Source organism: Pan troglodytes, chromosome 3 (assembly GCF_028858775.2).
Source record: "Pan troglodytes isolate AG18354 chromosome 3, NHGRI_mPanTro3-v2.0_pri, whole genome shotgun sequence".
Classification (NCBI taxonomy): domain Eukaryota; kingdom Metazoa; phylum Chordata; class Mammalia; order Primates; family Hominidae; genus Pan; species Pan troglodytes.
The window spans coordinates 122652980-122797158 of NC_072401.2; positions in this window are offsets into that span (position 1 = coordinate 122652980).

The window sequence follows — 144179 nt, forward strand, 5'->3', positions numbered from 1 at the left end:
CAAAACATATGAGGATGGTATCCAGACATCAGCATTTTCAAAGTTCTCCAGATGATCCTAATATGCAGCCACGGTTGAGAACAATTATGTTAGCTCCTTGCTACTCAAAGTGCAATCAGAGAACCAGCAGCTTTGGCATTACTTGGAAGCTTGTTAGAACCATTCAGTTTTGTTCCACCCTCGTCCCAAATGGACTGAATTAGTCTGAATTTTAACAGGATTCCCAGGCAATTCACATGAACATTAAAGTTTGAGATGCAGACACCAGCTAAACATCTCCAGTAATACTCTTAAGCAATTGCTTTTAGCAGCAAGTAATCTCACAAGCAGCAAAATCTCCTGGTGATTTCTTTCAGCAGTTATCTGGTGAGCAGACCCTAAGAATGCATCCTGTCTTGCCTTTGGCACCTTCTCAGTTTGGAAACAATAGCTCACTACCTCCTTTAGCTCTTAGCATCCCCGCTAGAGGGCACTTGCTCAAAGAGGAACTTGTTCAAAGACCTGTTGCATCTCATAAACAAAGCACATACTGTTGTATTTCTAGTTGTTTCAACTTCTTTGCACTTTAGTTATTAAGGGTAGATATCCATTGGCACCCTTTGGCTCAGGGATAACTCACTTCTAGAAAAGGCATCTAAAGAATTGCTAGATATAGTCCAACATACCACCAGGCAGTCTCGGAATCAGGTAATTGATTACCTGATTCAGGTACCTGATTCATACAGGGAGAGGACCTCGTAACACATCCCATTTTTTTTTCTGTGATCAGCCCTTAAGAATAGAAATAAATGGATAAAAAATGTTCTCGAAACAGACCCAGACATCTCTGTTAGTAGGGGCTCAGTTATAATGCAGTAACAACCAACTCCCAAGACCTCATTTGCACCTTGAGTTTATTTGCTGCCAAGAAGGTTTGGCAGTGGGGCTTTGCTCATCATAGCCACTCAGGTTCCCAGGCTAACCAAGCTTCAACATGAGCCTTATCAATTTCTGAAGCAGTGAAAAGGAAATGACAGTGTCTCAATGAAAATAAAAAGGTTTTGTCTAGAAGTGATACATGTGGCTTTTGTGCTCATTACATTGTCCTAGCAAGCTACAGGACTAACTTTAAACAGTGAGAGGGACAGAATCCTTACTCTGTCCCTGTAAGGAAAGAGAATCAGATATAGATGGACATATTTCAATGGACTCCCATTTTCTGTTTCTTTTGAATTCTTTCTTACATTTAAAAAGAAATGCTGATATTTATACTGACACCACAATAAGTAAAGAACAATGGTTCAATTGGACATCTCTTTGTTTCCCTTTCTACCCTAATACTCATCATGTTGATATTTTCTAGTCTTTTAATTCTGTTATTAAAATACATTTCTTATTTTTCTTGGTCTTAGATATTTATTTTATAGATAACAAACTTTATCAGGTAAAATACATTAGGTATTATTTTGTCTTCTCATTCTCCCGGATTTTAATAATCTCTTATTTTAGTACTTCATCAAAAACTATTTTCAGTGAAGGTCTCAGCTGCTGATGCTTTGTATTTCTGAGAATATTTTTTATTATGCTCTGATCTTTGGATGACAGTTTGGACATATCATTCTAAGTTCAGATTTCTTTTCCTTTAATTCTTTGAAAAGACACGATAGTCTTCTTGCTTCCAGTTGTTTATTTTTTTGAATTCTGATAGAAATTTGCTGCTTCTTTCTTTTTTATGCAATCCGCCTTTTCTCTATCAACTTTTAGGATTTTTTCTTTGTCTTTGAGGTCCTAAATTGTACTGTAATTTGTCTAAGTGTGGCTTTTCCTTTATCATCTTTGTCTCTAAATGATCTCTTCAATCTGAGGGTCTGCATCTATTTTTTTTTATTCCAGGAAATTTTCTCCATTATGCCTTCAAGTATTACCCCCTCCCCATTTTTATTTCTCCCTCTTTCTGAGATTTCTACTACCCAGATGTAAGTACTGCTAAATTTAAAAAATACTTATTTTTCTTTCTTTTGTTCCCTCCTTCAAGGAAATTCCCCAAATCTGATCTTTCAATTGATTAATTTGTTTCTTAACTGTATCCATTTTGTTGTATAGTCTGTTCAAGATGTCTTTTACTTCAGATATTGTGATTTTATACCTAATATTTGTGTTTGATCCTTTTTTATGTTTCTTTGTCCTTCTTTCATATTAGTGATATGTCCCTAATCTCATCTAGCATTGTTTTTTAGCTTAATTTTAAATTCTTGGTCCATCTGTTTTAATATTTCTGTTTCTGATGGAATTTGTGATCTAATATGTCATATTTGTTTTGAAATAGTTGTAGTTATCAAAAACTTTGTTATTTGGGCCTGTAAATTCATTTTTCTCCAAATTGGGAAATTTTTAAATGGGCTACTGTGTCAGGCAATGTGTCTAAGGAAGCCAAACCTCAGTCCCTCTCAAACACGATAAACTCAGAATGTGCATATTTGTGGAGGAGGTGGCGGGAATGAGCTCTCAGGTGAAGAGCCTCAGCCACCAGGAAAAAAAAAAAAAAACAGCCAGTTACTCATCACTCCACAAACAGTTGTTCAGGTCCTGGCTTCATCCTTTGCAGAGGAAACTCATTAGATTGTATATTATTGGTTTTGAGGTTCGAGGAGGAAGTACCTGCACCAAGTTGATTAACCTACAGTTGTATTTTTTTGCTCCTCTCAAGCACAGGGGGTTTGTTTCCTGATTTTACCACTAGGGCAAAACATGATCCAGTGCAGGTAAGAAGGAAGGCATTGCTGGTCCCATAATAAAGACAGGGTAGAAGCAATAACAGAACTATAACAATTCCTGTGATTTTTGCTGTGACTAGCCCTGTCTGCCTGCCTCTCATCCAACACAATTAATTTAAACTTTCAGTGGGTCACCCCAGGGGCTTCTCACAGTTTTCTACATTTCATAGTATTTTCCTTCATAGTTCCCTCTGTACTGATTTTGGAGATGGGAGGGCATCAGTTACTAATTCAGCAGCTTGGTTAGAATCTGATGTTAAAATGTAACTATTTTAGTTTTTAATATGTTACCTTTCTATACAGAGTCCCTAACTCTACATTTCTTCATTCTAAGTATTAATAGTAATCTGGAACTATAGCAACATAAAAATGAATACAAAGACAGTAACATTATTTAGATTAAGTAAAAGCTCAGAATTATTAATACAAAATAACCACTATCTACAAAATGATTATGTTTTTCCATCAACCAGATTTGCATTCCATTGAGCCTTAATGGAAAATAATAACTCATCCAAGGGAGCCAGGCAGACAAAAAAAGATTATAGAGAACAAGCAGAACTTAAATTTTAAAAGCACACTTTAAAGAATAGTGCACTTACAATTTGAACAATGAATAAATAATAATGGATTTGGATTAAAACCTAGAGAATAAAATAAATATTCATGACTCATATTTATATAAATAAATAACTAAATAAGTAAATAAGTGGGAGAGAAAGCACAAGTCTTCCTTACAAAAGAGTTCTAAATAATCCATGTGGATGAAATGCAAGCAATAGAAAGTCACTGCTAGAATACCACAGAGAAAAGTACTGCAGGCAAGATCCACTGATGGATGCTAAAATTAGTGGATGAAAATTTATGGAGACAGAGAATATTTATATAATCTCAAAGTATCTCCTTCAAAAATACATATTCACTGTAAGGGAAAAGTGGTAGCTTTATACTAGAGAAAACTGGCAGAAACCATCATAACTGAGTGATCAAGATTAATATATAAACATATATTTTTATAATATAAATAAATGTAAATATAAACATATAAATAATAAATAAATTAATCATCAGTAATAAGACGTATCGACATCATAGAACTCCTGATATGATGCAATGAGAAACGTCTCTTACCTTTATGGTAATCTTCCTGATAACACATAATCTCAATCTAATCAGGAGAAAACAAACCCAAACAGAAGGACATTCTACATGAAGCATTCATGGAAGGACATTTATCTACATGATAAAATTGCCCAGGTCATGAAAGACTCAAGTGTCACAGATTGAGGGAAACTAAGAAGACATGACAATTAAATGTAATGTAGGATCCTGGATTGAATCCTGGGATAGAGAAAGTATGTCGTGGAAAATTTGTGAAATTGAAATAAAGTCTATAGCTTAATTGACAGTATCGTAACAATTGTTTTGTGGTTACTTGCAGAGGGCACCATTGACCTCCATATTGAAATGATGATGCCATACACACCAAGAGGGTATGAAAAGGTTTATTACTCACAGAACAAGGCTTTCTAGGGAGAGCAAGGCAGGTGCCCAGATTGGTCTGAAATGGCTTGAGCAAAGGGAGGGGCAAATAGCTTTGATTTTATGATTGTTTGGGATGGGATTGGGGTGAGGGTTCTCCCACAAGGGCTAGGGTTTATATGCAGTTTTATCTCCCCATTGGTGTCAAAGAAAGGTATACTCTGACTTTCTTATTGGCATACACAGATGTTGAGTGAGAGGGAAAAAGGAAAGGGTAGGCTTGAAAGTTGTCGGGATAAGACATCAAAAAATGGAGTTAGACACTTCATGTCATCAGTACTAATTTCTTAGTATTGATAATTGCACTATGGTTATATAAGAAATAGCATTAGGGAAAGCTGGGTAAAGAAAAAACAGGAATTTTCTTTACTAGTTTTTCAACTCTTCTGTAAGTCTAAAGTTATCTCAAAATAAAAAAAAAAAACTTTTTAAAAGCCATTCCACTTAGAAGAATTATTATATTGCAATATGGACTAGGTTATTTTTATTTTTATTTTAAGTTTTGGGGTATGTGTGCAGGATGTGCAGATTTGTTACATATGTAAACATGTGCCATGGTGGTTTGCTGCACCTATCAACCTGTCACCTGGGTATTAAGCACAGCATCCATTAGCTATTTTTCCTAATCCTCTCCCTTCCCCCACCACACCCCTGGACAGGCCCCAGTGTGTGTTGTTCCCCTCCCTGTGTTCGTGTGTTCATTCAGTTCCCACTTATAAGTGAGAAGATGCAGTGTTTGATTTTCTGTTCCTACATTAGTTTGCTGAGGATAGAATGAGATCATGTCCTTTGCAGGGACATAAATGGAGCTGGAAGTCATTATCCTTAGATATATTTTTTAAAGAATTTTTGGTATAAAAATTTTAAGTTGAATGAACCAAACACCCAGAGATAGAAATGAAAACCCCAGAGACAGAAAAAATGAAAAGTAGGGAGCTACTTTTCTATAGGGGGGAACCAGCCCCCAGTATTTCAGTGTAGGTCCTTTCTATTTTCCCTAATTGTCAGCCGGTCTGAGAAATAAAGAGAATGAGTACAAAGAGAGGAATTTTACAGCTGGGTCTCCGGGGGTGACATCACATATCAGTAGGTCCGTGATGTCCCCTGAGCTGCAAAACCAGCAGGTTTTTATTAAGGACTTTAAAAGGGGAGGGAGTGTATGAACAGGGAGTAGGTCACAAAGATCACATGCTTTAAAGGGCAATAAATATCACAAGGCAAAGGGCAAAATTAGAATTACTGATGAGGGTCTATGTTCAGCTGTGCACATATGGTCTTGATAAACATCTTAAACAACAGAAAACAGGGTTCAAGAGCAGAGAACCAGTCTGACCTCAAATTCACCAGGGTGGGATCTTTTCCCCACCCTAATAAGCCTGAGGGTACTGCAGGAGACCAGGGCGTATTTCAGTCCTTATCTCAACCGCATAAGACCGACACTCCCAGAGCAGCCATTTATAGACCCCCCCCAGGAATGCATTCCTTCCCCAGGGTATTAATCATTAATATTCCTCGCTGGGAAAAGAATTCAGCAATATCTCTCCTACTTGCACGTCCATTTATAGGCCTCTGTAAAAAGAAAAATATGGCTGTATTCTTCCCAACCCTGCAGGCAGTCAGACCTTTGGTTGTCTTCCCTTGTTCCCTAAAATTGCTGTTATTTTGTTCGTTTTCAAAGTGCACTGATTTCATATTGTTCAAACACATGTTTTACAATCAATTTGTACAATAGTGGTCCTCAAGTGATGTACATTCTCAGCTTATGAAGATAACAGGATTAAGAAATTAGAGTAAAGACAGGCATAAGAAATTATGAGTATTAATTTTGGGAACTGATAAATGTCCATGAAATCTTCACAATTTATGTTCAGAGATTGCAGTAAAGACAGGTGTAAGAAATTATAAAAGTATTAATTTTTGGAACTGCTAAATGTCCATGAAATCTTCACAATTTATGTTCCTCTGCCACAGCTCCAGCCGGTCCCTCTGTTCGGGGTCCCTGACTTCCCGCAACACCTATCAGCAATTGCTAACCCTCATGTATTAGTTTTCTACTGCTGCTGTAATATGTTACTGCAAATATAGACTTAAAAAACACAAATTTATTATCTTACAGTTCTGTCGATCAGAAGTCTGACATGGGTCTCACTGAGCTAAAATCACGGTAGCCCATGGGCTGTGTCCTTCTGGAGGCTACAGGTGGGGAATCTATTTCCTTGCCTTTTCCAGCTTCTAGAGGCTACACCCATTTCTTGGCTTATAGTCCCCTTCCTCCATCTTCAAAGCCAGCAATTCTCAGACCCTTGTTCTATCATCACATTTCTCTTGGACTCTCCCCACTTCTGTTTTTCTCTTCTACTTTTAAGGACCTTTGTGATTACATTGGCTAGGCCCACACAGATAATCCAGGATAATTTCCCATTTCAAGGTGAGCTAGTTAGCAACTTCAACACCATCTTCAATTTTAATTCCCCTTTTCCATGTGTCCTAAGGTATTCACAGGTTCTGGGGATTAGGATGTGAACATCGTTGGGCACCATTATTCTGCCTATCACACTTCATATTCAAACATGAGTTTTTAATGGTTGTGAGCGAAAAATAAGGCCTTCAGCCTATACAAGGCAGGGAGTTAGACTTGAGCCTCTGCATAAATCCAGTACCTTTAAACACCAGTACAGACTTAGCATAGTGAAAATGTGGGCTAGAAAAGTATCAGCCCCCTGGTATGTGGGGACTTTTTCAAGAAATTGTATATATTTTGACAATTTCTAACAGGAAAGTTACAAGAATTGTGCAAAAAATTCTCATATTCCCCAAATGTTAACATTATACCTTATTTGCATTTTCATTTATTTACATGATTATATAATTTTTTTTCTGAGGTGTGTTTGAAAGTGTGTCATAGACACGATGCTCCTTTTCTACCAAAGTACTTTTAGTGTGTAACAAGGACATTCTTTTATTAAGCAGAGTACAATTATATAAATTAGGAAATTAATATTGTTACAATAGTCCTACCTAAATTACAGACATCATTAACTTTTCACTAATTGTCCCAAAATTGTCCTATATAGGAATCTGGATCTTGTGTTGCATACAGTTGTCATGGCTCTTCAGTCTTTTAAAATCTGAAATATTTTTTCAGTCTTCATCATTCATGACATTGACATTATTGAAGAATATAGGCCGTTAGTTCATAGCATTCCCTCATTTTGGATTTGTCTGATGTTTCTTCATGATTTGAATCAGATTGTGCATTTTTGGGTAGAAACAGCACAGAAGCGATGTTACAATCTACTCAGTGCATCATACTGTGGCACATGATGTTGATCTGTCCCATTACTATGTTAATTTTCATTGCATATAGTTTTCCATTTGAAATTCATAAGTATTTCATACAGAAATATTTTGAGAATATGTAAATATACTACTTAAATTTTGCCTACTAGTGTTAGCATCCATTGATGATTCTTCTTGGAATTTATTTTTATTTTTATTTTATTTTATTTAAAATTTTTATTTTTATGGTTGCCAACTGGGGATTTCTCATTCTATTATTCCTTCTACATTTATAAGTTGAGCATCTTCTACAAGAAAGGGCTTTCCATTTTCCCCCATTTATCAAATTATTAGTCAATTAATATCAGTATGGATTCATGGATTCTTAGATGGGCTATAATCCTTTACTATTGTTCAGTTTGATGCTCACATCATTGCAGATTTGGATAGTGGGAATCACTTCAGGGTGCTCCTGTGTCAAAGGGCATTGTTTCATTTAAAGTTACTGTTTGGGTCTGAAATTAGGGTGAAAAAAGTTTAAATACAATAGAAAATTCCTCCGAGAAGTACTAAACGGAGCTTTGTCCTCACTTAATACTGAGCTTTAAATTTATAATCCTAGTGTCAAAAAAAAACCATCATGTGACTTTAACTTCAAGTATGATCCTGGGTTGGTAGCATGTGGGGTTGCTGGTAGAAGCAAAATTATACCCATTCTAAAGAAACAAACCTCAACACTTTCAAGATTCTTACACTTATGAAGAACAGGGACATATGAATCCATAACTCCAAATTATAGAAGCACAAGAAGAACAAACACCAGAGCAAGAAATTACAGAAACAACCACCAATAGTATTAGAATCTCCTTCCCCACCTAGAACTGCAGATATTGAAATTATCAGCCACAGAGTAAAAAGTAGTATATCCCTTTATGTTTAAGGAAGTAAAAAAGATGATTAAGCAAAAAATTACCACCAACAATGCCAGATAACCTTGGAAAAGATCAAACTCCTAGTAATGAAAAAGAGTTGGCGTTATAATCTCAGTTGATAAATAAAAGACTAGGCACAGCTGAAAACAAATTAAGAAATTGGAAACAAAATTATTAGGCAGCTCATATAGAAAAGGGCTTAGAAAATATGAGTGTTAAAGAGACCTGTAATTTATGATGACAAGTTCTAACATCTTATAATTAAGAGTATCAGAAAAATATAGTAGAAAATGAGGAAGAGATAATATTGGAATAAATTAAAGATGAGAAATAAAAAAATACATGATGGTGTGAATCCACACGGTATGGAAGCAAAACAAAGCTTAAACAAGATAAACACGAATAAACCCAGATCCAGACAAATCATAGTGAAACTGAACATAAAGACAACGCAAAGATTAGAAAGGTGGCTGAAGAGCAAAAGAAATATTATCTGCAAAGGAATAATATAAATAATAGCTAATATTTATTAATTGCTTATATTAGGCATTGTTCTATTCACAATATTAACTTATTTCATCCTATAAACAACACAATGAAAGAAATATAGTGATTATTTTATTTTTTAAATATAATTTTATAATTATGAAACTGCTACCATGTTTGGATTCTTTTTGTCTTCAGTACTCTAATACTCCACAATGATACTTCTAGGTGTAGGATTATTTTCATCCATTTTACTGGACACTCAGTTAATTCTTTCAAAAATGGAGATTTCTGTCCTTCAAGACTTGTGGATTTTAAAAAATTATTTAATTGTTTATTTCCTGTCCTCTATTTCTGTTTCCTATTTTTGACACACCTATAATTTAAACCTTGGAGTTCCTGGATGTATTCTCTAAATTTTTTGTGGGATATTTTACAATGAAATATTCTATATAATTTAAAGTGACACTTATCAACATGGACAAATCTTACAAACACATAGTTAAGTGGAAAATGTAAGTGACAAAGAAAGTATAAAATTAAAATAAAACAAAACAATTTCTGTAACATCCAAACAAAAAATAATTTTGTGTGTATGTATACACATACACATATACATGTATATTGATGCATAGGTGCAAAAGAATAAAGTTATTTGTTAAGAATAAAAATTATCAAATATTAGAATTAGTATTACTTTGGGGGGAGAGTAAGTAAGAGGATGAAATTGGAGAAGAGTACAAAGAAATGTCCAAGATTACTGATATTTTATTTCCTAACTCATGATTGTTACATGAATGTTTAAAATGTTTTATGTATTTTTGTATGTTTAAAGTATTTTAAAATAATTTTAAAAGCACTTAAGGAGATTCAAGTTAAGCCTAAGCAAATTTTTGTGAGTCCTCTAAATGATTCGTGATTTCTCAACTAAGAAATACACTTTATGAGTTAAAGGATAGTCAACTCTTGCCATCTGAATTTGTTCCCTGGAAGACCAAGTTTATGAAATATTCTCAAATACATTGCAAAAATACAAAGAGATAAAAATTATTCACAGACAGATAAGGAATTTGAGGGATTGATCTAGAGAAATGGATATGTACATAATAACAATGCTAGAGTAGAAAAAAGAATGGAAGCAAAATTTAAACAAACATTAAGCTAAAGACAAAGAAGCTGAAAGAGCTAATTGAGTTCTAGTTGATTGAGAAGGAAAGACATAACTAGGCATTTCCTGCTTGCCATAACTTTTTGAAAGTAAGGTTCTTAAGGATAGAGAAACAAATCCTATGACCTTCTTGACAAAAAAGAATACATTACTTACAAAGAAAAAATAAAATGAGTATAAAAATATGTACGGTTTATTAATTTTACTAGCCAAGTGTTATATATCCCTATATAATCATATTTTATCAAAATGTCTAAATTTCTGATTTTTAATGTGTGTGTTATATTTTTGGTGCATACCAGTTTATGATAGTTATAAATAATGATTTATAGCATCACAAAACGTCCTTAAATGTTTTGAACTTTACACCTTATCTAAAGTTAATATTGCCATTCCTGCTTTCTTTCTTTTTAATCATTAAAAAATCATAAAAATTTTAATGTAGAGATAGAGCTCAACATTAACAAGGATTAGTTATATGTTATCATCATTATTTCAGGTCACCAAATGGTTTCACTTAACCCTTTCTGGGCACATAGTAGATTGCTTTTGCTGGCTTCCCTGTGGTTGGGTGAAGCCATGTGACCAGTTGAGTTGTAACAGAATGTGACATTTTCACTTTCAATTCCAATCAGAATTCATTGACAGCAAAACCTCCAGCGCTCTCTTTCTCCTCTTAAATGTGCCTGACAGCATCCAAGTGATGGATACAGTCCAGGCCTTGGAGAGAGATGACAGAGAGATGACACAAAGTAGTCTGCAGCTGATGATGGACAAGTAGCAAGAGTAATCTTAAAGTTTATGAGGAAGAATAAAATTTCAAAAATAAAGCATAAATGTGAAAAAGAAGAGGAACTGAAGATAATCTAAAGCCCTTAAACTCAAATAATGATATTTGGCATTGATAAGGGAACAGAATAGCACCTCCAGAAATATATAGACACTCAGTATGGTCATGTGTCATTTAATGATGGGGATACATTCTGAGAAACATTTCATTAGGTGATTGCATCATTGTGTGCACATCATAAAGTAGACATCCACAAACCTGGAATGGTATAGCCTATTACACATCTTGGCTACATGGTATGGCCTATTGCTCCTAGGCTACAAACCTGTAGAGTATGTTACTGTACTCAATACTATAGGCAATTGTAACATAAGATAAGTATTTGTGTGTCTAAACATAGAAAAAGTACAGTAAAAATACAGTATAAAAGATTGAAAATGGCACACCTTTATAAGGCCCTTACCATGAATGGGGTTTGCAGGACTGGAAATTGCTCTGGGTGAGTTAGTTGAGTGGTGAGTGACTGTGAAGACCTAGAACGTTACTATACACTACTGAAGACTTTATATAGGCTACACTAATTTTTTAAAAAATTTTCTTTCTCCAATAATAAGTTAACCTTAGCCTACTATGACTTCTCTACTTTATAAACCTTTTAATTTTTAAAAACTTTTTGACTCTTGTAACACTTAGCTTAAATTTTTAAAACTTTTTGACTCTTTTAACACTTAGCTTAAAACACAAACACATTATACAGCTGTACAAAATTATTTTATTTATATCCTTATTCTATAAGCTTTTTTCTAATTTATATATTTTAAGTTTTCTGTTACTTTTCAAATATTTCAGTTATAAACTAAGACACAAACACACACATTAGCCTACGCCTGTGCAGGGTCAGGATAATCAATATCACTGTCTTCCCCTCCACATCTTGTCCCACTGGAAGGTCTTCAGGGGCAGTAACACGCATGGAGTTGTCATCTCCTAGGATAGCAATACCTTCTTCTGGAATGCTTCCCAAAGGACCTGCCTGAGGCTATTTTACATTTAACATTTTTGTTATGATATTCTAAAATAACAATTAAAAGTATGGTAAATACACAAACCAGTAACAGTCATTTATTGTCATTATCAAGTATTACGTGCTGTTCATAATTGTATTGCTATACTTGTATACGACTTGCAGCTCAGTAGGTTTGTTTACACCAGCATCATCACAAACATGTAAGTAGTGTGTTGCGCTATGATGTTTTGCTGACTACAGTGTCATTAGGCAATAGGAATTGTTCAGCTCCATTATAATTATATGGGACCACCCAACAATGTGTTTCATCATTGATTGACATTTTATGTGGCATATTGACTGTTTTCACTGTAGTAATGCAAATGGTGGTAAATCAATAGATAACTTACTAAATGATGGTAGCGTAACTATCTATATGGAAGAAAATCATGGTATATCCTTATAGAATACAATATGTAAAAAATATGTTTCCAATAGGGTAAGAATTTGAATGAAACAATAAAACAAATAAAAAATGCTTACAATAAAAGTTAGGAGGCTAAAAATATAATCCAGGGGCGGGAAAGATCGTCTTAACTAATACCAGAAACCCACAAACTAGAAGGAAAAATACAGACAAATTTGACTACGCATGAAAGTTTTAGTATAGTAAAAAATATTATAAACAATGTAGTCTAAAGATAATATACTTGCAAAAATATTTGTAGTATCTATGACAGTAGAGGGTTAATATCTATACTATATAATATGCTTATTATAATAGCATTTTCTGTTTTCTATCTTTTGTCCACTTTTCTGTATTATATTGTCTCGGGGTATTATACGTTAACTTGTAACACATAATACAGTCCAAATGGCCAATTTGTATATATGTATTTGTGTGTGTCACGCACAAACACATACACACGAGAAAAATGCTAAGTCAGAAAATCTAAAGTAACAGCAAGCTATCATTTTTTACTCATCAAAATATAAAGATATAAATATGTAATAAAACTGCTATTAGGGATTTGGAAGAAAGGTATGTTCTTTAATTACTGAGGAAACTGTGAATTGTAATGTCTTTTTTGAAAGCCATTAGGCAATATAGGTTTTGATCCAGCAATCCCACTCCTGGGATTCTATATTATGATAATCAAGTAACCAGTAGATAAAGAAATAGATATGTACAAGAATGTTTATTGCAGCATTGTTCATAGTGACAAAAAATGGAAAACAAAGTGAATGTCAATAAATGGTTGAATAATTACCACACATTCCATTTAATCACAATATTAAATATGATATATGATATAGCCATTAAATACATAGAACTCGTAGAACTATATGAGTTGGGAGAATGCTCCATGAGTTACTGGTGAGTGAGAAAAGCAACATGTAAGAAAGCATACATAATGTGATCCAATTTTTTTAAAAAACAATGACAAGTAAAACCACTATATCCATATACAGTATATAGAAGAAAATATGGAAAAGTGTGTTATTAATGTGGATTATGGAGATGGGAGGAGCTCATAGGGAACAAGAAAGGAATAAGCAAAAAGGGAAGATTAATGCCAGAAAAGGTGGGGTCAGCACTAAAATGTATATTCAACACCATGATAAATATACTTAATGTAAAATTTTAGATATGTGTGTACATGTTTCAAGATATTAACAAACTTCATAAAATGAAATGTAATAAGAAGAGAAATTCTAAATATTATACTTATAGGAAGGAATAAAAACATTTTACACCACAGTTCCTTCTAGCACTTTCATACATAATAATAAGACTTATAACCCACCCTTCCAAGCACATATACTTGTGTAATGTGTTTTAAATCACTTTGCTCCAATACACAAACTGAAGAACCTTAGGTAAATTATTTAACCTCTCTGAATGTAAATATTCTTATTAAATTGAAGCTAAAAATATCTACCTTACAAAAATGTGATGCAGAGCAACAGAAAATATTTATAGCAGCACCTCCCCAGCATGTGGCTGGTACCTAGAGAAGTGAAATAACGTTTGCAGAATAAATTAGCCACTGGAAAATTTTAATGTTGACTTTTCATTTTCCCAGCCACCTGTTTCTTACTCAAAGACTTCAAATTTTAAAAGGAAGAGAGGGATATTTCAAATTAGATAGTGATAAGGAAATAAATCATGCTTATAACAAGCCTCTAAAGGGATCAAATGGTTTTAGAACCTTTAGGCAGGAACCTTTAGATCCTATGACCTAGAGTCGCCAATATAATACTAATATTACTAAAGTTAAGTATTTTTCAAATACAAGATTTCAACTCAAATTAATACTGCTTTTTTCTTTGCTCTTTATCCCTCGGTCTATTTCAAAGATGAGGGAATATGTTTTTGTACAAAGAGACAGACAATTAGGAAGCTAAACTGAATAGCTACAACATAAGGTAACATAAAATTATGGAAACCCTGAATTGCCACCAAAAATAATAAAAAAACCTCATCTCTTTCCTGGAAGATTTTGTAGTTTTGTAGAGATACTCTGAACATTTACAACTGTCTTATACAGCCATAGTAAAATATACATTCTGTTTATTGGGAAAAGCATTTGTGTCTCCCAAAAGCCTGCAATTAACATCCCTCTTCTTTCTCTTACCAATTTCTTACTTCTTTCTTGTTTCTTTACTTTATTACCATACATAAAGAAACATAAGCTTTCTTCTTAGCACATATCTTCCCAATGCTTACATTGTTACAGTGTTGCTTTATTGAATTATTATTAATCTTCCACTGCTATTATACACAAGCATTCAACCTCAACCTGCTTTCCCTAGAAAAAAACATATAAGGTGTGAAATCTTTGCTTCATTCACATTGGCATTCTGGAGTCTAAAGTAGATCAAATTCAGTGGAATAATAATGTCATGCATCAATGTCTTTTCTTCCTATTTTGTACCAACATAATGAATTCTCAGAAATCAGAGCTGTCACAATTATATGAAAAGAGACATGAGTATAGCTTTTACCTACTAAACAACTCTCATTTTATTAAAAGCCTATGACTAGAGATGAAAATAAAATAAAAAGCCGAAAAAAGATAATCATAAAATAAACATATTCTTGCTATTCAAAACTTGAAATAAGAACATAACAGAAATCTAAGATGGCAGATAAATACATATCACTTAAATACAATTTAATATACTAACTCTAGTTTACTTTTATTAGACTTTCAGAGTGTCACAGGTCACGACTATCTAGTGCCAGTATCATGCAGGTGATAAGAAGAATTTACCAAGACAAGGGCAGATTTATTAGAGAAAGTATGAAAATACACTGCAAGAGTTCAACAGGCAGGACAGCAAGAAAGGAGCTGACTGCAATGAGACAGAGGCTTGCTGGAGATGTTTATAGGATGATGCTTGTGCTGTGTGCTGAAGAGGGCTTTGTGCAGTACTGGTAACACCAAGGCTGCAGTGAGCTAACTTGTATTTTTCTATCAGCCAAGAGTCTAGTAATAGCTGGGTGCAGGAAGATGTGTCCTGGACCATGAAGAAAGGCAGACTTTATAACTTATCTGTTTTTTCTTTCACTTTCCCCTGCTCCTACTGGCCTGACTTCTTTTCCCTAATTAGGACTCCACACAGAGGTCCAAATTTTATTTATTGATTTAGAAATTTTATTAATTAATTCCTTTAAGTCCAATTCTATTTAGACTTTCCTTCTCTGCTGTATCCTTTTTCTACACTGTGGAAGGCCATTTATCCAGAGCATCACAATGCCCTCCACTGCTGGTAGATTTTACATTTAAGGATAACACTGGTAAATGAAGGTGATACATATTAAAAATGAGTTTCTAGGTCTCCAACAAATAAAAAAGAGTATACCTTCTGTTAAACGTTGAGTTGTATCTCCCAAAAAGATATGTTGAAGCCTTAACACCCGGTACTGTGAATATGACCTGAGCTGGAAATAGGGTCTTTGCAGATGTAATCGAGTTAAGATGGAGGTTCATTATATTGAGTTAAGATGGGCCCTGATTCAATGACTAGTGTTCTTAAAATGGAGAAAATCTGGACACAGAGACACACAAGGAAGAACACCATGGAATTATGGAGGTAGAGATTAGAATGATGCATCTACCAGCCAAGAAATGCCAAGCATTGCTGGAAACCTCCAGAAGGTAGAAAAGGCAAGAAAGAATTCAACTCCTATGGCCTTCAGAGGGAGCATGGTCCAGCATAGCCTCCAGACCTGTGATATATTTATATTATTTTAAGCTACCTAGTTTGTGGTGCTTTGTTACGACAGCCTAGGAAACTCATATATCTACTAACTTACTTGTTTCAAGCAATATTGCCAGGAAGAGCTGATACAGACAGGGCTTCTAACCAACAACAAACATAAAAATATTGGAAAATTTTTTAAAAGAAAAATCAATATATAGCTAAACTTCAAAGAAAGAAAAGAAAGCCCTCAGGAGCAAGAAAGGAATAGGGAATTCAGGCCAGAAATGAACCTTAAGAGCTTTTAAAATTATTTTTAAATATTTTAAACATATAAAAATACACAAAACATATTAAACATTAATGTACCAGTCACGGATTAAGAAATAAAATATCAGTAATCTTGGAATTTCTTTGTACTCTTCTCCAATTTCATCCTCCTACTTACTCTCCTCCCAAAGTAATAATAATTCTAATACTTGATAATTTTTATTCTTAACAAATAGCTTCATTCTTTTGTGCATATGCATCAATATACATGCATATGTGTATACATACACACGTAATTACGTTTTGTTTGGATTTTCTAAAAATTGTTTTGTTTTATTTTAATTTTATACTTTCTTTGTCACTTACTTTTCCCACTTAACTATGAAAGATTTGTCCACGTCGATAAATGTCACTTTAAATTATATAGAATATTTCATTGTAAAATAGCCTACAAAAGATTAGAGAATACATCCAGGAACTCCAAGGTTTAAATTGTAAGTGTGCCAAAAATAGGAAACAGAAATAGAAGACAGGAAATAAACATTCAATGCCCCAGGGCTCTCCAATCAGTAGGTGGCAGTCAGCCAGGTTTGTGTCCTTCCTTTCAGGGTAGCAAGTTCCCCCAGACCCTGAGGGTCCAGAGATGCTGTTTGGGAGCCAGGGGTTGGAGTCAAAAAACCTTATAAATGTACCTGGTGTTCTATTTTACTGCTGCTATGCTGGCATCTGGCATGCAGACCACAAGACAAAGTCCTTTCCGCTCTTCCATTCCCTTTTGACAGGCAGAGGAGCCCCTCCCCATGGCCATCACCACTACTGGCCCACAGGGGGTTCTACCAGGCCACCCCAATGTTCACTTAAGGCCCAAAGGCTCTTCAGTCAGCTTATGGTGAGTGCTGCTTGGCCTGGGACTCACCCTTCAGGGCAGTGGGCTCTCCTCTGGCCCAGGAAAGGTCCAGACATGCTGTCCAAGAGCCCAGGCCTGGACTTGGGGACCCCAAAAGCCCACTTGGTGCTCTGCTGCACTGTGGCTAAGCTGGTACCTGAAACCAGCATGGCTCAGTGTTTCACCCAAGGCCAATGGTGTACTATCTGGGTATCACTGCTGGTTATTCAGGGCCTAAGGACTCTTTAGTCAGCACGTGACTAATCCTTCCAAGATTGGATTTTTCCCTTCAAGGTACCTGTTTCCCTTCTGACCCAGGGTGTGTCTAGAAATGTCATCTGGGAGCTAGGGGGTGGAACTGGGGCCTCATGACTCTGCCTGGTGCCCTAGTCTACTGTGTCTGAGCTGGTATCCAGGACGCAAGACAAAGTCCTCTTTACTATTCTCTCTCCTCTCCTCAAGCAAAAGGAAGGTGTCATTTTTATTGGTGCAAGCTGCGCTGCCTGGGGTTGTGGGAAAGGCAGTATAAGCATTCCTTTTCCTGTGCCATCTGTTGTCACACTAGGTAACTCACTGCCCCAGTCCACTTGTCTAAGCCCAGCACAACATCAGGACTTGCCTAATAATTGCAGTCCTTGTATCCTAGACTGCTTTTCAAATTTACTTATGACCCCAGAGTACTTTAAACCACAGTGGCAAGGCTTGCCGGAACTGAAGTTCCAACTGCTGGTATGGGCACTTCCCCTTTGCCTAGGTCTGGTCCAAATGCTCCCTTGTGGGAAGGTCCCAGCTGAGTTCAGCATGGTTTTGTTTTCAACTGTGACAGAGCAGCATTGAATTCAATGCAAAGTCCCCCATCACTGTGCTCTCCTTCCCCTAAGTGCACAAATTCTCCATGCCACGTGACCACTACTAAGGAAGTGGGGAGGAATGGCATCAGCGATTCAAGAGTGTCTTTTCTACTCTCTTCAGTGCCCCTTTCAGAAATATAAAGTTAAAATTAAGTACTGTGATTGCTCATCTGATTTTTGGTTCTTAAGAAGATGCTTTTTTGTGTGTGCAAATAGTTGTTAAAATGTGTTCCTGCAGAGATAATCAGTAGTGGAGTCTTGGCTATGGTAAATGTGATTTCATTCTTGATTTGGCTCTCAGCTTGAATGTTATAGGTTTATAGAAATGCTACTGATTTTCGTACATTGATTTTGTATTCTGAAACTTTACTGAAGTTATCAGTTCCAGGAGCCTTACAGTACAGTCTTTAGCGTTTTCTAGGTATAGAATCATATTGTTAGTGAAGAGAGATAATTTGACTTCTTACTTAACTATTTAGATGGCTTTTATTTCTTTCTTTTCCTGCTTTGGCAAGAACTTCCAGTACTATGTTGAATAGGAGCAGTGAGACTGGGCATCCTTGTCTTGTTCCAGTTCTCAAGGAGACTGCTCCCAATTTTTAGCTATTCAGTATAATGTTGGCTGTGAATTTGTCACAGAGGACTCTTACTATTTTGAGGTACGTTCCTTTGATGCCTAGTTTCTTGAGGGTTTTTATCATAAAAGGATGTCGAATATCATCAAAAGTTTTTTCCACATCTATTGAAATGATCATATGCTTTTGTTTTTAATTCTATTCATGTGGTAAATCACATTTATTGATTTGTGTATGTTGAACCAACCTTGCATCACAGGAATGAAGCCTAGGTGATCATAGTGAATTAACTTTTTGATGTGCTACTGGATTCATTTTGCTAAGGATATTTGCGTCTGTGTTCATGGGAGATATTGATCTTCAGTTTTCTTTTTTCCTTGTGTCTTTGCCAGGATTTAACAAAATGGAGATGCTGGTTTGGTAGAATGAGTTACAGAGGAGTCCCTCCCCTTCGATTTTTTTTGAGGGGGGGCGGATAGTTTCAGTAGAATTGATACCAGCTCTACTTTGTACATCTGTTAGAATTCAACTATAAATCTGTCTGATTCAGAACTTGTTTTTGGTTGGTAGGGTTTTTTTTGTTTGTTTTTTGTTTGTTTGTTTGTTTGTTTTTTGAGATGGAGTCTTGCTCTCTCGTCCAGGCTGGAGTGCAGTGGCGCGATCTCGACTCATTGCAAGCTCCGCCTGCCGGGTTCACGCCATTCTCCTGCCTCAGCCTCCCGAGTCGCTGGGACTACAGGCACCCGCCACCACGCCCGGCTAATTTTTTGTATTTTTAGTAGAGACGGGGTTTCACTGTGTTAGCCAGGATGGTATCCATCTCCTGACCTCGTAATCTGCCCACCTCACCCTCCCACAGTGTTGGGATTACAGGCTTGAGCCACCGAACCCGGCCTTTGGTTGGTAGGTTTATTACTGATTCAATTTTGTAACTCGATATTGGTCTATTCACGGTTTTGATTTTTTGCTGATTCTATCTTGGAAGATGATATGTTTCCAGGAATTTATCCATTTCCTCTAGGCTTTCTAGTTTGTGTGCACAGCAGTGTTTGTAATAGTCTCTGAGGATCATCTGTATTTCTGTGGGATCAGTTGTAATGCCATCTTTTTCATTTCTAATTGTTCTTACTTGGATCTTCTCTCCTCTTTCTTTTTTAATCTAGCTAATAGCTTAACAATCTTGTTTATACTTTCAAAAAACAAACTTTTGGTTTTGTTGATTCTTTGTATGAAATTTTGGGTCTCAATTTTGTTCAGTTGTGCTCTTTTAGTTTTCTTTTCTTCTGCTAGCTTTCAGGTTAGTTTGCTCTTGTTTCTCTAGTTCCTCTAGGTGGGATGTTAGATAATTAATTTGAAATCTTTCTAACTTTTCAAGTTAGGTGTTTAGTGCTATAAACTTTCTTCTTAACACTACTTTTGCTGCATCCCAGAGTTTTGGTATGTTGTGTCTCTGCTTTTATTTCATCAAAGAATTTTTTTAATTTCTTCCCTAATTTTGTTGTTTACCCAAAAGTCATTCAGGATGATATCGTTTAATTTCCATGTAATTGTATAGTTTTGAGAGTTTTTTTGGTATTTATTTCTACTTTTATTCCACTGTGTTTTGGTAGCATGGTTGATATGATTTACTCTTTTTTTCAACTCAATAGGACTTGCTTTATAGCTGAGCATGTGGTTGATCTTGGAGTATGTTCTGTATGCAGAAGAGAAGAATGCATACCCTGTGGTTGGTGAGTGGATAGTTCTACAGAGGTCTATTAAGTCAAATTGGTCAAGTGTCAAATTTATGTTCAGAATTTCTGCGTTGGTTTTCTGCCTCAGTGGTCTAATGCTGTTGCTGACGTTTTTAAGTCCCCTACTATTATTGTGTTGCTAAGTCTTTTTGTAAGTTTAGAAGTTCTTGTTTTTTGAATCTGTATGTTCCAGTGTTGGGCGCATATATATTTAGGTTAATTAAGTCTCATTGCATTGAACCCTTTAGCATTATGTAATGGCATTTCTTGTTCTTTTTTACTGTTGTTGGTTTAAAGTCTGTTTTATCTGATGTAAGAGTAGTGACCTCTGTTCTTTTTTGCATTCCGTTTTTGTAATAGATATTTCTCCAATCCTTTACTTCTGGCCTATGGGTGTCATTACGTGTCAAGTGGATCTCTTGAAGACAGCAGATGGATGGTCTTTTTTTAAAATTCGATTTGCTACTCTGTGCCTTTTAAGTATGATATTTAGACCACTTACATTCAAGGTTAATATTGATATGTGAGGCTTTGATCCTATCATGAAGTTGTTAGTTCGTCGCTTTGTAGTTTCTATTGTGTGGTTGCTTTATAGGGTCTTTGAACTATGTAATTAAGTGGATTTTTGTGGCAGCATGCTTTTGTTTCTAAATTTAGGACTCCCTTGAATATCTCTTGTAAGGTTTGTCTAGCAGTAATAAATTCCCTTAGTATTTGTTTGTCAGAAAAAGATTTTATATCTCCTTCACTTATGAAGTTTATTTTGGTAAGATATGAAATTATTGGTTGGAATTCCTTTTGTTTAAGAATGCTGAAACTAGGCTTCCAATATCTCCTGGCTTGTGAGGTTTCTGCTGAGAAGTCCACTCTTAGCCTGATGGGTTTCCCTTTGTACATGATCTGACATTTTTCTTTAGCTGCTTTTAAGAGTTTTTTTCTTTAGCATTGATCTTCTGCAGTCCAGTGACTATTTTCCTTGGTGATGTTCATTTTGTACAGTATCTGAAAGATGTTCTATGAATTTCTTATATCTGGATGTCTACCTCTCTAGCAAGATTAGGAAAATTTTCTTGAATTATTTCCTCAAGTATGTTTTTTAGGTTGTTTTCTTTTTCTCCATCCCTCTAATGAATTCCAATAATTCATAGGTTTGGTCACTTTACATAATCTCATATTTCTTGAAGACTTTGTGTTTTAAAATTCTTTTGTCTTTTTTTTTTTTTTTTTTGTCTGACTGGGCTAATTCAAAAGACTGGCCTTCAAGCTCTGAAATTCTTTCTTCTGCTTGATCCAGTCTATTGGTAAAGATTTACATTGTATTTTGAAATTCCTTAAATAAGTTCTTCAATTCCAGAAGCTCTGATTGTTTTCTTTTTAAGATGTTTATCTCTTCTTTTATTTCCTGAATTGCTTTAGAAGTTGTTGCTTCATGTTGATTTTCAACCTTGTCTTGGATCTCATTGAGCTTCCTTGCAATTTATGCTTTGAATTCTTTATCTGTCATTTCTGGGTATCCACTTTGGTTAGGGAACACTGCTGGAAAGTTAGTGTGATCCTTTGATGATGTCACTACATTCATATTTTTAATGGTGCCAAAATTCTTGCACTGGTTCCTTCTTATTTGGAGACATTGTGACACTTCTAATTATTGTAATTATTTTCATGTGGGTAAGATTTTTTCTTTTTCTTTCTTTCCCTATAATATTTTTTGATATTTTTGGTGGTGTTGTTCTTTCCTTTTCCCCGCTCCAGATAGAGTGTGACTTTAGAGAATGCTGTAGGACTTTGGCTTTGCTTTTCCCTATGCACTTCTGTCCTTGGGTTTTACATTGGGCTGTGCAGTTTGTCCTACAGGCCAGTAGGTGGCCCTTATGGGTAAGAGCCAGCTGTGGCCAATGCAGCTGGGTATATACTTGATTACTGTTTACTGGGAGATCTCTTGCCTCAGGCAATGGATTGATTCATGAAGTGCACAGTACTCTGATCTCCCTCCTCATCTCCAGAGAGCTGGAGGGCAAGATGAGCAGGGACAGACTGGGTAGGTCCCCCTACAGGTCCCCTGATGGGAGGCACAGGCAACAGCCCTGAGGGAGAACCCAGAGATGTGCCTAGTTGTGGAGCTGGGAAACCTCCTTGACCCAAGTTCTCTGCATGAGGATGGGGGGCAGCCTAAACTCTTAATCCAAGAGAGTGGGTGCTCCAGAAGCTTGGAGATCTGCCTGGGTGTGGAGTAGAGAGGGCCCCCCTGTACCAGGATCTCTGAACAGGAAGGGTGGAGTGACTCAGTCTGCTATTCCAAATGAGCAGGTCCTTCAGATGCCTGGAGATCTTCTTGAGCATGAAGCAGAAAGAGACCCCCTGCACCTGTGTCTCTGCACAGGAAGGATGGGCCATCTCAGGCTGCCAATCCAGGCAAGCAAGTGCTTTACATGCTTGGAGATCTACTCGCCTGGAACAGAGGGGGCCTCGATATGCCATGATCTACGTCCGGGAAGGGTGCTTATGCTGCTGTTCCAGGTGAGCAGGTGCTCCCAATGCCTGGAGATCTGCCTGGGCGTGAAGCAGAGTGTCCTCCCACCCCATACCTGTTATCTGCACAAGAGGGTGGGCGGCTCAGTCTGCCAATCCAGGCAAGCAGGTGCTTTGAATGCCTAAAGATCTGCTTGGGTGTGGAGTAGAGAGGGCCTCACTGCACTATGATCTATGTTGAGGAAGGGTGGGGCAGCTTAGGCTGCTAAACCAGATGAGTGGGTGGTCTGAATGCCTAGAAATCTGTCTGGGCATGAAGCAGAGAGGGCTTTCCTGTACAGAATCTCTGTGCAAAAAGATTGAGGAAACTCAGGCTGCTAGACCATGCAAGCCAGTGCTCCAAATGCCTGGAGATCTACCTCCCTGTGGAGAAGAGAGGGCCCCCCTGGTCCATAACCTATGTACAGGAAGGGTGGGACAGCTCAGGCTACTGATCCAGGCAAGGAGGTGCTCTGAATACCTGGAGATCTGCCTGGGCATAGAGCAAAGATGGCCCCACTGCACCACAATCTATGTCTAGGAAAAGATGGGCAGCCCAAGCTGCTGGTCCAGGCTGGCAGGTACTCCAAATGCCTGTATTTCTGCCTGCAGGTGAAGTGGAGTGGGCCCTGCTGCACCACAACCTTAGGGGAGCAGCCTGGGGAACCCAGCAATGACATACACAGACTGGTTCCAGGTGACCTGGAACTGCACATCTGGCCCTGGCTGCACATCTCATCTAGGAAAAACTGCTGCTGTAGCAGCTCTCCTCCCACCCCAGGCTTGTGACTGGGGAGAGCACAATTCCACAACCTACCGCTGAGGCACTTTCCACAGTTCTGTCTATGGAGGCCCCTACCACACTCCAGAGCAGACATTCCAATCTCTGGCCCAAGACAAATGTCTGCGTGGCCATACTGCTGAGGCACCAAAGCATGGATGACTTTGTATCAGCCTGGATTAAAAATGGCCTTCTGCTTTTGGTCCCAGATCTTGGAAATTGCCTGTAGCTTTTCCTGGTGTGTTTCCCTCACAGCATTTCCAAGCCTCTCCCCAAGTTAGCTTCAAGACTTGGGAGAAATGAAGTGTTCTCCCGTGGCCTAGGTCACTCAGATCTCCCTGTAAGTCACAGAGGGAGGTTCTCTGCCTCTTTTGCATATGGGGGCTTCACTCACTTCACTCACTCCTCCCCGGGATCTGGGATGTCCTTCATAATTCTGGTGGGTTCCTATTTTCCTTCTTGAATTAAAGCTTAGGGAGTTTATCTTTATGCACTATCTTGCTATTTCCAAGTGGCTGAGGCACACTAAAAGCCTCTAATCTGCCGTCTTGAAAAAATAAAATAAACTAATCTTTGATCTTGATGCTGTGATTGGGTAAGACTTGTGTTGTCTTCCTTGGACAGGGAAGTAAGTATATTTTGCCTGTGGAGGGAAGGGAAGTGAATATTTGTGACAAAAAAAACTTGGACTGAAGTCAACTGCATTATTGTTCTCAAATATTCACACTCCACTCTTTACTCCTATGAATGGAATAACTGCCTTGCTTCATTGATGTTGGTCTTACCTGCGGGACTCACTTTGGCTTACAGAATGGGATCAGATGTTGGTCTTACCTACAGGACTCACTTTTGGCTTACAGAATGGGATCAGAGGTTCAACTCAGCATTCCCGGCTCTTCTTCTTTGCTGTAAAATAGGGATGTCCCACACAGGAACTCTTCCTGCAATCTGGTGCCAGAATGAAACACACCCCTCAGGCATGAGCTGAGGCACCACTAACCTAGAGCCTTCATTTCACGAGAATGTGAAATAAATATTTGGGGTTTTAAACTACTGAGATTTGGGTGGCCTTATTAACCCAGCATAACCTATCAGAGCTGGTTAATACAATCAGTTCTAAAATCAATTTGGCAACATCTAGTTAATTTGAAGATGTACATAGTTTATAATCTACCAATTCCACTTACAGTTATATACTCTAGAAAAACTTTTATACATGGGCACAAAAAGATATACACAAGGTTGTTATTGAAATGTTTGCAAGAACTAAAATGTAAATAATCTAAATATCTATCAATAAGAAGTATATACATTTAGTATATACATGGGATACTATACCAAATTTTAAATGATTAAATTGGGTATAATAAAATTAATACCAATATTTAAAGCAATGTGTAAAAAAATCATGTTGCCAAAGTATAGGTGTGATACCACTTGTAGTAAAGTTGTAAACACAAAAAAGTTATAAATATTATTGAAATACACACACAAGTTATAAATATTATTGAAATACACACACACACACACACACACATATATATAGGAAACATAAATGGCAAGGGCATACCAAACTCAAGACAGTAGTTGCCTTTGCAGAGAGAAGGATAAATGAGATCAGGAAAGGATTTAAAGAAGACTTCAAATATGTCAATTTTCTCTTTCATATATCCGAAATCCCAATTGGCAAAATGTCAACACTCGTTAAATCCAGGTGTGTGGTAGCTATTTTTTCTGATTATTTCTATATGTTCCATTAGAACAATCTTTGTTTAATCTGATGCCCATTTCAAATCATACTCTTTTGAAATATGTCTTCCCCAAATAATTATTTAGCTGCTTGTATATATATTCTACTTTCACTATACTATTAACATTAAAGACAAGTTCTACTTGTTATACTGGGCAGTGAGGCAACATGATATAATGAAAATATTGTGCACTCTGGACTCAGGGAAGCTTAGGCCAGATTCTTGGTTTGAACAAGCTGCAAATATCTAAACTCTCTGTGGTTTGGTTACTATCCTACAATGTCATAATTAAGACAAAGTCATTGCTATATCAAAAGCACTTAATAAATAAAAATGATTGGGTGATAATAATGATATCTAATTTATATTGAATGTTTTCTTTATTCTGCGAACTCTTTCAATCACTTAAATTGTATTCTTAATGCCTCTCTGCCCAACATTTATTTCCATTTTACAGATGAGGAAACTGAAGAGGTGAAAACTTATTCATCTGAGTTTTTACTTTACTCAATACTTGTTGTATTAATTCTTGTAATATCCTACATGGCCCTAAAATGGTAAATAAATGAATAGAACTTCCTGGAAAAAGGAACCTATATTACAATAACAACCCAACTTATGCACATTTATCTTAATACCTGAGCACTCAAAAAACATCTATTCAAAGATATCCTTGGCATAAAGATGTTATCTGCCGTTCCCTGTGTGTTTTCCAAGCCAATTTATGGTCTCCTATGCATCCTAGTGTTTCAATAAATACAAACCAACAGATTAATTAAAAGGTGAAATTATATTTCTTTATCCTATAAAAGGTGAACATAACTTCGCCTTTTATCCTATATGTTCTTGAGGAGAAAGCAGACAAAAGCAAATTTGGGGGGCTAACAAAATGAACTTTAGGCTTATTATTTTCTCTTTTGTCCAGTTTTAAATCTTACTTTAGCACATTGCAGTGACAAAAGCCCACCAAAGATTTGTCATTTCAGCACACAAAAAAAGTCTAAGATATTCACTTCAATTTATTTGAGCTACTTTATATCCCACCTTTATGATTTGTCTTCACACCTAGTCTGTTTAACTTCGCACATAATTCCTTCATGGGATGGTAATTTGTAATATAATGACTAGATTATATTAACCTTCAAGTCATTCAATAAAAATAATGTTTGAAAAACAAAATGTCTTAGTATCTTCCAAGGGCCCTCTATTCCTGGTTGAATTTTAAAATCATTTCAAGCCTGATGTTGTCTTTATATCTCTCTAGTCCAGGCTAAACCCTATGTAAATAGTTTTGAAGGTTTAGGTTCACTTGTTTTGCTTACAGAAGAAAAATAAATGCAGTTTCACTGTAGCTGAATTTTATTAGCATTTTCACATGAATCAAAAAATTACAACTTATTGGGATAGTCAATCAGTAATGTGGCATTTCTGACACATATTCACTTGATTATTTCATTTAGGTAAAAATACTTCAGGCAAAGCAATAGTTCCAACCTAAGAAAGTTAAAAACTTTCTGCATTAAATCATTTAATTAAAATGTGTTTATGTTTATCTCTGCAGTGAATAATTTGGCAGAATTTTTAATACCAACAGAAAAATGGATCATGATGAAGTATGATTTAAAATATTTCAGAAACTTAGAAAAAATAAAAAATGAAAACTTGTTATTTCTTGCCAACTCATTGGCTCCAACAAAACCAGTAATAGCCACCATCAGTTTTATCAAAGACCACATTTTCAATTTTAGTACCTTATAGTTACTAATGAAAGGAATAAACTAGTACCTTCTAAAAACCTTCATACTATCTGGCCTAGAATTTGTATTTCAGTAGATGCAAATAAGTCAAGGAACAGGGAATCTGCAAAGCAGACAAGTAATTAAAACAGGGAAAAAAAAGAACAATTCAAACAAGTTTGATTAAAATCATGCCAAAGGGAAATGAGGCTTTGTATTATAAGGAGGAGCTGAAAGTTATTTCTAGATCACTGTTTCTGCCTCTGGTACTTGAATGTGGATGGGGAATCTAATGATAGCTATGTTCTTTTCTTAGAAATTACCCTTGTTTGGAGAACTTCAAAAAATTATCAGACGAGAACTCACAGAAGGTAAGTAAAGGGAAAAACCAACAGCTCCATTACCTCAAAAGAGAACTCCACTGGACAATTTGAGAAAATTGAAGACTGTGCCAGCTAATTCACTTCTCTAAATTCAACAGTAATAGGCAGCTGAAAAAGAATTATAATCTAGGACTACCTGTTTCAAATAGCCATATGTTTTTTAATATCTCTGAGATTCTCCTTAGCCATTTTGTGATACGAGTTTTATTTTAAGGTGGCTCAAATTCTCTTAATAAGTAGAAAATAATGACAAATGAGCACACTCCAAATTCAGTCTTTTATCATTTTAATTAAATATGTCAGTGGCCTTTCCTTTTAGCAGAAAAATACGAAATGTATGTGGGGAATATATCAAGAAAACTTTTATGGATATTATGAAGCAACTTAGTTCTTTATGTTTGCTTCAAATCCATGTGGAAATAGATAAGGCACAAATACTGAATAAATTAATTTATCTGAAGCTTATAACAATGTCAAATATATTACTTTTATAAGGGATCTTTCTGAAACAATACATTAAAATACCATCTGAAATTGGTTTCTCTAGACCCTGACTAGCCATCTTCTTACATATTTTACTCCAAAGCCTTTTTCTGTACAACATGCTATTGTTTCTCTCTCTCTTAAAATATATTAGGATCTGAGAAAAGAAATATATTTTGACTCAGATATACTACAAATTGAAGGCCTCCAATCTGGTCAACATAATCCACCACATTAAATGTTCAAATTTAATTGGCTTGTCTCATTAAGGATAATTAGTTAAGGCTATAATTGACTTACCTCACTAAGGATGAACAGTTAAGGCTATAATTAAATCCCCATTCCTGTGGCCAGGTCTTAGGAAAACATAACCAAAAGACAGCTAAGCCCCTCAATTCCAGTGTAAAGGGCCTGATGCAGAGGAAGAGGGAAAAGCTTGTCTTCAGTGCTGGTTTGCTGAGTATGTGTGTATTCACACAGGGGAAACTATAAGAGATATGAGGCCCCTTCATAGGATCAGGCTGGCTCCACATCTGTTCTAGTCTTAAGATACCTTGAGTCCCAACTCTACTTCCTGCTTTTCCAGTGTGTGGAACTATGCCAGCAAACATGTTCCAGGAGGAGCCATTAACAACTCATATTCATAATCCACATCTCTTCCATGGGAAAGAATATTCTGCATGGCAGTGACCTTCCTAACTTAGCATTAAACAGGAATTATTCTAGGTATATGTTAATATTTCATTTAATCCAAGGGCAGGGGTGCAAACAGGCTTCAAGAGCTACTCAATGAACAAAGCATTGGAAAGCCATTTGGAACCAAGGAATCTATCCTTTCATAGTTTTCAAGGGCATGAGGTTTAAAACTTCTCTCCCTCCCTTCCTTCCTCATTCCTCCCTCCTTCCCTCCCTCTCTTCCTCCCTTCCTTCTCTCTCTCTCTCTCTCCTCACTTCCCTCCTTTCATCTCTCTCTCTGCGGACTGAAGTTCTAAGTTCTTTTGTTATTTCCATGCACATCTGAAGCATCTTATATGTATGAGGTACCTGTGGCTCTTAAATGTCCAAGATACCTAGTGTGTTTCACTTTCAATTTCAAATTCACTAGATATAGAATTAAATATAGAACAAGTGGAATTGCGTGCTTATCCCTAATCCAATCATTTATGGCCAGGGAGATTTGGTTCCGTAGTAGATAATGGCAGCTGAGATCCATTTCTGTAGGTTAGGAGTAGATTATAAATAAAGGATGTTGTATATGGGTCCAACAACCCAAAAAGTATCTGTTTTATTGAGTCATAGAAAGTTGAATCATGCGAAGTTTAGCTAGCCATTCCTACCTACATTAAAGAAATTTAGAATCATACCCTAATTCAGTATCTTTCTACAGGTGGCCAAAGACTGGTATAAATATCTATCTAGTTCATATATCTTTATTTATATTTATCTATTGATTGATCTATCAATCTGTCTATATGTGATCTATACTACACATATCTATATCTTTCTATTGATTAATCTGTGTTCTATACTAGATATATACATCTATCTTTATCTATTGTAGGATATAGATGTATATAGATATGTTTAGTAGATATATATATAAATATATTTAGTATATCTATTTCTACACCTCTTTATATACATTGATAGAGATAGAGATAGATATATCTGTTATAGATCACATTGCAATTGCCAAAAGTTCAGCTCTTTTTCCAGATAAGCCAATGCCAGGATATGTTCAGAGGAATCTTCTTGGTAATCCTGTAGTAGGCAACTAACTGCTACCACTCTGGTGGAATGATGAATCAATCATATCTGCAAGGACTGACAACAGCAGGGCCGGGCAATCTCCAGGAACCTGATACAGCCTGGAGGCTGGCAACTATGGTGCCCCTTCTGGCCATATACCTGCCTGACTTGATTATTACCATAGGAATACATAGTTTGAAGAAGCCTTGAAAACAATTACAATGGACCAGGTGCTACCCAGCAGAAAGAGAAATTTAAGGGACCCCTTTTATGGCAGAGTGCATCTAATGCAAGAAAGTAATTATAGAAGAAACTAACTCTTCCATCAAGTTTGTATCATATTATACATCAGGAAAGCTCATCAACTGAGAAGATATTAAGCTATATGCCTCCCTACTTGAAGGCTCTTTTGAACAACATCTGCTGGAGTTCTTCAACCAGTAAATAAAGCTATTATGCAGTCCATATTTTAACTTTTGTTCACAAAAATGATTCTTAAAATTTTTTTCATAAAATTCTTTCCTCAAGTTGAGATAGGCTACATATCCAAATTAAAGACAAATAAAAATATATCAGTAATTATATTACATATGAATGAAATAAAGCTGCAAGACAAAGTTTGTCAAGCTGGGTTAAAGAAAGCAAAACAAAATACTTCTTATACACCTAAAGTTGAAAGTAAAAGGATGGAAAACATATAAAACATTAACAAAAGGACAATTACTAATACTGTATTAAGGTAAGACTCAAAACAATATATTTAAAGTACTAATAGACACAAAATGATGAACTTAAAGTTAAAATAGTTCAACAGAATATTAAAATCTTAAGTTTGTATGCATAAAGTAAAATGATTCAAAAGGAAGAAATAAAACTATTTTTATTGCAGATGCTGTAATTGTGCACATGGAAAATTGAAAACAATCAACATATAAGTTTTTAAAACAAATACAGTAAATAAATTTTGTGAGATCACTGGATGTATTGTCAATATACAGGAATCAATTATGGTGTGTGTGTGTGTGTGTGTGTGTGTTTATGCAACAAACAAATACCAATTTAAGAAAAATACCATTTTTAAGACCATCAAAAAGCACCAAACGCTAGGAGAAAAACTAATGAAAGTTGTATATGAGCTCTACACTAACAACTATTAACTATTACCAAGAAAAATTAAGAAAGACCTACATAAATGGATATGTTTAACATATTTATGGATTAGAATAAACAATATTTAAATCTGTCAGTTCTCTCCAGATTAATCTGTAGCTTCAAAATAATTCCAATGGTGTGTGTGTGTGTGTGTGTGTGTGTGTGTGTGTGTGTGAAAATCAACAAACTTGAGTATAAAATGTATATAAAAATGAAAAAACCCAGATTAATAAAGATGATCTTGAAGATCAAAGCTGGAGATGTTACACTACTGGATTTTTAAGTCTTATAAAGCTACATTAATTAAAACTGTGATTTTTGAAGCAAGTTTAGATAAACTGACCAAGGAATAGAATAGAATTCAAATTTTGTCCACACTTATAAGGCCATCTGATTTATGATAAAGATGTCATTGTAATGCAATGGGGAAAATTGGTTGTTTCAATAAACAGTGCTGCATCAGTTGAATACTAGGCCTTACTACTATTTCACTCTGTTCACAAAAATAAATTTCAGATGGATTACAAATCTAAATATGAAATATAAGACAATAAGGCTTCTAAAATAAAATCTAGGAGGATGCCTTCAAGAACTCTGGTTTGCAATGATACCTTAAACAAAACACAGAGAGCCCTAACCACAAGAGAAAAGACTAGTGAGTTGAGTTTTGTTCAAATTAAGAAATTCTGCTCATTTACAGACGCTATTTAGGAAGTGAAAACATAAGCTACAGAGTGGGAAGAAATAAATAATTTCTACAAAGCAATAAGTAAAATTAAGCCAATTTTTTAAATGAGCAAAATACTTTACAAAGTAGTATGATCAAATGACTAATAAGCATATGAAAAAGTGGTCAAAAACATTACATATGAGAAGAAAATGCATTAAAACCTCTGTGAGATAATACTAGAAACCCATCACAATTAAAACCAATCAAAAGTAAAAGGATTGACAACCCCGGGTTTGGGTGAGGGAGTAATTGGCTTTCTAATACTGCTGGAGGGAATGTAAATTAATACTTACTGCTTTGGAAAATTAGCATTAACAAACTGCTGTGACACACAACAACATGGATGAATCTCACAGATATTATGTTGAGCGGAAAATTGTCAGACACCAAAAATCACAGATAGTATCATTCCATGCATGTGCAGTTAAAAAGCAAGCAAAACTAACCTCTAGTAATAGTAGCTGGGATAGCATTTACTTTTTAAGGGTTACTGACTGGGAGACAGCAAAAGGAAGCTTTCTGCATAATGCTCTCCATTCACGGTCTGAGTGGTGGAAATACTCATTTTTAAAATTCTTCTAGCTTTACTCTTAAGATTGATATACTTCATTGTATATATGGTATAGCCCAATTAAAATGTCTGTAAAAGTTATCTGTTGAAAAAATGGTTTGCTAGAAGACAAAATAATAAAATAACAAAAATAAATAAACCATTTGTAAAAGTTATCAAAGGAAAACAGAATGTTAATTTACTCTGGGTCATTTTTAATAATATAAATTGTCTTTTTAAGGTTTATAACATGATGTTTTAATACACACATACATAGGGAAATCATTGCTATTGTCAAGCTTAATAACATTATACATTTCCTCACATAGTTACTATGTGTGTGTCTATATGTTCCATGAGAGCACTTGAAATCTAGTCCCCCAACAAATTTCTGGTATATAATACAGTATTATTAACTACAATCATTATGCTGCACATTCGTTCTCTAGACGTACATACCCTACATAATTGCAACCGTACCCTATGACCAATATATCTCCTCCACTTCCTCGCTTCTGGTACCATTTTTCTACTCTCTGTTGTTGCAAATGGCAGAATCTCTTTTTCTTTAAAAGGCTGAAAAATATTTCTCTCTCTCTCTCTCTCTCTTTCTCTCTCTCTGTGTGTGTGTGTGTGTGTGTGTGTGTGTGTGTGTACCACAATTTCTTTTTTTTAAATTATGCTTTAAGTTCTGGGATACATATGCAGAACATGCAGGTTTGTTACATAGGTATACACATACCATGGGTGGTGCCCATCAACCTGTCATCTACATGAGGTATTTCTCCTAATCCTATCCCTCCCCTAGCCCCCTGCCCCCTTACAGGCCCCAGTGTGTGATGTTCCCCTCCCTGTGTCCATGTGTTCTCATTGTTCAACTCCTACTTATGAGTGAGAACATGCAGTGTTTGGTTTTCTGTTCCTGTGTTAGTTTGCTGAGAATCATGGTTTCCAGCTTCATCCATGTCCCTGACAAGGACATACATTCATCCTTTTTTATGGCTGCATAGTATTCCATGATGTATATATGCCACATTTTCTTTATCCAGTCTATCACTGGTGAGCATTTGGGTTGGTTCCAAGTCTTTGCTATTGTGAATAGTGCTGCAATAAACATACATGTGCATGTGTCTTTATAGTAGAATGATTTATAATCCTTTGGGTATATACCCAGCAATGGCATTGCTGGGTCAAATGGTATTTCTGGTTCTAGATCCTTGAGGAATCACCACACTGTCTTCCACAATGGTTGAACTAATTTACACTCTCACCAACAGTGTAAAAGCATTCCTATTTCTCCACATCCTCTCCAGCATCTGTTGTTTCCTGACTTTTTAATGATCGCCATTCTAACTGGCAGGAGATGGTATCTCATTGTGGTTTTGATTTGCATTTCTCTAATGACCAGTGGTGATGAGCTTTTTTTCCCATATGCTTTTTGGCTGCATAAATGTCTTCTTTTGAAAAGGGTCTATTCATATCCTTCGCCCACTTTTTTTATGGGGTTGTTTGTTTGTTTTTTTTCCTGTAAATTTGTTTAAGTTCCTTGTAGATTCTGGATATTAGCCCTTTGTCAGATGGATAGATTGCAAAAATTTTCTCCCTTTCTGTAGGTTGCCTGTTTACTCTGATGATAGTTTCTTTTGCTGTACAGAAGCTCTTTAGTTTAATTAGATCCCATTTGTCAATTTTGGCTTTTGTTGCCTTTGCTGTTGGTGTGTTAGACATGGAGCCTTTGCCCATGTCTATGTCCTGAATGGTATTGCCTAGGTTTTCTTCTAGGGTTTTTATGGTTTTAGGTCTTACATTTAAGCCTTTAATTCATCTTGAGTTAATTCTTGTATGCAGTGTAAGGAAGGGGTCCAGTTTCAGTTTTCTGCATATGGCTAGCCAGTTTTCCCAACACCATTTATTAAATAGGGAATCCTTTCCTCATTGCTTGTTTTTCTCAGGTTTGTCAAAGATCAGATGGTTGTAGATGTGTAGTGTTATTTCTGAGGCCTCTGTTCTGTTCCATTGGTCTATATCTCTGTTTTCGTACCAATACCATGCTGTTTTGGTTACTGTAGCCTTGCAGTATAATTTGAAGTCAGGTAGCGTGATGCCGCCAGTTTTGTTCTTTTTGCTTAGAATTGTCTTGGCTATACAGGCTCTTTTTTGGTTCCATATGAAATTTAAAGTAGTTTTTTCTAATTCTGTGAAGAAAATCAGTGGTGACTTGATGGGGATAGCACTGAGTCTGTAAATTACTTTGGGCAGTATGGCCATTTTCACAATACTGATTCTTTCTATCCATGAGTACGGAGTGTTTTTTCATTCATTTGTGTCCTCTCTTATTTCCTTGAGCAGTGGTTTGTAGTTCTCCTTAAAGAGGTCCTTCACATCCCTTGTAAGTTGTATTCCCAGGTATTTGATTCTCTTTGTAGCAATTGTGCATGGGAGTTCACTCATGATTTGGCTCTCTGTTTGTCTGTTATTGGTGTATAGGAATTCTTGTGATTTTTGCACATCGATTTTGTAGCCTGAGAATTTGCTGAAGTTGAGTATCAGCTTGAAGGAACTTTGGGGCTGAGACGATGGGATTTTCTAAATACACAATCATGTCATCTGCAACTAGGGACAATTTGACTTCCTGTCTTCCTATTTGAATACACTTTGTTTCTTTCTCTTGCCTGATTGCCCTGGCCAGAACTTCCAATACTATGTTGAATAGGAGTGGTGACAGAGGCATCCATGTCTTGTGCCAGTTTTCAAAGGGCTTTTTTGCCCATTCAGTATGATATTGGCTATAGGTTTATCATAAATAGCTCTTATTATTTTGAGATACGTTCCATCAATACCTAGTTTATTGAGAATTTTTAGCATGAAGAAACTGAAGGAGATAGAGACAAGAAAAACCCTTCAAAAAATCAATGAATCCAGGAGCTGTTTTTTTTTTAAAGATTAACAAAATACATAGGCTCCTAGCCAGGCTAATAATGAAGAAAAGAGGGAAGAAGTAAATAGACACAATAAAAAATTATAAAGGTGATATCACCACTGATCCCACAGAAATTCAAACTACCATCAGAGAACACTATAAACAACTCCACAGAAATTAATTAGAAAATCTAGAAGATATGGATAAATTCCTGGACACATATACCCTCCCAAGACTAAACCAGGAAGAAGTCGAATCCTTGAATAAACCAATAACAGGTTCTGAAATTGAAGCAGTAATTAATAGCCCATCAACCAAAAAAAGCCCAGGACCAGACGAATTCACAGCCAAATTCTACCAGAGGTACAAAGAGGAGCTGGTACCATTCCTTCTGAAACTATTCCAATCAATAGAAAAAGAGGGAATCCTCCCTAACTCATTTTATGAGGCCGGCATCATCCTGATAGCCGAACCTGGCAGAGACACAACAAAAAAGAAAATTTCAAGCCAATATGCCTGATGAACAGCGATGCAAAAATCATCAATAAAATACTGGCAAACCGAATCCAGTAGCGCATCAAAAAGCTTATCCACCAAGATCGAGTCGGCTTCATCCCTGGGATGCAAGGCTGGTTCAACATACACAAATCAATAAACATAATCCATCACATAAACAGAACCAATGACAAAAACCAAGTGAATATCTCAATAGATGCAGAAAAGGTCTTCGATAAAATTCAACAAATTTCTTCTTTATCCAGTCATCCAGCATTGAACACTTAGGTTGTTTCCATATATTGGCTATTGTGACTAATACTGCAATGAACATGGAAGTGCAGATATCTCTTCAAGATACTGATTTTACTTTCTTTGGCTATATACCCAGAAAAGGGATTGCTGGATCATATAGTAGTTCTACTCCAATTTTTTTAGAAACCTTCATATTATTTTCCATAATGCCTGCACCAATTTACATTCCTGCCAACAGTGCACAAGGGTTCCTTTTTCCTCCACATCCTCGCCAACACTTATCTTTTATCTTTTTGATAGTAGCCATCCTAACAGGCAGGAGATGATATCTCATTGTGCTTTTGATTTGCATTTCCCTGATGATCAGTTATGTTAAGCACCTATTGGCCATTTGTATGTCTATTTTTGGAAAATGTCTATTTAGGTCCTTTGCCCGTTTTTAAATCAGATTGTGTTTTTAGCTATTGAGTTTGAGGAGTTCCTTATATATTTTGAACATCAATCCCTTATGAGACATATGGTTTGCAAATATGTTCTCCTACTCAATTGGGCTGCCTTTTCATTTTGTTGATTGCTTCCTTTGCCATGCAGATGCTTTTTAATTTGATATCGTCCCACTTGTTTGTTTTTTTTGTTGTTGCCTGAGATTTTAGTGTCATATTCATGAAATCATTGGAAAAATCAATGTCATAGAGTTTTTCTCTTATGTTTTTATTTAGAAGTTTTATCGTTTTAAGTCTCACATTTAAGTTTTTAATTCATTTTGAGTTGATTTTCTTATATGGTTTGAGATAAGAATCCAATTTCATTCTTTTGCATGTGGATATACAATTTTCCCAACACCATTTATCAAAGAAACTATCCTTTCCCCCTTGTGTATTCTTGGCACCCTTGTTGAAAATTAGTTAACCTTATATGCTTAGGTTTATTTCTGTGCTGTCTATTCTGTTTCACTCGTCTGTGTGTCTGTTTTTATGCCACTTTTGATTTGATTATTATAGCTTTGTAATGTAATTTTAAATAGGAATTGTAATGCTTCCAACTTTGTTCTTCTTTCTCAAGATTGCTTTGGCTATTTGGGGTCTTTTGTGGTTCCATATGAATTTCGGAATTCTTTTATATTTCTATTAAAAATGCCAGTGGAATTTTGATAGAGTTTGTGTCAAATCTGTCAGTACAGGTTACTTTTATTTTCTTCTTTCTATTTTTTCGTATTTTCCAATTTTTTCCATTAAGCATATATTTAGTGTGCATTAATAAAACAAAAGTTATTTATAATAACAAAAACAAATTCATTCTTTTATCGTGAATCCATAGAAGTCTTAAAGTCATTTGGCAGTAAACACAATGTATCAATTTAAATATTAAAGAGCTCACATTTCATTTTATAACACAATAATTATTTGACCATATCAGTACATATTGCTGTTACAATAGACTAGAGATGGTCAGTTCTCCTAGGTCAATATGAGGATGACTACGGCATTACATTTTCTTCCTTCCATGGACTTATTGTCTAGATGGCTTAGTGTTTTCCTTTCACACATGTTTGTTTTGTAAGTCTTTGCTGCCAGGATTTTAGTATTCTTACCAATTAAGTGCAGAGATTCCTGAACCAGACTATGTATATTTAGATTCTCCATCCACCACTTAATAAGCATGACCTTAGGAAAATTACATAGCGTCTCTGTTGCTAAGTGTCCTTATAAATAAAATGAAGAGGAAAACAATAATAGTTTCCTCATTAAATGTCTAGATGCAAAGAGCATAAAACGGTACCCAGCACATATAAGCACTTAATAAATGTTATCCATTATTGTTAACTTGGATTTCCAACTTTCCCCCCACACCGAGGACCACTTTTGTTGCTTTGATTGAAGCTTTGCAATTTGTCATGCAGAGCCTCATTTTACTGTGAATCAAATTTTCCATCTGAAAGATGCCTCAGGTGTTTGAAATGTCAGCCAACTTCAGTAACTGCTCACATTCCATTATCATCCACCTCCTCTTTTTGTCACACAGTCAGGCTAACTCTCAGATGTGGTTTATCATTCTAATAAATACACAAGATTTATTTTCTAGCACACATGAGTTTTGTCAATAGTAACTTCTAAACTTTCGATTGTAATTAGTAACTCTTGAGCTACTGCTTCATTATGACTTTCATTTTAAATGGCACTAAGATGCTGAATAAAGTGGAATCTTGAGATCTTTTTATTCACATGTTTAAAGATATGAATTGAGGTCCTCTTATGTTCCAGGTAATTTACTAGTCACCAAGGTTCCAGCAATGAATCAGAAAAACAGGCTTTGGGAAATTTTGATTGTTGGGAGGAATATAGGAACAAATAAACAATTAAATGGGGGTTGGGGGGAAGTGTTGTGATAAGAGAAGTAAAGGAATGATAAGATAATACAGAGAGCAAATCTTTCTTGGAAGCCAATCCTACCCTTAAGCTCAGACAAAAGGGGCCATTGCTCTGGGCTCTGTGCCTTAAATGGCTCTAGGTATTAATCACACACACACAAACCAATTCACTAAAGAACACATAGGTTCCCATTGAATACAATTACTTTTTCTGTTTTAATCTTTTAGATCAGAGATCAGCAAAAAATGACCAATGAAACAAATCCATCCCAACACCTGTTTTTGTTAAAGCGTTAAGGGAACACAGCCAGGCCAGTTTGTTTACATAGTTTATGAATGCTTTCACTATACAATGACAAGGTTGAGTAGTTGCAACAGAGACCTTTGTCCCACCAGGCTTAAAATACTTACTTTTTGCCTCTTTATAAAAGTTTACCTGTATCTGCTTCAGATTATTTAGAATGAAAACGAGTCTATCTTCCATATCTAAAACCTTCTTCATAATAATTTTATCATTTTTCCATTTCACTTAGCATGATTTCCTCAAGCCTGTCTTTCATAAATCTGACTTTTTAAAATGCTTTTCTCACCTTTCTACAAAGTACCAATCATCACCAACTCCCATCTCCTTTGTTTCAGCTCAGCCATCTCAAACATCCAAATCACCCACTAGAGCTAAACTACATCCCCAATGCAGGGATAGCAGGAGAAAGGGGTTGAACAGGAGGCTGAATCTTCCTAATCCACTCCAGAGCCTGCAGCTGGGTGGATTGAAAGCTCCCCTAGCCAATTTCACAGTAGATTTTAGTTTGGGAAACTTGGACACTCAAATTACCCTGGTGAATAGTAATAAGTAGTAAGTGGTTATGGCTAAATTGTTTTTATTTTCAACTTCAGTCACCAGGGTTTGACACCCTTCCACTTCAAGTTGCTGAGTATAACCCTTATGTTCATCAAAGCTAAACACTTGAAAAAAAATTATTTTGATAATTTTAGACTTACAGAAAACTTGCAAAGATAGTACAGACAGCCCCTGTATACTTTTTATCTGGCTTCCCATGATGTTAATATCTCACATAACCATGTACAGTAACCAAAATTAAGAAATTAAGATTGGCTCAACAAATACTATTGGCTAAATTACAGACTATTGATTTTATCCTGATATTTCCACTAATGTCTTCTGTTCCAGGATTCAAGTCAGAATACTGCACTGCATTTAGATGTCATGCCTCGTTGGTCTCCTTCAATCTACTGCAGTTCATCAGTTTTTCTTTGTTATTCATTACCTTGACACTTTAGGAGAAGAGTGGTTAGGTGTTTCATAGAATGTCCTTTAGTTTGGTTTTGTCTGATGTTTTCTCATAATTACTCTGAAGTTATGGATTTGGGGTACTGAATATCAATATGTGTTCTGCTGATGATGTTGGCCTTGATCACTTGGGTAAGGTAATGTCTGCCAGACCTGTGCACTGTAATGTTACCATTTCCCCTTTCCATACTCTGCCCTTTGGAAGTGAGTTACTAAGTCCAGCCGTTGGAGTTATTAAAACCAATCCACGGATATTAAGCTTCACTTCCTAGAGGGAGGAGTGTTTAAGAATTTGTAGACATGTTAAAACTACCACAATTATCAATAAATATTTGATGGCAGATATTTTGGGGCAATGTGAATATCCTGTTCCTCTTTAAAGTCTTACTCACTAATTTTAGCATTTATCAGTGGGTCTTGCCTGAAGCAGTTACAACTGTTGTGCTCTAATGGTGATGTTCTATTTTCCACATTCCTTCTCCACCTAGAATTGGAATTCTTCTGTTAGGAAAAATTGTTGCTTTTTCTTCCTCCCTTCCCCCCCTTTTCTCCCTCCCTCCCTCCCTCCCCCTCCTTCCTTCCCTCCCTCCCTCCCTTCCTTCCTTTTCTCCCTCCCTCCTTCCCTCCCTTCCTCCCTCCCTCCCTCCTTCCCTCCCTTCCTCCCTCCCTCCCTCCCTCCCTTCCTTCCTTCCTTCCTTCCCTCCCTCCCTCTTTCTCTTTCCCTCTTTTTTTCCTTCTTTCTGTTCTATATGGACTCATGGAGGTTTTTGTATTATACATAGAAATTATAGACATCAACACCACTTTTACATATACACATGAATGTATACCTAGACACACATACATATGTAATATTGGAGTTCATTTGCTACATATGCATGCATATGTGTATATACATGTTCACACATGTAATACGGAGGCAGATGAATGATAAGCCAACTCCCAGTTATCTATCATTATCCACTGTTTTATCCAACATGTTTTTCATCTGAGAATAGCTTCTTTTTACATTTTTATTTCAATAATTTTGGGGGTACAGGTGGTTTTTGGTTACATGGATAAGTTCTTTAGTGGTGATTTCTGAGATTTTAATGCACCTGTCACCCGAGCAGTACAGTCTGTACTCAATATATAGTCTTTTATCCCTTAATACCCCCCAATCTTCCCTCCTGGGTCCCCAAAGTCCACTACATCATTCTTGTGCCTTTGGTTCTTCATAGCTTAGCTCTGACCTATTATAAGGAAAGTGAGAACATATGATATTTGGTTTTCCATTCCTGAGTTATTTCACTTTGAATAATGACCTCCTGCTCCAACCAAGTTGCTGCCAAAAAACATTATTTCATTACTTATGATGGCTGAGTAGTATTCCATGGTGTATATATACATTTTCTTTATGCTCTCATTGGTTGATGGGCACTTAGGTTGGTTCCATATTTTTGCAATTGTGAATTGTGCTGCTATAAACATGCATGCCCATATGTCTTTTTTATATAATGACTTATTTTCCTTTGGGTAGTTACCCAGTAGTGGGATTGCTGGATCAAATGGTAGTTCCACTTTTAGTTCTTTTAGTAATCTCCATACTGTTTCCCATAATGGTTGTACTAATTTACATTTCCACCAGCAGTGTGAAAGTGTTCCCTTTCACCACATCCACACCAACATCTATTATTTTTTGACTTTTTAATTATGGTCATTCTTGCAGGAGTAAGGTGGTATCTCATTGTGGTTTTAATTTGCATTTCCCTGATGATTATCAATGTTGAGCACTTTTTCATATATTTGTTGGCCATTTGTGTATCTTCTTTGGAGAATTGTCTATTCATCTCCTTAGCCCACTTTTTGATGGGATTTCTTCTTCTTCTCGCTGATTTGAGTACCTTGTAGACTCTGGATATTAGTATTTGGTCAGATGTATATATTGCAAAGATTTTCTCCCGCTCTGTGGGTTGTCTGTTTACTCTGCTGATTATTTATTTTGCTGTGCAGAAGCTTTTTAGTTTAATTAAGTCCCGTCTATTTATCTTTGTTTTTGTCATGTTTGCTTTTGGGTTCTTGGTCATGAAGTCTTTTCCTAAGCCAATATCTAGAAAGGTTTTTCCAATATTATATTCTAGAATTTTTATGATTTCAGGTCTTGAGTTGATTTTGTATAAGGTGACAGATGAAGATCCAGTTTCAGTCTTCTACATGTGGCTTGCCAATTATCCCAGTACCATTGTTGAATAGGGTGTCCTTTCCCCACTTTCGGTTTTTGTTTGCTTTGTAAAAGATCAGTTGGCTGTAAGCATTTGGCTTTATTTCTGGCTTCTCTATCCTGTTCCATTGGTTTACATGCCTATTTTTATGCCAGTACCATGCTGTTTTGGTAGCTATAGTATATTGCAGTATAATTTGAAGTTGGGTAATGTGATGCCTCCAAATTTGTTCTTTTTGCTTAGTCTTACTTTGGCTATGTGTGCTCTTTTTTGGTTTCATATAAATTGTAGGTTTGTTTTTTCTAGTTATGTGAGGAATAATGATGGTATTTTGATGGGAATCTCATTTAATCTGTAGATTGCTTTGGGCAGTATGGTCATTTTCACAATAGTGAAATTTGACTTCTATGTTGTCTTTCATATGACATTTATTTTTATCATTTTTTCTGTTTTTCTTTACTTGGTTTCAAGCAAGTCATCTTTCATTTTCTTTTATTGTTGTATAATCTCCATTTTATAACTCTTTTTATTTGAACATTTCTTATGCTTCTTTGACTCATTACTTGTGTAATATATATGTGCATATAGTCTTCATCTTCATTTTTATTATGTTCTCTCCACCAAAATTTTTTTTAGTGTCCGTGCTTAGGTCACCCTTCTTTGTATCACTGATATTTGAGGGTAACTGTCTATGTGCTAATGACCTTTTATGGGCACCAATAGTGGTGCGTAGTTGGCAGCAACAACTCAAATCTATTGTCTCAAGCTCCCTCTCACCAAATTGGTTATGTCCTTTCTCTAGAGTCACATGTTCCTATAGTTTGCACTTTCTACTTCTCCGAAGTTCCTTGAAAAGCACTTAGTTCACAGGATTTCTGTGATACTGATTTATTACCACCTCCTCTCTGTCTCTTTCAGTTCACCATTCTCCATCTAGCCAGCTAGGTCACAAATAATAGAAAAGGAATGTATCAAAGTTTTACTTCAGAAACATATCTTTCAGTGTTCTCCACTGCTAGTATTGCTGTTCCCAAAACCTTCTCCATATGTATCCAAAGTAGTGTTTCTAAATTTAAATATTACCTGCTTAAAACCCTTACAGGGTTCCTTGAAGTCCTCAAGAAATGAGCCATAGAAAAGTATTCAAAGATAAGGTATAAATAATTTTTTAAAGTAACATAATTACTATTGAGACATTCCTGGTGACATAATTAAATTTCAAGAGTAAAGAAAAATTTATATGGTCATCTAGACAAAAAGGGAAGTCAAGAAAGAATTGGGACTCAGATTTGCCTCTGTTATAGCTGCTGCAAAGGACAGCAAAGCAATACTTACAGGGTTTTAAAGAATAGAAAGTGACCCCTGCAATTTAATCCAGTTAAGTTGTCCTTCAAGTACAAATGCAATTGACATTCTGAAGCAATAAAGAATTTCTAGACAAAATTCAGCCAACCAAGGGATACAAATAAAAAGATCAGAGGAATCACAGCAAAAGACTGATGTTGAGTGTTTAAGTGACTCAAATATATGACTAAATTACACAAATGGGAGAATTATGGAGATAAGACAGAATGTAAATGTTACAAACTTTTAAACTGACAGTTAATAAATGACAGTTTGTAATGTAATAAAAATGAGATGGATGAGATGAGAATTGGAAGTATAAATGTACCAATTTCTTCAACTTTATAGCAGTATCAACAACCACAACTCAAAGTTGAGTAGTATAGTTAAAAATAATTATTGAAGCATCAAAGTTATCTATTAATCATTTTCCCTTAATAAGAAGGATATTGCAGAAACTACAATCACTTATAGTCAGAAGCTATCTAAAGTTTTTCATTAACCATAGTCATTATGTTATAACAACAGATCACTTGAACTTATTCCTCCTGTCTAACTTATATATCCTTTGACCAACATCTCCCTAACTCTTCTTTCCCCCATCCATCCCAGCCTCTGATAACCATCATTCTACTCTATAATTCTATGTGATCAACTTTTTTACATTCTGCATATGAGTGAGATTATGAAGTTATTTGTCTTTCTGTGCCTGGCTTATTTTCCTTAATATAATGTCTTCCAGTTTCATCCATGTTGGGATAAATTGCAGGATCTTCTTTTCTGTGGCTGAATAGTTTTGTATTGTGTGTGTATGTGTGTGTGTGTGTGTGTGTGTGTGGTTGAATACTAGTCTAGTGTGTGTGTGTGGCTGAGTAGTATTCTTGTGTGTGTGTGTGTGTCTGAATAGTATTCTAGTGTGTGTGTGTATGTGTTGCTGAATAGTATTCGTGTGTGTCTGTGTGTGTGTCTCTGAATAGTATTCGTGTGTGTGTGGCTGAATAGTGTTTGTGTGTGTGTGTGTGTGTGTCACATTTTCTATATCCATCCACCCATCCATGGACTCTTAGGTTGATTTTATATCTTGGCTATCGTGAATAATGCTGCAATAAATGTGAAAGTGCAGGCCTCTTTGACATGTTGATTTCATTTCCTTTGGATATATACCCGCTAGTGGGATTGCTGTATCATATGGTAGTCTCATTTTTAATTTTTTTGAGGAACTGCCATATTATTTTACATAATGACTGTATTCTTAAAAAATGCTAAAAATGTGGATATTAAGTGTTCTTGCCACAAAAATGATAAACATTTGAGGTAATTTATATATATGAGGTAATACGCGTTTGTTAATTAGCAAGATTTAACCATTCCACAATAAGTAAAAGATTGTATATGTCAGTTTAAATTTTTTAATTTGCAAAAAAATAAAGTTTATCAGTTCCTTGAGTTTTATTTCTTTCTATGCAAGTAACAAAGTTTAATACTTCTTAGTAAAAATAAAATAATATAAATTATAAATGTTTTTTAAATGAACTAGTCTGTGTGTGTGTGCATGTGTGTGTGTGTGTGTGTTCATGTAAGTCCCCTCACAGATGTCTAAAATGACAGTCACTGAATTTTGCTAAAAGATATATGAAGTTGGTCAGATTTGGAAATTATTATTTTGCCCTCATCTCCACACTTCTCTGTATTGCTTGTTTATAACCTTCTTTTATAATATTTCTCATTTGTAAAATCATTTTTATAAATGATAGGATCATAATTTTGTAAAAGAAAGAGAAAAAACATTAATAGGTAAGAAAAGAAGGAATTACATTGTCAGAAATATAAAATGCTGTCAATAAATTAATATAATAATCTAAAAATATTCACCATATTTAGTAATAAGGAGGTCATGATGACATGAGAAAAGTTTCTATGGAAGGGAGGGTACAAGAACTAACCTGAAATGGACAGAGGAATACAATCCTGTGTCACTTAACAATGGGAATACATACTGAAGAAATTCGTCCTTAGGCAATTTCGGTTTTGTGCAAACATCATAGAGTGTATGTGCACAAACCTAAATGATACAGCTTACTACAAACCTAGGCTACATGGTATATAGCATATTGCTCCTAGGCTACAAACCTGTATGTTACTGTACTCAATACTATAGGAAATTATAACACAATGGTATTTTTATCTAAACTTAGAAAAGACACAGTGAAAATACAGTTTAAAAAATTAAAAAATGATACGCCTGTATAGGGAACCTAACATGAATGAAGTTTGCAGAACTGGAAGTTTCTCTGGATGTGTCAGTGAGTAAGTGGTGAGTGAATCAAGGCCTAGGACATTATATTACTATAGAATTTATAAGCACTGTACCTTTATGATATACTACATTTATTTTTAAAACAAAGTAATTACACCATGCCATTATGAAGGCTACCATGTCACTAGATGACAGGAATTTTTCAGCTCCATTATAATCTTATGAGACCGCTGTCACTTATGTTTTCTGTCACTGACTGAAATGTCATTATACAGCACATGACTGTAAATGGAAGATGAGGAACAGAGGTAGTGGTGGAGAGTATGTTAAACTTTTCACATGTTACACCTTAAGATGTTAAGTTACACCATATGATTTTAAAGTAATTCGTTATCTTAAACTTTTAATTTTCTGAGTAAAAAAATGATACCTGCATTTTTGAACATTTACTTTTAATAGTGCTACATTAAATACTATTTCAACCTATTCATCCACTGTATTCAGTATGTAGTAGAGTTACAATTCTCTTTCAGGAGTCTGTAATTTCCTAGGCATTGTATTATGCATATTTACGGTAGCACTTGTATCCCTAAGTCAATTATATCATAAACTAAAGTAATCTTTGTAGTTTTCTCACTATTTGCTAAAGGCTATTTCTAATCCTTATCTTCATATTTGGCTATAGTTTTGCCCTTATTTATCAATCTAGTAACTCTAAGAAAGATTATTAGAGGTTCAATTGTGATGACATTCTGTTAGTACATATATCATAATAAGTAAAATATTTTACTTATTTGTGTCTAGAAGCCCCAAATATTTGTTTGATAATCAGTCCTGGAATATAACATAATACATATTAAGCTTATTGATCTATAGCAGTCTTCTGTTATAGTAAGCCCTTTTTGAAAATTAAAAGAAATTTTTTTTCTATGTTTTCATATCTACATTCATGAATTCTAAAATATTTTACCCAAGGACTATGAAATTATATTTAGCAGAGTCATTGTTGATTCAAGCATTTGTGTCTCTACACTGAAGAAACTAGGATAATGTTTAGAAAAGTTTTACATTAACTTCACACATTTCACAGATTTGCAGGCAAATTAGGAGGTATTATAACATATTGAGTCTTACAAAATTTATCTTATTTTCTGTAACTCCAATTTTTTACACTTTTTTCTGCCATTTTTAATTTGAATTTTCTGATTTTCTATAAAAGATAAAATCAACACTTCATTCAAGCAATAATCATGTTTTACTGAGCATTGGGGAAAAATTACTTTATATTTTTAAAATATTTGAAGAGTAATGATATGGTTTGGCTTTGTGTCCCCACTCAGATCTCATCTCAAATTGTAATCCCCCAATTCAGATCCTGCTCCTGCTTTGTATGAGCTGCAAACCAGGAGCCACTGACTTCACCTCTCGGAGGCTCCAGTTACTCACCCGTAAAGCGGAAGCAGCAGCATCTACCTCACAGGGTTGTTAAGGGGATCACCACTTGACACCAAAGATGAAAACATGGTCTGTGAGTGGCAAAGCCATTTTACAGTCAGCCAGTTCTGCATTACTGTGATGGGAACACCAGCCCTTCACAAACTGCACTTTCTGCTCAGCATCTAAATAGAAAGTCATCCTATGAACCTACGTACTGTCTCCTCTCTCCCCTCATAGTCCCAGCAGAGCTTCCAGGAGGGGGTCATTGAATCTGGATGTCTGTATTTCCTCCTCTCCCACTCACCTGGGCCTCTCCTGTGGTTAGGGGCACTGATGGCCCCCACATTGCTGCTGGCTTTATCATCCTTGACTTTGGCTGTATTAGACCAGCTGGCCATGCCCTTTGGCCTGAAACTTACCCTCCTCTGCTCCTTCCAGGTGACATGCTCCTGGTGTCCTCCACTGCTGAGGCCACCCTTTTGCAGCCTCCTTTCTAGGCCCCTCCCTTGTCTCTCTTCTGATGCTACACACTCATGGCTGGGTTCCACGAGGGAGCCCAGGCCATTTCCACTGCTCTATCCCCTCTCCTAAGCACCAGAACTTGCAATCAGCCTGTTCCCACCTAGAGACCCCCACTTAGATGTCATCCCCAAGCTCAGCTGTCCACAGCTGGCCGCTCCTCTTATCTGGCCAGTCGTGTCTCTTCTCCTGTGTAAGCAGCCCATGAATCTCATCAGTGATCTGGTGTGAGCTTTGATCACCTACCATGACCAGTCCCTGATTCTGCTATTCTCCCTCCATCTCTTGCTTTCTATGTATCTGAGTGTCAGATGGTGGCTACATAACCTCTCACCTGGAAGTTGCCACCTGCTCTTAGCAATCAAGCTGGCCTTTCTAAAATACAAATCACTGCTCTGCCTAAAACTCTTCTGGGTTTCCAGTGACCCTCAGGATAAAGTCCAATGTCTTCCCCTTATGTTCAAGGCACACCCACTCTGGCCCCTGCCTGTGCCTCTAAGCTTCTCCTTTCCCAGCCCTCCTCACCCCTTCCACTATCCTTTACTTCTGCCAGACCAGGGCTTTTCCTGATCTTATGCCATTACTTGGCCTGTGGCTTTCCTCTCAGACCTCACCACCACTGTGACTGTGTATTGATGCGGGTGTAGGTTAGCTCCACAGGGCAGGGGAATCCCAGTGCTCAGCATGGGGCCTGGCACATAGCAGATACTTAATAAATGACAATGGTAGCTTTGCAACTAATCCCCCAGAAATATAGAAGATTCTCAGAGGCTATTAGGAACATTTCTATGCACACAAACTAGAAAATCTAGAGGAAATGAATAAATTCCTAGAAACACACAACCTCTCAGGATGAGTAAGGAAGAAACTGATACCCTGAACAGACCCATATTGATTTCTGAAGTTGATTCAGTAATAACAAAACCTACCAACCAAAAAAGCCCTGAACCACATAACTTCACATCCAGATTCTACCAGATGTGCAAAGAAGAGCTGTTACCAATTCTACTGAAACTATTCAAAATAATCAAGGAGGTGGGACTCCTCCCTAACTTATTCTATGAAGCCAGCACCACTCTGATACCAAAATCTGGCAAAGACACAACTAAAAATACAAGCCAATATCCCTGATGAACGTAGATGCAAAAACCCTCAACAAAATATTTGCAAACCAAATGCAGCTGCAAATCAAAAGGTTAATTCACCACAATCAAGTAGGCTTTATTCCTGGGATACAGGACTGTTCCAACATATGCAAATTAATAATTGCGATTCACCACATAAATAGAATTTTTAAAAAGCCATCCGATCATCTCAATAGATGCAGTAAAAGCTTTTATAATATAAAATCGAGCATCTCTTCATGATAAAAATCCTCAAAAAACTAGGCATTGAAGGAACATACCTCAAAAGAATAAAAGCCATCTATGACAATCCCACAGCCAACATCATGCTGAATAGGCAAAAGGTGGAAGCACTTTTCTTAAGAACAGAAAGAAGAAAAGTATCCCCACTCTTATGACTCCCAGTCAACATAGTACTGAAAGTCCTAGCCAGAGCAATTTGGACAAGAGAAATAAATAAAATGCATCTAAATATGAAAAGAAAAAGTCAGATTATCTCTCTTCACTGATGATATAATTCTATGCCTAGAAAACCCTAAAGACTCCTCCAAAAGGCTCCTAGAACTGATAAATAACTTCACTAAAGTTTTAGGATTTGAAATCAGTGTACAAAAATCAGTAACATTTTCATACACCAATAATATTCAAGCTGAGACTCAAATAAAGAATGCAATCCCATTTACAGTAGCCACAAAAAGAAAAAAAGAATATACTTTGGAATACATTTAACCAAGGAGGCAAACAATCTCTACAAGGAGAACTACAAAACACTGCTGAAAGAAATCGGAGATGATACAAACAAATGGAAAAATACCCCATGCTCATGGATTGAAAGAATCAATACTGTTAAAATGGCTATACTGCCCAAAACAATCTACAGATTCAACACTGTTCCTGCCAAACTACCAACATCATTTTTCACAAAACTAAAAAAAAAAATGCATCCCAAAGTTCTCATGGAATCAAAAAAGAACCTAAATAGCCAAAGCAATTCTATACAAGAAAAACAAAGCCAGAGACATCACACTACCCAACTTCAAGCTACAATACATTACAGTAACCACAATACCATGGTACTAATACAAAAACAGACACATAGACAAATAGAACAGAATAAAGAATCCAGCAATAAAGCCACACACCTACAGCCATCTGATTCAAACAAAGTTGACAAAAATAAGCAAGGGGGAAAAGCTCCCTGTTCAATAAACGATGCTGGGATAGCTAGATAGCCACATACAGAAGAATAAAACTGGACTCCTACTTTTCACCATATACAAAAATTAATTGAATATGGATTAAAGACCTCGAACTATAGAAATCCTAGAACAAAACCTAGGAAAAACCATTGTAGACATCAGCCTTGGCAAAGAGTGTATGACTAAGTCCCTAAAAGCAATGGCAACAAAAACAAAATTGATAAGTGGGACCTGATTAAACTAAAGAGCTCCTGCACAGCAAAAGAAACTTCAACAGAGTAAACAGACAAACTTCAGAATGGGAGAATATATTGCAAACTATGTGTATTAGTCAGGGCTCTCTAGAGGGACAGAACTAATGGAATATATATATATATATATGTATAAAGGGGAGTTTATTAAGTATTAATTCACATGATCACAAGTTCCCACAATAGGGCATCTGCAGGCTGAGGAGGAAGGAGAGCCAGTCTGAGTTCCAGAACTGAAGAACTTGGAGTCCAATGTTCAAGAGCAGCAAGCATCCAGCACAGGAGAAAGATGTAGGCTGGGAGGCTAGGCCAGTCTCTCTTTTCACATTTTTCTGCCTGCTTATGTTCTACCCATGCTGGCAGCTAACTAGAATTGTGCCCACCCAGATTAAGGGTGGGTCTGCCTTTGACTCAAATGTTAATCTCATTTGGCAACACCCTCACAGACACACCCACGATCAATACTTTGTATCCTTCAATCCAATCAAGTTGACACTCAGTTTTAACAATCAAAAGTCCATTCTTGTCCGTTTGAACCTATACACATTTTCTGAGATCATAAGTAATTTTCAAATAAAGACAATAATAAGGTCATAATTATGCCTAACATAATACAACTGTCCTATGTACAACTGGAAATGCACCAATCCCCAACCTAGTAACTATTACATAAATTTAACAATACTTGAATTGCAGTCAATAAATCTTATGTCATATTATAAAGGAAAAAGGAAATAAAGTGAAGATATGTTCTTACTACAAATGTATACATGCACAAACACGTTTTTAACAAAAGAAGGAGGGAATACTTATGACAATTACAGTCCTCATTTCTGCAGCTGGTCACATGGTCGTAGTTGGTATTGATGACTATCTTCTTCTACTACCCATTCTGTATTCCCTTTGCCTTCAGCAAGCACCTCAGCAGCTCATGGTTTTTCTTCCAAGTGGAGTGACCAAAACCTTCATTCCTGTAGGGTCTGGGTCATTTGTAGTCCTGCCTGGATTGGGCTGTTGTAGTTTCCCATTGACCTTAATCACAGGGCATGGTAATACTAAGAGATGCCCTAATGGATCTCCTGTACTCCATGAATACTCTTTCTTACCTCCATTATGGAGTAGTAGACTGATTTCATCTTGATAGTCTGGGTCAGTCACCCCAGCCAACACTGTAACTCCCTTCTTAGCCTGTTGACTTAAAGCTAGGAGGAACCCAAAGTGTCCAGGTGGCAATCTTAACTTCCAGTTTAATGGAATAATTGTTGTGATTCCTGGTAGCAGCATTCCTCCCTCTGGAACTAAGACCTCTAGGCCAGCAGAATGTAATGTCATGGGAACAAAAAGCAAAAATTTTGCTAGTGGATCACTAGAGGTGATGGTGAGTGGTGCCACTTCCACTTCCATCCCTTGATTCCTAGACCCGTGAATCCTGGCTATAGGAGAAACAATATCATATATTGGATGTTGATCCAGAGCATACACAACCTTCTAGAGAACTTTGCCCCAGCCCTGCAAAGTATTGTCACCTAGTTGGAATTGTAATTGTGACTTCAAAGGCCATTCCACCATTCTACCAATCCAGCTGCTTTATGAGGATGGGGAACATGGAAAGACCAGTGAATTCCATGAGCATGAGCCCACTGCCTCACTACTTTAGCTGTAAAGTGAGTGCCTTGGTCAGAGGCAACACTGTGTGGAATACCATGATGGTGGATAAGGCATTCCATGAGCCCACAGATGGTAGTCTTGGCAGAAGCATTGTGTACAGGATAGGCAAACCCATATCCAGAGTAAGTGTCTATTCAGGCGAGGACAAACCTCTGCCCTTTCAATGATGGAAGGTTTTGGCCTCCCTCTCCCTGTGCAAACTGGTAAAAGGCCTTGGGATTTTTGAGCTATCCTTACCCGCCTCCCTACTTGTTTGATTTTGATACATGTTTTCTAATAACCTGGTTTTTCTCTTTTCACCTTCAGGCCAGCAAACTCCACACAGTCATGCAACCAGAGCCTCAGACAATGGCCCCTTCTGCTGAGGACCCTTAAATAAGCTTCTGAGGGAGACTGCTGTTTTCCCAAAACAGCGCCCCCTGTCAGCAGGAAGCAGTTAAGATCAGTCTTCGTCCTTATCCTTATCCTTATTCTAATGGCAGTTAGATGTACTTCTTCAGAGTGGCAGAATTAGGTAGCCAAGTAAGAAGCGCCCCCTGGCAGAACCTCTGACCAGCTTGCCCACTGGGAGGAGTGCGCACTGGGGTGGAACGTTGGAAAGTTCACACCATTTGCATGGGGGAGGATCCTGGCCTCTCCTGATGTGGGGCGGTAACCTGGGATTCAATCTGTGAGGTGGGAAGCCAGCTAGCGAGACTCTCACTTCGCCGAGTGTCTCTGTTTCCCTTTTTTCCTTTTCACCCAATACATTCCATTTTTCTCACCCTTCAAATTGTCTGCGGGGCTAATCTTTGATGGTCAAGTGACAAGAACCTGGCTTTTAGCTGAACTAAGGAGAAAGTCCTACAACAAACATTAGGATAGTGCTGAGGGGAAATGTGGGGTTGGAGCCCCCACACAGTCCCCACCAGGGCACTATCTAGTGAAGCTGTGGCAATGGGGCCACTGCCTCAATAGCTAAGAATGGTAGAGCCATCAGTAGCTTGCACCCTGAGCCTGGAAAAGCCGCAGTCACTCAAAGCCAACATGTGAGACCAGCCACAGGGGCTGACCTGTGAAAAGTCACAGAGGCAGAGCTGCCCAAGGCCTTGTGAGCCCACCCTTTGTACCAGTGTGCCCTGGATGCAGAACATGGAGTTAACAAGATTATTTTGGACATTAAGGTTGAATGTTTGCCCTGCTGTGTTTCAGACTTGCATGGAGCCTGTTGCACCTTCCTTTTGGCCAATTTCTCCCTTTTGGAATGGGAATGTTGACCCAATGATACTATTATACAATGATACTATTGTATTTTGGAAGTAAATAACTTGTTTTTGATCTGACAGGCTCATAGGTGGAAGGAACTTACCCTGAGTCTCAAGTGAGGCTTTTTAGACTTTTGAGTTAATGCTGAAATGATTAAGACTTTGGGGGACTATTGCAAAGGAATGATGCATATTACAATGTGAGGAGGACATAAGATTTGGGGGGGCAGAGGTTAAATGATATAGTTTGGATGTTTGTCCCCTCCAAATCTCATGTTGAAATATAATCCCCAATGTTGGAGGTGGGGCCTGGTGGGAGGTGTTTGGATCATGGGGGTGGATTCTCATGAATGTTTTGATGCCATCCTCACAATAATCAGTGAGTTCTCCCTCTATGAGTTCACACCAGATCTGGTTATTTAAAAGAGCCTGGAACTTCCTCTTCACTCTCTTGCTTCCTCTCCCACCATGTGATACACAGCATCCCCCTTCGCCTTCTGCCATGATTGTAAGCTTCCTGAGGCCCTTACCAGAAGCAGATGCTGGTGCCACACTTTCTGTACAACCTGCTGAGCTATGAGCCAAAATAAACCCCTTTTCTTTATAAATTCCTGAGACTCAGATATTCCTTTGTAGCAACGCAAAGAGACTAACACAATATATAAATAAATGTATATTTGCATACATCTAAAACAATGCTTGAAATTATGTGGAGTTTCCATATTACTAACATCATATGGATTAGACTTGAAGATAAAAACCTGGATCATTGTTCTACACTAAATGTTACAAGCTAAGTTGAGCAATTACTAAACTGCCTCATCTATAAAACTAATGACCTCTCTTGGCTAGTGTATGAGTTCCTAGTGCAGTAACTCAAAACCCCTCTAGGTATTTTAAACAGATTTAACAATGGGAATTAGGTGCTTAAAAAATCTTTAGAAAAACAAGCAGGCTTTGATTCTAAGCTTCCAAGAATGACCCCCACAGAATATTACAGATATGACATACCTGTAGAGCTGCTAATTCTGACACAGGTGAACAATTAGGAAGCTGTTCATGAAAAATTGAATTTTATAATGCATCACCGTAAGTTGTGATAAAACAGGAAACCACCACTACTCCAATAGCAAGTGTCTCTTGACAACCATACAGCCATTGTGTGGGCATTCTAATACTACCGCAGGAAAACTCATGTCAATAACTCTGCTTGCCAGCAGAAAATGATCAAATTAAAAAGCAGTAGGAAAATGGCTTCTATCTTCCTTCTATCTCCCAAATCAGACTTCAGTGCATTTAATCATGAAACCCCATTTGCATCAAAAACACCTTTTAAAAATATGCGTTATAGCTTTCCAGCCCCTACAGTACAGGAAGCCACAATAAGAGCTCATGAGAATAGATGCTGATTTATCAGTTGACATTTCAAAGACATTTGGCTTAGTTGCTGCTGAGTCCACACATCAGTCACTTTTTAAGAAAATCTGAGGAGTTAAGTGGGACCTTGAAGTATCTTAAGAATAGTAAACACAGCTTAGCAGCCTGCTGAAGGAGAAACATCGGAAACCAACACATTTGGGAGGTCAGTAGTGGTAACAAGTACAAATATAATTTGTACTTTGTGTCTGCCAAATATAATTATGCCTGACTCTACCTAACCTCCAATGGCACATAATTGTAGCTATGATTTTAAGAAATCTCCAACGACATGTTATACAAGTATATTTTTATTGTTATTCTTATCGATGATAGCATTATGCAAAATAGTATTTTAATTCTGTGATTCTCTATCTTGCTTTCACTCTTTCTTTGAGCTCCATCTTCCCTGATTTTTCTCCTCCTCCCTTCTTGCTTAGTTCTAATGCTTATTAAAATATTTACTTCAGTGTGAGTGTTATGTAGAAGACCATCTGTGAACGCTAGTGCCAGGGGCATAATACAAAAGTAATTTGGGGAGAAATAATATGAAGACCCTAAGAATACTAGCCTTGTGATTTCCTTCTCAGAGAGCATGAATCACTCATCTGCCTTTGCTCCTGATGCAATTCAATAAGCCAGAGTTCGTTATTGAATGTGTTCCACTAAACTTATAGAACACATTTGTTGAATAAGTGGTGACAGTTGGTGCTTCCTCGCATCAGCTATTTTGCCATATAATGAGCAAAGCTTTCCATATTGTGTGGCTTTCTATAAACATTAGATTTTCTTCTGTTTGTATACATTGGGCCTGTGTGTAGATGACCGTATTTCCCTACTGACTCTGTGTTGTTTTGGAAGATGTTGCATTCCAAATGCATTGACTCTTCAAAACAGGAAGTCTTATTTTTGAAAGTGTAGCATTTTCTTTATAAATTAATACAATTTGCGGTCACCATTACAGTTTACTTTTGGGAGCTGTGAAGTAGCTATGACGGAATTTTTTTTCAATATCGAACTATGAACTTTATTTTAAATTTTCTGAAGATTAAATGGAGTGGTTTTGAAAGTAGAATTGTACTGATTTTTTCCTTTTATCTATTTCTTCCATTTCACTGGAGTTGAATTAGTTTATAAGCAATAACATAATGTTAACTTTTGAAAGAGTAAAATTCATCCAGTGTTTCAGAATCCTACTTTTACAGAGTCTAAAGCCATAGTTGTTTGATTGGGGAAGGGAAGTAGCACTATTTGATTCTGCCAAGCCGTAATTACACCAGTATTCCAAGTTCTTGACATCCATATTTTTAAAAACAATAGCTTTATTGAGATGTAATTCACATACCGTACAATTTACCCATTTAAATTAAATAATTTTGTGACTTTTAGCATACCCACAGTTGTGCAACCATCATCACTATTTAATTTTGGAGCAATTTCATTATCCTAAAAGCAAACCCCATACCCATTAACAGTCACTTCCACTATCTTTCTCCCCAACTCCTGGAAACTACTAATCTACTTTCAGTCTCTATAGATTTGCCTATTCTGAACATTTCATGTAAATATAATTATATAATAAGTGAACTTTTGTGTCTGTCTTCTTTCATTTAGCAGAATGTTCACAAAGTTCATCCAGTTGTAGCATGTATTAGTAGTTTATTCTTTTTATTGCTGAATAATATTCCTTTATATAGATATACCATATTTTGTGTAGCCGTTTATCATTTGGGTTGTTTCCATTTTTTAGCCATTATAAATAACACCACCATAAACATTCGTGTGAGTCAAAGAGGATGGTAGAGGGATTTTGTTGTTATTATCAAGAGTCATCTTTTGTGCCCAAATGAAGTATTATTATTATTTTTTGTTTCCTACTCACTCCTTACCTGTAAACTTTCTTTCCTCCCTTCTTTTTAAGTTTCTACCTTCTCTTCCTTCACTAAATATTTTTGAGCCTCTACTCAGTTCCTGGAACTATGCTAGAGACTAAAGATACAGAGGTGAACAAGGCACAGATCCAATCCCTGCTCTTATGAAGTTTTCCTTCTAGTAAGTGTTAAACTAAATAAATATACATTTCCCATATGGTAGGTGCTATGGGAATATATTTAGGAGTATTTGGAGGCTCCATGGAAGGGTAGATGGGGATGGCATAACCCAGAGAATAATGTTGGAAAATGCATTCTGGGAAAAGTAGCCTCAAAGGTAAGATTTTAACAATAAGTAGTAATTAACCAAGCTAAGAAAGGGAAAGGATGTCAAGGCAGAGTGAACAGCATTCAAAGAGGCTCAGCTGGTAAGAGAGCCAGATGCATTTAAAGGACTGGAAGACAGCCATGTGACTGGATCATACAATTTGAGGGAAGCAGAAGAGGGAGGAGAGGTAAGTAGGGTCCCTTTTATGTAGGATTGATGCCTTGTCTTTATTCCAAGTGCAATAAGGAGCCATTGAAGGGCTTCCCTAGCTTCGCCATGTTAGTAATCATGGAGATGTCTACTTCTATCATCTAATACAGCTACTCCAGGTCCCTACATGTTTCACCAATTATTTTTCACAGATTCAAAATTGACTCGTGCTCAGAAATAAACTGAGTGGTGTGTCTGAAATCCCATAAAGCCTCCATCTATTCCATCCCCCACCTTTGGGAGCACTGTGTTCCCCAGAGCATTGTTCAGCCTCTATGTGGGGTTGCTTCCAAGTATACTCTAATTCTCAAAACATTGAACTCAACCCTTCCACCCAAGAACTCAAAGCATTGAACTCAAAGCACTGAACTCAAGTCTCTCAGAAAGCAAAGAGAATACTCATTTCCTAATGTCACATTTTGTTCCCTGGGCATCAATGTTTATGTCCCAGTGTTTCACAGAATGTTCCTAAATCCCCTGCCCCTCCCTACTCTGTCCTGGATTCAGACCAAATTAAAAAGGCTGGATCTGGAAACCTTTCTGTGAGACCACGATTGTATTATTTTCTCCATGCTCACTCTCTCTCGCTGTCTCTCTCTCTCTCTCCATACTAACATCCCTGTGGGCTCTCCTTCTGTCTCCAATCTCTCACTCATATAAATTCATGCCAACCTACTCTTGGTGTTTCTAATTCTCCAACATTTTCTTTTTTTTTTTTAATTTTATTATTATACTTTAAGTTTTAGGGTACCTGTGCACAACGTGCAGGTTTGTTACATATGTATACATGTGCCATGCTGGTGTGCTGCACCCATTAACTCGTCATTTAGCATTAGGTATATTTCCTAATGCTATCCCTCCCCCCTCCCCCCACCCCACAACAGGCCCCGGTGTGTGATGTTTCCCTTCCTGTGTCCATGTGTTCTCATTGTTCAATTCCCACCTATGAGTGAGAACATGTGGTGTTTGGTTTTTTGTCCTTGCGATAGTTTGCTGAGAATGATGGTTTCCAGTTTCATCCATGTCCCTACAAAGGACATGAACTCATCATTTTTTATGGCTGCATAGTATTCCATGGTGTATATGTGCCACATTTTCTTAATCCAGTCTATCGTTGTTGGACATTTAGGTTGGTTCTAAGTCTTTGCTATTGTGAATAGTGCTGCTATAAACATACGTGTGCATGTGTCTTTATAGCAGCATGATTTATAATCCTTTGGGTATATACCCAGTGATGGGATAGCTGGGTCAAATGGTATTTCTAGTTCTAGATCCCTGAGGAATCACCACACTGACTTTCACAATGGTTGAACTAGTTTACAGTCCCACCAACAGTCTAAAAGTGTTCCTATTTCTCCACATCCTCTCCAGCACCTGTTGTTTCCTGATTTTTTAATGATCACCATTCTAACTGGTGTGAGATGGTATTTCATTGCGGTTTTGATTTACATTTCTCTGATGGCCAGTGATGATGAGCATTTTTTCATGTGTGTTTTGGCTGCATAAATGTCTTCTTTTGACAAGTGTCTGTTCATATCCTTCACCCACTTTTTGATGGGGTTGTTTGTTTTTTTCTTGTAAATTTGTTTGAGTTCATTGTAGATTCTGGATATTAGCCCTCTGTCAGATGAGTAGGTTGCAAAAATTTTCTCCCATTCTGTAGGTTGCCTATTCACTCTGATGGTAGTTTCTTTTGCTGTGCAGAAGCTTTTTAGTTTAATTAGATCCCATTTGTCAATTTTGGCTTTTGCTGCCATTGCTTTTGGTGTTTAGACATGAAGTACTTGCCCATGCCTATGTCCTGAATGGTATTGCCTAGGTTTTCTTCTAGGGTTTTTATGGTTTTAGGTCTAATATTTAAGTCTTTAATCCATCTTGAATTAATTTTTATATAAGGTATAAGGAAGGGATCCAGTTTCAGCTTTCTACATATGGCTAGCCAGTTTTCCCAGCACCATTTATTAAATAGGAAATCCTTTCCCCATTGCTTGTTTTTGTCAGGTTTGTCAAAGATCAGATAGTTTTAGATATGTGGCATTATTTCTGAGGGCTCTATTCTGTTCCATTGATCTATATCTCTGTTTTGGTACCAGTACCATGCTGTTTTGGTTACTGTAGCCTTGCAGTATAGTTTGAAGTCAGGTAGCATGATGCCTCCAGCTTTGTTCTTTTGGCTTAGGATGAACATAGATGCAAAAATCCTCAATAAAATACTGGCAAACCAAATCCAGCAGCACATCAAAAAGCTTATCCACCATGATCAAGTGGGCTTTATCCCTGGGATGCAAGGCTGGTTCAACATATGCAAATCAATAAATATAATCCAACATATAAATAGAACCAAAGACAAAAACCAAATGATTATCTCAATAGATGCAGAAAAGGCCTTTGACAAAATTCAACAACCTTCATGCTAAAAACTCTCAATAAATTAGATATTGATGGGAGGTATCTCAAAATAATAAGAGCTATCTATGACAAACCCACAGCCAATATCATACTGAATGGGCAAAAACTGGAAGCATTCCCTTTGAAAACGGGCACAAGACAAGGATGCCCTCTCTCACCACTCCTATTCAACATAATGTTGGAAGTTCTGGCCAGGGCAATCAGGCAGGAGAAGGAAATAAAGGGTATTCAATTAGGAAAAGAGGAAGTCAAATTGTCTCTGTTTGCAGATGACATGATTGTATATCTAGAAAACCCCATTGTCTCAGCCCAAAATCTCCTCAAGCTGATAAGCAACTTCAGCAAAGTCTCAGGATACAAAATCAATGTACAAAAATCACAAGCATTCTTATACACCAACAACAGACAAACAGAGAGCCAAATCATGAGTGAACTCCCATTCACAATTGCTTCAAAAAGAATAAAATACCTAGGAATCCAACTTACAAGGGATGTGAAGGACCTCTTCAAGGAGAACTACAAACCACTGCTCAATGAAATAAAAGAGGATACAAAGAAATGGAAGAACATTCCATGCTCATGGGTGGGAAGAATCAATATCATGAAAATGGCCATACTACCCAAGGTAATTTACAGATTCAATGCCATCCCCATCAAGCTACCCATGACTTTCTTCACAGAATTGGAAAAAAACTACTTTAAAGTTCATATAATTCTGCAACATTTTCTCCCACTCCCTCTTCATACTAGTTTACCTGACTGACTTGAAATCCAACCAGCCAGCATAAGTTAGGGGCTAGTCTTTTTTTCCTATCCTAAATTTCTTGCTCCTTATTCTTTAAAGAGCAGACAGGGCAATTAACATCAAAATAACAACAAAAACACACAAATCACTTCATGTCATTTCTTGCATAAAGTCTCCAATGTGGTTTTCCATTGTATTCAGAATAATGTCCAAATTCACCACAATGGTCTATAAATTCATACACAATCTGGGATCTGCCTGCCTTTCCAAATTCATCTTGTATCCAGCCACACTGATCAAGCATGCTTACTCCTGAGGGCCTCTGCCCTTGCCATTCCTTCTGCCTAGATCTCGCTTCTCCTAGGTCAATACCTGACAGGTTTCTTTCTTTTCATTAAATTCTTTTCTGAAATATAATTACCTTCTCAGGTGACACTTTTCCCACATCCTCCATAGCCCCCCACCTCTGAGCATTCACTACCTTTCCCCTTTACTTTATCTTCTACAAAGCACTCATCACTGTCTGATATTAAACTATTTCATTTTTATTTTTTTTTTAGAGTGGAAAGATAGGAGTATAAATAGATGTGAGGAAACTTTCAGGGGTGATAGATATGCTCATTGTCTTGTGGTGATGGTTTCGTGGGTGTATACATATACATAAACTGACAAAACCAAACAATTTAAGCATGTGCAATTTGTTATATATCAATTATATGGCAACGACTCTATAAAAATGACAGCTCTTCTTACAAGCTTTGTCCTCGGGTGAGAGCAAAGATTTATTAACAATAGAGAAATAAGCATTCAGAGAAAAAGTTGAGAAAATAAGGAAGTTTGTTTAAATTCCACAGAAAATGGAAGGATGAAGGAGGCACATTGAAAGCAGTGGGTCACAATTACAGGATATATACAGCAAAGTGGGACAAGAGCTAAGCTATGATCATTGATGCAAAGCCCTGGATTTGCAGAGAAAACTAAGAAACACGGCTGTGAGACCTGATGGTATTAGCCTTGATGGCCTCGTAGAGAAAGTATGATTACTAAAGGAATTCAAACACCAAATCCTTACATATGTTTCCTCAGAAAATTTATCTTCCTCAACTCCTTCTGCCAGAAATCTTGTTTTGGGTATGGAACTTTTTTGTTGTAGTCGTTATTTTGAGGCTGTGTTTGGAGAAGCATCACATCTGAAGCAGTAGTTTACTTTTTCATCTGTCAATTATTTTGCTTCCTTTTATACTTAAAAAGAAAAATACACAGTGACCCTGGAGTCTACAGGCCATTAATTCCAGGTAGTTATCAAAGTTAGCACTTTTCCTGCAGGAACAATATAGCAGAGAGACATTCAATCAATAAATTGCATTTACTTAGTCCTTCTTGCTCTGATGCTTAAGGAGCAAAATGCTTGCTCTTTACCCATTTGTGATACCAACACTACCCTTCAGAAAGCCCGGAACTGTGAAAATGTCCTATTCAAGATGTCATGTACTTTAGTTTAATTGCTTTGATGAGAAATCTAAGGTATCTATGTGTATATCAGATGAAGGTGTTCAAGGTTCTTTAAGACAGCACCCCAAAATTTCCAGCATCTACCTTTCTTTCATCTTCAGTGAAGTAGAGTTAAAATAACCAAAAACTCTATCCTTTTCAACTCAGGACAATTTACAATAATAACATATGTCTCAGTGTCTTAACTTGGGTTCTCCCTGAAGTATACCCTAAGACAAAAATTCAAGTGAATTTAGGAGGTGCATAGGAAAATGTCCATGGAGTGAGAAGTGACACAGGATGAAGAAGGCAGCCAATAAATGATGTATAACTAAGCCAACCACTGCAGTGGGTATCCCATGTGGAAACTCTCAGAAACACACCACAGAACTACCCAATAAGAGAGGCAAGAGGGCTGGGATACATACACCAACTCCTATCAGTCAGTGATTGAGAGCTGCTAGGGTGAGGGTATTAATTTCCTAGCACTTTTAGTCTATCTCACACATGGGCACAGAGATGATGGTACTGGCAGATAAAATTTGTCTGGACCACATTGAAGTGAGAGCGTCTAAGGAATATGGGCAGAATCTTGACAGCATTGCTATTCCTGGTAATGGTGTTTGTCAACAGAGGATTGGGAAACAGCCATAGTGAGAAGTCTCTTCTTTCCTAATATTGGTGTCATTTGATTAAATGATATTAAATGTCAAAGTCTAAATCTGGGGTAGGAAAGAAGGATGGGGAGGAGTGAGCACTAATAGTAGTACTGGAAATGAAGAATTATGTATAGTTGAGGTCGTACTGGATTGGAGTGAGCTCTAAATACACTGACTTGTGTTATTTTGGGGGCTGTGTGAAGACACAGGAACATGACATAACAACAGATACAGAGCCTGGAGTGATGACAGTACAAGTCAAGGAACAAAACCCAGGAAGAGGTAAGGAAGGATCATCCTCTCCTAGAGTCTTCAGAGAGAGCATGGCCTTGTTGACACTTTGATTTCAGATTTCTGGCCTCCAGAACTGTGGAAGAATAAATTTCTGTTGCTTTAAACCATGCACTCAATAGCAATCTGTTATAGCAGCCATAGGAAACTTATACTTGCCCTAACTCCTAGGAGGCAGCCTTCTGTGGATCAGATAAAAGCCTGAAGTTTCCACCAAGGCCAATCTACCTGGCTGTCCCCCTTCCCAGCACCATATGGCTGCTGAAATCTTTGCTCAGGTCCTTAGCCTCCTAGCTACTGCTTTGTCCTGCACAAGTTAGGAGTTGCCAGATGCCTTGAGAGGAGATCACGCAAATATTTGGAGCTCACCTGTGGTTCTCTCCTCTTTAGGATTTTGCTCCTCAAGTCATTGTACTTTGGTGCCTACAAATTTCAACCTCGTCCTTCATACCCCGTGGGTGTGAAGATTCCTGGCAGGACTCTATTTCCACACTGCAACTAGGTAAATAAATGTTCCCAGGAAAAACCTTTAGAGTTTAGTATAGAATTATAGATTCAAAAGCAGTTTTCCTTGAAACTTTGAAAGCATTGGTTCATTATTTTTTAGTATCCTGGGTTGCTGATGTGACATTTTATTAAAAGCAAAACAAAACAAAACAAAAGCTCTGCTCATTCCTCCACCACCCGCCATACTCAGATTCTTATTGTTTCCCCTGATTTTCTGAAATTTATAAGGTTGTGTCCAAGAATTGCAGTTTTTTTTTTTATCCTGTTCAGCACTTGGTGGACTTTTCAGCAGAGAAACTTCAAATCATTTTTTAATTACATTAATTTTCTTCTGTTTCTCTTATTAGTTCTTCCAACTAATTTTCTATCATTGATTTAAAAGATAGACCTCCTAGACTGATCATCTATGGCTCTCTCAGTAATTTTTCTCATATTTTTCATCTGTTAGTCTTTTGTTCCATATTAAAAAATGACTTCTTCAAATTTTATTTTAGGTCCTTCTATATGTACATATACCAGTATCTATTTATATCCCTATAGAATATATTTTAATTCAGAGTACCTTATTTTTCCAGTTTCCAAAAACACATTCTTATTTTCTGATTGATCTTTCCTCACAGCAGGCTGTTTTGCTATTTCTCAAATGTCTCGGAGGTAAAATTCTAGAAGAATAAGTAAGATACAGGTAGTAGTGATCCTCTCTGAGAAGGAGAACTGGGGCCACGATATACAATAGGAACTACTATATAATTTGATTTTTTTACTATATGCATACATTTGTACATTACTTAATTTTTAAAAGTTTGCCAATAAATATCTCTCTGAAAATATAAAAATTCAGATTAATTATTTTGTCCTTTGATCTTATCTTTTGGTGCTGTGGTCAGGCATTTTTTGTTCGTTTTTGTTTTTCTTTCTTTTGGGCTGCTGATTTTCCTCAAACATTTGATATCCCTTGATAGTCTGTTCACAGATACAAATGAGAATTATGTTAATTAAGATACATAGATGATGTGGGTTTCGTCTGTCATTGTTTAAACTCATTCTCCCCTACAGTATGCTTCCTTGCATGGGAGTGGGACTGCGCGCTCTGAGCACATGGGTAGGGTCTTTCTTTAGGATGTGTAGGTGGGGAAAAAATCAGAGGAGATGGAGACCCTTCCATAAAAGATTATTTGCAAAAATCACTGCAACTATTCCTTTCCCTGTGTGTATATCCCTTGCCATATGACATTGCAATTTCTTCCACAAAGAGGAGGAGTCGCAAGGAAGACCTTGTAATTTGCTTTTTCCAATAAAGTTCAATAAATGTGCTGATGTGCCAGTTCCAACCTAGGCCTCAAGAAGCCTGGCAAGCTCTTGCTCGCTCTCTTGGAAGCCTAGCCAGCTGCCATGTGAACAATCCTAGAACAGCCTGACAGGACAAGTTACCATAAGGAGCAGAGATGAGGCATCCAGCCTAGGCCATTCTAGTTTATCCACCCCTCAGCTGACCCAGCAATGTACTTTAAATGTATAAATGAGCCCAACCAAGACCAGATCACTCAGCTGAGCCTACCTCAAATTGCCAGCTAAAATAAATGGTTGCTAGTTTAAGCCACAAAATTTTGGGGTAGTTTGCCACCTAACATTTTCTGACTGATACATTCTTCCTATCCACACCTAAATACCAAATAAAGAAAATGTTATTACTCTGGTGTGCTAATGCTCATGCCAGAAGCCCTAGAATCCAGAAGACATATATTTCAATCTTTTTGGAAATCAGCTTCCTTGCCATATTGCCAATTACTCTGTGTATTCCAGGGAGGAGAAGGGGATGAACTTTATCAATTTGTCACCCCATTTTTCTGCCCCATGCTTAACCCCTATTCTTACTACCTGCTGACACAATTTGACAACCATTACTAGAACCACATACGGAAAACAGCAGCCATGGCTATACCCAAGCTGCCCTTAGAATCCTCTATTCACTGCAGCCCTTGGGTATGTGCATTCACAGTAGAGATTTTCTTCTGCCTTTAATTAGTGTCTCAACTCTGCTAGAAATTCACTCTTTTATGTGTCTCTTTTTTCTGGTCGTTTTTAATTTAATCATTATAGTGAAATATGCATGGAGAAAAGGGTATAAAATATTTATGTACAGTTACAGAATAATGGCAAAATTAATACTCATGAAGCTATCACCCAAGTAAAAAAGATTACCCAATGCCTTAGAAGTTCCCCATGTGCCTCTTCTCAAATGTATTCCCCAGCACTCCCAGGAAATGACCACTGACAAGACTTTATCTTAATTATTTCTTTGCTTTTACTTGTAGTTTTACTAGCCATGTAAGAATCTCTAATCTTTAGTTTTTTAAAAAAATGAATAGAAAGTATAAACTGAGCTGTATGAGGAAATGGCAATATTGCCACCATCAGATGAAAGCTCCCAGGAGAAAGACAAACTGAACAGCCTTGGGTCACAGTGAAATTTCACCTTCACTGAGAGTTTATCCATCCTTTCTGGGGAATTAAATGGGCAGTGTATGAGAGGGTCCTGGGAACCACTGGGCTTCTGCAGTTGGGTTGTCTGATAGAACTATATTATGAACTAGGCATGAGACACTGGCGTAAAGATAGTCAGAAATAGTAGATTTCTCAATTTTTTTTCTTCTATGTTCATAATGCCAAATTCTGTTTCCTAGGGGAAGTTTAGGACAAAACACTTCTGTGTGGTGATATGTGGAAAGGTCCTTAGCTGATCCAAGCAGTGGGACATGAAGGGGAGAGTAGAAATGTCACCAGCACTGGTAAGGACATGCCTAGTACAGATGAAAAGTGGGATCAAGATCATATGACCTTTGTCCTCACCTTTAAAAGATAATTCAATGGCAGTAGATATATCATTGATGACAGCCCTCAAAAAATGCATCACCAAGTCAGATCTCTTTCACAGACTCCTGACTCAGACTTCCTGACATTTCCATTGAGATTTCTAATAGATATATGAAACTCAAATGTCCAAGATGAACATCTAAACTCCCCCCATACCCAAATATCAGCTCCAAATTTAGCTTTCCCCATTTCAGTTGATAATAACCCATCCTTCCAGGGGCTCATGCCAAAACTCTGGTCTCCTCCCTAACTCTTCGCTCTCACATGCCAAAAACAATTCATTAGAAAATCCAAACTCTTGTGCCATGGCAAACTACCTAAACAGAGTGGTCCTTCTAAAATTTAAGTCAGATCATGTGACTCCTCTCTTCATAAGCTTTCAAAACATCTTCCTATTTCACATAGAATAAAAGCTAAAGTCACCATGGTAACCCATAAAGACTCCTTCCTCTGCTTCTCTGACATTCTCAAATTTCGGCTAAGTTTATGCTAGCCTCAGTGGCTCTTTTGCAGTCTCTTGCTCGTACCAGGATGGCAGATGAGCTCCCACCTTAAGGAGTTGCTCTAGCTATTCCTTCAGCCAAGATCACTCTTATCCCAAATATCTACTTGGCCAAATACTCAGCTCCTTCAACTCATTGCTCAAATCTTTCCTTCTCAATAAGTCCTACCCAGACTATCCTACTTAATATTACAAACTGCCCCTACTCACTACCCCTGACTCACTCAATCATCTTACACATCTCTAGTATTTAAAAAAAATTCTGGAGCACCAAACACTTTCTAACACATTATATAATTTACTTGCTTATTGTGTATGGTTTGTTTTCCACCCCCCACAATAGAACATAGTCACATGAGGGCAGATATTTTTGTCTTTGTCCTCTTTGTTCGCATATGCATGCTAAGTGCCTAGAAGAGCATCTGGCACCTAGTAGGAACTCAGAATATAATCAGTAAATACACAAATGAACATAGTCATCTTTTGAATCCCTCTGCTCCAATGTGGATTGGTCGCTCTCTGTCTGGTCCATAGCTGTACACATGAGATCTCCCTTCAGGATCCTCCTGGAGATTCTTTTTGTCTCTTGCCAAAGCTGAAACACCTATTTCCTGTATTCCCTTTCTTGGCTTACTTTCTTATTTGGATACAGCACATCCTCCTATAGCTTCTTAATAAATGTTGTGGGGAAGGCACATTTTTTGAGACTTTACATATATAAAAATGTCTTTATTTTATCCTTCTGTTGATTTGGCAGTTTGATTCGTTATACAATCCTACGTTGGAAATAATATCTTTTCAGAATTTTTTTCTGCTTGCTCCAATGTTTCTGTTGGGATATCCAAATCATTGTGATGCCCGATCTTTTGTATGTGATTTGTTTCTCTCTCTGAAAGTCAGTAGAATATTTTTGTTCTCACTGTTCTGATATTTCAGAATCATGAGCCTTGGCGTGGATATATTTTCATCCAATATTCTGGGTTTTTAGTGGATCCTTTCATTCTGGCAATTCACATCTTTCAGTCCTGGGAAGATTCTTCTATAATTATTTTAAGGATTTCACCCATTGTTTTTTCTGTTCTCTCTTTCTGAATCCTCTACTATTCATATTTTAGACTTTCTAGATTGGTTTCTGCTTCTGTTTTCTTGTACGCCCAATTTACTATCTGGTGGTCTTTTTCCTCTAATTTCTTGGAGATTTTCCTCAACATTGTCCTCCAACCTTCTATTGTGTTTTCACTTTCCCATAATATTTTTAATTTCTAAGAGTTCTTTAAGTTCTCTGAATTTTTCTTTTTTATTCCATTCTTTTCTTATTTACATTTTTGTTTATCTGTTGGTTGGTTTGTTTTTTTTTTTTAATCGTCTACGTTAAAGCCTTCCCCAGGTATCTATTACTATTTGGCAATCAGTTTGTGATAAAGAGTGCAGGACTAAAATGCTGATTGGAATTTCAGAGCACATGGGTAGGGTTTGTAGATGTGGGGTATTATTATGAAGTAACCTTTGGGAGTTGATATGTTTGGCTGTGTCAGCACCCAAATCTCATCTTCAATTGTAGTTCCCATAATTCCCACGTGTCATGGGAGGGACCCAGTGGGTGGTAATTGAATCATGGGGGCATTAACCCCCATGCTGCTGTTCTTGTGATAGTGAGTGAGTTCTCATGAGATCTGATGGTTTTACAGGGGGCTTTTCCCCCTTTTGCTTGGCACTTCTCCTTGCTGCCATCATGTGGAGAAGGACATGTTTGCTTCCGCTTCTGTCATTATTATAAGTTTTCTGAGGCCTCCCCAGCCATGCAGAACTGTGAGTCAATTAAACCTCTTTCCTTTATAAATAACCCAGTCTCAGGCAGTCCTTCATGGAAGCGTGAGAAAGGACTAATATAGGAGCCTTCTTGGAGAAAAACTCCAAAGTCAATAGTATTAAATCTTTTCTCTTGCGTTGGTCAAGTTCCCCCAGAGAAGGGTCTTCCATCTCCTTCCCAGAGGGTAGGAATCTGGCTGCCAACTTTCCAGGAGGGGAGTATCTGTATATTCAGCATCTATTTTGCATAAGGTCATTTAATCCCTCTTTGTTGTATAAGATCTCATCATCTCCATTTAGAGTCCCTGCTTTATACCTTTTGCACAGAACACAATTCCAAATTTCTGCCAGGTGGGAGAAGGGCAGTTGCCAGCAGCATGTGGTGGGTGAAGGACTCTAGGGATCTAAATGCCTTGTAAACAGCTTTCACTCAGCCCTCTTTCTTTCAGACTCCAAACCAATCTCCAGTTTCAGAAGTACCTGACACTACTGTCCTATACTTTTTGAGGATTTTTTTTAACCTTGGTCTGGTTCCGTTATCCCTGAAGTTAATATGGTTTTGGGTTTCCTGGGTCTGGTATATCAGTAATTATTTGTATATCTGCTATGCAGGATCCTAAAAATTATTATAATTTTCTCCTTTCCTGTTGTCCCATTATCAGTTTACATCTCTTAAAAAAATACATTCAATAGCCTTAATGGGGTTTTAGCAAGGGTGAAATTAAAATTAAATGCATGTATTTAATCTTCCATCTTAACCTGAAGCCCTTTTTGTTCTTTGCTTGTGTATTTCAAATGTGGATTTATGGAATGGGGTGGGGTGGAGGATTAACCATGAGCTTAATCTGCCACCTTGAATCATAATCAAAATTTTAAACTTTAAATTGCAATTGTAACTTTCTTCTAAGTGTTTTGAATTAAAAGGCACATATTTTTATTTAAGATGCAAGTTCTAAGTCAGTGCTGTGGATAAAATGTTGAACTTCATAATTAGGCAACATTAGTTGCATAACTAGCTAGTATTTGTACTATTCTTAGTATATTTCATATTCTTAGTATTCTCTGTATTCTTAGCAGTCAGTGCCAGAGTAAATTCCTAGAGCCAAAGAAAAATGCTTAATCATGACATTGTCATCCTATATAATATTATATTGAATACACTTCAGGGTTAAGGATGTGATTCCAGGTTGATAAATACACTAGGTAAGTTTTAAAGTACTCTTGTGAAAGTCACATAAGTACCTGAACTCATTTAAGTCAACCCAAAACAAAAAACTACAGCAGTCAACAATCCATTCTTCTGCTTTCGTGTGAGCAAATTTTTCTCACTTTGGAGTGATTCGTTTTAACTTGAAAATTAATTGTAGACTTTAAATATTGAGAAAATTTGTATTTTCTTCTGACTCTACTAATGAATATGAAGAGAAACCGAGGTACATGGGCTCCATAACTGATATTTTAAATTTTGTATGTTGACCTGCCTCGGATGATAGTCATATTATAGGTACTTATAGCACCTAACTCATTGCTGCTGCAGCAAAGTTTATTTAAAAAATCTAAACAAACATTGTTTTAACTTGAATGTACCTTCTAAAAATGAAACACACAATAGTAAGTTGTAAAAAATATTCAATTCTGTAAGGAACAACACCACATTTTTTGTCAGAAATTATGAAATTTGATCCTCTTGGCAAGTGGCATAAATAATTTAATTTTAATTGTGCCTACCCTCAATAGCTGATGGCTGGCTTCTTTTCATAAATCAATAGATTGCTGTTATTTTTGTGACTTTTTCTTTTAAAAATGGAATGAAGAGAAAAAACTGAAATGTTTCCCTAACAACAAATACAGTCTTTCATCTCTGTTTGAAGGATGTCTTGCTTCTGTACCTAGTCAAATTACAGTGCAGTTGAGTATTGTCCTTTTTAGAGCCCAAAATTAGGTTTTATAATTATTTTTAGTCTCTCACAAAAGCTAGAATTTATACAAAGACACAATGATAGGGAATTTATCCCCCAGTAGCAAAGGCATTTCTTTTAGACTGAGGAAATGGAATATTTAACTTATTCCTAAATTGAATAAGTATTAGAGTAGTGTTCAAGAGTGCAGTCACAGGCTCTGAAGTTATACATTCAACAAATATATATTAAGCACCTACAATGTGTCTGCTGGCACTGTGGTTGTCACTAAGGATATAATGGTGAGCAAAGATGGACAATGATCTCACAGAGTTTCTAGTCCCCAAGGTGTTGAAACGGTGGCCTGTGTTCTGTTCTGTTGTGTTTTTGTTGTTATTGTTGTTTGATTTAAATTGAAATGCCTGGCAGTGCCTTGTACTCTGTAGTTTGGCCACAGTACCTGCAACTCCCTTTATATCATACATAAAAGCTTCAGACAGGCCGGGCGCAGTGGTACACGCCTGTAATCCCAGCACTTTGGGAGGCAAAGGCGGGTGGATCACGAGGTCAGGAGATCAAGACCATCATGGCCAACATGGTGAAATCCTGTCTCTACTAAAATTACAAAAATTAGCTGGGTGTGGTAGCACGTACCTGTAGTCCCAGCTACTTGGGAGGCTGAGGCAAGAGAATCTCTTGAACCCGGGAGGTGGAGGTTGCAGTGAGCCAAGATCACGCCACTGCACTCCAGCCTGGTGACAGAGCGAGACTCCATCTCAAAAAAAAAGGCTTCAGATATTTATGTTTTCTGCCTAAACTCTGTAGGCATTAGGCTTTGTCAGACCAATCTGGTTTTAAACCTCAATTCTGCCATTCACTGTGTGACTCTGAGCAAGTTAATTTACCATTCTAAACCTCAGTTTTCTTCTCTTAAAAGGAGAATAAAAGCAACACCTACTTTAAAGAGTTATTGAGGGTAAAAATAAGAAAATATATAAAGCCCTTTGCACAGTGACTAGAACATAGACCCCTAGTATTATTATAGGTATTACATTCTTAGTTCGATCATGAACAGAAACAGTATATTGTCTTTTTAAAATAATGATAAGCCTTTAAAAATTATATAAAATTCAAGTAATGTCTAAATACAATGTCTCATCTTCTGTTTCTATTTTACTGATCATATGGTAAAAGGGCTATTTTGCCTAAAACATTTTGATAATGATCTAGAGAAGTTCAGGAGAAATATTGAGGCACCTAACGTATCATAATATTTGTGCCTACTGACTAAATTTGTTTCCTCCAGGGTAGAACAGTAGCTATAACCCATGCTCCCTAGTTCAATTTGTCAAGCTCTAAAAACATTTTTCAAACTAATAATGACTGAGCAGATGGAAAGCGCTTACGTAGTGTCTGGTTTGCAGGGAGTTTTGTCTAAGAAGCTTTCAAAAATTATTTTATTTCACCCTTACATCATTCCTTTGAAATGTTAAGGGAGGACTTCAAACTTAATCTTGTACAAAACAAATCACAAGTCATGGAGAGGCTAACTGGCTTTGACTGTGCTTGAAAAATAACGGGCAGAATTTGACACCCACCACCACTCCATTCAAAAGACCGGGCTGTCTCCACTGAGAGCAGAGAAAGTGACTTTGATTCTGGAATGCAGATATGCAATTATTACCTAACACTACATCATTCATTCATTTTACTGAAAAAATATTTATTGAAGCCTTACTATGTACCGAAGTTCAAGATGCTTGAGATATAAGGGCCAAAAAGAAAGAAAAGGTCCCTGTTCTTATAGAACTTATAACTTGTTAGTGAAGAGAGATGGAAATAATCAAGCACATTAATACATGCACAGGTTAATTACAGATGATGAAAAGAGCTTCGAAGAAAACAAAACATAAGACCATAAAAGAGTGGCTGGCTGGAGAAAATAAACATTAGATACAGCAAAGAAATTCTCTCTGCAGAGCTGATATTTTAGCTGGGCAAGATCTGAATGAAGTGTAGAGTCCATGGAGGGGATGTCTGGATGCAGAGCATCCAAGACAAGGACCCACAGGCTAAAAAGATTTTGACACTTGCAGAAATTCAAAAGAACAGAAGGAAGACCAGTGTGCCTTTTTCACTATCTCAGCTTCATTGGCCAGGAGCATTATGATCAAGGAGAGTGATAGGGATGAAGGAGAGATAAACAGGAAATGAATTGTCATGGGCCTCTTGGGTTGTTATACAGACTTTAGATCTTGTTCTAGTGACACTGAAAAAACCACTGGAAGGGTTTTCACAGGAGGATCTATGTGATCTGATCACTCTGGCTGTTACATGAGTGTGTGTGTGTGTGTGTGTGTGTGCATGAACACCAGGAATGGAGAGGTGTGGAGGGGGTAGATAGTAAGAGCGGAAGCAGGGTGAGCTAAGAGCTGTGGTAAGAGCCTAGATAATACCAGCTTGGACAGACTGAGTAAAGAAAGTGAGAAGTGGGCTTAGATATTGCATCCTCTGGTTTTGCTCTCTTAAAATGTTGCCATGAGACCACCATGTAAGAAAGCCAATCTAGCTTACTACAGGATGAGGAGTCATCTAAAAGAAAAGAGAAGAAACCAAGGCACTCCAGCTGACAGCTGGCACCTGCTGGTGAACTTGTGAATGAAGCCTTCTTGGTCTTCCAGCCTAGCTAACCTATCAGCTAAATTAGCCCCATGAGTGAGCCCAGCAGAACCTCCCAGCCAACCCACAGAATTGTGAGAAATAATACATTACTTGTTTTAAAAAGCTACTACATTTTGTTTTAGTTTGTTAAGTAGCAGTAGATAGACAGCTGAAACAAATTGTATCTGGAATGTGAGGGGTATAGAGGAATTAAGGATAGGTCTTATAATCTTAGCTTCAACAGTTGAGTCAAAAATAGTGCCATTTACTGAGATGGAGCATACTGAGAAAGGAAAGGTTGAGGTAAAAAATCACAAGTTCTGTTTTGGCTAGTTTGAAAATGTCTGCTAGTCATACATTTAGAATTAAGAGATGTCAATAATGGGGATATAATTTTGAAAGCCATTAACATATAAATAGCATGTAAAGCCATGGGACTAGATGAGATCTTTAAGAACAGAATGCGGGTAGTGAAGGGTAGAACTAGGACTGAGCCTGGGGTGCTCCAACTTTTGAAGTTTGGTTAGAAAAGGAAGAACTAACAAGAACAGCAACAAAGACAGAGACTGAGCCATGAATGTTTTGAATGCCAAAAAAAGAAGAATCTACAGGAACAATGACAAGGCAGAAAAGAAAGATTTCCAGTGAGTAAGAGAAAATCCAGGAAAGAGAGTATGGCTCTGTGCAAGCCAAGCGAAGAGGGTGTTTGAAGAAAATGGACATGATCAAATGCTGCTGGGATGCAGCAGAGAGACTATGGGACCTGTCAACATAGCAGCCATTGGAACCATGAGCATCTGTGGTGGAGTGAAGACCGCCCTATAAACCACTCTCCCTCAAAACTTCACCATGCGGGGGAGCAGAGAAATGCAACAGGAGGAAGCCAGGGAGCTGTTACATCAGGAAAGTTTGTTTCGTTTGTAAGTTTTGTTGTCTTATTTTATTTTTAAACCCTCCTAGCCCCTAGTCATACCATAGAATCATAAGCCCAGAGAGTTCCATACATTCCAGTTCAGCCCCTCAATTTACAGATTAGGAAACTGAAGAGACGCAAAAAGGCAATTACCCTGTTCATAATCATACAATAAGTTATTGGCTTAGTTGCGGCTGACTACACACCAGATTTTCTGACCAACAACCTGTCCATTAAGGAGTAATTGATCCTATGAAAGGAGCTTCTCTGACAAGTACCAATGTCAATAATTATTGTATCTATATAGTCATTGGGTTATTATTTAAGGAAGTGCAGAGCTGCCCACACATTACACGAAAGGATCCTACAAATGCCTCTCTAATCTCATCTTTGCTTACATGCCCCTTTCCACTAAAAGTATTACCCAGCAAAAGCCTGTTATAAGAAATAGCTAGCTCTCTCTAGGGTAAAAATTATTAAACATGGTGGGAATGCAAAGTAGTAATTTATTATATTCATCTACTTTTCTTTCCAAGACCCTGATTATTAGAGGGTAATCTAAGAATTTTAAACTTTTGTCTGAGAAGAAAGACTAAATAAAATTACTTAAGATAAAAGACGGGTTCATTACAATAGAAAAGTGTTTTATTCTCTTTTTATCCATAGCATTGTCAAAACAATGTGTTAAATATCACTATAAGAAATATATAACCTAAATACCAAACAAATAAGATAATAAAAACTTTTATAGCACCCTATACTGAGTATTTTCTGTAAAAACCTCATCTTCAGTGACGTATGTGGGCTGCCATTCTAGAGGGTCCTGGAAGCAGCCAAGGATTTGCCTTGGGTTTCTGCACTCCAGGGTGCTCTGTTCTCATTACATCAAGCAGCTAGGACAGACACGGCCAATATCTTTCAGAGATGAATGACCAGACTGTTCAGATATGCCTGATATGCAGAATAAACAAGTCAAAGTTTCCTCCAAGTCCTCTGTTACAGACTGAATGCATGTCTTCTCAAAATTTGTATGTTGAAGCCGTATTCCCCAATGTGGTTGTGTTTGGAATAAGGAAGTAATTAAGGTTAAATGAGGTCATAAGGGTCGGACCCAATCCAAAGGGAGTAGTTCCCTTATAAGAACAGGCACCAGAAAGTTCTCTCTCTCTCTCTCTGCCATGTGAGGACACAGCAAGAAGGTTGGTCACCTGCAAGCCAAGGAGAGAGCCCTTGCTAGGAAATGAATTAGTCAGCACCTTGATTTAAACTTCCCAGCCTCCAGAACTGTGAGAAAATAAATTTCTGTTGTCTAAGCCAGCCAGACTGTGCTATTTTATTATGGAAGCCTGAGAAGACTAAGACATCTTCCATGAGCATATGGGATGTAAGGATCTAAAACTGGAGCCAATCTCTAATCTTGACGTAATTTATTTATTTTATTTTATTTCAATAGTTTTGGGGGTACAGGTGGTTTTTGGTTACATGGATAAGTTCTTTAGTGGTGAATTCTGAATTTTTGGTGCACCTGTCACACAAGCAGAATACACCGTACCCAGTATGTAGTCTTTTACCCCCCAACCCCTCCCACCTTTCCCCGTGAGTCTCCAAATCCATCATATCATATTTATGCCTTTGCATCCTCATAGCTTAGCTTTCACTTATAAGTGGGAATATGTAATGTTTGATTTTCTATTCTTGAGTTACTTCACTTAGAATAATGGCCTCCAGCTCCATCCAAGTTGCTGCCAAAAGCCATTATTTCATTCCTTAGTATGACTGAGTAGTATTCCATGGTGTATATATACCACATTTTCTTTATCCACTTGTCAACCAGCATTTACTGAAAATCTAATACATTATAGATGCTGAGAGATACAAAAGTAAGTAAATAAGGTAGAAAGCCACCAGAATCTCACATTGTCTGTGTTTTCTGCTCACCCCCAGGCAACACTCATCTAGTGCTTTCACCCAGGATCCTATTTCTTCTGATCCTGACCTCATCCTCAATATGTAGCATTTCTTGCACTCATCTTGAGCCACCCAAACACTTTTGTTACTTCTTCCACACAGGATACCTTTTCTTTAAATAAAGTATTTATTTTGGATATGCTACCTTTAAATTTTTGTTTCACATTATCTCCCCTAGAGCAAAGAAAATCTTATTCAAGTCATTTAAAATATAAATTATTTTTCGGGAGACAACATGGTATGGAAAGACCATGGACTTTGGAGGCCAATAAACTAGAGTATGTAATGCCAGCTCTTTCTTTCTGACCAGCTTTTTGCTTAAATTTTCCCTTCCTTTTGAAATGACTTCCAGTGCCTCCTTCTCCTTTACTGGTGGAGTTGCTTACTTTTAGACACTGTCAGTGTGTCTCTTGGTGGCCATTGACTGGAGAGTTTTTGAGTATATTGTGTTTGCACTGTAGCCCTGTTTTTCCAACAGAAACCCAGAAAAAGAGATTGAGGTGGTGTAAACAAAATCTGATAGATCTAATTATTTTTCTTTTTTTATTTTATTTTTTTAATTTTTATTTTATTTTATTTTCCCATAAGTTGTTGGGGTACAGGTGGTGTTTGGTTACATGAGTAATTTTTAAGTGATAATTTGTGAGATCCTAGTGCACCCATCACCTGAGCAGTATACACTGCACCATATATGTTGTCTTCTATCCCTTGCCCCCTCTCACTCTTCCATCCCTTGCCCCCTCTCACTCTTCCACGCAAGTCCCTAAAGTCCATTGTATCATTCTTATGTCTTTGGGTTCTCATAGATTAGCTCCCACAGATTAGTGAGAACATATGATGTTTGGTTTTCCATTGCTGAGTTAATTCACTTAGAATAATAGTCTTCAATCTCATCCAGGTCATTGCAAATGCTGTTAATTCACTCCTTTTTATAGCTGAGTACTATTCTATCACATATATATATATACCACAGTTTCTTTATCCACTCGTTGATTGATGGGCATTTGGGTTGGTTCCACAATTTTGCCATTGAGAATTGTGCTGCCATAAACATGCATGTGCAAGTATCTTTTTCGAATAATGACTTCTTTTCCTCTGGGTAGATACCCAGTAGTGGGATTGCTGGATCAAATGGTAGTTCTATTTTCCATTCTTTAAGGAATCTCCACACTGTTTTCCATAGCGGCTGTACTAGTTTACATTCCCACCAGCAGTGTACAAGTGTTCCCTGATCGCTGCATCCACGCCAACATCTACTGTTTTTTGATTTTTTGATTATGGCCATTCTTGCAGGAGTAAAGTAGTATCACACTGTGGTTTTGATTTGCATTTCCCTGATCATTACTGATGTTGCGCATTTTTTCATATGTTTGTTGGTCATTTGTATACCTTCTTTTGAGAATTGTCTATTCATATCCTTAGCCCACTTTTCGATGGGATTGTTGATTTATTTGAGTTTGTTGCAGATTCTGGATATTAGTCCTTTGTCAGATGTATAGATTGTGAAGATTTTCTCCCACTCTGCATGTCGTCTGTTTACTCTGCTGACTGTTCCTTTTGCCGTGCAAAAGCTCTTTAGTTTAATTAGGTCCCAGCTATTTATCTTTGTTTTTATTGCATTTGCTTTTGGGTTCTTGGTCATGAAATCCTTGCCTAAGCCAAGGTCTAGAAGAGTTTTTCCAATGTTATCTTCCAGAATTTTTATAGTTTCAGGTCCTAGGTTTAAGTCCTTAATCCATCTTAGTTGATTTTTATATAAGGTGAGAGATGAGGATCCAGTTTCATTCTCCTACATGTGGCTAGCCAATTATCCCAGCACCATTTGTTGTTGAAAGGTGTCCTTTCCCCACTTTGTTTTTGCTTACTTTGTTGAAGATCAGTTGGCTATAAGTATTTGGGTTAATTTCTGGGTTCTCTATTCTGTTCCACTGGTCTATGTGCCTATTTTTATACCAGTACCACGCTGTTTTGGTGACTATGGCCTTATATTATATGTGAAATCATGTAGTGTGATGCCTCCAGATTTGTTCTTTTTGCTTAGTCTTGCTTTGGCTATGTGGGCTCTTTTTTGGTTTCATATGAATTCTCAAATTGTTTTTTCTAACTCTGTGAGGAATAATGGTGGTATTTTGATGGGGATTGCGTTGAATTTGTAGATTGCTTGTGGTGGAATGGTCATTTTCACAATATTGATACTACCCATCCATGAGTATGGGATGTGTTTCCATTTCTTTGTGTCATCTATGATTTCTTTCCGCAGTGTTTTGTAGTTTTCCTTATAGAAGTCTTTCAACTCCTTTGTTAGGTATATTCCTAAGTATTTTTTTTCTGGAGGTATTGTAAAAGGGGTGGAGTTCTTGATGTGATTCTCTGCTTGGTCGCTGTTGGTGTATAGAAGAGCTACTGATTTGTGTACATTAATCTTGTATCTGGAATCTGCTGAATTCTTTTATCAGTTCTAGGAGCTTTCTGGAGGAGTCCTTAGGATTGATATGATTCCAAAAGCAGAGGCAACAAAGGCAAAATAAGACACATGGTATTGCATCAAATTTAAAAGCTTCTCTACAGCAAAGGAAACACTCAACATACTGAAGAGACAACTTATGCAATGGGAGAAGCTATTTGCAAACCATACATGTGATAAAGAGTTAATATGCAAAATATGTAAGAACTCAATAACAACAACAACAAAAATCTGATTTTTAAAATGGACTAAGGACCTATACAAATATATTTTGAAAGAAGACATACAAATGGCCAGCAGGTATATTTTTAAATGCTCAACGATACTAATCGTTAGGGAAATGCAAATTAAAGCCACAATGAGCTATCACCTCACTGATATTAGAATGACTACTATAAAAAAGACAAAAGATAAAATTGTTGGTAGGGGTATGGAAAAAAGGGGATCCTTGTACACTGTTGGTGGGAATGGAAATAAGTACAGCCATGTGGAAACTGTATGGAGGGTCCTTTAAAAATTAAAAATAGGCCGGGCACAGTGGCTTACAGGTGTAATCCCAACACTTTGGGAGGCCAAGGCAGGTGGATCACGAGGTCAAGAGATCAACACCATCCTGGCCAACATGGTGAAACCTGGTCTCTACTGAAAATACAAAAATTAGCTGGGCATGGTGGCACATGCCTGTAGTCCCAGCTACTCAGGAGGCTGAGGCATGAGAATCGCTTGAACCCAGGAGGCGGAAGTTGCAGTGAGCCAAGATCACACCATTGCACTCTGGCCTAGCAATAGAGCAAAACTCAAAAAAAAAAAAATCGAAAATTCAAAATGGAGCTACCATTTGATCCAGCAATCCCACGACTAGATATACAGGAAAGGAAAGGAAAAGAAAGGAAATCAGTGTCTTAAAGAGATATCTGCACTCTCATGTTTATTACATTAGTCACAATAGCCAACATATGAAATCAACCCAAGTGGCCATCAATAGGTGAATGAATAAAGAAATTGTGAAATATATATTTGCAACGACATGTTCAGCCCTAAACCTGTCATTTTTGACAATATGGATGAACCTTAAGTATGTGATACTAAGTGAAATAAGCCAGGCACAGAAAGACAAATATTGCATGATCTCACATATATGTGGAATCTAAAAAACTCCAGCTCATAGAAGCAGAGAGTAGAATGGTGGTTGCCAGGGCCTGGGAGTAGGGAAAAGGAGGAGATGTTGGTCAAAAAGCACAAGGTTTTAGTTAGGCAGGATAAATATCTGCTGGAGATCTAATGTTCAGTATGCTGACTATAGTTAATAATAATACATGCTTGAAATTTGCTAAGAGTATGTCTTAAATGTTCTCACCATACAAAAAATATAAATATGCGCGGTGATGAATGTGATAATTAGCTTGATTGTGGTAATCATTTCACGGTATGTATGTATGTCAAAACCTCACTTTGTGTACCTAAATATATGTAATTTTTATTTGTCAATCATACCTCAAAAATGCTGGAGGGCAAGTAAACACATACACACTAAGAATATATTTTACTCATAATGAGTTGAAAATTGTATGAAGACTCCAGGTCAGAGCACCAGAAATAAATGGGATAAGATCATAAACTTTTATGAAAATAGAAACAAACTTTCTCTTTCATTTTCTATTTTGTCTTTATGTTTGCCTTCTCTGCCGTCACACACACACATACATTTTTAAATAGTAGCAAAAGTGAGTTAGAAAATTCTATTCCTTAAGACGAGAATAGATGTTGTAAGATAATTACCTGAATTTTTTCTCAGTAATTAGAGATTTAAAATCAGTTTAAATTGCTTAAAATGCTTCCCACAAAAAAAGTCCTTAAAACACTAAGACACTAACGCTACATTCTCTGAATATAAACAACTTTCTTAGCATGCAACTCATGGAGCTGCAGAATTTATTTCTATATGAAAAGTCATAACCTAATCTCTATAATAATTTTGTATTTAATGTTCATTTAAAAAACTTGTAATCAAATAGTATAACCCATAACTAGCAATTATTGGATGTCTATGATGTGCTATGTGTTTTACACACTTAATTTACTTCTCACATCAAACTTACAACAACGTTACTATTGTCTTTATTTCACACACAAGGAAACAGAAGTTTTGAGAGATTAAGCAAAATGCCCAAGATCACAAAGTTAGTAAATGATTTAACTATTTTCTTTGATCTCCAGCACTTAATAGCATCTAACATTATATATTTATCACTTATTTATTGTTTTTCTCCTATTACTAGATGGTATGTCTCATGAAGGCAAGAGTTCATGAGCTTTTTGTCTGCTTTGCTTATTGCTGTATCCATAGCTTCTAGAACACTGCCCATCATGGATAATGCTAAATAATTAGTGAAGAAAGCATGAAAAAAGAAAGTACACAAAAGTATAGACCAGTATCTCTCCTAAACAAAAATAGAAACATTATAAATAAAACTTAAATAAAGAAAATTCAGTACTGTACAAAAATTGGGTTTATCTCTGCAATGTAGGGTGGAGGGGTTGTCCTTAGAAAATATATAAACATAATTGACAACACTAATTTTTTTTAAAAGATTAGAAATTATATAATCGTCTGTGTAGAAGCATTAAAGCATTTGAAAAATTTAACAACTTTTAAAATACACAATAAACCGTCTTAGAAAACTAGGAATAGAAAGAAATGTAATTAACCTTATTACAAATGAAACAAAAATATACAATATTCTTAATGTTGAAAAGTAATGATTAAGCCATCTTCACTGCTTTTATTCAACATTGTACTGCCGACCACAGGCTATTCAGTAATAAAATAAAAAAGTATATGTAATATATTATGTTTGATATATTTTATGTATATATTACATATATATGCATTGAAAGGAAAGAAAACTTTTATTATTTGCAGATGATATTGTGTACTCATTAGTGTTTCTCAGACTATTCATGAAGGGCCAGTTTTCTTTCCAATTTGTCACAGACTAATACTTTTGAAAAATACACTAGAAATGAGTTAATAGAGAAGGAAAATCGTAAAAAGACATACAACATACAAACTACAATTTTTATTTTTAGATTCAGCAGATATATATTTGCTCCATCAACTTGCTTAAAAAGTTTCTAAACTTTTGCTCACAGTTTATCTTATCACAGGAACTCAGTGGTTTGGGAACTAGCACTGGTTCATGGAACACAAAATGAGTAACACTGATCTACACAGAAAACCCCCCCACCAAAAAATTCATGTCGAATTCTTAAAATTAGTAAGATAATTTAGCAAAGTGGCTGTGTTTAAGATCATATCACAAAAATCAATTACATTTATAGATACCAGCAACAAACCAAAAATATTTTTAAAGGTATTTACAAATAAGCATAATAAAATCTATCTAGGGAAAATCTTGAATCTTTATTGGAGTATATTAAAGAAGAACTAAGTAAAATGGAAAAATATGCTATATTCATGGATAGGAAGAATACAATTTATTCTGATGTGAATTATTCATAGTTGATTTATAAATTAAGTGCAGTAATAAATAAAACCCTCTTTTATTCCTAGTATTGAGTTCTGTCTCTCAATTAATCATCCTACTAGGAACTTATCAATTTTGTTGAACTTTTCAAGCACCAAATTTAGCTTTTAAATTTTTCTTTATTATTTATTTCCTATTTCAATGATTTCTGCATTCATTATTTATTTCCTTTTTTCTTACTTTGGTTTTAATTTGCTCTTTTGTGCCCAGCTTCTTAGGATAGAACCCTATCTCACTTTTTTTAAGCCCATTTTTATCTTTTTATAATTAATATACTTTAAGTTCATGGGTACATGTGCACAATGTGCAGGTTTGTTACATAGATATACATGTGCCATGTTGCTTTGCTGCACCCATCAACTCGTCATTTACATTAGGTATTTCTCCTAATGCTATCCCTCCCCCAGTTCCCCACCCCACGACAGGCCACAATGTGTGATGTTCCCTGCCCTGTGTCCAAGTGTTCACAGTGTTCAGTTCCCACCAATGAGCAAGAACATGCGGTGTTTGGTTTTCTGCCCTTGTGACAGTTTGCTCAGAATGATGGTTTTCAGTTTTATCCATGTCTCTGCAAAGGACATGAACTCATCCTTTTTTATGGCTGCATAGTATTCCATGGTGTATATGTGCCATATTTTCTTAATCCAATCTATCATTCATGGACATTTGGGTTGGTTCCAAGTCTTTGCAATTGTGAATAGTGCCGCAATAAATATACATGTGCATGTATCTTTATAGTAGCATGATTTATAAACCTTTGGGTATGTACCCAATAATGGCATCCCTGGGTTAAATGGTATTTCTAGCTCTAGATCCTTGAGGAATCGCCACGCTGTCTTCCACAATGGTTGAACTAGTTTACACTCCAACCAACAGTGTAAAAGCATTCCTATTTCTCCACATCCTCTCCAGCCTCTGTTGTTTCCTGACTTTTTAATGATTGCCATTCTAACTGGCGTGAGATGGTATCTCATTGTGGTTTTGATTTGCATTTCTCTGATGACCAATGATGATGAGCATTTTTTCATGTGTCTGTTGGCTGCATAAATGTCTTCTTTTGAGAAGTGTCTGTTCATATCCTTTGCCCAATTTTTGATGGGGTTGTTTGCTTTTTTATTGTAAATTGGTTTAAGTTCTTTGTAGCTACTGGATATTAGCCCTTTGTCAGATGTGTAGATTGCAAAAATTTTCTCCCATTGTGTAGGTTGCCTGTTCATTCTGATGGTGGTTTCTTTTGCTGTGCAGAAGCTCTTTAGTTTAATTAGATGCCATTTGTCAATTTTGGCTTTTGTTGCCATTGCTCTTGGTGTTTTAGTCATGAAGTCCTTGCCCATGCCTATGTCCTGAATGGTATTGCCTAGGTTTTCTTCTAGGGTTTTTATGGTGTTAGGTCTAACATTTAAGTCTTTAATCCATCTTGAATTAATTTTTGTACAAGGTGTAAGGAATGGATCCAGTTTCAGTTTTCTACATATGGATAGTCAGTTTTCCCAGCACCATTTATTAAATAGGGAATCCTTTCCCCATTGCTTGTTTTTGTCAGGGTTGTCAAAGCACAGATGGTTGTAGATGTGTGGTGTTATTTCTGAGGGTTCTGTTCTGATCCGTTGGTCTATATCTCTGTTTTGGTACCAGTACCATGCTGTTTTGGTTACTGCAGCCTTGTAGTATAGTTTGAAGTCAGGTAGCGTGATGCCTCCAGCTTTGTTCTTTTGGCTTAGGATTGTCTTGGCAATGTGGGCTCTTTTTTGGTTCCATATGAACTTTAAAGTAGTTTTTCCAATTCTGTGAAGAAAGATATTGGTAGCTTGATGGGAATGGCATTGAATCTATAAATTACCTTGGGCAGTGTGCCCATTTTCACAATATTGATTCTTCCTATCCATGAGCATGGAATGTTCTTCCATTTGTTTGTGTCCTCTTTTATTTCGTTGAGCAGTGGTTTGTAGTTCTCCATGAAGAGGTCCTTCACATCCCTTGTAAGTTGGATCCCTAGGTATTTTATTCTCTTTGTAGCAATTGTGAATGGGAGTTCACTCATGATTTGGCTCTCTGTTTGTCTGTTATTGGTGTATAGCAATGCTTGTGATTTTTGCACAATGACTTTGTATCCTGAGACTTGCTGAAGTTGCTTATCAGCTTAAGGAGATTTTGGGCTGATATGATGGGGTTTTCTAAATATACAATCATTTCATCTGCAAACAGAGACAATTTGACTTCCTCTTTTCGAAACTGAATACCCTTTATTTCTTCTCTTGCCTGATTGCCCGGGCCAGAACTTCAACACTATGTAGAATAGGAGTGGTGAGAGAGGGAATCCCTGTCTTGTGCTAGTTTTCAAAGGGAATGCTTCCAATTTTTGCCCATTCAGTATGATATTGGCTGTGGGTTTGTTGTAAATAGCTCTTATGATTTTGAGATACGTTCCATCAATACCTAGTTTATTGAGTTTTTAGCATGAAGGGCTGTTGAATTTTGTCAAAGACCTTTCTGCATCTATTGAGATAATCATGTGGTTTTTGTCTTTGTTTCTGTTTGTGTGATGGATTGCATTTATTGATTTCCATATGTTGAACAAGCCTTGCATCCCAGGGATGAAGCCGACTTGCTCATGGTGGATAAGCTTTTTGATGTGCTGCTGGATTTGGTTTGCCAGTATTTTATTGAGGATTTTTGCATCTATGTTCATCAGGGATATTGGTCTAAAATTCTCTTTTTTTGTTGTGTCTCTCCCAAGTTTTGGTATCAGGATGATATTGACCTCATAAAATGAGTTAAAGAGGAGTCCCTCTTTTTCTATTAATAGGAATAGTTTCAGAAGGAACGGTACCAGCTCCTCTTTGTACCTTTGGTAGAATTCAACTGTAAATCTGTCTGGTCCTGAACTTTTTTTGGCTGGTTGGCTATTAATTATTGCCTCCATTTCAGAACCTGTTACTGGTTTATTCAGAGATTTAACTTCTTCCTGGTTTAGTCTTCAGAGTGTGTATGTGTCCACGAATTTATCCATTTCTTCTATATTTTCTAGTTTATTTGCATAGAGGTGTTTATAATATTCTTTGATGGTTGTTTGTATTTCCGTGGGATCAATGGCGATATCCCCTTTATCATTTTTTATTGCATCTATTTGATTCCTCTCTCTTTTCTTCTTTATTAGTCTTGCTAGTGGTCTATCAATTTGTTGATCCTGTCAAAAAAACAGCTCCTGGATTCATTGATTTTTTGAAGGGTTTTTTGTGTCTCTATCTCCCTCAGTTCTGCTCTGAACTTAGTTATTTCTTGCCTTCTGCTAGCATTTGAATGTGTTTGCTCTTGCTTCTCTAGTTCTTCTAATTGTGATGTTAAGGTGTCAATTTTAGATCTTTCCTGCTTTCTCTTGTGGGCATTTAGTGCTATAAATTTCCCTCTACACAGTGCTTTAAATGTGTCCCAGAGATTCTGGTTTGTTGTGTCTTTGTTCTCATTAGTTTAAAGAACATTTTAATTTCTGCCTTCATTTCATTACTTACCCAGTAGTCATTCAGGAGTAGGTTGTTCAGTTTCCATGTAGTTGTGCTCTTTTGAGTGAGTTTCTTAATCCTGAGTACTAATTTGATTGCACTGTGGTCTGAGAGTTTGTCGTGATTTCTGTCCTTTTACATTTGCTGAGGAGTGCTTTAGTTGCAATTATGTGGTCAATTTGAGAATACGTGTGATGTGGTGCTATGAAGAATGTATATTCTGTTGATTTGGGGTGGAGAGTTCTGTAGATGTTTGGTGTAGAGCTGAGTTCAAGTTCTAATATCCTTGTTAACCTTCTGTCTGGTTCATCTGTCTAATGTTGACAGTGGGGTGTTAAAGTCTCCCATTATTATTGTGTGGGAGTCTATGTCTCTTCGTAGGTCTCTAAGGACTTGCTTTATGAATCTGGGTGCTCCTCTATTGGGTGCATATATATTTAGGATAGTTAGCTCTTCTTGTTGAATTGATCCCTTTACCATTAAGTAATGGCCTTCTTTGTCTCTTTTGATCTTTGTTCATTTAAAGTCTGTTTTATCAGAGACCAGGATTGCAACCCCTGCTTTGCTTTGTTTTGCTTTGCATTTGCTTGGTAGATCTTGCTCCATTCCTTTATTTAGAGCCTATGTGTGTCTCTGCACATGAAACGAGTCTCCTGAATACTGCACACTGATGGGTTTTCACTCTTTATCCAATTTGCCAGTCTGTGTCTTTTAATTGGAGCATTTAGCCCATTTACATTTAAGGTTAATACTGTTATGTGTGAATTTGATCCTGTCATTATGATGTTCACTGGTTATTTTGCCCGTTAATTGATACAGTTTCTTCCTAGCATCAAAGGTCTTTACAATTTGGCATGTTTTTGCAGTGGCTGGTACCAGTTGTTCCTTTTCATGTTTAGTGCTTCCTTCAGGAGCTCTTGTGAGGCAGGCCTAGTGGTAACAAATTCTCTCGGGATTTGCTTGTCTGTAAAGGATTTTATTTCTCCTTCACTTATGAAGCTTAGTTTGGCTGGATATGAAATTCTGGGTTGAAAATTCTTTTCTTTAAGAATGTTGAATATTGGCCCCCACTCTCTTCTGGCTTGTAGGGTTACTGCAGAGAGATCTGCTGTTAGTCTGATGGGCTTCCCTTTGTGGGTGACCCGACCTTTCTCTCTGGCTGCCCTTAACATTTTTTCCTTCATTTCAATCTTGGTGAATCTGACAATTCTGTGTCTTGGGGTTGCTCTTCTAGAGGAGTATCTTTGTGGTGTTCTCTCTATTTCCTGAATTTGAATGTTGGCCTGCCTTGCTAGATTGGGGAAGTTCTCCTGTATAATATCCTGAAGAGTGTGTTCCAACTTGGTTCCATTTTCCCCGTCACTTTCAGGTATGCCAATCAAACATAGATTTGGTCTTTTCACATAGTCCCATATTTCTTGGAGGCTTTGTTCATTTCTTTTTAGTCTTTTTTCTCTAAACTTCTCCTCTCACTTTATTTCATTCATTTGATCTTCAATCACTGATACCCTTTCTTCCACTTGATCACATCAGCTATTGAAGCTTGTGCATGTGTCACAAAGTTCTTGTGCCATGGTTTTTTGCTCCATCAGGTCATTTAAGGTCTTCTCTACGCTGTTTATTCTAGTTAGCCATTCATCTAATCTTTTTTCAAGGTTTTTAGCTTCCTTGCTATAGGTTCAAACATTCTCCTTTAGCTCGGAGAAGTTTGTTATTACCGACTTTCTGAAGCCTACTTCTGTCAACTCGTCAAAGTCATTCTCCATCCAGCTTTGTTCCATTGCTGGCAAGGAGCTGCGTTCCTTTGGAGGAGAAGAGGCGCCCTGATTTGTAGAATGTTCAGCTTTTCTGCTCTGGTTTCTCCCCATCTTTGTGGTTTTATCTACCTTTGGTCTTTGATGTTGGTGACCTACAGATGGGGTTTTGGTGTAGATGTCTTTTTTGTTGATGTTGATGCTATTCCTTTCTGTTTGTTAGTTTTTCTTCTAACAGTCAGATCCTTCAGCTGCTGGTCTGTTGGAGTTTGCTGAAGGTCCACTCCAGACGCTGTTTGCCTGCGTATCACCAGTGGAGGCTGCAGAACAGCAAATATTGCTGCCTGATCCTTCCTCTGGAAGCTTTGTCCCAGAGGGGCACCTGCCTGTATGAGGTGTAAGTCGTCCCCTACTGGGAGGTGTCTCCCAGTTAGTCTACATGGGGTCAGGGACCCACTTGAAGAGGCAGTCTGTCCGTTCTCAGAGCTCAAACACTATGCTGGGAGAACCACTGCTCTCCTCAGAGCTGTCAGACAGGGATGTTTAAGTCTGTGAAGTTTCTTCTGCCTTTTGTTCAGCTATGCCCTGCCCCTAGAGGTGGGGTCTACAGAGGCAGCAGGCCTAGCTGAGCTGTGGTGGTCTCCCCCAGTTCGAGCTTCCAGGCTGCTTTGTTTACCTACTCCAGCCTCAGCAATGGTGGACACCCCTCTCCCTGCCAGGCTGGTGCCTTGCAGTTCAATCTCAGACTGCTGCGCTAGCAATGAGCAAGGCTCTGTGGGTGTGGGACCCACCAAGCTAGGTGTGGGATAGTATCTCCTGGTCTGCTGTTTGCTAAGACCGTTGGAAAAGCACAGTATTTATGGGGGAGTGTCCCGCTCTTCCCAGGTACAGTCTGTCATAGTTTCCCTTGGCTAGGAAAGGGAAATCCCCGACCCTTTGCACTTCCTGGGTGAGGCGATGCCTGCCCTGCTTCAGCTCGCCCTCTGTGGGCTGCACTCACTGTCCAACCAGTCCCAGTGAGATGAACCAGGTACCTCAGTTGGAAATGCAGAAATCACCCATCTTCTGTGTCGATCCCTCTGGGAGCTGCAGACCGGAGCTGTTCCTATTTGGCCATCTTCAAACCTGTCACCCTTTCTTCATCTTAATATAAGCATTTAAAGGTATAAATTATCCTCTAAGCCCTGCTATAGTTACGTTACGTAAATATGAGTTATTATATTCTTATTATCTTTCAGTTTAACGTATTTTCCAATTTCCTTTATGATTTCCCCATTGATTCATAGATTATTTAGAAATATGTTGTTTACTTTCCAAATATTTGGATTTTTCTCCATACATTTTAATGTTATTAATATTTTTTCTAAGTCCAAAATGGTCAGAAAACATGTAGAATTTCAATTTTTTAACTGTATCTTCTTGAATACGGTTTTCTTGGATAATGTACCATGTGCACTTAAAAAGAATATGTATTTTGCAACCATTGAGTACAGTGTCTTACAAATGTTATTAAGGTCAAGGTGGCTGATAGTGTTGTCAGAGCCTATGTGCCTTTACTGATTTTTGCCTTCTGCATGGAGGGACATTTGGTGAACATTTACATGGGACACAAATGTTCCCCCAGTCTGATCCCATTTTGAGAAGTTTATACACATTATACTCTTCCCAAATCTCCTTGTCATGAATCTTCCAATCTTATTCTTTCTACCAAAGCATTATCCACAGCTTCTCAATCAGTGTGACTCAAGCCTCTGACAGTTCTCCTTCCAGACATAGCAATGAATCAGATGTACTCCTGGAAGTTCTGCCCAGGGCAAGGGATAATTTTCTTTGCTTCAGTATCTTTCAGAGCCACCCGGTGAATGGAACTGAAATGCTACAGGAGTTTGCTTTGGGATGGTAGGTGAGAGCACCCAAAAGCCATGTTCAAATTGTTCTCCAGTTGGTCACATGGAGCTCCACATTTGCCTACAGGTATCAGCTGATGACAAGATGGAAATACAGCAGAAGTTGGTGCACTGCAAGTATGAGTTACATGATTATGTAACTAAATTAAGTCTTAAGTCCAGCTCAGGTCCCATCTTGATGCTTCCACTTGATGATAAAGCCCTGCTGGGTATAACCAAATGTAAGGCTTTATGAATAAAATAGTTCCCATTTTGTGCAGGGCAGTTTAGTTCAGATGGTTACTTGAGGACTCAGGATAAAAGGTTCTGGCTTATAGCAAATCAGAAGCCATTCCTCAAAAAGAAAATAGTTCTTTGGCAAATAAAGCATATCTTTGTTCCAAAACCCTAGGGACTTTCACTGCAATTTTTCCATTAGGTCAAGCCCAGACCTAATAAAGCATTGTGATCTTCTACAGACATTTCAAGGACCACAGGAAACATTAGATCATCAAGGTCAATTGGCAGAGCTTCCTCCACAGCAACATAAACAAACTGAAGAGGCTTCTTTGTTTCAAGTGCCATCAAAGCTAGGAACCTCACAGGTTATGCCATAACTACTTGAGCAATACACTCAAATATGGTAAACATTGCCAACAAAATCCAAAGAAAACCAAAAAGCTTTAGACTTAGTGATGGCGAACTCAAGATGCAGCAATTTGTCTTTCATTTTGAAAAGGATATTACAACTTACCCCAGAATACTGGATATCCAGAAAATTGCCTGATGTGAAAGGCTGCTAAATTTTTCATGAGTTTATTCTTACTCTGGCAAGTGTTTTACTAAGACATATAGGATACCTCCTACTTCCCAATCACCGAGTCTAATCAGCATAATATTATCAGTATACTGGATCATAATAACGTTATTTGGAATACTGAGATAAATGGTATCTTGCAGATCAAATGACTGAGTACTGAGAATTGACAAAACCCTGAGGAAAATGTAAAGATATGCTCCTATCCTTACAAAAGAAAAAGCAAAATGCTTCTGGTGTTCTTTAATTTTTACAGCAGAGGAAAAAGAAAAAAAGTTGTGCTAGATTGATAGTTACCTGCAAGTGCTGGGAGTAATATTGATCTCTTGTGGTAGGAAACCTCACCTGAAACAGCCGATGCAATTGTAGTCACCACATGACTAAGTTGATATTAATCCACTATACTTTTCGAGAATCCATATGTATTCTTCACAAGGTAAACTAAATGTGGATGTACAAGAATAACTACCTCTGCATCTTTCCTTTATTTATTGACATTTTTGATGGTGATACTAAGTTCTGTGAATTTTCCCAGGTTGAGGAATTGTTTTGATTTATTATTTTGGTAGGTAAGGGTAATTTCAGAGGCTTTCACTGCTTCTCCTTGTCAAAATAATTCTAACTCCATGGGTCAGGAAGCAAATGGAGGAATTCTGGTGGTTGGACATATGTATAATCCAGCCATATATCCTGGAAATGGACATACAATCTACAGTAGTATGACAGACATTCTGGGTATCTACGAAAAATAAGCCAAAAGTTTTAATCACCTGACCCATACAAGTTCCCACCACTGATGAACCACAGTGGTATTCTGGATAAAAATAATCCCCAAGGTATTCAGTGGGAATTCTCATAATCCCTAAAAGCTATCAGCAGCTCAGAGCCAATAAGCCCCCAAAGTTCTAGGTATTTCTCTGCCCTCAGGGTATGATGACATTAATCAATGGCCTCAGGCCTCTTTCTGAAAGACCAAGAGGAAGATTTGCATTACATGCCTGGGGTATTATCACAGAGGCCTTTTTATCTCCCTTCCCCTTATTCAAAGGTCCTGAGCATGTGAATCACTCAGTAAAGGCTATGGCTTTTATATGCTGGTGAGTCAAGGCAGACTGATTTTACCAAAGTGAGTCTAGTGCTTTTACAATATATTCTCACACATACTCTCCAGGTATGTGTGTATCCTTGGCATACATTACTAAAAAACAACAGCAGCTATAACTCCTTTAGACTAAGTCGTCTTCTCATGGGGTAGACTTTGCACAAATTCTCTGAGGCATGGACTTGAACTCCAGCTACAGGTCAGTTGGCAATGAGGAGTGTTATGGATGGGCTATGACATGAAACTGACATCTCAATTGTAAGGCAGACAGCATAGGTAAGGTCATTTAAGCTATTTAGGAAATGAAAGAACAACTTAGCAGAGAGGGAGGAGAGAAACTCAGTAGTGTTGGGAAGTTGAGGCACTCGTGTTCATCTGATTTTCCAAAACGTCCATCTTTCAATTCCTAGGATTTTACTCTTTTCCATTTGATGTCATAACTTTCACATAAAAGATCTGGCAAATTATGAATTAAACCTACACAGTAGTTCAGCAAACTGCAAGATTTAATTTTACATCTGAGAAAGAATCTATCAGCTCCGGAGTTCGAAGAGATAAGAGATCCTTTCAGTGCAACAACAGAGGTTTTCTAGGATTCTGATAATGTCTTGAATTTAAAATCTTGGCTTTGCAACTTTGGGTATAGACAGAAGAATGTTTTAGGAGTTTTAGGGCATTACCTAAACAATAACCTTTCAGGACTGCACTGACATGTCATAGCCAATACCAATACTTGCGGAGAGGAGGAGGGATCTACCTGTGATGTAGCAGTGCTGGAAAGTAACTATGACCTTATGGGGTTTGGGGTTATTATACTTCATGTTATAGAGAGAAATAGAGACTCTGAAAATTTGCTGCTCAATAAACAGAAGGGAGCAGAGCCAGGATTCACCACAAGCACAGCGGGCTCCAGTGCTCATGTTTTTTACACTACAACGTCAACCTTACTTCCTAGCTGAGAGCCTAGAAATAGGGCAGAATATGTGAAAACACCCAAGAGCAAGCAGTGACCTATTCCATCTGAAGGAAAGAGTGAAAACCAATCACACCCAAGACCAATCTTAACAGAATGACGTTCTCTGAAGCCCAACAATCTCCTCCTGCAGGAGGAAACAGCCGGAGTAATAGCAGTTCAATTGCCAAATGTTTCCATCTGGAAGCAATTTCCCTGAAACATAGATACCAGACAGAAAAAGTAACTTAGAAAAATGTAGTACCAGTCAAAGGAAGATAATATATTTAATTTGAAACGAAAAGGGTTTAATACAAAAACATGGATTAGTGTTCTTTCATTTATGTCACCTGCGTCTCATATTGTCACACTCAGGAGCATGAGCATGTTGTCTAGATAGCTGTTTTTATCAAAACTCCAACTTTAGATATAAGGAAAACTTATAGTTTACATTCTAGAAATTACTCAATCTAAAAATTTCTAGAAATAGACAAGCCCACCAATATTTCTGATAATCATGACTCACTCAACATATATATGTGTTGGATTTCTATCTTCTAGCTGACATGGGAGTACTCCACTGCTCACTTTCCCTTCAAAGCTCTACCTTTATCAAAGCTATTCTTAAATTCCTCTTCATTACATTAGGGATAAAGCTTTAAGCATCTATTAATTCCCTTTAACAGCTATCTTAACATTTGATAATCTCTTTTTTAATGAGAATGTTATGCCTTAGGCCAGGAGCAAACTATAGGCAATTGCAGAAACAATCAGCTAGAGGCATAGAGAAGGGCAGAACTCCACCTATGGGATAGGAGGAAGGAAATAAACAAACATATGGAGCTATAAATAAAAAAGATTTTCTATAAATATAGGAAAATATTTAGAGAAAGAAGAGAGGATAATTAACCCAGGATAGAAAAGAAATCAAGCAGATTTTCTGAAACTTGGGATCATTCATCACATATTCCCCTGAAGAACATTAGCTTTTCCAGAGCACGGTTTGAAAACTTTGGACTTAGCTGAGCTCTCAAGGGCTCTTCCACATGTGTGATTTCAAGAGCAGAGAACAATCCTTTCCATTCCAAACCTATGACGTTTTGTTACATGTTGAAATTTCATTAGGATGATAATGTTAGAAAAGTGTGCAGATTAAATCTCATGTGAAAAGTATTGTTGTGTTACTGTATGTCATTGAGGAAATAATTTTATGCTGGTCCCTTGCCTTACCACTCTCACAGCACTGCAGAGAAGCTTGTATGTGCCAGGGAGTGTAACACAGATTCAAAACTATTTTTTTAAAAAACAAGACATTCTGTTCTCAAGCCACAGAGGCCAATGTAAGGTCCTTCACCAAATAACCTAGGGCTTTTAGTGACCCTGAGGTAGGAGTTGGGTCTCAACTCCAGAGGCCAGGGTTGGACTCAGACCACATTGAAAACTAACTGAAACAGGGCAGAGTCAAAAGCACCTCTCCATAAGACACACCCACCAATGCTATGTCAGTTTACCATTGGCATGGCAATACCTGGAAATTACCCACCCCTTTCCATAGCAACAACTTAGCGATCTAGAAGTAACCACCCTTTTTCTAAACATTTCTGCATAATCCGCCCCTTAATTTGCATGTAATTAAAAGCAGGTATAAATAAGACTGCAGAACTGCCCCTGAGCTGCTACTCTGGGCACACTGCCTATGCAATAGCCCTGGTCCACAACGAGCAATGCCTCTGTTGCTGCTGTGCACTGCTTTATAGTAGGTAGGAAAGGGGAAAGCCAAAAGGAATCCTAGAGTCCATTAGACTCTAACAGACAAGTCCACGGTCTTCATCATCAATTTAATGCCCTCAGGACAATTCACAATCATTACCAAACTAAGGCTCCAGATCCTTTTACAGCTTCATACCTGTATACTCCTCATGGATGTCCACCAGCACTTCAAATTCAGTGGGATCATAACTGATCCATTACCTTCTCACCAAAACCTCTACATTCTCTGTCTCTGCTATAAATAGTAACCTTGTCATCTACTAGTTTTGTAATATAGGAAATTCAGCAAATCTTCACTCCTTCCTCTTTTAAGTCTGATCAACTCTGCCTTCAACATCCTTAGCCTTTGCTCTTATTCTCTCTCATCTGAACTACTGCAACAGCCATGGAACCAAGTGATCTCCCCAGACTGTTCTCTGCTTTCTTCAATCCCTCTCACAGTTGCTCAAAGGCATCTTTCTAAAACATAAATCAGATTGCACACCTTTCTGGCCGCAAAACCTTGGTAGGTTCTTATTTACTTCATGATGAAGACCAGTTCCTAAGCATGTCTCTAGAGTCCTTTACAAGTTGATATCAACCTGCATTTCCAGCCTCTTTCCCTATAGTGCCAGTGCTACATGCCTTATGTTTCACTGCACAAAACTTTGTTTTATTCTTCTAATGTATCTATGTTTTTCCAAGTGTTGTGATATATATCTGAAATGATCTTCTCTTGTTCTTTATGTGACAAATACCTACTTATCTTTTGCAAGATCTGGCTCTTGTATCACTTTCCCTAAAAAATCTTCCTTCCTCCCCTAAGCTACTAGTTGCTCCTTTCTCTCTACTATCATCATTCTCTCTGCCTGCCTCTCCTGGGTTGAATTGCTTCCCCAAAAATATATGGTCAAGTCTAATATGTTTGGCTGTGTCCCCAGCCAAATCTCATCTTGAATTATAGTTCCCATAATCCACACGTGTCATGGGAGGGACCTGGTGGGTGGTAATTTAATGAGTTCTCGTGAGATCTGATGGTTTTTTAAGGGGCTTTTCCCCCTTTTGCTCTTGGCACTTCTTGCTGCCGCCATGTGAAGAAGGACATGTTTGTGTCCCCTTCCGCCATGATTGTAAGTTTCCTGAGGCCTCCTCAGCCATGTTGAACTGTGAGTCAATTAACTTCTTTCCTTTATAAATTGCCCAGTCTAGGGTATGTTTTTATTAGCAGCATGAGAATGGATTAATTCAAAGTCCAAACATCTCATACCTGCAAATGTGACCTTATTTGGAACTAGGGTCTTTGCAATGTAAAGAGTTGAGATAAGGATTAGGTTGAGCTCTAATCCCATAACTAGTGTCATAAGAAGGAAATTTGAACACAGACCCACATGGGAGAAATGCCATATGAGACAGAGACATAAATTGGGGTGCTGCATCACCCAGTCAAGGAATACCAAAAATTGCTGGCAACAACCAGAAGCTAGGAGAGGGGCATAAAACAGATACTCCCTCAGAGCTTCCAGAAGGAACCAACCTGGCTGACACCTTGACTTTGGGCTTCTGGTCTCCAGAATTGTGAGAGAATAAGTTTCTGTTGTTTCCAGCTACCAGCTGTGATATTTTGTTACAGCAGCCCTAGCAAAATAATGCACCAATCAAACTAATACAGCAAAGTAATAAAGTTATCTTATACTCTATCACAGTTCTTTGCTTTACATCATCTTCCACCTAGACAACAAAATCCTGCACAACAAGGCTTATACCTTGTTTGTCTTTGTACCTCACTCCTGTTTCCAACACTTCTTCTAGTTCACAGTTTCTGTTAACTTCCTTGACAATCTGCAGGATCAGTGATTTTGACGAGCCATTGGCCTTGGTTGAGAAGATTCAGAGTCTTTTTGAGAAGATGTATGTGCTCAAGGTACCAATAATCACAGAATAAAAGAGAAGATAAAGGAAGACTAGGAGGAAAGGCTGAGATAAGACATCATTATTATGGTAGACACATTGACAGAAATGGCATATCTTACCATGCTATCAAATGCTTTCTTTTTTCCATGTGTATCCTCTTTTTATTTCTTGCTGAAGAAGTTTAAAGTAAATCTGAGACATCATTTCATTTTATTCCTATAAACCATAGCATGTATCTCTAAAAATATGAAAATGTTCTTTTGTAACTACCATCTTATTATCAGAACTATCAACATTAATAATTCCTTCATATCCAACCAATGTCCTTTCTAAATTCACTTTTTTTTCTTTGCAGATAGTTTGTTTAAATTAGAATCTAAACAAGGCACATAAATTACATTTGCTCCATCAAACACTTTCTGATCTTGTCATTGTTAGCCGTTTTTCTCTAGAAAATGTTCTATTTTTAAAGCCTCCGCTTACAGAGGACAAGTGTGGAATGTCTGTATTTTTGATGAAAATTGATAGCTCATGTTTGAGATTCTGCCTGCAGTCACGATTTCTTTAGCCTTCAGAGTATTTGGCCCACCAAATGTTAATTTAAAGTTTTCACTCATTGCTAATCTTTTAAAATCAATAAATTTTACATAAAATCCAACGTGGGGGATTCTCTAGCAAAAGGTCACTGGCAAACAAGAGACCTCATTCCCATGTGGCAAGAACGGCCAGACTCCAAGAGGTGGAGCCGGTCAGGTGATGCTCCCTCTCTCCTGTTTCTGCAAGCCCCAGCACACTGTCCCCTCTTCTAGGTGATTTCATTTACATATATTTATCTGCCTGGAGTCTGCAGCCCATAAACTGCCACAGGGATAAGGATGGTAAATGTGCCCCAAATATTTTCAAGGAAGTTTTTATTCTAAAATGTTATTCATAATTTCAAATAGTAATTATGAAGGAAATGCAAGCACGAGTCTGTACACGAAGATAAGCAAATTCTTCATGTTTTTGTCCAGGAGATCCAGACTTCGATATTTTCATTAGTGAAACTATCACCCAGAAGATGTAACCCTTACCCTTATTTTTTCACTCTGCATAACAGCTAACAAACATTGTGAGGCACAGGAAAGGGCACAGATATTACCTTTGCTATTTTGATAACCCAAATGACTTCAAACCTGGGTTTGAATAAATGCCCCTGTGGTATTTACTTTATCATTTAGTTCAGTAAGAAAAATTCATAACTCTAAAATGCCCTTTATATCACAGCATCAGCTCACAGGCACCCACAAAAAAATAGAATTTCACTTACAATTGACATCTACTTTGCTAGATTTGCCCTTCTCCTCATCATTCCATTTTCCCCTGGAGAAACAGAAAGCACAAAACTAGGTTCACGCTGAAAACTATAGGAAAGAGAAATCTTTAGATAGAAAAAAAAATGAATGCCTCTACTTTTAGTTCCTGAAAGGCATAAGATTTTTCTGAAATTAAACAGCATTGGCCTTGCCAATTTAAGATTTTCTCTGTTGAGACACTAATCTCCATTAACATGTACCCTTGATGTATGAGGTTTCCTCTTCATTTATCCTTTTTAAAATGAGCTTTTGTGGGAGGAAAAGATCTCCTGAAAACTCATCCTGTGACTACTCCGCTCCTGAGGGAATAACCTTGAGAGTCAGATTTCAAAATCCTTTCATAGGAGGTATGGCTGATGGACAGTATTACTTGAGTTCCTTGGAAATGATTTTCACTGAAATGGTTGCCAAGGACTTCCACCTGGCTTGCACTGAATTATTATATTACATTGTGGGCATTTTTGAGATTTTCATTTCTTCAGAGAAAAAGAGTGATTAGGAAAAAGTTGAATCATAACAAGGAGCAAATATCGATTTTTTAAAGTTTGTTTTCCAGATGTTTTGCGCCATTCTTGACCTAAGTATTTCCTAATGTACTGAGTTCTTGTCTTTTCTAAGTATTCTCTCCCATTAGAAATGGCACTGTGTTAGAAACAGTCTCTATCAAGATTCCCAAACTGAGACACTTAATAAAGGTTTAATCAAGAATTTACTCTCAATGATGAAAAGAAAAGAGAAACAGAAAAATACAGAAAATCTCAACCTAAATTAGTTAAAAGCTTCCTGTAGCCACAGAATAATTGAATTTCAAGTCATAGAACAAATATCTGGAAAGACAGCAATTAAAGCAAGTCTACAAAAACCCAACTGGTATACTCAGAAGATGGGCCACAAGAGCATTGCATTGTGTTTTGTTGTTGTTGTTGTTTTGTTTTGTTTTTTGAGACGGAGTCTTGCTCTGTCGCCCACGCTGGAGTGCAGTGGCGTGATCTCAGCTCACTGCAACCTCCGCCTTCTGGTTCACGCCATTCTCCTGCCTCAGCATCCCGAGTAGCTGGGACTACAGGTGCCCGCTACCACGCTCGGCTAATTTTGTTGTATTTTTAGTACAGACGGGGTTTCACCATGTTAGCCAGGACGGTCTCGATCTCCTGACCTCGTGATCTGCCCGCCTTGGCCTCCCAAAGTGCTGGGATTACAGGTGCATTGTGGTTTTGATTTGCATTTCCCTAATCATCAGTGATGTCGAGCACTTTTTCATACGTTTGTTGACCATTTGTATGTCTTCTTTTGAGTATTATCTGTTCATGTCCTTAGCCCACTTTTTGATGGGATTGTTTGTTTTTTTCTTGCCAATTTGTTTGAGTTCGTCGTAGAATCTGGATATTTGTCCTTTGTCAGATGTATAGATTGTGAAGATTTTCTTTCACTCTGTGGGTTGTCTGTTTACTCTGCTGGCTGTTCCTTCATTCAGCGATATTTAAAATCATGTTTTCATGTTTCCCTCCCAAAAAAATTCCACTGGAATTTTGCTTGGAATGGCGTTCCACCTATCAATTAATTTGGAAGAAATGAGCATATTTACTGTCTTTTATTTTTAACAGTTCTTTTGAAAGTTATTCCTAAGTATTTATATTTATATTACTTGTTGAAGAGGATGAATTTTTTCATTTTGCTTTCTATTTGGTTTTAGCAGATTTAAATGAATACAATTGATTTTTATATTTTCATTTTATATGTAAGCGGCTTATGGATGCCTCTATTAGTCCTGTGAGATTTTTCAGTGGAGTCTCTTGGGTTTTCTACATAGATTATTTTACTCTCTATGGATAATGAAAATCCCCTTGTCTTAATAACTGTACCTCTTACTACAGCCCTAACTCATTGAAATTCTCCCTCTTTATGTTTTAGTGAGTCTATGCTTTCTATCTAGTCTGTTTCTCTCTCTCTTTTGTTACTCCTTAATCAGGTGAATTTTAGGCATATTCTAGACTTACTGTTGTGAGTCCCTCCATTACCCTGGTGAATATTCTCTTAACCTTTACCTGCAGTCCTGATCTTTCACTTATGCCATAGACTCATATTTCCAGAAGTTTTAAGATATTGATACGTGGGTGTCCCATCACTTTCCCAAACCAAACACATTCATTATAGATTTCCTTTACCAACTATCTTCGTTATGTTTGTTGTTGACATCATTTTGTTTTTTCTCCTAGTCCAGATCCATTACTATTATAGTCAATTCCTCATTCTTCATCTACTCTGTCCAGCCTCACATAACGCCTGGACTTTATTCATTGTACATGCCTCTCAGATTTTTCATTCCCTTTATCCTCTCAAGGTTATGAGTCTAATGGATACCTCAGTGGGGACCGGGCTGTCTCTCCTCCTACTTAAAACATCACTTTCAACCTGCTGCTCTCCTGCTCAAGGTCTACAATAGGTCTCTGCTTTCTCTAATATCAATCCCAAACTCCTTTACCTATAAGGCCTTCTGCAGTCTATATAAAATATGCAAATAATACCCGCCTTACAGGTTTGCATGGGGTAATGAAGCACCTTGCAAGAAGACTCCTTCATTAAATGCTTCTTTTTTAACTTTTAGTTTAAGTGCAGGTTTGTTACATAGGTAAACTTGTGTCATGGGGATTTGTTATACAGATTATTTCCTCACCTAGATATTAAGCAAGCATAGTACCCATTAGTTATTTTTCCTGATTCTTTCCCTCCTCCTACCCTCCACCCTTCAAAAGGTCCCAGTGTGTATTGTTCCCCTCTATGTGTCCATGTATTCTCATCATTTAGCTCCCACTTGTAAGTGAGGACATGCAGTATTTAGTTTTCTGTTCCTGTGTTAGTTTGCTAAGAATAACGGCCTCCAGCTCCATCCCTGTTGCTGCAAAGGACATGATGTTTTTCCTTTTTATGGCTGCATAGTATTCCATGGTGTACTTGTACCACATTTTCTTTATCCAGTCCATCACTGATGGGCACTTGGGTTGATTCCATGTTTTTGCTATCGTGAATAGTGCTGCAATGAATATACATGTGCATGTGTCTTTATAATAGAATGATTTGTATTCCTTTGGGTATATACACAATAATGAGATTGCTGGGTCGAATGGTATTTATTCCGTCTTTAGGTCTTTGAGGAATCACCACACTGTCTTCCACAATGGCTAAACTAATTTACACTCACACCAACAGTGTATAAGTGTTCCTTTTTCTCATAACCTAGCAAGCATCTGTGATGTTTTGACTTTTTACTAATAGCCATTCTGACTGGTGTGAGATGGTGTTTCATTGCGGTTTTGATTTGCATTTCTCTAATGATCAGTGATATTGAGCTTTCTTAAATGATTGTTGGCCACATGTATGTCTTCTTTTGAAAGGTGTCCATTTCTTTAAAAAAAAAAATCCACTTTTCCTGTCACCGATGCCTCACATTACAGTTTCCATGGCTTTGCTTATTTAATCCTTCTCTACTGGCTGCTGACCATCACCAGCTGCCAAGAGTCTCTTGCCTTTTTTGAACACACACTTGAAGAATTTTTTTTTTTTTTTGAGATGGAGTTTTGCTCTTATCACTCAGGCTGGAGTGCAATGGCATGATCTCAGTTCACTGCAACCTCCACCTCCCAGGTTCAAGCAATTCCCCTGCTTCAGCATCCTGAGTAGCTGGGATCACAGGCTTATCCAGGCATGTGCCACCACACCTGGCTAGTTTTGTATTTCTAGTAGAGATGGGGTTTTGCCATGTTGGGGAGGCTGGTCTCAAATTCCTGACCTCAGTTGATCCATCCACCTCAGCCTCCCAAAGTGCTGGGATTACAGGTGTGAGCCACCGTGCCCGGCTAAAAAGGCTCTTTATTCTTCAAGGCCACTTTCTTCTTGAGCATTCCTAAGTCACTGTAGCCCACATGGACTTTTATTAATTCCAATTCTCATTGAACCACAGAACAAATATATTATTTTTTTCAAATTATTTCACGTTTTCATTTTGTTTTCTTGGCCATTTAAAGCATAATATGTTCTCAATAAGTTATATTCACAATCATTACAGTTATTATTGAAGATCATTCCTTATGCCTCTTTTGCATTCTTTTATCCCTCATAGTACTTAACAGAGTGCAACAAGTAATAATGGGCTAATATCTTAATTTTATTCACTTGTTTTCACTTCTCTTTGTTTAATAGTGAAAATTTAAATGCTGTACCAAACTTTTCAACCTTAATTTGTTTTCATAATAATAATCAATGGCAATTTATTGATCATTTATTAATATTTATTTTCACAATAATAATCAATGGCAATTTATTGACCATTTATTATTATTTATTTTCATAATAATCAAAGGCAATTTATTGATATCATTAATACGCTTGCACACATTTAAAACTCTCAATCTATAAATTTATAAAGTAACGTTATTATTTGCATTTAATAAGTGAGAAAACTGAGCAGCAGAGGTGTAAGACAATTGCTCAGGATCACACAGCTAGTTAATGTTAGAGCTGGGACCAAGAACTGCCTCCAAAGCTATTGGCCTTGATCACTCTCCTGTACTGCTTTAATACAATAATTTACAGGTATAACGCAATTTTTATTTTATAACAGTGTTCAACAGAACAACATAAATTTTAAAACAGATATAGAATTGCTTCTTCATGAATCTTGCTAAGATACAAACTTTTTCAACACAGAAAAAGGCACTGTATTATTATAAGCTGGAGTAGAAAGGTTATGTGATATGATGTATTTGATAGATTCATAAAAGTGAGTTTATAACTATTAAATTCATTATTAAATTCATTTGTCTGCCACTGTGAGGAGTTTGATGAATGGTAATTACTTTTATAAAAGTACAAAAGTTCCCTCTTCCACTGTTCTTGGCACCATTCTTTTTGAAAGCACTCTTCCCTTACTGCATCTCTTCCCGTTATTCACTCATCACCATTGTCCCTTGCCTTGGGGTTGCACTTTTAATCTTGGTATGAATGTGCTCATTTCTACATCTCTGCACAAAGGAAAAATTATTTCCTAAGAAGAGAAGAGACTTTTCGTTCTTCATTCCAATTCTGAAACCAACACTAATTGAGCCAGTGTCCCAACTCAACTTCTGAAGGGGAAAGCACAGTCAAACACAAACTGTCTCTGAGGCCCATCTTGTGCAGAAGAACTATAAGGGAGAAAAAACATTTTTTTTCCTCCACCTTCATGAGTCCTTAGTTGTAACAGACCCCTGTAACAAAAGACAGATTAACAAGAGAAAAACAAACAGAAATTTACTAACACATTTATTTAATACATACCTGGAGAGGCCCAGGGAATGAATACTTCTCAAAAAAGTAGCCTTGAATTTCAGCTTATACAACATCTTCAGCAAAAAAACTACAAATTTTTAAAGAGATCACAAGACAAAGGAAAATAACTTTGAGTCTTCAGGGGCAGCAACTTGTGCAAAGGCAAATAAACTATACCTGGTAGTAGGCAGGAGTAGAGGGATACCTTTTGCCTTTGTAAATTTATGCCCTGTTAGGCAAATAGAGGGAGAGCAGAGAGCTTTCCTGCATCTGCTTCTTTATTACCTTCAGCTCAAAACAATCCTTATGCCAAAAGAGTCTATTTTGGAGTGGCGTATAATGGTGTCCCGTGCTATCAAGGGTTTTGACTCACTTAAGAAATACTTTCTGCACTCATTCCAAGCACTCTGCTAGGGGCCAACGATGCAAAAAAAAAATGAGTAAACATACTTCTTCCTCTCAAGAAATTCCTCTGCTGAGTAGTCTTTTATGTGCAGGCCAGAGAAGCAGATGGAATATGTTTAGAATTCCTTTTTTACTTTTTCTATGTTGTATTTTGATTCTGTGTGTTTTGCATGTTTTCAGTCTTTTGACTCTTGAAAGCAAAGATGCTGATTGTGAATTCACTCTGTAGTATTTGTACAGTGGCCAGATGCAGAAACAAAATAATTAAAGTTTTTCAAAGTTCTTGATGAATTTCATCTTAAAAATACACATAAATACATGCATGCATGCATACATACATACAATACACACACCAAGCACAAAATATTTTATTTTATAATTTTTTATTTTTTTATTTTTTGAAATGAAATCTTGCTTTGTCACCCAGGCTGGAGTGCAGTGGCATAATCTCAGCTCACTCCATCTCCCAGGTTCAAATGATTCTCCTGCCTCAGCCTCCCGAGTAGCTGGGATTACAGGCACGTGCCACCACGCCCAGCTAATTTTTGTATTTTTAGTACAGACGGGGTTTCACCATGTTGGTCAGGCTGATCTCGAACTTCTGACCTCAGGTGATCCACCTGCCTCAGCCTCCCAAACTGCTGGGATTATAGGCATGAGCCACTGCACTCGGCCACAAAGTATTTTATTTTAAATTGAGGAAAAAAATAATAAAGCAAATGATGATTCCTGAAAAACACAAGGGAAACATATGGAGAAATACAAAATATACAAATGCAAGTTATATCTGAATCATTTACATCTACTCTAACCTATATTATCTCTTCTGTCACATTCCAAATTATCTTTTCTATTTAGTTTTTGAAATTGAAAATTTTTTTCAAACTAAAAGCTTCTAATTCACTTGCATTTAAGTCATCAAAATATTGTTTCATGAAAGCTTTCTGATCTCTAGAATTTTTGTAATAAATGTTTTAAAAACTTCCTCACCTCATTTCCTGTCCCTAGAGAAAGCATGACAACCTTCAAAAGGTTCAAGTTTCATCTGAAGTTGAAAAATCAAGGTTTAGAAATTGTCTCACCTTGGAGAAAGGTTATTAATCATTCTTCAGTGGAATCCACAGAATATTTGGACATTCACCTGAGGATAGTTTTGAAGACTTATCACATTGGGAAGGACACCTCCTTTTCTGTCTTCCAAGGTGGTTTGTGATCTCCACAATGGGGCTCAGTCTTATTGTCTCTGCTTTGCACTGGTGGCATGTGGTCCTCCCCACTATGCTGATAGCCCCATGGCGATTCCAAGTAAAAAGAGAAAGGTGGAGGAAGGGAGCGTGTGTCCTGTGAAGTCTCTGTAAGATGACTGCAAGGCCCCGCAGGTCTGCTTTTTGTCTTTCCCAGGCTAGCACACACAGTACTATGAAGAAGGTGCACAAAATAATTTAACAAAGGATCACTGCATCTCTGAAAAGCAAAATCACACAGAGCTAGGGTAAAGGAGGGTAAAACTTTACCTAACTTCCTCCTTTATAGCATGCAGGACTTAAGAGGAGGTATCTCATGTGGCTGTTCTCTCTCTTCCTAAGCCCTCTCTTTCCCCTATTTCCCTTTAATTTCCTCTCTTTTCAAGTCATTTGACCAATTCTCTGTACTTATTCTGAGGAAACCCCAACATTACCACAGGAAGAAAAAGTTCTGCATTTATTCTTTACTTCATCTCCTCTCTGAATCTTGAAAACATCATTCCCTTAGGTAAACCGATGCTAATGCAGGTTCTCCTCTCTTCAGTGATAACCTATTTGTTTTGCTGAAAATGAAATTGGTTCTTCAACTACAGGGAGAACTCCATCTGGTTTCTTTGCTAGTAAGCTCACCCATCATTATGAGTTGAATTATTTGGAGAGTTTGGAGAGTTATTTGGGCCATACTTGGAGATAGGATATTCACAGAGGTAATCAAGTTAAGATAAGGTCATTAGGGTAGACCCTAATCTAGTACAACTGGTATCTTTATAAAAAGAGAAATTTAGGCATTGCTGGCAAGATGGCTGAATAGGAACAGCTCTGGTCTGCAGCTCCCAGCGAGATTGATGCAGAAGGCGGGTGATTTCTGCATTTCCAACTGAGACACCCGGTTCGTCTCATTGAGACTGGTTGGACAGTGGGTGCAGCCCATGGAGGGCGACTGGGGATGCGCAAGTTATCGGGGAACTTCCTGTTCCTAGCCAGGGGAAGCTGTGAGAGACTGTACTGGGAGGAACAGTGCACTCTGGCCCAGATACTGCACTTTTCCCATGGTCTTCACAACCAGCAAACCAGGAGATTCTCTCTGGTGCCTGGCTCGGTGTGTCCCACCCCCCTGGAGCCCAGCAAGCTAAGATCCACTGGCTTGAAATTCTTGCTGCTAGCACAGCAGTCTAAGGTCGACGTGGGATGCTTGAGCTTGGTGGGGGGAGGGGCGTCCACCATTGCTGAGGCTTCAGTAGGCGGTTTTACCCTCACGGATAAACAAAGCCACCAGGAGGTTTGAACGGGACAGAATCCACTGCACTCAGCAAGGCCACTGTGGCCAGACTGCCTCTCTAGTCAGGGCATCTCTGAAAAAAAGGCAGCAGCCACAGTCAGGGACTTATAGTTAAAACCCCCATCTCCCTGAGACAGAGCACCTGGGGAAGGGGCGGCTGTGGGCCCAGCTTCAGCAGACTTAAGTGTCCCGGTCTGACAGCTCTTAAGAGTGCAGCAGATCTCCCAGCACAGTGTTTGAGCTCTGATAAGGGACAGGCTGCCTCCTCAAGTCGGTCCCTCACCCCCATGTATCCTGACTGGGAGACACCTCCCAGTAGGGGCCGACACACACCTCATACAGCAGAGCTCCCACTGGCATCTGGTGGGCACCCCTCTGGGACGAAGTTTCCAGAGGAAGGAACAGACAGCAATTTTTGCTGTTCTGCAGCCTCCACTGGTGATACCCAGGCAAACAGGGTCTGGAGTGGACCTCCAGCAAACTCCAGCAGACCTGCAGCTGAGGGTCCTGACTGTTAGAAGGAAAACTAACAAACAGAAAGGAATAGCAGCAACATCAACAAAAACAATGTCCACTCAGAGAGCCCATCCGAAGGTAACCAACATCAAAGACCAAAGGTAGATAAATCTATGAAGATGGGGAGAAACCAGCGCAAAAAGGCTGAAAACTCCGAAAACCAGAACGCTTCTTCTCTTCCAAAGGATCACAACTCCTCACTAGCAAGGGAGCAAAACTGGATGGAGAATGAGTTTGACAAATTGACAGAAGTAAGCTTCAGAAGGTGGGTAATAACAAACTCCTCCAAGCTAAAGGAGCATGTTCTAACCCAATGCAAGGAAGCTAAGAACCTTGAAAAAAGATTAGACAAACTGCTAACTAGAATAACCAGTTTAGAGAAGAACATAAATGACCTGATAGAGCTGAAAAACACAGCACAAGAACTTCGTGAAGCATACACAAGTATCAATAGCTGAATCAATCAAGTGGAAGTAAGGATATCAGAGATTGAAGATCAACTCAATGAAATAAAGTGAGAAGACAAGATTAGAGAAAAAAGACTGAAAGGAAATGAACAAAGCCTCCAAGAAATATGGAACTATGTGAAAAGACCAAATCTACGTTTGATTGGTGTACCAGAAGATAACAGGGAGAATGGAACCAAGTTGGAAAACACTCTTTAGGATATTATCCAGGAGAACTTCCCCAACCTAGCAAGGCAGGCCAACATTCAAATTTAAGAAACACAGACAACACCACAAAGATATCCCTCGAAAAGAGCAACCCAAAGACACATAATTGTCAGATTCACCAAGGTTGAAATGAAGGAAAAACTGTTAAGGGCAGCCAGAGAGAAAGGTCAGGTTACCCACAAAGGGAAGCCCATCAGACTAACAGCAGATCTCTCTGCAGAAACCCTACAAGACAGAAGATAGTGGGGGCCAATACTCAACATTCTTAAAGAAAAGAATTTTCAACCCAGAATTTCATTTCCAGCCAAACTAAGCTTCATAAGTGAAAGAGAAATGAAATATTTTACAGACAAGTAAATGCTGAGAGATTTTATTACCACCAGGCCTGCCTTACAAGAGCTCCTGAAGGAAGCACTAAACATGGAAAGGAAAAATCTGTACCAACCACTGCAAAAACATACCAAATTGTAAAGACCATTGACACTATGAAGAAACTGCATCAACTAATGTACAAAATAACCAGCTAGCATCATAATGACACAAAGGATCAAATTCACACATAAGAATATTAACCTTAAAAGTAAATGGGCTAAATGCCCCAATTAAAAGATACAGACTGGCAAATTGGATAGAGTCAAGACCCATCAGTGCACTGTATTCAGGAGACCCATCTCACATGCAAAGACACACATAGGCTCAAAATAAAGGGATGGAGGAAGATTTACCAAGCAAATGGAAAGCAAAAAAAAGCAGGGATTGCAATCCTAGTCTCTGATAAAACAGAGTTTAAACCAACAAATATCAGAACAGAAAAGAACGGCATTACATAATGGTAAAGGGATCAATGCAACAAGAAGAGCTAACTATCCTAAAAATATATGCACCCAATACAGGAGCACCCAGATTCATAAAGCAAATTCTTAGAGACCTACAAAGAGACTTAGAATCCCACACAATAATAATGGGAGACTTTAACAACCCACTGTATTAGACAGATCAACGAGACAGAAAATTAACAAGGATATTCAGGACTTGAGCTCAGCTCTGGACCAAGCAGACCTAGTAGACATCTACAGAACTATCCACCCCAAATCGATAGAATATACATGCTTTTCAATACCACATAGCACTTATTCTAAAATTGACCACATCATTGGAAGTAAAACACTCCTCAGCAAATGCAAAAGAACAGAAATCGTAACAAACACTCTCTCAGACCACAGTGCAATCAAATTAGAACTCAGGATTAAGAAACTCACTCAAAACCGCACAACTACCTGGAATCTGAACAACCTGCTCCTGAATGACTGCTTGGTAAATAACAAAATTAAGGCAGAAATAAAGAAGTTCTTTGAAACCAATGAGAACAAAGACACAATGTACCAGAATCTCTGGGACACATTTAAAGCAGTATGTAGAGGGAAATTTATAGCACTAAATCCCCACAGGACAAAGCAGGAAAGATCTAAAATTGACACCCTAACATCACAATTAAAAGAACTAGAGAAGGCAGAGCAAACAAATTGAAAAGCTAGCAGAAGACAAGAAATAACTAAGATCAGAGCAGAACTGAAGGAGATAGAGACATGAAAGACCCTTCAAAAAAAATCAATGAACACAGGAGCTGGTTTTTTAAAAGATCAACAAAATAGATAGGCTGCTAGCCAGACTAATAGAGAAGAAAACTAAAGAATCAAGTAGATGCAATAAAAAATGATAACGGGGATATCACCACTGATCCCACAGAAATACAAACTACCATCAGAGAATACTATAAACACCTCTGTGCAAATAAGCTAGACAATCTAGAAGAAATGAATAAATTCTTGGACACATATACCCTCCCAAGACTAAATCAGGAAGAAGTCAAATCCCTGAATAGATCAATAACAAGTTTTGAATTGAGGCAGTAATTAAAAGCCTACCAACCAAAAAAAAAAAGCCTAGGACCAGTAGGATTCACAGCTGAATTCTACCAGAGGTACAAAGAGGAGCTGGTGCCATTCATTCTGAAACTAATTCAAGCAATAGAAAAAGAGGGACTCCTCGCTAACTCATTTCGTGAGGCCAGCATCATCCTGATACCAAAACCTGGCAGAGACACAACAAAAAAAGAAAATTTCAGGCCAATATCCCTGATGAACATCAATGCGAAAATCCTCATTAAAATACTGGCAAACCAAATCCAGCAGCCCATCAGAAAGCTTATTCACCATGATCAAGTCGACTTCATCCCTGAGCTGAAAGCCTGGTTCAACATATGCAAATCAATAAATGTAATCCATCACATAAACAGAACCAATGCCAAAAACCACATGATTATCTCAATAGATGCAGTAAAGGCGTTTGATAAAATTCAACACCGCTTCTTGCTAAAAACTCTCAAAAAACTAGGTACTGATGGAACGTATCTCAAAATAATGGGAGCTATTTATGACAAACCTGCAGCCAATATCACACTGAATGGGCAAAAGCTGGAAGCATTCCCATCGAAAACCGGCACAAGACAAGGAGGCCCTCTCTCACCACTCCTATTCAATGTAGTATTGGAAGTTCTGGCCAGGGCAATCAGGCAGGAGAAAGAAATAAAGGGTATTCAAATAGGAAGACAGGAAGTCAAATTGTCTCTGTTTGCAGATGCCATGATTGTGTATTTAGAAAGCCCCATTGTCTCAGCCCAAAATCCCCTTAAGCTGATAAGCAACTTCAGCAAAGTTTCAGGATACACAATCAATGTGCAAAAATCACAAGCATTCCTGAACACCAATAACAGACAAACAGAGAGCCAAATCATGAGTGAACTCCCATTCACAATTGCTACAAAAGGAATAAAATACCTAGGAATACAAGTTACAAGGGATGTGAGGGACCTCTTCAAGGAGAACTACAAACTACTGCTCAAGGAAATAAGAGAGGAGACAAACAAATGGAAGAACATTCCATGCTCATGGATAGAAGAATCAATATCGTGAAAATGACAATACTGCCCAAAATAATTTATAGATTCAATGCTATCCCCATCAGGCCACCATTGACTTTCTTCACAGAATTAGAAAAAACTACTGTATATTTAATATGGAGCCAAAAAAGAGCCTGTATACCCAAGACAATCCTAAGCCAAAAGAACAAAGCTGGAGGCATCACGCTACCAGACTTCAAACTACACTACAAGGCTACAGTAACCAAAACATCATGATACTGGTACCAAAACAAATATATCGACCAATGGAACGGAACAGAGGCCTCAGAAATAACACAACACATCTACAACCATCTGAGCTTTGAAAAACCTGACAAAAACAAGACATGGGGAAAAGATTCCCTGTTTAATAAATGGTGTTGGGAAAACTGGCTAGCCATATGCAGAAAACTGAAACTGGATCCCTTCCCTACACCTTATACAAAAATCAACTCAAGATGGATTAAAGACTTAAGTGTAAAACCCAAAACCATAAAAATCCTAGAAGAAAACCTAAGCAATACCATTCAGGACCTAGGCATGGGCAAAGGCTTCATGACTAAAAAAATCCAAAAGCAATGGCAACAAAAGCCAAAATTGACAAATGGGACCTAATTAAACTAAAGAGCTTCTGCACAGCAAAAGAAACTATCATCAGAGTGAACAGGCAACCTACAGAATGGGAGAACATTTTGCAATCTATCCATCTGACAAAGGGCTAATATCCAGAATCTACAAAGAACTTAAACAAATTTACAAGAACAAAACAAACAACCCCATCAAAAAATGAGCAAAGGATATGAACAGATACTTCTCAAAAGAAGACATTTCTGCAGCCAACAAACATATGAAAAAAAGCTCACCACTGGTCATTAGAGAAATGCAAATCAAAACCACAAAGAGATACCATCTCACTCCAGTTAGAATGGCAATCATTAAAAAGTCAGGAAACAACAGATGCTGGAGAGGATGTGGAGAAATAGGAATGCTTTTAGACTGTGGGATTGTAAATTAGTTCAACCATTGTGGAAGACAGTGTGGCGATTCCTCAAGGATCTAGAACTGGAAATACCATTTGACCCAGCAATCCCATTACTGGGTATATACCCAAAGGATTATAAATCATTCTACTATAAATACACATGCATGCATATGTTTATTGCAGCACTGTTCACAATAGCAAAGACTTGTAACCAACCCAAATGCCCATTAATGGTAGACTGTATAAAGAAAATGTGGCACATATACACCATGGAATACTATGCAGCCATAAAGAAGGATGAGTTCATGTTCTTAGCAGGGACGTGGATGATGCTGGAAACCATCATTCTCAGCAAACTAACACAAGAACAGAAAACCAAACACCGCATGTTCTCACTCATAAGTGGGAGTTGAAAAATGAGAACACATGGACACAGGGAGGGAAACATCACACACTGGGCCTATCAGGGGGTGGGGGGCTAGGGGAGGAATAACATTAGGAGAAATATCTAATGTAGATGATGGGTTGATGGGTGCAACAAAACACCATGACACATGTATACCTATGTAACAAACCTGCACATTCTGCACATGTATCTCAGAACTTAAAATATAACACACACACACAAAAATTGCCAATTTCATACTGTAATAGCAAGCTCAGTTCAATGGCCCAATAAAATATGACAGCTGTCAATACTCACCAGCATTTCAAATTTCCTTCCACTCTGTACTTGGCTGACAAAATTAAGCACTCCTTATACCAACACTCTTAGAAGAAACCATTTATCAGAGAAACATTCAAAATGGCAATACACTTTAGCCATTCTTTTCCCTTCCACCCAATACTTGGGCCCCTGGGATTGGAACTTAAGAGAGATGTGGCTACCTACTCTTGAGAGTCACTTGACATAAAAACAGTGAAGATAAGCTGGGCACAGTGGGTCATGCCTGTAATCCCAGCACTTTGGGAGGCCGAGGCAGATGGATCATTTGAGGTCAGGAGTTTGAGACCAGCCTGGCCAACATAGTGAAACCCTGTCTCTACTAAAAATACAAAAATTAGCTGGGCATGGTGGCACGCGCCTGTGATCGCAGCTACTCGGGAGGCTGAGGCAAGACAATTGCTTGAGCCTGGGAGGTGGAGGTTGCAGTGAGCCAAGACTGTAGCACTGCACTCCAGCCTGGGTGACAGAGTGAGACTCTGTCTCAAAAAAAAAAAAAAAAAAAAACAGTGAAGATGATCAAATGAATCTTCTCAAGCTAATATTGAATTCCTTGCTTGTTGCTGGAACTTCATAGTTATTTTTCCAGAGAAGTCACCTAAAGGCATGTCATTGCAGGCATCTAAGATGATCACAAAACTCCCATCTCAATAACCACCCCCAACCCCTAGCCTGGGTTGGCCAAGGAACTTAGTGCACAGTGTTCTCAACACCAGGAAAGGGAGTGTTAGTCCCTCAGAACATATGCAGACATGGAGGGTGGCTCCTCTGACTATGGAATCTTTCTGTTCCTCTGATTAGTTCATAGGTATCTGTGCATTGAGTTTTTAACCACTCTCACATACTTTTACTCTTCTAAGAATTGTTTTAGAGATCTTCCAAATGTTCTATACAAATAGACCCAGCCCCAAACCATCTCCTGGCTCCTCCATCCTCACCTATCTTCTCTGCTTTCTTCTCTCTTTCACTTTCTTCCCCAGCAGCAAAGTAAACTTCTCTCTATGCTTTAGACAGAGCAGTTTACCCAACTCCTTTAATTGTCCTGGCACATGCAACATCTGGTTTTTTTAGGTCTCACTTCTAAACCCAAGCAGCTTATCAAGATATTTTTGATAAAGAGTTCCCTCCCTAAAATTAAAAGCTATTAAGGTGACAAATTGTTTGCCTGCATTCACTACTGGGTCAGATTCTTGAGCAGAGAATTCTTCTGCCATCCAGCAGAATAGGGTAGTCTTACCCTGGCTTAAATACTGGCAGTCTGCAAATGAGGAAGCAGGGGATGGAGGTGGGGATCAGAGAGATGTGTGTGTGATTTGCCACAAATATGGAGTTAAAGGAAATAGAGTAGAGCTCAAAGCACCAGTACCAAATCAATGAACTTTTGTTGGCTTGAACCAGGATGATGATGGTATTAGTGGAGCAGAGTAGACAGACCTAAGAATAGAATTGATAAAATTTTGGATTGCATCAGATGTGAAGAATGAAAAAGAAGGAAGACTCTAGAATAATTTTGTCTCTAGATGGAACAAGTAGATAGGTGAAAGTAACATTTACTAAGATAGTGGGAAATTGGGATAATTTTAAGGCAAAAATTCAATATGTAAGTTTTGGGCACATCATGTTCGAGATGTCCAACATGTGTTCATCCCCACAATATATAATGATATATATCCAAGTTATACCAAGATATCAAGTAAACAGTTGAAACCAAAAACAGACTGGGCACGGTGGCTCACACCTATAATCCCTGCACTTTGGGAGGCTGAGGCTCACCTGAGGTCAGGAGTTCGAGACTAGCCTGGGCAACATGGTGAAACCCCATCTCTACTAAAAATACAAAAGTTAGCTGGGCATGATGGCAGTCACCTGTAATCTCAGCTACTGGGGAAGCTGAGGCAGGAGAATCGCTTGAATCCAGGAGGCGGAGGTTGCAGTCAGCTGAGATGGCGCCACTACACTTCAGCCTGGGTAACAAGAGTGAAACTAAGTCAAAAAAGAAAGAAAAGAAAAGAAAGGCAGGGCAGGGCAGGGCAGGGCAGGGCAAGGCAGGGCAGGGCAGGGCAAGGCAAGGCAAGGCAAGGCAAGGCAAAATGAAAAGAGACTAAAAACAGCCAGTAGCTAAAAGGGGACATCTGACCTGAAGACATAGATTTGGGTTTCTCAGAATATAAATAGGATTCGTAGCAAAGGGAACAGGAAAAATCACCTAAGGAGTAAGTGAGATAGAGAAGAGCACCAAAGGTTGAGGGCTGGGGTACTCCTCAATTAGAGGCTTAGAAAAGGATTCAGCAAAGGAGACCAAAAACCAGGTACTAAAAAGATAGGAGTAAAGTCAAGAATAGTCAACTATTACATGTCACACACCACCATAAACTTAGTGGCCTTAAACAATAGCTATTTTATTATAAGCATGGAGTCTGTAGGTCAGGAATTCAGAAAGAGCCCAGCTAAACTGGCTTATCTGCACACTATCTGGGCCTCTGCTGGAAAGACTTCAGGACTAGGGTAACGAGATGTCTAAGCGCTGGCTAGTTGGAATCATCTGAAGTTCATCCTCTAACATGTCCCATGCCTGGGCTGAGAGGACTCAAAGACAAGACTTGATGACAAAACATCTGTATGTGGCCCCTGCATGGGGCTCAGCTTCCTCACAGCCTACAGCCCTCAGTTAGTTGGTTTTCTTAATGGAATATTAGGACTCTACACCAAATGTCTCAACTAACAAGACAGAAGCTGTATTGCCTTTTGTGACCTAGCATGAAAAGTCAGGCAGCATCACTTCTAATATATTCTGTTATAGGCAAGTTCTAAGTGTACTCAGATTCAAGGAGAAAAGATCTAGATTCTACCACTCACAGGGAAGTGGCAAAATTGTAGGAGAGCATGTGGTAGGGGTCATACCATTGTAGCCATTTTTGGAAAATGTAATCTTCCCCCATCAACTATGTTAAATGCTATTGAGAGGTCAATTGAGATGTAGACTTTTAAATGTCCAAATGATTTTACAACATGAGGTGGATGATGACATTATGAGTCTTCACTAACTTCCTAAATAAAATCAATTTTATCTTCCTTGTCCCTTATTTAATCACCTATCGTAATGCAATGCAAGTATCTTTAGATAGCTATATTTCTCCTAAACTAGAAGCTACTAGTGGGTAGGAAATAGGTAATTTAGTATTATTAATATTTTTACTTTTAGGACCCAACACAGTGCCTGACACATAGGAGAAGCTCAAGAGACATTTGCCAAATAGATGATTCTGTACATTTCTTACCTGACTGCCAGTCCCATCATTCCAACTACTTATAAGACAACTCTGGCAGGACTTTCAGCCATGCCCTTAGACTCAAATAACTTAAAACTCATGTTATTCATTCCATGCTGAACTGGTTAATATTAGGTTTGTCTGCATATAGCAGGGGAAAAAAATCAACAAACAACAAAACAATGTCAATTCTCCATTATATATATAACTCCAAAGGTGGTGTGCTGATTTTACAGCGACTTCAGGGAACCAGGCTCCTATTTTTCTCTTCTACCATCCTTAGCACTTAGCTTCTACCCTAAAAGTCACCTTATGGCCCAAGATGGATGGACACATGCTGGATTAGCAGCAGGAGGAGAAAGGAGTGAAATTCCTTTAAATGACCTTTCCTGATGCACCACAGAGCTTTTCCATTTACAATGTTTTGGCCCAGATTTAACCAATGGCCACTCCTAGCTACAAAGAAGGATGAGATATATTTTTATTCCAGATAAATAAAAAAGTGCCCACCTAAAACTTGGGGTTCTGTCACTAGGTACAAAAAATAAAACAGAAATAGTCCTGTGTCTTTTGATTTCTTATCCAGCATTTTTATTTCTATTTAAAATGTCAAAAATTTCATTATTTGACTGCACTTAATCTTTATTTGCATTTAAAAAACACAACTCTGGTAGCTGGAAGAAGAATGAATTGGAAGTGGAACACACTGGGGACACAGAGACCAATAAGTTACAAGGGAACTACAGAAATCCAAGAGAGAGAAGATAAAGCCCTAAATCAAGCTAGTAATAGTAGAGATAAAAAGGAGAGGATATGGAGGAGCATACAAGGAACAAAAATTTATATGAGACTTCTGAAAGCCTAAGTTTTAAAATCACACTGAAGAAAGAACATATGATGTCCAATAGGGTAGCCCTACCAACATAAAACACTGTGGACCTTGCAGGAAGCCAATTAATAAAATGGAGTATTCAGTGATAACTAGGAAAAGAAACTTTTGAAAACATCTTGGAATTTACTAAAAAGCCCTGAAAAATAATTGGATGTACTCCTCATTTACTTGCACCAAATTTGCTCTGTTAACAAAGCTAATTGCTCAGGATGGATTATAGCAGCCTGAATTAGGTGTGTGTGACTTGGTATTTGTGTATTAGTGCACGATGATGTACATGTGTAAAACGTTGGTTGAACAATATGTATCCAATGACACTGTGACCACACCTCCCTCTAAGATTTTGCATAAATAAAAATTACATTAGTTTTTGTTATTGTATCTGATGCAACAAAATATATGGAAGTTAGGGGAGTAGAAAGATCAGAATGAAGGAGCAATATAAGGTCTTCTGCCTTTCTTCATGGCCAACTTCTCAACTTTAGAAAGAATCCACTCAGTGTAGGAGATTGAAAAATGCTTGGTAATATGAGCTTTTTATTTTATGATAACAGAAGGTCCTTTAAATTAAGAGAATCCATTTCATGTTTAAATATAATAAAGCAAGATATTACCAATATCTTGCTCCAGTTCAATTGACAGCATCAGGGCTCATTTCAGTATCTAACTAAAGGTTCACCCTTGCCACTGTTTCCAAATGAATTCATTCATTCACTTACTCATCCTGCAAATATTTATTTGGGGTCTACTATGTGCCTAGCACTATGTGAAGAACTAAAAATACAGTAGTGCTTTAACTAGACATTTCCTCTTGGCACACATTTGATTTACATTTCCAGCCTCCCCTGCAGTTACTGGGGCTATCAGATCAGTTTCTGATGTATGAAATGTCATACATAAACTTCTTTCACAATATTCAATGCCCTTCCTTTTTCTCTGACCATGAGCTGACTGGAGAAGTTTCAAAGGATCTGGGGACAAGGAGTGAGGAAAGGAGCAAAAGGAAGGTAGGAGCCTCTGTCAAAATGACAGGAACAATGCCAGTGCTCCCCACTTCCCACCACTATCAAACCTCAATAGACTATGAACTTCATGAGAAATAAACTTTCATTGTGTTTTTTTTTTTTTTTTTTTTTTTTTTTTTTTTTTTTTTTTTTTCCCAGCATATTTTTTTTTTTTTATTATACTTTAAGTTTTAGGGTACATGTGCACATTGTGCAGGTTAGTTACATATGTATACATGTGCCATGCTGGTGCGCTGCACCCACTAACTCGTCATCTAGCATTAGGTATATCTCCCAATGCTATCCCTCCCCCCTCCCCCCTCCCCACCACAGTCCCCAGAGTATGATATTCCCCTTCCTGTGTCCATGTGATCTCATTGTTCAATTCCCACCTATGAGTGAGAATATGCGGTGTTTGGTTTTTTGTTGTTGCGATAGTTTACTGAGAATGATGGTTTCCAATTTCATCCATGTCCCTACAAAGGATATGAACTCATCATTTTTTATGGCTGCATAGTATTCCATGGTGTATATGTGCCACATTTTCTTAATCCAGTCTATCATTGTTGGACATTTGGGTTGGTTCCAAGTCTTTGCTATTGTGAATAATGCCGCAATAAACATACGTGTGCATGTGTCTTTATAGCAGCATGATTTATAGTCATTTGGGTATATACCCAGTAATGGGATGGCTGGGTCAAATGGTATTTCTAGTTCTAGATCCCTGAGGAATCGCCACACTGACTTCCACAATGGTTGAACTAGTTTACAGTCCCACCTAGGCATTACCATTCAGGACATAGGCGTGGGCAAGGACTTCATGTCCAAAACACCAAAAGCAATGGCAACAAAAGACAAAATTGACAAATGGGATCTAATTAAACTAAAGAGCTTCTGCACAGCAAAAGAAACTACCATCAGAGTGAATAGGCAACCTACAACATGGGAGAAAATTTTCGCAACCTACTCATCTGACAAAGGGCTAATATCCAGAATCTACAGTGAACTCAAACAAATTTACAAGAAAAAAACAAACAACCCCATCAAAAAGTGGGCGAAGGACATGAACAGGCACTTCTCAAAAGAAGACATTTATGCAGCCAAAAAACACATGAAAAAATGCTCATCATCACTGGCCATCAGAGAAATGCAAATCAAAACCACTATGAGATATCATCTCACCCCAGTTAGAATGGCAATCATTAAAAAGTCAGGAAACAACAGGTGCTGGAGAGGATGTGGAGAAATAGGAACACTTTTACACTGTTGGTGGGACTGTAAACTAGTTCATTGTGTTTAAATGCCATTGACATTGACATTTTAGAGCTGTTTGTTAACGTATTCTGCCTATGCAGACGCTGAGACAGCAGGTACTTGGCACATTCACAGAGCAGACAGGTCAGCATGACCATAGTTCAGTTATCAGATGAAGAAATGGTAGGAGATGATGTCAGAGAAACATGAAAGCAAGAAGGCAACACAACTACATGCTTTGCTGTCTGTATGTCAACACAGATGCCCAGTGCCCAATCACCAACAGACTTTGAAAGAAGTGACATATTTGGTCACTGGCCATGATGTGCATTTGTTATTTATGTAATGATTTCTAAACTGAAGGGCTAACAGCCAAGTTTGTATTTTATGCAATTATTCAATTAATGTACTACAGCAACTGAAAATTGAATTGTGTTTTGGAGGAACTGGTGTTATTGAACTAAACTGTGGTAGCTGTAATTTGTGCATATTAAAAATATGCAAAATGATGACTGCCTTACTGCTCTGAGGAATTGCAAAGGTTGTGGGTAGTAGGTAGAGAAAACATTTAAGGTCAAGAGTAGATATTTTAAAGTGGGAAAAATTACAGCCTGTTCGTATGAGGATAGAAATGGTGCTGAAGAGATATTGACAGACAAGGAGGAGATATTTATGGGAGTCACATCCTGTGTAGGCCAAAGTAGCCAAAGTGGATGGAATCTAGTGCACAAGTGGAGGATTGGTTTTAGACAGAAGCACCAATAGTTCATTCATTTTAACTGCAATATAGAATACATGGATGTGGGGGCTGGTAGGTTGTTGGTGGAAAAACAAGTTCTCTCTTGATTGCTGCTACTGCATAATAAATAATACAATTTTTAAATTCTCATTTAAAGTTTTACAAGTTTTAAATGTTTATAAAAAATTTAAAGACCTGGCTTTAAATAAGAATAAAGGAGATAGGAAATAGTAAAGGCTCGAGGGAAGAAAAATCAGTGTGAAATTTTTGTCTTGCAGATAGAGAGAGTGAATTCATATGGGAATGTAATAGGATTTCTGAATCCTCTAAAAGCCACTCTCGAAATTACTGATTTAAGACAGACCTGTCAGCTTAGTTGTATACTTTTCTCCAGCCATTTCTATTCTGTCTGAATTCTACACAATTTAAGAAATGAGGCTAATCTCCTACCTCCATTTTCTATGAAACCCTCCCCAGCCAGTAGGACTATCACTGGAGATTCTGTACTCAGAAAAGACAAAGGGAATCTCAGGCTAGACCTATGCTCTGGCTCCCAGGACAAGGTTTCTTTTGAGGACACTTCTCTGTTTTTCCCATTTAGTAGATATTCTATGAAATGGAAAGCACAACCCAAGAAAAATAAAGTTATAACAATAAATAGAAAAATACATAATCGATTTTCCCTGTTCTAGTTAGTTAATATCAGATCAAATTGAAAATAAATGTTGCTTAGAGAATTCTGAAGCAAGCTGTCATAAAAATCAAATAATAGTTTCTTTCTTCTTTCACCTAAATTTCTACGCTTTCTGACTTCATTTTCCATATTGCAACTTTCATATAGATCCAAACATTCATAGCAATTGAGTAGAATTTGGATTGAAGGCAAAATGAAGTAAAATAAATCAGAAGTCAGACTAATCCACAGTGTAGGCCACATGGCACAAAGTCAATAAGCAGCCTTATCTCTGTTTCATGTAACAATCACCACAGAAAAATTGCAATCCAGTGAAGTCTTTCTATTAATAACGAGACGTTAACTTATCTCTTTCTGAGAACAAGGCTGAGTTTAAATAAAAGAATAAAGCTAACCAAAGAAGTTGAGTTGATAAATGGTTCATCTTTAAAAAACAAAACAGAACAAAAAACACCCACTGTTTTGAATTACACTCATCTCCTTTATTCTACTTCAAAGTTTTTTGTTTGTTTGTTTGTTTGTTTGTTTTTTCAGCTCCAAGTGAAACCCTGGGGAAAAGAAAAAAAAAATGGCTTCACTGCCACTTTTTCAACACTTCAGGCTCTTCCCCTGCCTCATGAGCTTCTTACACACATACTGCTCCCTCTGACTAAAGCACTCTTCACTCTATTGGTTTTTTTAACCAACTCCTACGTAACTTTCAATTTTCATATTGAATAATTTCTCCAAGACCTTCCTTCCTCCCCAATTAATTTAGGTTTCCCTATCTTTTCCCTGAAAATACCCTATACTTTTTTGGCCGGGTGTGGTGACTCACACCTGTAATCCTAACACTTTGGGAGGCCAAGGCGGGTGCATCACCCGAAGTTAGGAATTTGAGACCAGGCTGGCCGACGTGGGGAAACCCCGTCTCTACTAAAAATACAAAAATTAGCCAGGCGTGATGGCAAGTCCCTGTAATCCCAGCTACTTGGAAGGCTGAGTCAGGGGAATCGCTTGAACCTGGGAGGCAGAGGTTGCAGTGAGCCTAGATCGTGCCACTTCACTCCAGCCTGGGCAACAGAGCAAGACTCCACCTCAAAAAAACAAAACAAACAAACAAACACCTTATACTTTTTTTTCCATAGGACACAATGAAATATGTGTTTGTTTAACATCTGTGCCCCATACTGGATAACAAGCTACATGAAGGCAGGACTATGCCTGACTTATTCATCATGGCTTAGACAATAGCTAGCTCAGTGCCCGGAACAGGTATTTATTCCTGTCATAGAATAAATACAATATTCATGAATAAGTGAATATTTCTTCTTTCACAGAAGACCAGAATCTGAGACAAGGAATTGTCCCATGTGCTTGAAGTCTTTGAAGAGCAAAAATCAAGGAGAGTAAGAATGGAAACCACTCAACTACTGCTTCAGAACAAAGTTAGCACGGGCTCCTGAGAAATGACTAGAAGATATGCCTGGGATTCAAAGGACCTCAGAGCCACCCATAGCTAATGTCCCTGTCAACCAACAGATGCTGTGGCTTTGGGAAAGAACAGCCTTTCTTGACCTCAAATCTTTGTGTCTGAAAAATGAGAGGGGTACCAGATGCTACCTAAGCAGTCTTCCTACATAAAATGTATGAGTATAAGATGAATGATCAATTTTAATCTCAAAATACAATTCTCACCTTTCAGTTACCAAGATACAGCCCCCTTCCCTTAACCTGAGCTACAAAAAAACATAAGTTCAATAGAGAATTGATTAATGAGTATAAAAAGGCAGTCCTGTGTTCTTGTGCTCAGAATTGGTTGGCTCTGTTCAATTCAATGAGCAAGAAGACTGAATCCTGTACTGTGTTTCATTAGCAAGCACAATAGCCCAGTTTTGATAAAGTGACTCAAATCACCTGATCTCTTTTTATTCCCCATGTATTAGCCAAACATTAATATGAAGTATGCTGTTGCCAGGCTACTATTTAGAATGTATGTTATAAGACATGTCTGTAGGACTTTTGAAATCATCTTTCAGTTTTATTCCCAGTAGTCACTTTCTAAGAATTAATTTCTCTTTTATTATGTGGTAATATTAAAGAGACAGTGTGTACAGTGTGTGTACATATGACTCACAGCAAATTAAGAGTATTGTGCCTTACTCTATCCAGAGAATCTCCCTGCCAATGGTTGCTGCTCCCACCCTTTTCTCTGAGCCACATCCTTGGCATCTCACAGCTAGATGACTGCAATAGTTCCCCAACAGTCAGCCTGCCTCTCACATTCTGATATGTCCTGGACTTCTTTGATCAATCCTGTTAAACCCCTATGCCAGAGGGAACCCCTGCATTAGTTTTTCTCATGCATTGATTTTGCTTTCATTAGTATGCTTACCTAAGATATGGTCTTTACAAAATATTTGAAGATGATGATGGTGCAAGGAGATGAGGAGAATTACCTTTGATTTTGGGTGGACTGCTGCTGCTTCCATCCTAAAATGTGCCTACATTGTTCTTTATCTTACCATAGGATCTCTAATCATTCTCCCTGTAACTAACTGGAAATATGTGATAACAATTAGAGTCCCTGTAATCTCAGCACTTTAGGAGGATGAGGCGGGCGGATTGCTTGAGCCCAGGAGTTTGAGCCCAGGAGTTTGAGACCAGCCTGGGCAACATGGCAAAACCCAGCCACTACCAACAAAAATACAAAAATCAGCCAGGCGTGGTGGTGCACACCTGTAGTCCCAGCTACTTGGGAGACTGAGGTGGGAGGATGGCTTGAGCCCAGGAGATGGAGGTTGCAGTGAGCCGAGATCATGACACTGCACTCCAGCCTGGGTAATAGAACCAGACTGTTAAAAAAAAAAAGAAGAAGAAGAAGAAGAAGAAGAAGAAGAAGAAGAATAAGAAGAAGAAGAAGAAGAAGAAGGAGGAGGAGGAGGAGGAGGAGGAGGAGGAGGAGGAGGAGGAGGAGGAGGAGGAGGAGGAAAGGAAGGAAGGAAGGAAGGAAGGAAGGAAGGAAGGAAGGAAGGAAGGAAGGAAGGAACAAAGGAAGGAAGTTAGTTCAAGTCCCGATTTCCTTTCCCTGATTCTGTTGGAAGCAAAATTTATTTAAATTGTGTTCATGGTTACAGTTGCGGCATCAAAAGTATATTCAAATTAGGGCTTATTGGATGATCCATTAACCCCAAATCTCATGTTTTCTACTAATCCTGCTTTACCTGCATTTCAAGGCTATTGAACATTTCAGGAGAAACTATTTACATGAGACTGTTTGAGAATAATGAAATATAAGTGAACAATATGTCACCACGCCCACTTCCTAAGAACCTCTCCCTGCTCCAACACACACACACCTCCCTGGTGAATTGCCATAGCACAGTTTAGCAGCTCTTACCCTTTAAGGGTCAGAGAAACCTGATTTACACAGGTACGTACAAAAAAAAAAATTAAAAATCTTGGTAATTTCACTTGATGATTAAGAGCTCCTTGCTCCTTGCTCTATTTTAGATAGCTAAATTACACACCTGGCTGCATCTTAAAATATCTGAATATTGAATTTTCTGTCTTAAGTCCTTCTATCTCATGTCTTACAGTGATTCTCATATGAAAGCAAACCTGGATCAGAATAAAGGCAGAACATAAGCTTTTCTATTATATGGCAATATTAAATAGGGTTGATGTATAAAAGGCTTTGTTTCTCAGCAAATCAAAACAGTGATTTAATTTTTAAAACATGTCCTGTCTTTTCTATTTAAAAACTCACAATGCCCAATTTCCATGAGGCATGCTTATACAGTAATGTGTTTAAGTTTTTTCTAAGTGTTTTGAGTACCAAACTTAGTTGCAAGGAGAACATTGGCAAGGGCACTTAGGATTGGTAGTGAAGAGAGAAATACGCTCCCATTTCACTTTATCTAACTTCTTCCAACAGTACTTTGATAAAGGACATGTGAAAATAAAAAAAAAAATCCTTGAAGTAGTCCAAATGCAGATACTTCAGACTAAAACATTAATAGTGTGAAAGGTTGTCCCGTGGGCAGAATGTGGCACTACTACAACTAATTTAAGGGATTTCAGGTTTTCTCTGGTGAGCTGGGAGATGTGATTTAGGGCAGACACTATGCTGCAGACAAATGGGAAAATGAGAGTCCCAAGGGCAGTGAAGACTCAGGGAGAGAGGTGGTCAGAGTAGGTTCCAGGGATGAGACTAACGATGGGTCTCAAGTACAGCAATAGCTGACACCGAGCTTAAAACTTCTACTTTCCTGCTGATATCCTTACAGAATTTTAAATTCTGGAAACCAATGTCAGTGTGCTTCTGAGAATGGAGATGGGTCCCAAGTTGTCCCCTAGAACATTGTGGCTATGAAGAGATGGCAAGAGGAGAACAAATTGCTATTCAAAGTAAGAAGTGGCAAGTGACAATCAAGCAAACCTCAGCACACCCCCAAGAGCTGGCGGAAACACTTGGTTTACTGCAGAAGCATGGGATACAAGTTAAACTATTTTACTGGACATTAATCAAAGGATAGCCCTGAAAAGACAGGGAAAAACTTAGTAAGGCTAAGAACTACCTTGATATTGTCTGTGCCTTGGCACATAATGAGTATTGAAAACACAGGAAGGCTTAACAATTCAGAACAGAGGTTGTAGAGACAGATTTAAGTTTGAATTTCAACTCTGCCAAGTGACCTTGAGCAAGTTTCTTAACATCTGAAAACCTCTGTTTCTTCTTGTTTAAAATAGACATAATGAGAAGGATTGAGTGCAGTCATGCATGTAAATGTATCTGACATGTAATAAATACACAGTAAGTATTTTGGTTTGGGTTTTTATTTTATCTGAATCTAAGTGAAAGAAAAATGCTAGATACATTATCAAAATGGTTATAAGCTGCTTCAGGAGAATGCCTGAATTCCTGATCAAAGAGCCAGGAAGCGAACAAACAAACAAAAAAAGATGGGCACGTAGGAGGTGGTCAGTAGCAAGTTTCCCTCAACGTGGGCTAAACTGGCTCTACTCATGTCTGACAACACAGTGGGAAACTTCTGACACTGCCGGGCTGTGATGATTGCTCCCTTCTCCCTCCTGCTTCTAGACAGGGTAGCATTTAAACCACCCAAGATTGTCTGTGTCTTATTCTTAGAGCTCACCAGGGGGAAAGATACTATCCACTTCTCCAGGCCCCTTCCCATGCACTGCAACCCTCCTGTTCAAAAGATATTTTTTAAGTTAATGTCTGTATTTACATAAAGAAAATGGCTTATAGGCTTGTAAAGTAGGAGTGAGGTTTCAATGATTTCAGAAAAGTGATATTACAGCAGGAGACCTAAACATGCACAGATTCAGCCTTGCCAATCACTTCTTGTTTTATTCAGGATTCTTTCAAGGTAAGTGACAAGGAGCCAACTCAAATTACTCTGAGGGAAAAAATAGGAATATGTTGGCTTATGTAATGAAAAGTTCAGGATTTGGTCTGCATTCAGACACAACAGGAGCAGATGTTCAAAACAATGTCCTAAAAGATCTCTCCTGTCCTTTCTTTCCCTTGTTCTGCTTTTCCTCGTGTTAATGTCAATCTTCAGAAAGTGTTTTTCTTACAGCTCCTGGCCTCAGAAGAAAAAGACCACTTCTCTCTTCCCAATGTTCTCATCAAACCAAATAACAGATATCCTTTACTCTTCTCCTCTCCACACAATTCCCAACGAAGAGAGATATATGCAAGAAACAATAGCCAAATGAGAAGCAAAATGCCAATGTCTTTCTTTCCCCCAATAAAAACAAAACTAAACTAAACAAAAACCTGTAAAACTGTGGTTAGAGGACACATCTTAGTCCTGGAAGCCTTAGTAAGGTTTTTGGCTTTCTCTCCCCTCCAATTTAGATGGTGGGTACTGAAGAATTAACCCTGGCTTATTGATCTGATCATTTCCAGAGACAGAAGAGGGAGAATAGAAAACTTGGATTTACTTTGAACAAGAAAGTACTGTACACAGTGATTCAGCCCATTACCAAATACAGTTTCTCCTCAACTTACGATGAAGTTACATCCCAGTAAACCCATTATAAGTTGAGAATATCGTAAGTGGATTGTAAGTTGAGAATATCGTAAGTGGAAAATACAATTAATTCACTTCACCTACCAAACATCATAGCTTAGCCTAGCCTAACTTAAACATCCTCAGAACACTTATATTAGCCTACAGTTGGGCAAAATCATCTAACACATCTATTTTATAATGAAGCGTTAAATATCTCGGGTAATTTACTGAATACTGTACTGAAAGTGAAAAATGGGATGGTCGTATGGGTACTCGAAGTATGGTTTCTACTGAGTTGGCAATGCTTTCATACCATCACAAAGTTGAAAAGTCATTAAGTCAAACCATTGTAAATTGGGAACCATCTGTATGGCCCAAGGATCAATCACATTGGCACCTTGGGAGAGGAGGTAACCGAGCTGATCAGGCATAAGAAAAGAACATGGAAGAATGCCCCCCGCAACATTGATGCCCCTCTTCTAGGACTCAGCATGATTTTGACACAGAAATAAGATATCCTTGTTTGAACTGCTTGAGGCCACACAGTAAGAAAAGGAGCAGAGGGAATTCTCTACCTGCAGAATACAATTTTGAACCATTCATACTAAAAGGGGTGCCTTCCACAAATCTCAGCACCAAGGGAAGCATGTTTTTCCTATGGCTAGATCCGGGCATGGTTCACTTTCCACTTCATTATAACTCAAACTTCAAAAGGAATAATTTGTCCTTAGAGTCAGCACTCTGTGTTCACTGCCTGCAGCCACAACCCATCATTGGATCTTATTTTGATATTGTTCATTAGCCTCAGGAACGGCATTTCCACTTCTAAAAGTAAACTGACAGCTCTGCATTTCATAATGTTAGGATCTAGAACAAAACTATTTCAAGTGTATCTATAAAATGCACATTTCTTAATATACTTTTGGCTTCTTACCACTTCTTTTTTTTTTTTCACTTTTAAACCATCATTTCTGTGACTAACAGTGCCCACTTGGTTCACTTCACAATCTGGCCTGTCCCATCTCAGTACTGCTCAGTGATTGTCCCTAGGGGAAGGTCCCCACCAAAAGTTGTTATTCCAAAGCTCATTATTTCTTTCTGAACCTGAACCTGGACCTGGCCCTCACTCTCTGCAGGCAGCCTAGTTCCCTGCTTTTCAGAGTAGCTAGATGCATTTATCCAATATGAGTTCTCTGGATTTCTCTTTCCCTGTCTCACAATTTAACATTCTTGCACTGTTTATGTCATTTCTGCCTCAGAAGGGACCTCTGTCCCAAGGCTAATGACTCCTGATCTCATCCTCCCCATTTGTTCTCTGTCTCTCTGCCTACCCCCTGCCTATTTCTCTTCAGCCTAGAAATAAGCTCATGTCTCTCCATTCTAAAAGAGCAAACAATTCAATAAGTACAAAACAAAAATCTTTAAGCTTTTCTTCAAGCAACCCTTTTCTCTCTTTCCCATAATTTCCAGACTGTTTAACATAGCAGACTTCCTTTGTTCTTGATCATTTCTCACCTCCTGTTTTCTCCTTAGTATTGCAACCTGATTTCCACAAATTTATTGCATCTCTTAACTACAAATTTATTGCAGCTGTTAACCACTCCTCATCCCACTGCTCATACTACTTAACTTCTTGTAAGAACAGAGATCTTGTGACCATTTTATCTCAGCACTTAGTAAATACCTAGCAAGAGTTGATGTTCAATTAATTTTTGATTAATTAATAACTAACCCTTTGATACTGTTAAACACTCCTTTAAATCTCACCACTCTTCTGGCTTCTGGGACATTATATACCTCTGGTTTTTCTCTTTTCTCTGTTTCTAGTCCTTCTCATTCTTCATATCTGCTTCCTACCTGTTGAATGTAGATATTCCCTAGGATTCTTTCCTTGGCTTTTTTTTTTTTTTTTTTTTTGTCATCCATATTCTCTAACTACAAAATCATCATTCCCAAGATTTCAAATCTCACATGTTTGGTGACTCCCATATTTAGCCTTTGTAAGCCTGACTTTTCCTTAATTCCAACCTTTGTCTCCCACAATGGATGCTCTGTAGAAGCCTTCAGTTAAACACCCTCACCTAAAGTCACTATTTCCCCTACCCACGCCTACTGTCTTTCTTGTGTTTCTTACTTCCACTCCTAGTATCTCCAATTACCCAGGCACTGGGCTCCCTTTTCCCATCTCTCACATTTGTACAAACTATAAACCTGGTACTGTAATAGGCACTAGAGATGTAAATATGGAGATGATATGGTGCCTGCCTGCTTTCCAAGGATATTATAGTCTGTCTGGGTAGGCCAAAACATAAACATACAACTTTGATGTAAGATGAAGATGGTAATGATGGAGGTGTGTCATTATGGCTATCAGAGCACATAGGGGAAGCTTATTGCTTAGTGTGGTGATGGTGATAGTGAATGTAGGGAAGCAGTGTTGAGGAGAACAGTCATGGGAGTTTTCCTAGAAGATCTAATCTCTGATTTGAGTCTTGAAGGAGAGGTACTAGTTGGATATCCAAATGGTTGGTATGTAGTGTGGTGTGTGAATATGACTGCAGCCCAAATAGGTGAGCTGTACAGGAATCTTGCCAAAGAGACCAGATTTGGAATCAAACCTGCCATATCTAATGTGTCTTGCCCGGTTATTTTCTGGTGGAGAACCTAACATCCTTTACAGCCTCCTAACATCACACAGTCTATAGCTAGCAAACAAGACTATCTATAGAAAACCTGTAATAATAAAAATAGCTAATATGTACTCAGCATTAGTACAAGCACAGCTCTAAGTGCTTCCCTTCTTTTAGCTTATTTAATTCTCAAGACAACCCTGTGGGGTAGGAAGTATTATAATCATTTTATAGTGAGGAAACTCACTATAAAGTGGCCCAGAGCGGTGTAGTAGCTCACCTAAGACACAGTTAACAGACAGCAGAGCTAAGATGTGAACCCAAGCTCTCTAGTCAAGAGTCCATGCTCCTAATCACTATACCATATTGCCTCTCCTTTGTTTTAAAATATTTTACTTTCACTCTTACCTTTGTAGGATTTGTGTAATTGTGGTGCTTGTTCACCAAATTAGCATGAAAAGATAAAAAAGATCCCAGAGATAGCCTTTGTGCCAAGATATCAAAAAATCCTAGGCCCTAATTAGAAATGTTCATGGTTCATGAGGAGGCTCTGTATCCAACATATGCTGAATGATCTAAATAAATATAATCTAATTTAAAAAAATGTACGCAAAGATTGGCAGGCTTGCTCCTCCCATCTCTCCTAATAATATTTGTCATGAATTATGGGTTGTTATTGTGACGAAAGAGGCTGAATTTTGAGGGAACTGCAAAATGGTAAAATGTGGAAAGGGATATTTTTTAAAACTTATACAAACATTCATCCAAATGTACCTACTTCAATGGTGTCATCAAATGTCTTTACATAAAAAATATATATGCTTTAAAATTCTCTGCACAAAATCAATGTATTTTTCCCTTCATACCCAAAAGAATATAAATGGACAGAGCTAATATAAAGAAATAGAATTGTAGAAACTATTTTTAAAATAAGATTTTACTGGAATATCAAGTACAAAATATGTGGCATGGGAGAAGAGGCAGAAAGTGCTGAGATACGTGAGGTGGCATGGACTGTAATGTATAAAACTAGGGCTAGGTATGTTAATTCTCTAAGATCACGTTAGTTAGGAACAGAGCAACACTACAATCTAGGTCTTCTTATATCAAGTCCAGTGTTTGTGTGATATAAATCTTACATCAGGGTCCAGAAGCTGAGAATTGGGAGTAATTTAGAAATCAACAAGGCCAACCCTCTTCATTCCCTCTTTAAAAAAAAAAAAGGAAAGAAATCAGTAAGGTACAAAAAGGTGCAATGTCATACACAAAGCCTCACTGCTGATTAGTGTTAGAAACAGGTGTCTTGGGTCTCCTGATTCCCGTGTTAATTTCCCATTCAATTTCTGGGAAATTGCAATTGAATCCTTTCTTACTCTAGGAGCAGATTGGCCAAACTTAATTGCATGAAAAACTATGATTATTGTCATCTTTTTCTTCTCAGAAAGGTATTATGCTGTTTCTTCAAAAACTAAAAAGGGATCAGTGGCATAAGGTGGGGTAGGGAGAGTCAGCAAAAGAGGTCAGCCCCAATGGAGAAATATTTACAACTGATATCATTAGAGTTGTTAGCATATGGTAATCATGAAAGCAGGACCACATTTTGGTTGGCTTTATTATTGTTTTTCAGTTCAAAGACAATGCATGCCCTTCTTTGCCTGCACAAGGCTTGAGGAGGGCAGCAATTATAAACACTGTCACTGGTAGAATTCTCTTCCCTGACTGGGCTCTGGAAAACACAAAAGGCACAAAAGAAGCAAATATGCTTGAGTAGAAGATGATGCCAAATATAAAATGATCTGCATTTTCCCTATGAGAATAGCCTCCAAAAGGAAAGATTTTTGGCTACCTTGATTAGTTAGTTTTCTAGGGACATAGATGAAATAGTTAAACAACTTCATAAGCATGGAATTTGTTCACTTTATATACATATTTTAAATTACATCTTATATAAAATCACATAAATGAAAAATAACATCATAATTTTCAAACGTTGCCTACTTTTCTGCCCTTAAATTGCATGAAACCATTTATTTAAGCTCTTCACACATAATTTCAATATCTTTATCATCCTTATCATCACCTGAACCATTTTCAAGTCATCTAACCATTTCTAGAGCATATTATCTTTATTTCCTTCTAAATCATTTGAGATATTGCATTTTTGAAAATCTCTGTAGGATGCTATCTCCAGAAATTTTGTTCAAAACAGAATTAGTCATTCCCATAAACTTTTGGATGCTGGCTTTGTTTTTTAAATGTATGCTGAATACTTTTGATGAAAAAATTTACTCTATTGCTTTTTTAAAAAGTGTTCTTTGAAAGGCTTGTTAAGGCAATATCCAACCTTTAAACTGTGAGATTGGACCCCAGGAATAACTATTAAATCTATGAGTGTCATTGCCTCTTTTTTAAAACAAATCTGTAAGCAACCTTACCTTATCTTTGGGTATAGATGGTAAATAAGTCAGTCTTCAACTGGGCACTGAGAACACAGAAGTAGCACCAGTGTCACACAGAATGCTGATGCTCAGTTAGCTCAGCCCTATATTCTTTTGCTGCCGAGCAGCACATCCATGCTCTTGACTGGGCAACTAGTAAACTTCTAGAATGAAATTCAGCACCCTTCCCAGATGGTTTTGCAAGAGCAGTGACCCCCAAACACCAATAAAACCACCAACCACCAAAACATGGGGTCCTATGGTCTATCCACTCATAAGACAGGCTTGTGATCATGCTTCAGATGCCAGAATAACCAGGGCCGTGCTTAGACCTGGATCAGCAGATCTGTAACATGCAGATAGATTCTTTCCTCAAACACTAGCTATTTAAAGCTGTTTTAATGACTTCAGTTCCTCTGGCTGCAAATTCAAGATGGAGCAAACAGTTCAGATTTGGCCCACTGTGAATTTTTGCAATCTACCCATCTGACAAAGGGCTAATATCCAGAATCTACAAAGAACTCAAACAAATTTACAAGAAAAAATCAAATAACCCCATCAAAAAGTGGGCAAAGGATATGAACAGACACTTCTCAAAAGAAGACATTTATGTAGCCAACAGACACGTGACAAAATGCTCCTCATCACTGGTCATCAGAGAAATGCAAATCAAAACCACAATGAGATACCATCTCACACCAGTTAGAATGGCAATCATTAAAAAGTCAGGAAACAACAGATGCTGGAGAGGATGTGGAGAAATAGGAACAATTTTATACTGTTGGCGGGAGTGTAAACTAGTTCAACCATTGTGGAAGACAGTGTAGTGATTCCTCAAGGATCTAGAATTAGAAATACCATTTGACCCAGCCATCCCATTACTGGGTATACACCCAAAGGATTATAAATCATGCTACTATAAAGACACATGCACACGTATGTTTATTGCAGCACTATTCACAATAGCAAAGACTTGGAACCAACCCAAATATCCATCAATGATAGACTGGATTAAGAAAATGTGGCACATGTATACCATGGAATACTATGAAGCCATGAAAAATGATGAGTTCATGTCCTTTGCAGTAACATGGATGAAGCTGGAAACCATCATTCTCAGCAAACTATCACAAGGACAGAAAACCAAACACCACATGTTCTCACTCATAGGTGGGAACTGAACAATGAGAATACTTGGACACAGGGAGGAGAACATCACACCCCAGGGCCTGTCGTGGGGTGGGAGGCAGAGGGAGGGATAGCATTAGGAGAAATACTTAATGTAAATGATGAGTTAATGGGTGCAGCAAACCAACATGGCACATGTATACATCTGTAACAAACCTGCACATTGTGCACATGTACCCTAGAACTTAAAGTATAATTAAAAAAAAAAAAAAAGCTCTGTAAACTTGAGGCTGATTTTTATTGTGAAAATTTGTATTTTGATTAAATTATTTACTTTTAGTTGTTTAGGAAAAGCAAAGTGTTAAAATTTAAGAAAAACTTTGAGACAAAATAACACTGGCTCTTATCTGTAACCTACTTTAGCACCCTGGACAAATCATTTTACCTTGCTAGCTCTATCTTTTTTAACCGTAAATGGGTTAGTTAAATCTCAGGTTTCTATAAAATTGTATGAAGATGACATTTCAAAACGTTATATGAAAAAGACATTTGAATTCAACTCTGTCAAAGAACTTACACTCAGAATACATAAATCTTAAAAAAGAAATGAAGAAAAACAATCCAATTTTTAAAAACTGGGCCAAAGGCTCAAAAAGGGACTTTTAAAAAATACAGCATCCAAATAACAAATAAGCATATGAAAAGATGTCCAACAACTTTGGTTACAGAAATGAAGCCAAAATGTGATAACACTAAAATTTATCAGGATGCCTTTTCAAAATTACCATATGTTAGTAAAGTTGTGGAACAGCCAAAACTCACACTGCTAATGGAAATGTACAGCAGTGCAGCCACTTTTTAAAACTCTTTGGCAGTATCTGCTAAAGTTGGATGTATATAGGCCTTACAATCCAGCAATTCCACTCTTAGGTATATCCCCAACAAAATGAGTGCATATGTGCACCAAACAACATAAAATAATGTTAGAAGCAGTTTTATCTATAAGAAGCAAAAACTAGAAACAATCCAAATGTCTATCAGCAGTAGGATGAATAAATTAATTGTAGTATGTTATGCAATAGAATGTGTACAGTAATGAAAAAGACTGAATTATTGCTACATTCAACAATGTGAACGGGTCTCAGAGATGCTAATGGTACGCAAAAGAAGACTGACACAAAAGAATATGCACTGTACGATTTCATTTATTTGAAGTTCAAAAACAAGCAAAACTAATTTTTGGTGCTAGAAGTCAGAATGGTGGGTTACCTGTGGGAGCACAATACTGACTGGGAGGCTGGAGATGTTCTAAATTTTGATCTGGATTGTAGTTATATGGGTATATTTGTTTATAAAAATGCATCAAGCTTTATTATAATGTCTAGTGTCAATAAAAAGCATATTTACTTGTAAAATTTTATTAAACTTTACATATTGCATGACTCATCAATTTTAAAATTTATCCTCCAAATTTTTATGAGTGAAGAAAGATATACCTGAAGTTTAGTAACTCTTTCAAATATTATTTGTTGGGTTTCATTCAAAAAATAATATTTTTAGCTATTGTTTTAGCAATATATATGGATAGAGATGTCTAAGTAATATTCACAAATTATTCACCAAACATTAATTATTTTTTCCAGAGGGCAATAGTTGACTTTTGACATGGACTTTTCTATATTGTTTGAATTATTAATGATGGCATATGTCATTTTTATAAAAATTATAGGGCCATTTTTCTTCAAGAAAAATGAATAAATAAAGCTATCTGGGTAACATGTCTGACCACTATCCCTGTCAAGGATAATTGAGTGGGTTTGTATAATTCAATAATTGTAATTAAATCCATAGCCATGATCATTCTGAAATGCCTGTATCCTCTTTCTCCCTTTCTGTTCACCAGCTGCAGTGCCGCTAATGGCTGAGGGCATCACTGAGATGTTCTGTAACTCACTGCAGGCGAGATGCTGCTTCAGTATCCCATACCTTTGGCTGCTCTTCGTCTACTATACCTCCTCACACTTCTCCCAGTCACCTTTCCAGCAGCTGTGATTCCAGCTGATTTTGGCCACCCACATTGATCTGGACAGGATGCCTCTCGGGTAGGTTTCAATATAGATGTCCCTTTTCCACCTCTAGCCAACCTGAACCCAGGAAGACTGTGGGCAGCCTGAATACATGACGTTTTTCTCACAACCGAGGGTTGTTGACCCCCAAGTGGTAGATATTTGTCAAGGCTGATGCTATTACTTTTGGTTACATGGTATTCAATCAGGCTTCCTATTGGAGGGAAGGAATCTTTATTTGAAGATCTTGATGGATGATAAGTTGTCCCCTTTCACCAGGAAAGCCAGAAAGGTCCCTGGCAGCTATTGGAATAGCATGTGGCCTCAACTCTCCCAGTAGGAACTTCCACACAATACTTGGAATCCTGAGGGGATGATGTTAACATACAGGAGTATCCTGTTATTCATAAGAGGATTGCGAAATTGAGTGTCCATGGAAATGGTGGCAAGTATCCAGTAGCAACAGCAGTGACATTCTACCAGACTTTCCTGAGACATGAATCTGGTCATATTCTCAGCTACACAGACTTCCTTAGCTCTTGACTATTTCCTAAACTTGATTCATAAGCTATTCAACATTTTTCCAACAAATATCTTTTCTCCCAAGCTATCCAGATGTGGTTTCTGTTGCATGCAACTAGGAACTCTGATCCCCTCCTACTACCTTTTTATTTATTTCTGTCCAGTTGGAACCTGGAGAAAACTAACACTACCTCTCTATAAACCTACTTTACTGAAGGAAGAAAATTCCATTCATTCCCATCTCTCCACATCACCTTCCGCTTCTCTGGGATTTCCATCACTCCGAGAGCATTCCACATAAACTGGACCTGTTTAGTTGATCCTTTCCCCTTGGAAGCCTTTACTCTCATTACAAAAAAAAAAAAAAAAAATCTGTTTAAAGAGAAAAAGTCAGCCTACATTTTTCCAAACTCCTTTGGGACTTTGTAAAAGGTGAAATGGGTAAGCATGTTGGTATCTGGAAAGAATTTTTAAAGATCCTTCTCTACATTCCACTGTTTTATCAATAGTCAAGTATTCTATTTCATGACTATTGTGTATTAGGTATATCTATACTTGATTTTACAAATTCATAATTGTGAAGGTAAAATCAATCAATATCACAACATCCAAAAGCCATCAACACTTTCGCATTAGTTTCTCACTCCTGAGCTGCTTTCAAGAAATGATTTAGATAAAGAGGACCAAATGAAACAGGCCGGAAATTCAGAAAGAATTATATTCCCATCTCTGTGACTGTGCTTCCTTCATCAAAGGATATAGTAGAATGGATATTTGTTATACGTTGAGGCTGCATAGCAACTGTGAACATCTTTACAGTGTATGGGAACTTGTTGCCATAAAAAGCCTCACCTCCCCAAGGTAAAAGCCAGCAGGACCTTTCCCTGGTCCCTAGCAGATAGGACTCAGACAGGGAATGAGGGTCTTGCCCATCACCTGGTCAAGGCAAAAGTAACAGGAAGATGAAGAAGCTGTGTAAAATTCACTCCTGCAAGGGAATATGATGTGACAGACATTCATTTGTTTCGAGGAGGCCCAATGGCAATACCCAAAGCCAGCCCTGGGTAATAGTGAACTGCCATATCTGAGTCCCAGCAGCAGAGCATGGTTTGAGCCATCTTCTGGTAGTCCAAACCTGCCAGAGATTTCTGCAAACCACACGACTCATGCTAATACATTTATATTCTGCTATAACTAGTAAAAGAAGGTCCTTTTGACAATGGATAACTCTGATTGATAGTGGAGAAAATGCTTACCCAAGGAATTTATTTTATTTTATTTCCTATAACACAAAGAAATCTACCTCGATATGAAATAAATACCCTTTCAAATCCTGGTGTATAAAGTATACTCATTATTAATAGTCCTGCCTACATAAAATACCTCAAAACCACAAATAAATATTATTTATTATGGTGATAAATAACCATCTCTCAGATTGCAGGGAGCTTTAAAAACACTGAATCTCACTGGATGCTGTTCACATTCATCTGCAAGGAAGAGAACTAGTACCATTGTTTAGTCTGAATTGAACCATACAAACAATATTATGTGTTTGTGTGATATATTGTGCCAGCACAGTTTAATAAATCTTATTCAATAACTTTTGCACCACATCAACCTTATAGAGAATAACATTTTTTTTTTTTTTCTGAGATGGAGTCTCCTCAGCCGCCCAGGTTGGAGTGCAGTGGCGTGATCTCAGCTCACTGCAACCACTGTCTCCCGGGTTCAATAGATTCTCCCATCTCAGCCTCCCGAGTAGCTGGGATTACAGGCACCTGCCATCATGCCTGGCTAATTAGAGAATAACCTTTTACAGGACTTAGCATCATATTTTTATTTGTATAAAATAAACATAAAACTAGAGCTTATTTCCTGTTAACCATTTTGTGAGTCTTTTTGTACACTTCCAAAACACCAATAGCCACTTTATTATTTTTCTTTTGCTTTTGTTAGCATCTTTGGGCCACACAAATATTTAGAAGATTTATGTGGTATCAAACTCATAATTTTGTGTAAACAAAGCTCACCCATTTCTATATAGTTCATATTTCTAAGCCAAGGCAAAGACAAAATAGGGATCATTTTTCTTTGACAATTTTATTTAGCATAAAAGACTATATACAGGCATTACACCTGTAAAAAACAATTCCATGTAAATAATAAATACAAACCCCATAATTTGGTTTATATCTTTATCCACCTATCAAATTCCATGACCATTCCCTTAATTTACATTTTTACCAGTTTGGTCAGGATTCATAGTTGGAGACAGTAGAATCTTCTTTACCTGATTGATACAAAAGGAATTACTAAGTGATATGACTAGTTCACAGAATTGTTAAGAGAGCTGAGAAAACAGACTATGATGACTTCATTAACCACAACACAGAATTAGGCCTCTCAAGGAGTTTCTACCTTTACCCTGCCTCTGCCCCTGTGGATTTGTGGCTGAATCAGTGGGCTGGTATTAGTGCTGTTCCTATGACGATGGTTCTAGCTCCAGAATTACATCATCTCTTCCACCCTTTTCCAACAAAATGTAGCCCCACGTCTGCCTCTCTCCCTTGTAACTCAATTCCATATCAGTTTTGTGTAAGTGCAGCTGTACACAGGATGGACCCTAGTGCATATGCAATGTCCTAGTTGCAGAGGAGTCTGGGAAACACAGGTTTGGGTGTTCTAGTCTCTACAGCACTAAAAGATATGATAGAAGGGAGTTGAAATGAGAGTTGATCAAGCCCAATCTAATAGTATAACTCATAACTTTCTTATATTTCTACTGAGGCCAGAATGGTCTTTAAAATGAAACCATAATGTTGCTACTCCTGACATAAAATCCTTCAGGGAATTCTAAAGTCATTCAACATGGGAACTCTTCAATATGCATTATAAAACTTTGATGATGCAACCCTTATCCAGTTCTGTAGCCTCATCTCCTTCCCTCATATATGTATTTACAAAGTCAGTATGTGGTTTCAGACCTCCCAATATTTGCATATTCTGTTCTCTTTGCCTGGAACATCTTTCTCTATCTTCTTTCTCTAACTAATTCCTACTAGTACTTCAATTAGCTTTGCTATTATCACTTGTTCCCAAAGATGCCCAATCCCTGTAATATGATGGGATGTCTACCCATCTAGCCTCATATAATATTCTACGCATATTGATTTGTAGCACTCATTTCATGGAACCGTCATTAGCCTGATTTATTTTTCAGACTTCCACATTAGACCATAACTAAGGTAAGGCTTATTATCTACCTCTATAACCCCAGTACTTTCCATAATGCCTAACAAACACAAAAAAATTCTTTGTAAATAAATGGACTTGGGGGAGAGGATGAATAGGCAGAGCACAGGGGATTTTTAGGGCAGTGATACTATTCTACATGATACTATAATGTAGGAAACATGTCATTATGCATTTGTCAAAACCCATAGAATGTACAACACCAAGAAAGAACACTAATGTAAACTATGAATTTTGGGTGACAATGATGTATCAGTGCAGGTTCATTGGTTTTGATAAGTTAACTACTCTGATGTGTGGGGCAGGAGGTATATGGGAACGCTGCATTTTCTGCTCAAGTTTGCTGCTAATCTAAAAATGCTCTAAAAATTAAAGTCTATAATGGGACACATGGAAGTAAAGTGTGTGGAGTGATAGACAATGGAGACTTGGAAGGGTGGGAAGTAGGAGGGGGAGAATGATGAGAAACTACTTAAGGGGTACAATGTACATTATTCAGATGATGAATCCTCTAAAAGCCCTGACTTCACCACTATACAATATATCCATGTAACAAAATCACACTTGTATACAATAAATTTATACAAAATTTTAAAAAGTAAAGTTTGTTTAAGAAAAAATAAATAGAACATGAATGAGTGTAATTGAATAAAAATATCATTGTGGTCCAGAACTAAAGGAAGGAGTTTCTGAATGCTTGCCTAGAAATGCAAAGTTAAAGAACACAGTGCTTTCATAACACAAGAAGGAAGAAGCTGTTCAATCTCTTTGTTTTACAGAAGAGGAGATCAAGGAACATAGAGTTATTTTCTCAAGATCACACAGATAAAATCTGAGCAGGGAACAAGTGTTTAATTCCTGCCTTCGTACTTGAATGACCCTGGACTATTGAAACGGTTCAGTATCACAAGGCCTTGTCTTGTCCAGAATCTAAAGAATTAAACTCTAAAGATCTGGCAATGACTTGGGAGTTTTGTTATATTAAGAGTGAACTTATGTACTTCAAGCAAACTATTCTTAGGGAACTCTCCAGAGCCCCTTCTCAAAATGACTTTAGATTTAACAACTAAACTTTTGTAGATTTTAAGCAGAAGAACAAAATAAAGTTGTTAAAGTATCAAATGAGATAATGTATGAGAAAGGAAATATAAGGTATTGTCATGATTAAATCTATTTCTTGGAATAACACAATATCTGCCCTAAGCTAGAAAGTGAATAAGTAATTTGTTTCAGAATGAGAAAAAACTCTCAAGCCTGGTAAAGGCTATCACTCAATATGCCTTTTCCTGAGAAATAATTTTATAAGCCTCCAAATGGAAAGACAAATAATTTTTAAATATTTTATATATATTGTGCTTTAATTCTAGTAAAATGTCACACTTTAAATTGTGGTCTGAGAGAAATTTACTGTTTATTTTACACAACATTGGTTCAAATCAGTGTTTTGCTTTTTAATAAGAAACCCTGTAAAATGTCATCAATAAGTCTGAAAACTTAGATGAAATTTATAATTTCTAGGACTCAGAGAAACATGTAAATAGACAGACAGAGTCATTAAAGAAATTAAATCAATAAAATCTTCCCACAGAAGAGATAATAGGCCCAGAGGACTTTATAGACAGTCATAAACAGATCATTCTAATCTGATACAAACTCTTGATTTCTATCACACTGATACAAACTTTATGCCAAAAACAACGACAATAGAGGAAATCAAGTATCCTCAAACTCATGTATGTAGGTGTAAAAATCCTAAATAAAACATTAGAAAACAAAATCCAATCAATAGTCTATAGTAAAATATGATCAAGTCAGGATTACTCTAGGGTAATGGAAGCTTAACAATGGAAAATCTATTCACCATATTAGCAAATTAAGGAGATAAATCATATAATCATCTCTGAAAACACACAAAAAAGCACTCAATGAAATCCAACATTATCTTCCTGATAAAACTCTTAGCACCCAGAAAAGCCCCCAAAAAAGAATTTCTTTAACTTAATAAGCATATCTGACAAAAACTGATGACAAACTTCACACTTGGTGGCAAAAACATCAAAATTATTACCAAAAATTTGGGAACAAACCTAAGAAACACTCTATCAACTTTTCTATTTGATATTACTATCGAGATCCTAGGCAGTAAGATATAACAAGAAACAGAAACAAAAGGTATTATAATTGGAAAAAAAGTAAACCACTTATTATTTGCAAAGCTATAATTGTCTACATAGAAAATTCATGGTTGTCATTAGAGAATAACTGAAGAATGTAAAGAGGATTTGAAGATTTAAAAGTAGTAAATAAATAATAAAGCAACAGAGGACTGAAAGTGCCATAGATTGAGAGATGTGATTAATTCAACCACCTGAGATTTAAAAACATATAGACAAGTTATCAGAATAGGAAAAGAGCTTAGTAATGGGATCATATTCAAAAATCAACTGCATTTCTATACATTAACAACAAAAGGTAGCTCACGTAGCTCACAAATACCATTTAGAGTAGCAATAGAATAAATATATACAAAAGTTATGAAAAAATTATAAATCTTTACTAAAAAACATTAAAGCAGACTAAATAAATGGAAAATCATGTTCATTAACACAGACTCACTATTGCAAAATGTGAATTCTCCCCAAATTTATATATAAATTAAATAAAATTTCAATCAACATTGCACAAGGGTTTCTCATGGAACATAACAAATTGATTACAAAATTTATACTGAGTTAGTATAAATGTATACTATTTAAATTTGTACTGAGCTAGTATAAAATGTCAGAACTAGATAAGACACTCCAAAAGAAGTCTAAGTTGGAGGTGGGGGAAACTTTTCCTCCCAGATACCAAAACTTATTTTAAGTTATGGTAACTAAGACAATTTAGGTATGTGATATGGATAAAAAGACTAATTGACTAGAATTAAAAGTCCAGCAACAGATTTACATATACATGGAAACTCAAGCTATGATAGAGTTGACATTGCAGATCATTGGAAAAGGATGGACAATTCAATAAAGAGTACTGGGATAATTGATTATCAATTTGGAAAATGATAAAATTGGATTCTATACATATAAAACACAATAATCAATTATAGATGGCATTGTTTATAAAAGCAAAACTTAAAGCTTTTAGAAAAAAACATTGGTGAATATTTTTCAACCTTAGTGGGAAATAACTTCTTAAACAAGACACAAAAATGCCTACCAAAAAGAAACATTACTACATTAAATCAAGATAATTTGTATCAAAAGACAGTATAAAAGTATGTTAAAATCAAGCCACAGCAGACAATTTTGAAGCAAATATCTATAAAGGGGTATTATCAAAAAGCATAATAATACTGGATAAAATAAATAAGCATTTCACAGACAGGAAATACGAATGGCCCAGAAGCGTATTAAAGCACACTCAGCTTCATAAGTGATTAGGAAAGTGCAAATTACATTTACCAGAGGAGCAAAAATATCAAAGGTTAGGTACAGCGTAGAGCAACAGTAATTCTCTTATGCACATGATGAATGCAGCCATCTGGGAATAACCATTTGGAAAACAATATCACATAATTGTGTAAAACTGAACAGTTTACTTAGCCTAATGACCCAAATGATCATTTTTATACTGTAAGGATAATGATACATACTTTAGGGAAGCTCTTGTACATGTTTATACAGAAATATATACAAGATTGTCTGCAGCATCATTGTATATACTAACAAAAATTTGTCCATCAACAGAATTGCATAATGGTATATCACACAATTGAATATTATATAGCAGTGAATGTGAATAAACTAAACTTACAAGCATTAACATAGGTAAATCTTCAAAACATGTTGAGTAAAAAAGCAAGTAGAAATTATATGATTCCACTTTAATAGACTTTATTTTTAGAGCGGTTTTAGGTTCACAGAAAAATTAAGCAGAAATAGAGCTCCCACATAACCTCTAACTTCCCCCACTCCCCACCACTGCATACAGCCTTCCCTCATTAACACTCTGCACCAAAGTGGTATATTTGTTACAAAAGATGAGTCTGTGTTGACACTTCATTAACAACCCAAAACCCGTAGTTTACAATTGAGGTTCACTCTTTGGGTTTGAATATTTTATAATTTTAACAAATGTACAGTGACATGTATCCACCATTGTAGTTTCACAGAGAATTTTCACTGCCCTAAAATCCTCTGTGCTCCACCTATTCATTCCTTACTTCCCTCAGCTCCTGGCAACCACTGATTTTTCGCTGTCTCCATAGTTTTGCTATTTCCAGAAAGTCATATAGTTAGAATTATACAGTATGTAGCCTTTTCAGATTGCCTGCTTTTACTTAGTAATATACATTTAAGATTATTTTATGTTTTCTCATGGCTTGATAGCTCTTTTCTTTTTCATGCTGAATAATATTCCATTGTCTCGATGTACTACCATTTATCCATTCACCTGCTGAAAGATACTTTGGTTGCTTCCAAGTTTTGGCAATTACGAATAAAGCTAAGATAAACATTTGTGTGCAAGTTTTGTGTGAACCTACGTTTTTCAGTTCCTTTGGGTAAATACCAAGGAGTGTAACTGCTGAATTGTATGGTGTATTAGTCTATTTTAACACTGTTAAAGAAATACCTGAAACTGGGTAATTCATAAAGAAAAGAGATTTAATTGGCTCACGGTTCTGCAGGCTGTACAGGAAGCATGGCTGGGGAGGCTTCAGGAAACTTACAATCATGGCAGAAGGGGAAGCAAGCACATCTTACATGGCCGGAGCATGAGGAAGAGAATGAAGGGGATGGGGTTGCTACACACTTTTAAGCAACCAGATCTCATGACAGCTTACTCACTATCATGAGAACAGCAAAGGGGAAATCAGTCCCCATGATCCAATCACCTCCCACCAGGCCCCTCCTCCAACACTGGGGATTACAGTTTGACATGAGATCTGGGCAGGAACACAAATCCAAACTATATCATATGGTAAATTTAGTTTTAAGAGAGACCGCCAAGCTGTCTTCCAAAGTGGCTATACCATTTTGCATTCCCACCAGCAGTCAATGAGAGTTCCTGTTACTCCACATTCTTGCCAGTACTTGATGTTGCCAGTATTCTGGATTTTGACCATTCCAATAGATGTGTAGTGGTATCTCATTGTTTTAATTTGCATTTTCCTGATGACATACGATGTAGAGCATTTCAAATGCTTAGATAGTTCTAGCCTTGTTATTTTACAATAATCTGCCTAATCTCCCAGGATTTAATTAGGACATAGTCATGTAACAGAAGGTAGAGGAAGATAAAGGAAAACTAACATTTATTAAGTAACTTATGCACTAAGCACTGTGCCAGCCATTGTTTAGGTGAAGTATGTGTGTATATACATGTGTTTGTACATATACATACTATATATATGTAAGCATGTAGAATATATACACAGAATAAAGAATAATAATGAAATAATAGCTATAAGCACACCACCTGAAATAAGAAAGGAAACATTACAAGCATCCCAGAGCCTCCTAAATGCCCCCCTGATCTTATCCCATGCCCTCTGGCCAGAAATAATAGTTATGTGTTAATCATATAATTGCTTTTCCGTATACCCTGCATGTGTATCTGTTAATAAATAAAATACTGTATAATTTTTTGCCTACTTCAATCAATATTATCTCTGAGATTTATCCATGTTGTTATATGTAGCTGTAGCTCATTCATTTTCACTACTTTATAGTATTCTATTGTGTGCTATACCATAATATATTCGTTCTGTTGATGGGCATATGAGTTCTTTTCAGTTTTTAATTTTATATACAATGCTACCATGGATACTATTGTGTATGTTTCCTGGCATGTATGCTCATATACAGTACATACCTGGAAGTAAATAACTGAGTCGCTGAGCATGCATATATTTCACTTTATTAGGTAATGCTAATTTTTTCTGAAATACTAGTACAGAGTGCCACAGCAGAGTGTAAGCATTTCAGTTCCTTCTAGTCGTCAATCACACTTGGAATTGTTAGACTCTTCAATCAATTTCATAAACATGAAATGGTATGTGATAATTTTGTTATTTTGTATATTCTTGGTTATTAATGAAGCTAAATATCTTTTCACAAGTTCATTTTTCTTTTGTGTTTCCTTCTCTATGAAATGTCTATACATGTCTCTGGCATTTTTTTTTTTAATTTATGCTGTAGTTGAGTATTTTCGATGGAAAGAAATTACTGTATTGTTCTTTAGTCTTTAAAAAGATTACTTAAGCCAATATCCAACCTTGAAATTGTAAAATACTGAGTTTTCTTTTATTATTATTATTATTATACTTTAAGTTCTAGGGTACATGTGCACAACATGCAGGTTTGTTACATATGTATACATGTGCCATGTTGGTGTGCTGCACCCATTAACTCGTCATTTACATTAGGTATATCTCCTAATGCTATCCCTCCCCGCTCCCCCACCCCACAACAGGCCCTGGTGTGTGATGTTCCCCTTCCTGTGTCCAAGTGTTCTCATTGTTCAATTCCCACCTATGAGTGAGAACATGCAGTGTTTGGTTTTTCGTCCCTGCGATAGTTTGCTGAGAATGATGGTTTCCAGCTTCATCCATGTCCCTACAAAGGACATGAACTCATCCTTTCTTATGGCTGCATAGTATTCCATGGTGTATATGTGCCACATTTTCTTAATCCAGTCTATCATTGATGGACATTTGGGTTGGTTCCAAGTCTTTGCTATTGTGAATAGCGCCGCAATAAACGTACGTGTGCATGTGCCTTTATAGCAGAATGATTTATAATCCTTTGAGTATATACCCAGTAATGGGATGGCTGGGTCAAATGGTATTTCTAGTTCTAGATCCTTGAGGAATCGTCACACTGTCTGAGTTTTCTTAACTACAAATGTGGTATGTCTCTATTTATTTGAGTTCTTCTTGAGTCTTACCTCTCAATAAATGTTTAGAACTTTCTGGATAGAAGCCAAGCACATTTTACATTAGATTTATTCCTATGTATTTTAGTTGCTATTGTAATGACATATTACTTCCTTTGCATTTCTAACTGCTCTTTGCTAGTATCATGCTACACTTTGTATTTGTAGTATCCGGTGTGTTTCAATTAGGCATATCACCACAACACAAAGAAACACTTATTATTAATTGACATTATATGTATAAAAATTAGAATCAGAAAGGAAAGGGATTGTTAAGTCATTATTCTGTTCTAGGTATTGAACTAAGAACTCCACTATCTCACTTTTTCTCACTTTAAATATATTAATCTCGACCCAATACAGGCGCTGGCACGTGAGACAGAGTCGGGCTGCGCTGGGAGGCGGCGATGAGAGGCTCGCACGCCTCCAGCCCGGCCCCGGCCCCCCGGGACGGAGAGCCGAGCAGCCCCGGCTCTGGGCTACGGACTATGGGCAAATAGCTCTGACCACCCGGCGAAGCATGCCGCCTGCCTTGGCCTCCCAAAGTGCCGAGATTGCAGCCTCTGCCCGGCCGCCACCCCATCTGGGAAGTGAGGAGCGTCTCTGCCTGGCCGCCCATCATCTGGGACGTGAGGAGCCCCTCTGCCTGGCTACCCAGTCTGGAAAGTGAGGAGCGTCTCTGCCCGGCCGCCATCCCATCTAGGAAGTGAGGAGCGCCTCTTCCCGGCCACCATCCCATCTGGGAAGTGAGGAGC